The sequence below is a fragment of the Rattus norvegicus genome, chromosome 10 (assembly GCF_036323735.1).
Source record: "Rattus norvegicus strain BN/NHsdMcwi chromosome 10, GRCr8, whole genome shotgun sequence".
NCBI classification, from domain to species: Eukaryota; Metazoa; Chordata; class Mammalia; order Rodentia; family Muridae; genus Rattus; species Rattus norvegicus.
This window is the reverse complement of record NC_086028.1, coordinates 82,221,339-82,361,083: the sequence shown is the minus strand read 5'-3', so window position 1 is coordinate 82,361,083 and position 139,745 is coordinate 82,221,339. Positions and strand designations below refer to the sequence as shown.

General features: G+C 47.3%; 5 protein-coding genes, 2 long non-coding RNA genes and 1 other non-coding gene across 26 annotated transcripts in view; 2 read left to right on the top strand and 6 right to left on the bottom strand.

Annotated features, from left to right (window-relative positions):
* Nucleotides 1-19,124: 19,124 nt before the first annotated feature.
* On the bottom strand, nt 19,125-32,196 carry Copz2 (COPI coat complex subunit zeta 2). Of its 2 annotated transcripts, NM_001108294.1 has the most exons (9): nt 32,085-32,196; nt 31,344-31,418; nt 27,623-27,704; nt 26,988-27,079; nt 26,510-26,565; nt 25,718-25,795; nt 24,022-24,073; nt 23,465-23,503; nt 19,125-19,452 (listed from the first exon to the last, which is right to left on the bottom strand). In NM_001108294.1, exons 1-9 carry the CDS (start codon nt 32,184-32,186, stop codon nt 19,405-19,407), a joined length of 624 nt encoding a protein of 207 aa, NP_001101764.1. In that variant the 5' UTR covers nt 32,187-32,196; the 3' UTR covers nt 19,125-19,404. The 2 variants fall into 2 exon arrangements, with proteins under 2 accessions (NP_001101764.1, XP_063125488.1); XM_063269418.1 differs by lacking the exons at nt 27,623-27,704; nt 32,085-32,196 and having other exon boundaries at nt 31,344-31,385.
* On the bottom strand, nt 31,617-31,701 carry Mir152 (microRNA 152). Its single transcript, NR_031894.1, has one exon. It is a non-coding gene; the product is annotated as a microRNA 152 (primary transcript).
* A 43-nt stretch (nt 32,197-32,239) lies between the features above and the next one.
* Nucleotides 32,240-42,791, bottom strand: LOC120095287 (uncharacterized). Its single transcript, XR_005490727.2, has 3 exons — nt 42,396-42,791; nt 41,372-41,461; nt 32,240-40,730 (listed from the first exon to the last, which is right to left on the bottom strand). It is a non-coding gene; the product is annotated as an uncharacterized LOC120095287 (long non-coding RNA).
* An 8,820-nt stretch (nt 42,792-51,611) lies between these two features.
* Nfe2l1 (NFE2 like bZIP transcription factor 1) lies at nt 51,612-64,260 on the top strand. Of its 4 annotated transcripts, none has more exons than XM_006247238.5 (5): nt 51,612-51,830; nt 53,536-58,176; nt 59,410-59,625; nt 60,330-60,488; nt 61,177-64,260. In XM_006247238.5, the coding sequence occupies exons 2-5, from the start codon at nt 58,048-58,050 to the stop codon at nt 62,509-62,511; spliced, it is 1,839 nt and encodes a 612-aa protein (XP_006247300.1). In that variant the 5' UTR covers nt 51,612-51,830; nt 53,536-58,047; the 3' UTR covers nt 62,512-64,260. The 4 variants fall into 4 exon arrangements, with proteins under 4 accessions (XP_006247300.1, NP_001101763.2, NP_001359179.1 ...); NM_001108293.2 differs by having other exon boundaries at nt 51,709-51,830; nt 53,536-54,546; NM_001372250.1 differs by lacking the exon at nt 51,612-51,830 and adding an exon at nt 52,154-52,235 and having other exon boundaries at nt 53,536-54,546.
* A 10,392-nt stretch (nt 64,261-74,652) lies between these two features.
* On the bottom strand, nt 74,653-94,338 carry Cbx1 (chromobox 1). Of its 4 annotated transcripts, none has more exons than NM_001398806.1 (5): nt 94,102-94,322; nt 80,970-81,146; nt 80,277-80,454; nt 79,270-79,364; nt 74,653-75,426 (listed from the first exon to the last, which is right to left on the bottom strand). In NM_001398806.1, the coding sequence occupies exons 2-5, from the start codon at nt 81,107-81,109 to the stop codon at nt 75,282-75,284; spliced, it is 558 nt and encodes a 185-aa protein (NP_001385735.1). In that variant the 5' UTR covers nt 81,110-81,146; nt 94,102-94,322; the 3' UTR covers nt 74,653-75,281. The 4 variants fall into 4 exon arrangements, with proteins under 4 accessions (NP_001385735.1, XP_006247295.1, XP_006247296.1 ...); XM_006247233.5 differs by having other exon boundaries at nt 74,654-75,426; nt 79,270-79,388; nt 94,102-94,338; XM_006247234.5 differs by having other exon boundaries at nt 74,654-75,426; nt 79,270-79,388; nt 84,453-94,326.
* Nucleotides 94,339-102,825: 8,487 nt separating this feature from the next.
* LOC134480860 (uncharacterized) lies at nt 102,826-110,843 on the bottom strand. The gene is made up of 2 exons (XR_010055755.1): nt 108,167-110,843; nt 102,826-106,388 (listed from the first exon to the last, which is right to left on the bottom strand). It is a non-coding gene; the product is annotated as an uncharacterized LOC134480860 (long non-coding RNA).
* A 976-nt stretch (nt 110,844-111,819) lies between these two features.
* On the top strand, nt 111,820-122,609 carry Snx11 (sorting nexin 11). 6 transcript variants are annotated; one of them, XM_063269114.1, is made up of 9 exons: nt 111,992-112,008; nt 112,887-113,610; nt 113,958-114,017; nt 114,951-115,005; nt 116,130-116,216; nt 116,537-116,637; nt 118,632-118,727; nt 118,948-119,160; nt 120,813-122,279. In XM_063269114.1, exons 4-9 carry the CDS (start codon nt 114,964-114,966, stop codon nt 121,084-121,086), a joined length of 813 nt encoding a protein of 270 aa, XP_063125184.1. In that variant the 5' UTR covers nt 111,992-112,008; nt 112,887-113,610; nt 113,958-114,017; nt 114,951-114,963; the 3' UTR covers nt 121,087-122,279. The 6 variants fall into 6 exon arrangements, with proteins under 6 accessions (XP_038942005.1, XP_006247258.1, XP_006247260.1 ...); XM_006247196.4 differs by lacking the exon at nt 112,887-113,610 and having other exon boundaries at nt 111,858-112,008; nt 114,801-115,005; NM_001012012.2 differs by lacking the exon at nt 112,887-113,610 and having other exon boundaries at nt 111,918-112,008; nt 120,813-122,609.
* Nucleotides 122,610-131,977: 9,368 nt separating this feature from the next.
* Skap1 (src kinase associated phosphoprotein 1) overlaps nt 131,978-139,745 on the bottom strand; it is a 307,146-nt gene continuing 299,378 nt past the window's right edge. For all 7 annotated transcript variants that reach the window (XM_017597053.3, NM_173311.2, XM_039085325.2 and 4 more), the window contains 2 exons: nt 136,484-136,592; nt 131,978-132,330 (listed from right to left, as the gene is read on the bottom strand). In XM_017597053.3, the coding sequence (XP_017452542.1) occupies nt 136,491-136,592 (102 nt within the window). In that variant the 3' untranslated portion in view covers nt 131,978-132,330; nt 136,484-136,490. The remainder of the gene's footprint in view (nt 132,331-136,483; nt 136,593-139,745) is intronic.

Here is a 139,745-nt window from a genome sequence, read left to right as displayed (position 1 = left end):
AAAACAAAAAACAAAAAAACAAAACAACAACAACAAAAAAAAGAGCAATATGGAAGCTTGTTTTCTGAAAGGTAGAAGCAATAAAACCATCTCGCTTTCCAACGAGGCAGAGATGGAGTCTCCGAGGAGAGCAAAAGCAAATCTGCCACAGACTGACAATGATTCCCACGGAACCTTGCCACATGTTCTGAGCCACAGAAGCGTTTGGAACAAGTTGCAGCCTCCTGGGGAGATGCTTTGAAGTGAATATCCTCAAAGAGAGAAATGGCTCTGGGTGTTTGCTTATAAAATTCTCTCATTATTTGAAAGTCCAACTGCACACCGTCTGAGGGTTTCAGGTCCCAGAGGACAGGACCTGTGTGATGGGCACATTCTTCTTGGCTCATTCGTTAGAGTGTTAGACCAGTGAAGCTCAGCTTTAAGCGCCCCCTTAAAGGGCCATTTATATTCACCACGAGATGAACCCTTAACCTCTGAGATCAGTCATGGGGAGGCAGGTGGACAAAGGAAGATACACAAGGTGACCAATTCCCAACATCTTGAAACACAGGTCAGACTGATGGAAGACGGATCCCATTGACTTCCTATCATAACAGACATGCAGAAAATATGAACCCACAATAAACTCATTTCTCGGCTCTGCAGTGATCTGCTGAGCTCAGGCAGCCTGAACTCCAGCCTGAGCGGAGGAAGGTCGACAGAGCACTGTTTCTGTGGATTTCCTCCCTATAGCTAAAGTCAAAGTCTTAGAGCTCAGTGCCTCTCCCCTGTCTCCCTAATGTCCACTCCATCACCAGACTTTTCTCTATTTCTGTAGTCAGTCTTTATTTGCTTTCTTGGCTCAGGCCTTCCTTTGCTGGTTCCTGACCTCCAGTCTCCCCCTTATTAATGTATCCTCTATATCACCCTACTACCACTAGATTAATCTTCCCCTAAAGAAGAAAGGAAGAAGGAAACGGAGCTGGGCATAGAACTGCATGCCTTTAATCCCAGCACTGAAAAGGCAGAGACAGGCAGATCTCTGTAAGTTCTAGGACAGCCAAGGCTACATAGAGACACACTCCCCACTCCCCACCCCCCAAAAAAGGCCTGTTTCAAACATACACAAACACACATGGGCATGGGGTAGGGGAGCCGACAGAGACATGGGGTTTTTCAAGTGTCTTTTCTATGCATTAACTCCCTTCAAGTTCCCACTATAGACCCAGACAAATACTCTTTCTGTGGGGATCCCCTGCCTCTGTGGGACATCCTCACCTACATTATACAGGTCTGCACCCCACTCCATGCCCACCCACCCCCGCTTCCTGATATCCTGGACTCCGTGGCTCTTCTTAGGGTGGTGATCTAGCTTGCAGTCCTGAAGCTCCTTCCTTGGAGCTTAGTGTTAGGAGTATCTATGCCTATACTGTTCATCTAGCACCAAGCCCACCAGATCCTTGAATGATCTGTAGGCTTCTCAAAACGTTTCATTCACGTGTGCCCTGGGGAGTGTGTGGAGGTCAGAGCAGAACTCCAAGAGTTAGTTTTCCCTTTCTACCATATGTGATCTAGAGATCAACCTCAGATGGTAAGACTTGGTGGCAAGCACCTTTACACACTGAGCCGTTTTGCTGGCCCATTGAGCTGTCGTTTCGCTGGCCCCACGTGTAGTGTTTGAAGCACCCCCTCTTGGTTGTCATTGTTGAAGCAAAGCTTGAAGACTGCCATAGCAGTCTGCGTTTGCATTCCCTGTGCTTTGAAAGTAGAGACAAGGAGACTCAGGAGTTCGAGGTTCTCCATAGAGAATTTAAGGTCAGCCTAGGGTACACGAAACCCTACGGAACTGAATGAGAGAAGGGGACGAGGGAGGATGGGAGGTGTAAAGGAAGGGACTAAAAAGCCTACATCGGTCACAGTTGGCTGTGACCATACATTGCCGGTGTCCAAGAACTCCTACAGTCAGAGCAGGAGGGCCTCAGGCTGTTAGTTTCATGTGGAATGTCCCATGCATCCCTTCTGCCACAGGATGAACTAAATTACCATTTACTGCAGGCCCATTTTACTGATGAGAAAACAAAGGCTGAAACAAAGTATGCCCTTTCCCTGCTGACCTCCAGCTACTGACCCCTATGGCTCTCACCCTGCTGCAGCCACATTTGCACAGGGTAATCCCCCAGACTTTACAGCCACAGTGGTGCTGATGAAAGTCAATGTAAAGCACACACAGGAAGCGAGGCTTAAGCTCTTTAGCGTTTAATAACTTCACTCTCCCTCGTTGTGTGCATGGATGCAATCCTTCCTTGAGCAGGCAGGAAGCATGAGCTGCAAAGTCGTGTTAGTACTTGTGTTTGGCTTTAAAGAGCTCCTTCTCCTCTCCACTTTATTTTGGGTACATGGGGTGTGAAGAAGCAGCACCTACTCGAGCAGCCAAGGGTATTGGAGATGCTCCTGTGTTTCTGAGTCACCCGCCTGGCCAGAAATCTGTAAATTTTCATCGTCTAGGTACCTAGCTGGCCAGGGCCGAGAAACATTCTGACGGGGAAGGAGAAAAGGGTTGCATGTTCTCAAAAACTGAATGGAGTTAGGGTTGCAGTGGGGAACCTCGGCGTCTCTGTGGCGTCAGAAGACAGAATAAGCATCGGATGGGTTCAGGCTCCACAGACAGCACCTCGGCAAGGCAGGCCCCCAGCACAGGCAGCTGATGTCACTCAGCTGGGGTGGAGGAGATGGAGGAAAGTAATAACAGCAGAGACAAGGAGAAAGGAGGCAGGGGGAGCCAGCGTCAAAGACGGGAACGCTGCCACAGAGGGATTCACTGGAGAGACAGGAGGAGGAAAGAGATGTAAATTTCAAGGGAAAGACTCTCTTAAGCAGGCAGGCCGAAAGCCTCTCCGGCCTGCCTGGGATTCGGAGGTGGATGCACTGGCATCCTCCGACTCTAGTGCCTGTCTTCAAGGCCCAGAGGACGGTGCAGAGCTGAGGGGACAGTCAGTGCTGGTTTTCTGTGGTCTCCCCAGGAGTTGCCCGTTTCCTGGGGTCATTCTCTTGCAACCCTCCAAGACTTCCCTCCGCAAAGACCCCAGCCTGGCTCCTGCAGCCCTGTCTCCTCCATTCTCCCATCGCTCTGAAGGGGCTCCCGACTCCCTAATGCTCTCCAGAGTCTGTCTGAGCCATCCATCAAGGGTGGCAGGCGGAGGGAAACATGAAAAAGAGCCTATTTGGCTATTAACATCCCCTCCTGCTTTGTTGTCTCTCTCCTCCCCACTCCCCTACCAGCCCCCAACCCCCAGCTCCCTATTCCCCCCAACCCCCCTTTGCAGGAGACAAAACCAGACTGACAAGCTGAAGACTCAAACATTAATCAAACTGCGCTCCGGAACAACCTTTCCCTCGCATTAATAAATACATTTGCGGCCCCTCATTGGACAGTTGGCCTAATTTGTTTCTTTTGCGCAGGGTGGGGGGGAGCCACCGAGCCCGCGCTCCCCCCCAGATCCCGGCAGCCGGGCGCAAAGCAGATGTTCCACCGCGGACGCGGAGTTGCGCTGAGCCTCGCGCCCCGGAGGCCGCGGTTGCCATGGCGACGGCCGGGCCGCCTGCTGTCGCCGAGCACGCTGTCTCGCCCGCTCAGTGATTACCTCCATCTCTGCAACGTTCGCCATACGGCCGGGATTCTAATCAGTTCCCCTCCCCCTCCCCTCCTCTGCCCAGCCCACTATCCCTTAACCCCCCACCCCCGCCCCATCCCCCGCACCATCGTCTCGGAACTCATTAAGCGCGGCGGCTGCAGCCCAGCAAGTGTTGAAGCGGAGAGCTCGAAGTGTCCTGCGCTCACTCCTCTGTTTAGGAATGACAGGAAATGTGGAAATAGTTCCGCTCCCTTACTCCCTTAGCCATCTTAGGTAGGACTGGGTGTCCAGGACCCAGCTTCCAACACTGTCCCTGAAGGTTCCACTTTCTGGGTTATGTAAAAGCAAATTCCCTAAGGTCCCTGGGGAGCAGTAAGTCAGGCTGCGGTAGCTACCCTTGCCTTTAAGCCAGAGGGTCTCATCCTGTAGGTCCCGACACTTTTAGGGGTGTAGCAATCCATTTACTGGGGTCTCATATTAGATATCCTGCATATCAGATATGTACATGACAATTCATAACAGTGGCAAAATTACAGTTATGAAGTAGCGACAAAAATAATTTTATGGTTGAGCGTCACGACAATATAATGAAGGAACTAAAGGGTTGCAGCCTTAGGAGGGTTGAGAAGCACCGCTCTAGGCAGACACACAGGCAAGCCTCTGCCATTTTGGTTTTGAAGGTGCTGGAAATGGGGTTGAGGGTTGGGGGCAAAACACATGGTTTCTGGGTCATTTAGAGAGCCAGACCTAGCTGGGGCCCTTGTGGTATTTCAGACTAGGGAGACGGTCAAGGCCAGTGGCTTGGAAGGTAAGCTGGGAACTTTGGAGACCCAGGCAAGTTCAAGGCTAGTCAGTGAGTGCCAGGCCATCCTGAACTACAAATTATGACACGGCCCTCCCCCTCAAAAAAAAAAAAAAAAAAAAAAAGGAGGAAGGGAAGTGCATTCAAACCTTGCAGACCTGGTCTGCTTTAATCCAGTGGTTCTTGGGACCTTGTCCATAATCCCCAGGCTGAGCTTGGCTCCTTTAAGGAGGGGATCTCTGGTATACTCCCCTCAGGTTACCTTGCAAGTAGTGCCCAGCAAACCATTCCAAGCTTGAGGGAATGAGGGCCAACAGTGTTTAGGGATTTGAGGTGCCTAGAAGTCTTTCTATTGGGAAAGACAGTCCTCTCTCCTTGAAGCTCTGAGGTTTAGCTGCAAGACCTCAAACATAATTCTCCGGGGTTGGGGATTTAGTTCAGTGGTAGAGCGCTTGCCTAGCAAGCACAAGGCCCTGGGTTTGGTCCCCAGCTCCGAAAAAAAGAAAAAACAAAACAAAACAAAACAAAACAACAACAACAACATAATTCTCCTTTCCAAACATTCCTGGTTGCAGGAGACATGGAGGCAAAATAAATAAATAAAAAAGAAGCCATGGGCAAAGGCAGCTCCAAGGAGCCTGCAGGGTGTGGGGTGTGTATGTGAACTGCACAGATGTGAAAGACAGCAGGGAGGAGAGATTCCAAGCACAGACCTCAGGTCTCACCCTAAATCACAAACCAGGAAGCCTAAGGTGGTTGAAGACAGAAAAAATAGTTTTGCTTAAAGGGAAGGGCCCCCCTTGGAGTGATTTAAAGCAGAAATATGCATGTTCTAGTGGATTTTTGACCCAGGAAAAACATTGATGCTTTTAAAACTCCCACTGTGTGCCCAAAGCCAGCCTCCTCCCAATGCTTGCCTGTTCCCCAGAGTCTACCAAAAATCTTCTTCATATTAGACCCCAAGGGTCCTTCGAGATCTAGAATGATCCTCCATGTTATTGGCGACAAACTGAAACCCAGAGAGGTGCTCTAGCTGGCTTTAGACCTCATAGCTCCAAACAGTAGGGTCTGCCTAGCTGCTGCTGCTGCGCTGATGGCTGCTGGAACGCCCCCTTTCTTCCCTTGGAGGAGGCTGGCTCGACAGTTCTGGTTTCCAAGAGGCACAGACAGAATCCCAAAAATCTCAGGCCTTTCCAAGCTCCTAGTCACCTCTGTCCCCTGAAGGCCTGTCACCTGAAGACATCTCCACCCGAGTGACAGCTCTGGCCCTAGCTGGCCTGGGGCCTCTTCCCAGGGGTTGGTGAGCGGGGAGGGACTTTTTGTGGGGCCTTCTTGAGTCGATTGTCTGCGGCTCTGTCTTTGTCTGTCAGTCAGAAGGGAATCACTGAGGGGAGAGGTCAAGCCGGTCACTGGACACGCAGAAAGAGGCCTGTCCCCATCAGAGAAGGGTTGGAGACAGGGCTCCCTCCTCCTCACCACCATCCCCCGCCCACTTTCCCAGCTCCTTAGCTGGCTTCCCTGGGGAATTACAGCCTCCGCTTATTTCAGAACTAGGGCAGCGACTGCCCACAAAAGCTCTCGTCTTTCTGCGGGTGCAAAACTTTGGGTCCTCATTGGAAAGCTCCCCCCTTACCCTGGCTGTCTGCAGGAAGAGGATGTGAAGGGATCTACCTCAAAACTAACAAGCAGGGGAATTTCCATAAAACCCCTCCTCCCAGGCGACTCTATTCCGGTACCTGAGAATGTCTCTGCGCCCCAGGTTCCCATAGCACCCTAATCACACACATTCAGTGTCATCCCGGAGAGAATCCAGTTTCCAAGTCACATCGGTTTCTACTGTACACTGCCGCATCATCTCCCCAGATCACGCTGTTTCCAGCCTCCCCTAGTTCCTCCTGCATAGGAGTCTATCTCCCCAGATTCAACCGTTTTCAGGCTTCACACACACACACACACACACACACACACACACACACACACACACACACACACACACACGCTCTCTCTCTCTACCCACCCCCACCCTGTACACGAACTGTCTCCCCAGATCCTGCTGTTTCCAGGTTCCCCTATATTTCCCTGGTACACAAATTGGCCTCTTCGGATTCGGCGGTTTCCAGAACCCCCTTGCTCTCTCACCAGGCAGTTCTAGCTCCCCAGATTCAGCGGTTTTCAGGCTGCCCTTATTTGCCCTGTACACGGAGACCTTTCAGGTTCTACCGTTTCAAGGCTCCCCCATTTCCCTTGTACACAGAACAGTCTCCAGTGTCTGTCGATCCCAGCTGCCTCAGGGCTGCAGTGGGTTTAAGGAGAGTGGAAGGAAGAGAGTCAGGAAGAGGAGGAGAAAAAAACGCTTTCATCCGGGATAGCCCTTCTTCGTTTCTCTTGTGACCTAGAGCCCTAAACAGCTTACATTCAGGCAGTCTCTGGGCCTCCCGCTCCTACAAATTGATCCCTTAAGACCATTTGCCGTGAGACTTCCTAATTCCCTCCTCCTTGTGGCTGCCTCAGGCCTGAGCCTCAAGCTGAGCATCCCCTGAGACCCATCTTGGTGGGCTGCTTGTCCCAGCACTGAGCGCGAACGCTGGTTCTCCTATCTCCCTGCTAATCTTTTCCTCTATGTCCCTTTGTCTCTCACACCCGCTGCACCTGAGCTCCCCCAACCCCCAGTTTATTCACACAGAGCTTAAGGGAGTCTCCAAACGCCCCCACCCCCCAGCAAAGAGGGATCTGGAGTTAAAGATCCATACTTGATTTATTTCCCCCTTTGTTTTAGTTTGCAGGATGGAGACACAGCACCTTCAGGCTCTGGAAGCTAAGAGGCCCAGGCTAGCATTCCAGCGAGGCTCTCCAGGCTGTGTAAACAATTGCTACTTCGTCTCACAAAGGCAGAGGGCCTGAATCCTGATCCTCCTAGGCAGGGCAAGGGCAGTGGGCTGCAGGGATTTTTAAGATTCTTGTATTCTCCGATTGATTATTAACGAATTAATTGTTAGGATCTCCATCTGCAGCTGAGGTCTGTCCTCTCTGGTTTGGAAGTCGGCTTGGCCTTGAACTTAGGCCAACCCTCCTGCCCTGATTAGAGATGTGAACCACCGCATGTACGCACCTTTGGATTGATCTCAATACCGCCCCCAAAATTTCTGCTCTGCTGGTTCCCCATCTCCTTCCTCCGCTCATACCTCCGACTCCCCGTTACTCTAATTCCAATCATTTTAGCCCCCATTTTAGCAAGACAGGTCTTGCTAGCCCTAGGAAACATTCTGAGTGCACTGGTGGGGTCAGGGCAGTGCCTAATTAAAGGCACACCTTCTCCATGGGGAAGCCCACGGGTGGATTCCTGACACATTGTATCTGGTCCCAGGAGCAGAGAACAGAAAATCCTGCCATTCAAGCATGGATGAATCCTGCCATTCAAGCATGGATGACGGCATCTGTCTATCTCACAGAGGTGGGGGCTGGGGGTAAAGAAAGTTACATAGGGAAAGGAGATAGAATACGTCTATGGGGCTCGGCAAACACAAATTGTAAATTATATATTTGTAAATAGGTTGTATTAGAATTTTGTGGGATATTTTTCTCTTTATGCATATATTGTCCTTTGAGAAAAATGGTAGGAAAGAGCACTTGTTTACTATTTTATTGGCACCATCATCATCATCATCATCATCATCATCATCATCTCTATATCCATCAATCGTTACCATCATCATAATTAATCATCATAATAATCACCACCATCATCACCATTATCTCCATCACCACCACCATACCATCATCATCTATATCATCATCAATCAACATTATCATCATCACCATAACTACCATCATCATCATCACCACCATCACCACTACCACCACCATCCTCATCTTCATCATCATCATGGTTTGCTCTTTTGAGGCAAGGTCTCACAAAGCCCGGGTGGGTCTTAAACTCTATTTGTAGTTGAAGATGACATTGAACTTGTTTTTGAACAGACTTAATTCATTTATTTTTCTGGTATAAAAACCCCTATGTGGCTATGTGGTAGCCACAGCTGGAGCCTGGGTCCTCTGAACAGAGACTCCGGTGTGGGTTTTCACAAGATGGTCAGTGAGTTCCTGATAAGGAGACTTGGTGAACACAGTCTCTTTCCAGAGGTCGCCAGGTAGCTGTAGGTCTTGGAGATGATATCAAAGGTGGCCTTGGCAAAGTTGCCCAGGGTGGCAGTGGAGCCCCTGGCTGATGTCATCTATACTGGCCATCATCAGTAGCTTCTTGGGCACAGGAACAGAGACAATGTCAGTGCCTCTGAGGGCAGGGATGAGACGCACAAGCACTGAGCCACAGTGGCCTGTCACCTTGCATGAAATAGTGTGAGACTTACCAATCTCCACACAGGGAGGATGGAAAGATTGACTGTGATGACGGCCCCCAGACGGCAGTGGCCACCTCCTCAGAGCGCTTAACACCAACACCAACGTGACCATTGTAGTCCCTGATGGCGACAAAAGCCTTGACCCTGCTCGCTGTCCAGTCCGAGTCTGTGTGTGTCTGCACTGGCAGGATCTTCATAACCTCATCCTTTAGAGAGGCACTCAGGAAAAAGTCAACAATCTCAGACACCTAAATGGGCAGGGAGAACAGGTAGAACTCCTCCAGGACTTGATCTTCATGTCCTTAACCAGGAGACCCAAGTTGGTGACGGGGATCCACTCCTTGTCTTCAGCTTCACCACCACGAGCCCTGTGGCCTTGACCACACTTCTGCCTCTAAGACCACTACGGAAGCCTCCTAATCCCGCCCCAACCCTAACATGGTGTCTTCCAGACCCTCCTGTTGCACCAGTGTCAGCCACCATTTCCTGGAAGGAAAAGTGGAAGGAGGAAGAGGAGGAGGGAGAGGAGGAGGGAGAGGAGGAGGAAGAGGAGGAGTAGGAGGAAGAGGATGAAGAAGAGGAGGATGAGGAGGAGGGAGAGGAGGAGGGAGAGAAGGAGGAAGAGGAGGAGGGAGAGGGGGAGGAGGAGGGGGATAGGAAGAAGAGGAAGAGGATGAAGAGAAAGAAGATGAAGAGGGGAGGAAGAGGAGAAGGAAGAGGATGAAGAGAAAGAAGAGGAGGAGGGGAGGAAGAAGATGAAGAAGAAGCAGCAGTAGCAGCAGCAACATTGAACTCTTTTTTTTTAATATTTATTTATTTATTTTTCATGTATGTGAGTACACTATGGCTGTCTTCAGATACACCAGAAGAGGGCATGGATCCCATTACAGATGGTTGTGAGCCACCATGTGGTTGCTGGGATTTGAACTCAGGACCTCTGGAAGAGCAGGTCTGTGCTCTTAACTACTGAGCCATCTCTCCAGCCCAGCAACATTGAACTCTTGATCTTACCCTCCCACCCCCTCCACCCCCCCACCCCCCCAACCCCCCCACCACACACACACACCCCCATCCCACCTGCACTACCACTTTCATTTCCTTATTAAGGAGCGGAGGCTATAAGGCCAGGGGCAATGGCTCTGTGGGTAATTAACACGGTGGTGTTAAGCCTGAGGGTTTGAGGATGGAGTCCTAGAACCCATGTAAAAGACCCAAGTGCATCAGCGACTCAGGGACTCCACAGGAAGAGTGGAGACAGGCGGATCCTGGGCACGCCAGGGTCGGCAGTGTGACTGAGATAGTGACCTTCAAGTTTAGTAAGAGATCTCATCTCCAAACATCGTGTGAGGTGCTACAGAGATGACTTGGTAGTTTAAAAACACTTGTTCTTGCTGAGGACTGCAGGTAACACCTACACATGGGTGGCTCACAAGCATCTGTAACTCCAGTTCCAGGGCATCTAACACCTTCTTTTGGCTTTCAGAGGCACCAGGAACACATACACATACATTCATACATACATACATGCATAGAGGCAAACACTTAAACACATATAACAAATCTAAGAAATAGTAATCCTCTGGAGCACAGCGGAAGACGTTAGCCTTGCCACTAAAAGCGACAGATGTAGCTCAGCTGTAGAATGCTTGCCTACCACACACAAGGCTGTGAGTTCACTCCCAGGAGAGAAAACAGGCAATTATCAGACTGGATGTGAACAGCGACTGCACGAAATATCTACACGCGAATGGATCTGTATGGAATATCTAATAGATCACCTATTAATATCTAAGCATTGAATACTTATTTTAAAGCTTAGACGGAAGGACTTAAAGGGAATGAATTCTAATGCACACTCACATGAATAAGTCAGCAGCGGTGACACACATTTGATCCCAGCACTCCGGAGGCAGAGGCAGGAGGATCTCTGAGTTTGCAGCCTGCTTGGTCTACAGAGTGAGTTCCAGGACAGCCAAGGCTACACAGAGAGACCCTATCTTGGAAAACAAACAAACAAAAATTAAAAAACAAAACAACAACAAAAATCACAGGTCTGGAGATGCCGATCAACTGGCAGAATGCTTGCTCGACGTGCACAAACCCCTGAACTCAGTCCCTGGCCCCCGTAAGCAGGGGGTGCTGCGCACTCCTGAAATCTGGATGCAGAGGGTTGGAACTGGAGCATCCTAGGTTACCTAGGAGTTCAAGGCCAGCCTGGTCTACAAACCCAGTTTCAATGTCCTCGCATCTTGATTGCAGGATTGCAATTGCAGTTGCAGAATTGTCTGTACAGGAAACTAAACCTGGGACTTCGTGCATGTCACATAAGCTTTCTACCAGTGAGTGCACCCCTCATCTCTCTCTAAGAAGAAAAATGAAAAACATAAATCGGAATTATTTATTTATTTGTTTGTTTATTTATTAGGAATTCTGCTACCATTTTAAATGCCTAGGGTGTCATTCGTTGTCAAGGAAATGCCACTTATGAACTGTAGGTTCTGAGGCCCTAAAACAAAACAAAACAAAAAACAAAACAAACAAACAAACAAACAAAAAACCCGTGGGATAGAAAAGGGCAAGCCAGGGCTGGAGAGATGGCTCATCAGATAAGAGCACGACTGCTCTTCCAGAGGTCCTGACTTCAATTCCCAGCAACCACATGGTGGCTCACAACCATCTGTAATGGGATCTGATGCCCTCTTCCGGTGTGTCTGAAGACAGCGACAGAGTACTCACATACATGAATAAATCTTTTTTAGAAAGAAAGAAAAGAAAAGGGCAAACAGCTAGCATATTGCTGTAATCATTAGCACTGAGGAAGTGGAGACAGGGGGATTGTGAGTTCAAAAACAGCCTGGACTATGTAGGGAGATTGTCTCAAAAATCAAGTGAGAGAAAGGGTACAGCCCCGCACACTATCATCCCTGTGGGAGCTCAGTTCCTTGTTAGCTGTGTGACATCGGAGGAGTCAGGCTTCAGGCTTCACTTTCATCTCCTGAGAGCCCCAGGCTTGTTCTCCCGGCGGCATCTCTAAAGCACCTTTTCTGCTTTGCAGTATAAACTTTATTGAGTGTGGGAATTCCTTGGCTACTGCTCCAACCTGCCACCGCTCAGGAGTCGGATCTCCAGAGCTGGAGAGGAAGGTCTGGTTTTCTTGTGTTCTTTATATCAGGTCGTTTGTTCTGCACACTGCTATGCCAGGTTCTGAGGGTCATAGCCGTGGTGTAGTATTTACCTGGGGTTTCTAGGCCATCTCCAGGAATGGGCCCCAATGCTCCGCCCCTGCCCAGAGAAATGTCCCTTAGGCCTGATGCTTGATCACAGCCGGGCTAAGGAGGCTGTAAATGGCGCTTGTCCTACAGCGCCACCTTCTGGGCAAACCTGAGGGCTTTATTTTCTGACTTCCATTCCCAAAGGAGGTGGGGATTTGGGGAGAGGGGAGTACTATTATTTCTGTTATTATTATTATCTTTATTAGTGTGTGCACACCCAGTCATGAAGATGTCTTGGCGTCTATGCGGAGATCAGAGGACAATCTTCGAGAGTCAGCTTTCTCCTTCCTCTGTGGGTTCTGAACATGGAACTCATGTCGTACAGCCTGCTCCACAAGCCCTTCCATTCACTGAGCCATCTCGCAGGCCCACGGAGACGGTTTGCGATTTCCGTCTTCATACTGTCTACTTCCCCAAGTTCCACATTCTTAGGTTTCCTTACCACCTTCTGGAAGGGGACGTTCCAGAGCCTGCCAGGGATCCAGCCTTGGAGAGTATCCTTAGAGTGGTAGGATGAGGGGTCCTCTAGCTCACGGAGGTTGAGAAACGATTGTCGCAAGTCTCTACCAATCAATTAACTACCCCGTGCGTTCCCAACACACCCACCAAGGCTCCCTCACATTCACTAAGAGGCTGCTTCTGGAAGCAGGAGCATCCTTTTGGGATGTCAAGAGATCTTTCCATGCTGAGAGTGTACAAAAGCCTTACATGTGCTATGCACAGTATCTAACTGAGTTTCAACCCCAAGCCCTGATACTTTCAAGTTAAATCCTGGGTTCAGATGAAGAGAAACTATGCTAGCCAGATATAATCAGATTTTCTCTCTAGCTCCGGTTTCCTTTCGGGAGGATGTGTCTGCGCGCATGCGCGCATGTGCGCATGCGTGCCTCTTTTCAGAGTGGTGCGATAGGGGTGATCAAGGAGCACTAAATATAAAGATATAGGTGAATTTATTTTTTGCTTTGTTTTGAAACAGGGTCTCACTATGCAGCTCTGGCTGTTCCAGAACTCGCTCTGTAGACCAGGCTAGCCTCTAATTCACAATGATTCAACCTGTCTCTGCCTCCCAAGTGCTGAAATTATAGGCATGCACCTTCATACCAGGTTTTTGAGTTTATTGTTTTAAAGATACTTTCCAGAATTTAACATGTCCAGATCATCATCAGTGACAAGGTCCCTTTGGAGTGATTGACTGAAACTGTGTTTCATTCACTCAAAAACACCAAGTTGAGGGCTGGAGAGATGGCTCAGTGGTTAAGAGCACTGACTGCTTTTCCAGAGGTCCTGAGTTTAATTCCCAGCAACCACATGGTGGCTCACAACCATCTGTAATGGGATCTGATGCACTCTTTTGGTGTGTCTGAAGACAGAGGCAGTGTGCTCATATAAAACAAACAAACAAACAAACAAACAAACAAACAAGAAACCACCAAGTCTTCAGAATATTCACAGTCTTCAGGTTTTCAGAATAGACTTGATTACTGCAAGCCGTCTGGTGGCTAAGACTGGCAAAAACAAAAACAAAAACCTGAAGGGTGCTGTTTTATCTTACTTGTTATGTAGCTGAAGCTGGTCTTGAATTCCTGATCTTCCTACCTCCACTTCTCTGCAGACCAGACTAGCTTGGAACTCACAGAATTTAAAACAAAAACAAGGGCTGGAGAGATGGCTCAGCGGTTAAGAGCACCCGACTGCTCTTCCAGAGGTCATGAGTTCAATTCCCAGCAACCACGTGGTGGCTCACAACCATCTGTAAAGAGATCTGATGCCCCCTTCTGGTGTATCTGAAGACAGCTACAGTGTACTTATATATATAATAAATAAAATAAATCTTAAAACAAAAACAAACAAATAAAAGCAGACTTTTCCCCCTTTTTTTTTCCCCCGAGACAGGATTTCTTTGACTTTGAACCCACTTTGTAGACCAGACTAGCCCTATGTCTACTTCATAAGTGCTGGGATTTATTTATTTTTCTTTTCTATTTTTCGGAGCTGGGGACCGAACCCAGGGCCTTGCGCTTGGTAGGCAAGTGCTCTACCACTGAGCTAAATCCCCAACCCGATTTTTTTTTTTAAAAAAGGTACTATACAACATCAGGTTGGTGGTGTCTTAAAGCGAGAAACAGTTTTAAAGCATGGCTATACATGAGTTTATCTGCACCTAACACCTAATAACAGTGTATTGAATATGTGTTTTAAAGCATGGACTTAAAGGAATGAATTCTAGTGTATATAAATTCACCAGGCTGGAGATGCAGATCGGCTGGCAGAGTGCTTGTTTAGCATGCACAAATCCCCGGGTTCAAGCCTTACCCCCGAATAAACAGCATGCTCACACCTATAATCCCAGCACTTGGGAGGTGGACACAATGGATCAGAACTTCAGGGTCATCCTAGGTTACTCACCCAGTTTTAATGCACCTTCAGCTGGATGTCGCAGCGTATGTATACATCTCACTATAGCACTCAATCCAGAATGGAACGCCGAGCCACTGAGTGCTTAGGCTGTTTGAGAGTCTTCTGCTAATCCTGTTTTTCTTGGAAAAAACTAATAATGATAATAATAATAATAATAATAATAATAATAATAATAATAATAATATAATGGATATAAATAAAGGAGCCCCCATTGGCATTCAGTAAAAGTGTCCAGCTCAGAACAGCCAGTTAATAAATTCATTGTAAAAGATTTTTGTTTGTTTGTTTTTCAAGACAGGGTTTCTCTGTGTAGCCCTGGCCATCCTGGACTCGCTTTGTAGACCAGAGTGGCCTCAAATTCATAGAGATCCAGCTGCCTCTGCCTCCCGAGTGCTGGAACTAAAGGCATGCAGCACCGTGCCTGGCAAGTTTTTAAAGATTTATGTATGTCTATGAGTGCATATTTGAATGCATGCCAGAAGAGGGCATCGGATCCCATTACAGATGGCTGTGAGCCACCATGTGGTTGCTGGGAACTGAACTCGGGACCTCTGGAAGAGCAGTCAGTGCTATAGCTTCTGAGCCGTCTCTCCAGCCCCCTACTAGGGCCAAAAGAATTTTAATGTTAGTATTATGATCAAGACATTCTTTTCGCCAAACAGCCTGCGCGGAGGGACCACTTTCACCTGTATGTACATCTAAGGTCTACACCCTCGAAGCCAGTCTCAGCACCTTGGGTCCTCATCTAAGATGAAGGACAGATTAGGAACTAGATGGGGACCGTGAACTGATGGTAGAATTTGGCAACCATTTGTTCAACTTTTTTATTGAAAATACTTGGGGCTGGGGATTTAGCTCAGTGGTAGAGCGCTTACCTAGGAAGCGCAAGGCCCTGGGTTCGGTCCCCAGCTCCGAGAAAAAAAAAAAAAAGAACAAAAAAAAAAAAAAAAAAAGAAAATACTTACTAAAAAGGACATACTTCTTATTCATTAAACTTGTATTCCCATCACTATTCAGATAGAAGAGGATTTTGATTTTTGTTTTTTAAAAAGACATATATATGCATGTCTGGGTGCATGAGAGAAGAGGGCATCAGACCTCATTACATATGGTTGTGAGCCACCATGTGGTTGCTGAGAAATGAACCTCTGGAAGAGCAGTCAGTGCTCTTAACCGTTGAGCCATCTCTCCAGCTTGGGGTTCTGAATTTTTTTTTTCTTTTTTTCTGAGCTGGGAACCGAACCCAGGGCCTTGCGCTGGTTAGGCAAGTGCTCTACCACTGAGCTAAATTCCCAACCCCGGGGGTTTGAATTTCAAAGGCTACCTATACCTCGACATAGCCCTCAGATCTAATCCCTTCTTTGGCCTCTCCATTCCAGCCCCACTGCTGTCCCTAGCTTCTCCCAGTGCCTGGTTCATCACAGACACCTAAATATGTGATTACACTGACCCAAGGTTGGGAGGAAAGAGAAGCTGAGTTGTGCCCAGCAAACTATTTCCGTCGCCAGGATCCCCATTACAGGAGCACTACCACACTAAGATCTCAGAACTAATTCCTCTCCACGATATAGTAAGAGTTTCTGGTTTATTTATTTCGAGACAGATACTGTCTTGCCATGTAGTCCAGAATAGCATCGAGTTCGTGGCTCTCTTCCTGTAGCCTCCAGAAAGCACATCTTGCTTCTCTTTTTTTTTTTTTTTTTTTTTTTTCCGGAGCTGGGGACCGAACCCAGGGCCTTGCGCTTCCTAGGTAAGCGCTCTACCACTGAGCTAAATCCCCAGCCCCACATCTTGCTTCTCAGTGAGTTTCAAAGAGGTTGAAAGCAAACTCGGACCTTTGGGCGGGTTGCTTTGCTATCCCTCTCTCCAGGCCTGGCTGGCTCCACCAATCAGTGAGGCCTTGAGAAGAGCACCGGAGTCCCCGCCCACTCCTCCGGACAACCTGCAATGGTGCAGTCACCGGGAGCCATCCATCAGTGTCCGGGTGAGAACCAATCCCACATGCCCCACCTTTCTGCCAGCCAATTAGAGGAAGGCAGGAGGACCACTGTGTGTGTGTGTGTGTGTGTGTGTGTGTGTGTGTGTGTGTGTGTGTGTGTGTGTGTGTGTGTGTGTGTGTGTGTTTGAGTTTGTACTTCCTCCTGTGTCCTCTGGCTAGGTGAGCCTACGTTCCTGAGGTCACAATTTCTGACCCAGTGCTAATTCAGTTGCAGGAAAAAGGGTGGCCCTAAAGCTCCTTTCCCGAACATGCTCAGAAGCTGCTGGGTCTTCCCTTACGGCACCGAGGGGCAAGACAAGGAAGGATGCTAGGAGTAAGGCAAGCCCTGGCTCGGAACCGCGGACGCCCTTCCCGAAATCCCTCAGGCTTTGTCCAGTAGTCGGGCTGATGAGGCTATCATCTGGGGAAGCTGGTGCAGCGGCCAAGGTGCCGGGCCTGCCAGGTCAGCCAGGCCTGCTGTCTAGGCGGCTCCAGCTGTATGCAGCAAGCGAGAGGTGGGCGGGAGACACGGTAGCCAGAAGACTGGAGCTGCAGACTTGGGGTCCTCTCTGCGCTATCCGTCATCTCCCCTTCCTCCAACCGCTGCTTTGCTAACCCCCTTCCTATGGGATCAGGGTAGCCTTTAGCCATAGCAAGCTAAGGGACACTTTCTTGTCATTCTTACTCATCTGTAGCCCAGCCTGATCTCAAACACAGTATAGTTAGAAAATGACCTTACATCGCTTCTCGGCCTTTTGGCTAAGATCAAGTGTAGAAAATGACCTTACATTTCTGATTCTCCAGCTTCTACCTCTCGAGAGACCAGATTATAGGCTTGTATGTTCCACACCCTCTGGGACCAAGTGTGAGTAAGAAATTCAGATATTGTAGGATAATGAGGAGGTTACTGTCTACAGAGCAGAAGCTGCCACACATAACTTGAGACTTTTAGGGCCTCAGTGTACTCCTTAATAAAAAGCAGACAGCAACCTATAGTTCGAAGAGTTGAGTGAGTCAGCTCTTCGTGAAGCTCCTAGCTTCTGCCTGGTGCTTCCCATTCCTATCCTCGCACAACTGAAATTGCAGGACCAAGCCAAGTCAGGAGGGGTTGCCAGGAAGCAGTTTACTCCTCCAGGCCTTGGCGCCATCCTAGGGAACATGGATGGAGCCAAGCTCTAAGGGTGGCCGAATATTTGAGCAGTATTTCCAAAGAACTTCCCATCACCACACAGGCCCCCTAATTCCACAATTTTATTGTGCCCTCTTTCCTCTCTCCCAGGGTTTTCTTTTTGCAACTGGGGGCTGTGTGCACAGCGACTCTGGAAAGACACTATAGTAAGCGTTTACAATGAGTAGATTTGCATCCCCGTATCTTCGCCAAGTTCTCTAATTACAGACGTAGTCAAATTCGGTATAAATATCTGGTCTGTTTTGTTTTGTTTTTAGGTAGTGTCTCACGCAACCTAGGCTGGTCTCCCACGCTCACGGCCTGGAAATGGCAACGACGGAGATAGGCTTTTATTAAGATCCAAGGCTCACCACTATTTTATTACAGCGGCTACCAAAAAGCTCTGAGTTGAGAGAGAAGTCACGGGAAGTCACGCGTGATGGTTGCTAAGGCAACGTACAGGCGCTGGTGTCAGAGATCAGGGAGAAACACCCGGAAGAGGGTCCGTTCCATCTCAGGGGCGGAGTTAATTAAGGCCTAGGACCCGGAGGCGTGCCCGTAGCATCCTCCAGGTGGCGCTGTAGGACCACGGATGCGGTGCGGGGGCGGAGCTTCCTGCTTCCCGACGTTCCTGTGGGGGGCGGGGGGCGGGGCGGGGCGGGGCGGGGCGGGGCGGGGCGTGGGAGCCAGCTGCTGAAAACTTCAAGGTATCCAAGAGGATGACACCCCACGCTGCTGTAAAAGAATCCGCGGCGTGGAGACGCCGAAAGCGTACGGGTCACAGAAAAACCGGGGGAAAGTTCAGAGACTGGGACTAGGATAGGAAGCGGGGATCGGGATGCTCAGAAAGTTTATTCATCTCCATCCTTGAGGTTTGTCGCCATGAATCTCCTCCGATGGTCGCCTCTCTGGCTACCCCTGTCCATCCCTCCCCCGACCCCCATCCTTCGCAGCTTCGTAGATACGCGGATGCTCTGCCCACACTCACAGTGGGCACCATTCGGTGCCTCCTCGCCCCCAGATAGCCAGCAAATTATAGGGCTCTACTGCCCAGGACCTGAGCCAAAATAAGAATTCCGCGGTCCCAGGCACGCCAAGGAAAATAGCTAAACAGTTCCTCGGTTTGTCAAAGTTAGCCTGACTCCCTTCCTTTCTGGAGGCTAGAAATGGAAAAAATGACTCAAGGAATCCTAGTGGAGCCTCCCTGTGGGTACTGTACACACAAAACGGGGAAGCCATCTTCGCTTCCCTTTTTCCTGGAAGAATATTATTATTCCTGTCATTGTTACCATGCCTCACCATCGTCTTTAACCGTTCAACCAAGCATGGAAACACCAGGCTATCAGTGTTGCACCCCTCCTTGTGTTAAATACATCCCTTTCCCTTGACCTATTCCAACGCCATTCACAGGTAACACACACACACACACACACACACACACACACACACACACACACATACACACACACACACACACACACGCTTACACACTCACTCCAAAGTCAAGAAAGGCAGTCTTTGGGGAAAAATTGGAAGTTTATTAAGTCCTAGGACTGAGATGTCAGAGGTCCAAGGGGAGGCAATTTTGCTGGTTCCCATGACCCCAGGGGCAGGCCGGGACGCTGAGCAAGGATGACAGAACTGGGGCCAAGCTTTTGGGTCTCAGAATCCCTGGCACGAGGCCTCAGGGAGAGAGGCCGGAGAAGGCAGGGTGGTCTCTCTTGCCTCTTGACATTTTGGGGCTTACGCAGGGACCGGCAAAGGTTCTCTGGGAAAGGAGCCTTGACTCCAAGGTCTTCATTTCAATAACGACCACTTAATTTGTTCCTTGGCTGACTGAAGAACCTGAGGTGAGAGATGTGAGAAATATTTGAAAAATATCAGTGATGCTTTATTGGAGGTCGACCAGGGCGCCTCCCGAGCCCCGGCCACTAGGTGGCAGCAGCTTGCCTCTTCTCAGTTTAAATGAGCCGAGGCTTTGGAGGATAGGGCCGGTCTAGAGGGCTTCTTCCAAACCCTAGCTGGCTACCTCCCAACTATGGGTGAGGCGGTGGCCCCTGCGTCCCCCAAGCCATATCAGGCCACAGTAGTGCCTCCTCACCGCGCCATCAAGCAAGCAGAGACTCGATCCAGGCAGGCTCAACCACGCCTGTGCTCAGATACTTGACACCTTAACAAACCCGTGGCTTTGATCGGGTGTGTTTTCAGCACCCCATCCCATTTGCTGATGTGGCAAAGCTGTCAGGTGTATCTGCCCCTACTGCCAAGAAAAACCTTCTCAGCCCAGCGTGTGCCCATACCTGTGCCACTGTGCACACAAGATGCGAACACATCAGGGACCACGGGACACTCAGACTGCCTCTCTGTGCATTAAGCCTCCCCCAAATTGTACACCCCACACTGTGTATCTCCCTTCTTGCTGGGAACAGCGAAGTTCCTGAATCTCTCCTAGGGAAGTCCTTTCTCCGCATTCCATTTTGTGTTCCTACTATAACCTTCGTGCTTATTTAAGATCTCCACTAACACTCAGACTTGTTGCCTATAAATCTCCTGGGAGTATGAGGCAGGAGGATAATGACTCCGAGGCCAGCCTGGTCTACAAACAAGACCCTAGTTGTCTTTATTCTCTGCTTATTTAGAAAAATAGGAATTGTTTCCTGAGTATGTATAACTTAACTTTTAGGCTCTTTTTTTTTTTTAAAGATTTATTCATTTATTATATATAAGTACACTGTAGCTGTTTTCAGACACACCAGAAGAGGGCATCAGATCTCTTTACAGATGATTGTGAGCCACCAAGTGGTTGCTGGGAATTGAACTCATGACCTCTGGAAGAGCAGTTGGGGCTCTTAACCACTGAGCCATCTCTCCAACCCTTTTTTTTTTTTTTTTTTTTTAAAGATTTATTATGTATACAGCGTTCCACCTGCATGTACACGTGCAGGCCAGAAGAGGGCATCAGATCCCATTACAGATGGTTGTGAGCCACCATGTGGTTGCTGGGAATTGAACTCATGACCTCTGGAAGAGCAGGCAGTGCTCTTAACCACTGAGCCATTTCTCCAGCCCCAACTTTTAGGCTCTTATCATAGAATAAATCATAGAACCATCTACACCATCTAGTTCTTTAAGCAAAACAATTTTACATTTATTTATTTAGTGTCTGTGTGTGTGTGTGTGTGTGTGTGTGTGTGTGTGTGTGTGTGTAGAGTGTGAATGCCGTGGTGCACACATGGAGGCAAGAAGACAACTTGTGGGGCTGGGGATTTAGCTCAGTGGTAGAGCGCTTACCTAGGAAGCGCAAGGCCCTGGGTTCGGTCCCCAGCTCCGAAAAAAAGAACCAAAAAAAAAAAAATTTATTCATTTATTATATATTAAGTATACTGTAGCTGTCTTCAGACACACCAGAAGAGGGCACCAGATCTCTTTTTTTTTTGGTTCTTTTTTTCAGAGCTGGGGACCAAACCCAGGGCCTTGTGTTTCCTAGGCAAGCGCTCTACCACTGAGCTAAATCCCCAACCCCCAGATCTCTTTACAGATGGTTGTGAGCCGCCATGTGGTTGCTGGGATTTGAACTCAGGACCTCTGGAAGAGTGGGTGCTCTTAACTGCTGAGCCATCTCTCCAGCCCTGTTTTTTGTTTTTTAAAGACAGGGTTCCTTTGTATAGTCCTGGTTGTCCTGGAACTCGATCTGTAGACCAGGCTGGCCTCAACTCACAGAGATCCGCCTGCCTCTGCCTCCCGAGTGCCGGAAGTAAAGTGCACCACCACTGCCTGACTTGTTTTTCAACAGTCCTGTTCTTTGATCCTCCAGCAGCCCAACCTGAAGCACTGCCTCAGGAGCACCACACCGTGAAATGCTAGGAACCACACCCAGGCTTTAGTTTCCCTTTCCAGCTGCGCTTTTCTCCTCTCTTTAACTTTTAGGCGTGGCCCCAGACTCCCTAGAACTAGAGTTACAGATGGTTGTGAGCTTGGAATTGAACTCGATCCTCAGCAAGAGCAGCTAGTGCTCTTAACCACCAAGCCACACTGTGAGCTCTCCCCAGCTCTCCTATCTGCTCTGTTCATCAACATTCCCCTTTTAAAATGTCTAACATTGGGCTGGAGAGATGGCTCAGCGGTTAAGAGCACCCGACTGCTCTTCCAGAGGTCCTGAGTTCAATTCCCAGCAACCACATGGTGGCTCACAACCATCTGTAAGGAGACCCGATGCCCTCTTCTGGTGTGTCTGAAGACAGCTACAGTGTACTTATATATAATAAATGAATAAATAAATCTTTAAAAAAAAAAAAAAGAGCACTGACTGTTCTACCAGAGGTCCTGAGTTCAAATCCCAGCAACCACATGGTGGCTCATAACCATCTGTAATGGGATCCAGCGCCCTCTTCTGGTGTGTCTGAACACAGCTGCAGTGTACTTATATATAATAAATAAATAAATCTTTTTTAAAAAGTTTAATATTGGGCTGGGGATTTAGCTCAGTGGTAGAGCGCTTACCTAGGAAGCGCAAGGCCCTGGGTTCGGTCCCCAGCTCCGAAAAAAAGAACCAAAAAAAAAAAAAAGTTTAATATTTGTTTCATGTATTTACTTTTGTGCATTTATGTGGGGGTCAGTAAACACTTTGGGAGGGTCAGTTCTCTCATCTCGCTGTTATCCCAGCGGCCAAACGCAGCTCATCAGATCCTGAGGCAGGCGCCTTTATGTGCTGAGACATCTCAATGGACCATTTATTGCCTTTTTTTTTTTTAAAGACAGGCTCTCACATAGATCGTTCTGGCCTCAAACTTGAACTACTAATCCTCCTGTCTCCCTCCCAAGTGCTGAGATTACAGGTCTATGCTACTGTGCACACACCTTGGTTTATTTTTTGCTATTTTATTTTATTTTATTTTATTTTATTTTATTTTATATAAAGTCTCATGCTACCTCCCTGGCTAGACGGAAACTCACTGTGTAGCTCAGGCTGGCCTTGAACTTGAGGTCATCCAGCCTCAGCTGAGACTATAGGTGTGGGCCACTACGCCTGGCTCTTCCAACCTACTTCCACTCTGAAAACCAGCATGCAGCCATATTCTTTTCCAGCAGAACATGAGGAGTCACGGGTTACCAGAGGGCAGATGGGGTAATGGGGATAGTGTAGGGAAGTGGATGTCACCTCTGGTGTACCCCACTGATGCCATCTTTGTAGGGGTACCCCATTAGGACTAGCTTATGCCAGGGAACAAAGCTTCTTGGGAACAGAGCAAGTCTGAGCAGAGAGACCTGCAGATGGACAGAGCTGAGGTCAAACCACTAGGCTTGACTATCAGAAAGTGTGTGAAGCCGGGGACCCAATCTGCCGACAATAACCAGGACACACACACACACACACACACACACACACACACACACACACACACACACGTTGCACTGCCACATTCTGCATGCATCCCAGATAGGGCTGTGTGGTTTGCTTCTTTTCAACAGCCAAGCTACAAAGGCAGAAGTGATGAATACAGGTCTTATGACCAGGTGATGGGGCCCTTAACTACCCCAGCATGGCCCCACATGGATTCTCTGTCCAGGGTGGAGGGAACATGAGGGATCCGAGCCGCCATATTGCTTTGGGTAATGAGTAACCCAGGCATCATCAGGTAGCTAGTTTAGGGTAGGAATGATGTAAGCAGGCGGTAATTTGCCCACCCATCTGTCACCTCCCAGTTCCCCTCGGCGGCCTCCAGCAGCTGGCCCTAAGAGTCACGGGTTCATCCCTTGTCCCACACCTGGCTTCCTAACTCTGACTCTCTCCCCCAGGGCACTGGGTTCTTCATGCCCTTTGGCCTGTTTCTGGCCAAAGCAGATGCACGAGGCTTACCTGGGCCACGCTCTGTTCTGTTAGGCCACTGTCATCAGTCTGTGGGAAAGGGGAGTCACAAAGCAAAAGTCAGAGCAGAAAGGAGGTGTTGAATTAGAGACTGTGAAGGCCAGGACTCCCGTCCTCCATTGCGGGGGATTAAACCCAGGGTCTTTCACATGCTAGCCAAGTGTTCTACCACTGAACAGCATCCTTAACCAAGCTGGGACCCTTGTGTCTGCATGAAGGGTTAAAGGATCCTAAGTAGGGGAAAGGTGTCATGCAGACTGCAGACGGGACAAACCGGAAGAGTGCATCCACAGCCCCAGAACAGACCAGGCCCGAGGCTGTCCCCTGGAGTCATTTTGAGGGCTCAGTTACTCCTCCACCCAAGCTTCTCATTAGAGAGTGGGGAGGAGCTGATCTGCTTTGTTTTTGCGGAGAATGAACTGGAAACTTTCCTCTTAGATGTCTGAGTAGCTGGGCCCCCACCAGCTGAGCCCTGACAGCCTGGTGCCCAGGAAGGGCAAAAGTAGAGAAGACAGGGAAAGATGGGGGTGGGGTACAGAATGGCTTACCCTAAAATTCACTTTCTGGATCACTTGCTGGGGGTCACTCTCCAGGATCACACTACAAGATAAGAGAAAATTTGGGGGTGAGTTGGTGATGGGATCGCCCTCCGCCAAGCCACTTTTAGTTCTTTAATATACGCTGCAGTGTCTCTCCTCCAGGGGCCTTCTCAGAGATAGTCCTGGGGTCACATTTGTCCCTTCCCTGGGGACTCTCACCTCTGCTCCTTCTACACTTTATACCATGGTCATCTCCATGACCATCTTTGGACGAATGCTTAACCGAGGGTCTTGGGAGACGGCACAACCGTTAAAGGTGCTTGTGACCAACCTAACAAGCCAGGATCAACCCCAGAACTTCCACAGGGTGGAAGAAGAGAACCGGCTTGAACAGTTGTCCTCTGACCTCCACAATCATGCTGGGGCACACAAAGTGATCAAAGGTAAAAATAAGTAAACAAGGGCTGGAGAGATGGCTCAGCGGTTAAGAGCACCGACTGCTCTTCCAGAGGTCCTGAGTTCAATTCCCAGCAACCACATGGTGGCTCACAACCATCTGTAAAGAGATCCAATGCCCTCTTCTGGTGTGTCTGAGGACAGCTACAGTGTACTTATATATAATAAGTAAACAAATCTTTAAAAAAAAATAAGTAAACAAAATAAAACAAACCAAAAACTTGAACTGAGTGGGATCAGGGAGGCCCAGGGGAGATGAGAGGATGCTGCTTGAGGGAGGGACCAGGTCTCCCTCACGTTTAGAATCCAGCCATCAGTACAGCCTCAAGCAGTAGCAGTCAGTTAATACAAACAGAAAGAGGAGTGAGGTGTTCACAGTACCCCACCTCCCAGAGGCCCTTGTTCTCAGGTTGGGCCATATGGTACCATGGAAAGAACACAGCCTCTGAAACATCTCACACACATGGTTTTAGATCTTGGCCCTGCTAATTCCCTTGCTGTGTGCTCTTCCATAAATTACTAGAATCTCCGAGCTTCTATTTCCCTGTCCAAAGATGTTATCATCCCTGTGCCTCTGGGGCTGAGGCAAGAAGGACAGGTGAGGGAAAGACACTCACGAAGTTCTGTTACCAAGTCAGAACTTTTCTCTTCCCTGATTATTGCCCCCTCTTTCAAGGGATTCTACAAACCATCTTTTCTCATAAAGGCTCCCAATCACCTAGGAGTCTGCTAGCAGACTAACGAGAGGTGATATTTACCAAGGAGAAAGGGGAAAAAAGCCCCCAAAATACCAATGAGAACCATGGGTTTTACACACATCATTTTGTAGGACTCTCACCGTCCTGAGAGTTTCCTTCTTCCCCTACTTTAGTGACAGGGAAAGTAGACTCGCAGGAAGTCAATGTCATGTATCCTGTCAGTGTTAGAGGGAGACTCTCCAAGGTCTCTGAGGTGTCTGTATTCCTCCTGAGCACTGGAGATCAACCTAGATTTCTCCAAACTCCACCTATTTGTCTGCCCACGGTAGGTGGCTCTCAGGCTACTCTCCCATTTGACTCGACTTTGGCTAATAATGATTTCGCCTTCTGTCCTCTCGAGTAGGTAGGAATAAGGTTGTGGCCCTAGTAGGAATATGTAGGAGAAAAGAGGATGAGTCTACCAAAGATTTGGGCCAGGAGGCTCCCAGCACTGAGCCCACAAAGGTCCTTTTTACTATCCCCAACATCCCTTCTCCCAATCCCCTCCTCACCCTCCATCAACAATTTCATCCAGCACCAAGAAGGCTCCGTCCATGTTCTCCAGCAACCAGCGTTTCTCCACGTTCTTCCTGAGGGCAGACACAAGAGCCTAAGCTTTCTGGAGGCCAAGAGGAACCATGACCTCTCTAAACGAAGCAGCTCCTCTCTCTCTCTCTCTCTCTCTCTCTCTCTCTCTCTCTCTCTCTCACACACACACACACACACACACACACACACACACACACACCCCTTACCAACAAGGCCTGGACAGGAAGATAAAAGGCAGTGGGAGCAGAGAGGTGCCAGGGTCACCTGGGCACAGAGCAGGCTAGGGTCATCTTAAGTTGTTTTGTGTATTAGGTTGGTTTGTGTAGGCCATGTTCCTGAGGTAAGTATCAGTAACTGGGGATTCCGGAAAAACCAACTCTGAGTTTAAAGTTTAAAATACTGTTTACAATGGGGCATGGTGGTGCACACCTGTAATTCCAGCCCTCGGGAGACTGAGGAGGACTGAGGGGAGGCCAGTGTGGGCTATGCAACAAGACCGTCCTCTCCTTGTGTTTGGAACTTCTGTTGATATGGATACTTGTGACCTCAGGCAAGTCAGTGTCTTGAGATTCGATATCTGATCATACATTGTGCATGGCTCTGGAGCAGCATGGAAGTCAGGGGCCTTGGATAAAGTCATTCTGGTTCTAAGACTTCAGGGATTCCAGGAGGACAGCAGGGCAGAAGAGCCTGGCCTCTGGGACAAAGGAGAAGGGCCAGGGCTGGGGCCCTGGGGTGCAGAGGATCTCACTTACCTTAAGATGTGGCTCAGAGAGTCAAACAGGCAGGCCAGCACAGACATGAGCATCAGCTGAGGAGGAGGGTGTGGGAGGACGAGAGCTGAAGCTGAGAGGTCCAAAGTGGGCCTCTGAGCTCCCTGTGTGGGCCAGATGGGAGGGACTTGCTTGTCAGAGAGGGCTTGGCTGGAGGCTAGCTACTCTTTGATTTGAGAGGGGGACTAGGCTTGGACTGGAGGACACTGGAGTGTTCCCCTGGGCATCTCCTTCCCTAAATATGCTTAGTAGGAAGCAACAGCTCCCTATGGAAGGTGTGATGATTTCATTTCTGGTGCCCAAGGGACCTAAGGAACATTATGGACATGTGTGATTGCAGAGAGACACACTCTGGCTGTCCTTCTACTCCCAGATCCACAGCTAGTACCAATAGTGAACCTTCATAACCCACCTCCAGCCCAGGACAGACCCTTCTTGTCACCCAATCTCTGAAATTCACCTCATTCTCAGAGGACGATCCCACCACATATAGGAAGATGTCAATACTGCTCTTGTAGACAATAGTCATGCCCGCCAAAAATGCGATTTCACCTGGAAGGGGGAAGGCTCTCAGATCAGCATACCCTAACCCCAGCCTAGGGCTAGCCTGGTCTCTGCTTCCCCAGGCCTCTCCCTTTGTTTCCTACTTCCTTTCTCAAGGAACTCTGGCCAGACCACCACTACCGGGAGTCTGCTCCGTGTCCTTTGCCCCAATCCATGTGCTGTCTTGAGAAGAGACCTCCTGTTGAAGAGTCAACAAACCCACCCTAAGGCTGACCTCCCCATCCCTCCATCCATGCAATGCCCCGGGACCAGATCCAAGTGTGTGTAGGGGGCGCACGGTCGGGTCGGCCTCCTCAGCTGAGAGGAGGAGTGCAGATGAGTGGATGATTGTGATTCGAAGCAAAGGTTCTGGGAAGATTGAAAGGAGGGATCAAAACGCAGCTGGGGAGGAGAGACAAAGAGCCTCAGAGAAGAAGGCAATGACTTGTGGGTGTGGAAGGCCAAGGAGGACAGATGTGTCCAGATGGAGAAGATGACAGACCCCGCTGGTCAGTCATCGGAGAGCTTTGGTGGGGGATGGGTGGGCCTTACTTTCGGTGCGACTGGTCTTGTTGAAAACATTTTTCTCGAAAACCATCTGCTCCTTCATGGAGGGAAATGTGTCGTCATAATACTGTGAGAAAGAGAAGAAAGGCAATCTCCATCGCACGGAGCTGGCTTCTGCCTTGGGAGGGGGCGAACTAGCAGGGTATGTCAGGGGCTAGCGAGGCTGGACCTCCTTGTCACCTCCCTCCGGCACTCCATACTCCCCATAAACAAGGAAAATGAAAGTAGAGAAATCTGGAGGCTGCCTTTGGAACCTCCCTGGATATCTCCCTCCCTCTTCTCTTTTCTTCTTCCCTTCTTCCCTCCCTCCCATCTCCTTTCCTCCTGTGTTTCCTTCCTTCCAACTGTGCTGGGGTTGCAAACAAGGACTTCACATATGCTAAAAGAGTGTTGTAACTTTGATTTGTATCCAGCTTGTCTTCTCTTTCCCAACTCATTTCCTTCCCTTCTTCCCTCCTTCCTTCCCTCCCTCCCTCCTTCCTTGCTTTCTTTCTTCCTTGAAGAGCTGGAGATGGAACCCAGGACCTTATACATGTTAGGCAAGTAAGTACTTTGCCACTAACCTACATTCTTGGGCCACTGTATCTTAAGTATTTTATTTTTGAGACAGGGTCCCACTGTGCCACCCTGCTGTGTAGAATAGGCTAGCCTGAATTTGTTTTTCATTCATGATTTCTTTGTGTAGCCCTGGCTGTCTTGGGGCTCGCTCTGTAGACAAGGCTAGCCTGGAACTCACAGAGATCCATCTGCCTCTGCCTCCTGAGTGTTGTGGTTTGCCCTGAAGTTACTGTATTTTGATGCTAATTCCACTGCCCCAAGGACAGCTGCCTAGTCAAGGACTCAGAACTCATGTGACTTCACCAGAACCACCTCTCCATTGAATTTGTGAAGTACTGGTGAGGGGCAGGTACAGGATAGAAGGAGGCCTGTCATTGGAGGAGAAGGAAGGGTGGGCGGAAGAGAAGTTTGAAGGAAGAGGAGGAGACTAGGGGAGAGAGGAAGAGACAGGGAGAGAAGCAGAGAAGCTTTGGCAGGACAAGATGGCAGGAGATGTTAAGATTCTGCTCTGTGTATTTACAGGTTGTTACTAATGTTCTCAAGGGATGGATGGTACCGGGCTTTGTATGTTTAAGTGGGCAATTATGCCTTATCAATTGGATCTAAGATTATTGTGTTCTTTTATGTGAGGGTTTGAGTGTAGAAAGTGTGTGGCTGGGGTGTGTTTCCGCCAAGATATCTAGCAGATATCTTGGGGCACCGAGGTGTAGACCCAGCGGGGTAAAAGACACCGTTACTCTTTATTATTTTTATATTTTACAACAACACCTGAGTGCTGGGGTTACACTACTGCTTTATCTTCAATATCTTATATATAACAAAGATGGGACCTTCTAGAAGGAGGCCTCAGAGGCTTTGGCAATGCTCGTCCACCTCTGCCCGTTGGCTGAAGCAAGGTTCAGTCAGCTCAATTTTCTGCATGTGAACTTTGCATTCCGTAGTAATTCTGCAGGCAAGTCTCTCTGCCATCTCCTACCACGGTGAACAAGTTCATTTGAATGTTATCGAGTCCGGAAAAAGCTTTAACGTATTTAATAAATAATTTAGATGTTAGAGCTAGGTGTGGTGTCACATGCCTGGAATCCCAACACTTGGAAGGAAGAAACAGGAAGATCAGGAGTTCTAGGCCAACCTTGACAATATGAGACACTGTTTAAAAGAAAAAAAGTATGACTCACACATGTAATCTCAGCACTTGGGAGGCTGAGGTAGGATCACTGTGATTTCCAGGCTAATCTGGGCTACATAGTAAGTTCCAGGCCAACTTTGCTTATAAAGTAAGCCCCTGATTAAAAACAAAACAAAACAAAAACCAACCAAACAAACAAAAAACAAGCAAACAAAATTAATCAGGGGCTGGTTGTGGTGGCATCTTTCAACCCCAGCACTTGCAAGGCAGAGGCAGGCTATACACACACAGACACACACACACACACACACACACACACACGCACGCACGCACGCACGCACGCACGCACGCACGTGCGTAAAACAAAAGTAGGGGCTTGCCAGTGATCTCAGCACTCAAGGGACAAGTTTGTTAGTTTGTGGCCAACTGGTCCACAACAAAACAAAACAAAACAAAACAAAAGTATTTGGGGGCTGAAGAGTTAGCCCAGCGGTTAAGAGCACTGACTGTTCTTCCAGAGGTCCTAAGTTCAAATCCCAGCAACCTCATGGTGGCTCACAACCATCTGTAATGGGATTCGATGCCCTCTCTGGTGTGTCTGAAGACAGTGACAGTGTACTTATATACATAAAAAATAGGGGCTGGGGATTTAGCTCAGTGGTAGAGCGCTTACCTAGGAAGCGCAAGGCCCTGGGTTTGGTCCCCAGCTTCAAAAAAAAGAACCAAAAAAAAAAAAATAGTTGGGGATTTAGCTCAGTGGTAGAGCGCTTGCCTAGCAACTGCAAGGCCCTGGGTTCGGTCCCCAGCTCCGAAAAAACAAAAGAGAAAAAAATAATTAAAAAAACAAAAGTGTTGCTAAATTTCTGTTACAGATAATTATATTGTGGCAGTAACTTTATTTATTTATTTATTATTGAATTTTTGTGTTTGCTTTTGAAACAGGTCTTATTATGTATCCCAGGCTGGCCTCAAATTCACAGAGATTCACCTGCCCCTTTCTCCTGAATGCTGGGATTAAAAGCAAGCACCATTGCCTGGCCTTCAAAGTGGCAGAAATTTAGGGCATTTTTTTTCTTTCTACAGTCTTTTCCCTTTTTAACATTTATTTATGTGTGCGGGTTTGTAGGGGGGCAAGGATGGAGGTCAAAGGACAACCTGAGGAATCTGTTCCCTCCTTCAACTACGTGAATTCAGGAACCAACTCAAATTGTCAAACGTGGCAGCCTTTCCCACTGAGCCATCTGTTCTACCCTGAAACTTAGCTTCAAATGGTTTTAGCTTATCTCACCCAAGCCGTGCAGGATGGATACTGGATAACTGAATGGAAGTCCGAGGAAAACTATCTGGAGCCTCAAATCTAAACCCTGAATCCAAGAGTCACTTGTGGGACTAACCCTGTGACCTCAGGCAACCTACTTAGCACCCTAGACTTCATTTTCTACATCCCTGAAGTTAGAGGGCGCGACTAGATGGTCTCCCCAATCCCATACTACATCATTATGCTAAGTCCTTATTGTTTACCTAGTTGAAGTACAAAGGCACACAGGTCACTTTGTCTACAGTTTAGGGACTCAGATTCCTAGGTTTCAGGCTCAACTATCCACTGAACCCCTTTGGTGAAGCTTCCCAGGCCCAGGATGCAGCTGGCCAGAGCAAGGACAAGGAGAAGACATGTCAGGGAACATGAGTAAGAAACAGGAGATCTCCACTCACCCCACCCAGCCCCTCACTGTTAGACTGATAAGGCACAGGGCAGACAAAGTGATTTCTAGAGAATCTAGGCTGGGCTGCTCTGCTATCCAGAACGCAGAGTTTCTCCTATAGGAGGAGTTAAATGGGCTGGGAGAGGGGTTAGGGATTTAGCTCAGTGGTAGAGCGCTTGCCTAGCAAGCACAAGGCCCTGGGTTTGGTCCCCAGCTCCGAAAAAAAAGAAAAGGAAAAAAAAAAAAAGGGCTGGGAGGGGACTGCTTGTCTTGGACAAATGGCACTGTCTTCAGGGTTCCTGTGGGGAGGGGTTACCTTGGCCAGCAGCCTTCGTCCATCATTATCTAGGATGAAGACAGCCTTGATGGTGTAGAGAGAAGGTTCCTGAAACTGACACGAGAAAGGAACCCCTGACTCAAAGTAGACACCGTGTCTTGGGCTCCGTAGAGCCAGCTATCCCCCAATCCACGGCTGGTTCCAGCCCAACCCCTGTGCCACATGGACCATTTCCGGTGCCCACTCCCGCTCCCAGACAGATGTTCCACTGCAGGTCCGAGGAGTGGGCGCTGAGTCCGCTGGGTGCAGAAAGTCCTACCGGGCCCAAGTTCTGTCATGCACTGACTGCTCCAGAGCCCGAGTCGGAGTGTATCACAGAACCTGGGCCCGGGGAACAGCGGCGCCGAGCCTCCTTGTGTCCAGCTGACCCCCACTTCCAGATGCGCGCGGCCATCACCCTGGAGTAAAGGAGCCCAACCAGACCACCTCGCCACTCCCACTCCTCCCTCGTCCCGCCAGAATCTCGCTCCCTTCCCCGCCACCCAAGTCAGTTCCTATCACTGCAGCGAGTTCCCCAGAACTTCAGTCCCTCGACACTCCACTCAGGCCTCCTCGCCCGTGCGCTCCAGGACGAACTTTTTCTCCCTTCCCGGGGCCCAGGCTGCCTCTCCGGGGCTGGGCAATAGTGGCACAAAGTTCCCAGCTCAGGAGCCCGAGGCAAATCGGCTGTCCCCAACCACCATCCTGCCGCCCCGGGACCCCACACTCCGTGCTCCGTACCCTCTGCTCCGTGGCTCGGGTGGGCGGCGCTGCGCCCCCGGCTTGAGCGGCCGAGGCCCCCTCCCCCGGGTGCGGACGTGGCCAGGCCTCCGGCCGCTGCATTCCGCTCGCTGCCTGCACTGACAGCGCCGCCCCGCCCCGTGCCCGCCCCCCGCGACGCTGCCCCTCCACCCAGTCCTGCGTGGCTGGTCTCTGTGTGCGTCCCCTCTCTCTGAACGAGCTTTCCGCCAGACCCCCCACACCGCAGAACCTCATCTCCCCACTTGGATTCTTCCCTCTGGCCTCTCTCTGCACCTCCCAGTCTCTCAGGTGAACCAGAAGCTCCCCACTCTTCCCACTTACTGCCTCTTCTGGCCTAGGTTGGGGGCCTGTAGCTTTGGTGCCCAGAGGTCTCCACGTGGCTGTCCTGGGTCAGCCCGAATCTCAGGTAAGGTTCACTTTTTCCTCAGGACCCCCTAGTAGGTGTCATTGGGACAAATAGCTCATCACTTTTTTTTTTTTTAAAGAACTCTTTTTTTTTTTTAATTTTTTGAGATTTCTCTCTCTTTTTTAAAATTGTATTTATTTTATGTATGTGAGGACACTGTCACTGTCTTCAGACACACTAGAGGAGGACATCTGATGGTTGTGAGCTACGGTAGGACTCTCACCTCCCCCAGACATTTTCCAAGGCCAAGAGGTGGATGAGGCCAGTAGGATACAGCACACTTGAAATCCAGCCTGAGCCTGCGACTACCCCGCCAGAGTACAACACATAGAGTGAGGTAGTTACCGGTGCTTGGGCAGCCAGGCATTCAGAACACTGACAGATATGTCATACACAAGAGCTCTCACTGTATGGCTTTTGTCAAAGCCACCATGTCTAGGAAGGAGGTGTTTTTGGACATATCCATTGAGCAGAGTCAGACTTCATGTGACCTGTTCAAGCTGCTGATTGGGCTAGGCAGTTGAGTGGGAGGGTTCCCAGGCTTGGGACAGGGCAGGTTTCCCCATTCTGACCTTGAGAGCCTCAGTATACAGCATTGCAGTCACACCAGACTTCTTTCCACTTAAAGACACCGAGCCTTTCTCTTTCCGACTTTCACCTTTTTCTTTTTTTAGTTTCATGTGTGTCGGCGTGTCACCTGCATGCATGTCTAAGTGTGAGGGTGTCAAATCTTGGAGTTACAGATGGTTGTGAGCCGCCATGAGGTTGCTGGGAATTGAACTCAGGACCTCTGGAAGAGCAGTTGGTGCTCTTAACCACTGAGCTGTCTCTTCGGCCCATCTTTTTTTTTGTTGTTGCTTTTAAAAATTACACATACTGATCCTTTTATTTATCCATTTATTTATTTATTTACTTGCTTACTACGTATTGATGGGGGGAGGGTGTGCTCGTGTGGAGGTCAGAGACAGCCTACGAGTGTCAATTCCCTTCTTCTGCTTTCTAGGTCCTGGGGTTGGATTTAGTTTGTCCGGCTTGGTGTCAAGTGCCTTTACCTACTGAGCCACTTTAGTGCCTGAAAGTTTCTTCTTTTTTTTTTTTTTTTTTTTTTTGGATCTTTTTTTCGGAGCTGGGGACCAAACCCAGGGCCTTGCGCTTCCTAGGCAAGCGCTCTACCACTGAGCTAAATCCCCAACCCCTGAAAGTTTCTTCTTAAATATCCTCATCAAGGGGACTGGAGAGACAGCTCCCTAGTCAAAAGAATTCAATGTTCTTGCCGGAGACCTGAGTTCAGTTCCCACACCCCCGTCATGTGGCTTACAACCACCTGTGACTCAGGTTCCTGGGGATCCGATACCTCTTCTAGCTTCCACGGGCATTTCACACTTGTGGGGCACACATGGACAAGCTAGCACACGCAAAAACAAACAAACTGTGCTGGGTATGGAGGTGCATGCCTTTAATCCCAGCATTTGGGAAGCAGAAACAGGTGTACTTCTGTGAGTTTGAGGCCAGCTTGGTCTACACAGCAAGTTCTAGGCTAGCTAGGGCTGCACAGGGAGAGCCTGTTTCAATAATCATCATCATCATCATCATCTGGGTGTGGTATAGTATAGGTATATACCTTTAATCCAGCACTTGGGAGGCAGAGGAAGGCAGTTCAAGGTCATTTTGGTCTACAGAGTGAGTTCCAGAACAGTCAGGGCTACACAAAGAAACCAAAAGTCCAATTAATAATGATGATGATGATGGTGATGATGACGACTCATCGAAAGGCAGCTCTGCTGGTCACTCAATGTCACTAGCTAGGTCTCACACTGAGTTTGTTTCCATGCTCTCTTTCTGGCCTGAGTTTAATCCTCAGAATGGACATGGTGGGAGCAAGAAACAATTAGTCTTCTGACTTAGAATATATAAACGATTTTTACTTTATGTGCATTGGTGTTTTGCCTACATGTCTGTCTGTGCGAGAGTTACAGACAGATGCTATGTATTCAGAAGCTGAGTTTTGTGCCCCTATCCGGGTTGTAACCTGATCTCGGGGCACTGTATTAACCTATGTACTGTCAAGACTGTTCCCCAATAATCCCTGATTGGTCAATAAATGGCTGGGGCTTATGACTGGGCACAAAGGAAAGGAAGGCGGGACTTAGAATTGAGTGAGGAGTCTCCGAGAGGAGGAGGTATCCATGACTGTGGGATGGACCCACATGGCCAAGAGGAATTCTCCCTGAGGACACATATGGAGCAGAGTTAGCTGGGAGAGACTCAAACAGCAAGTAAGGCAGAGCTGATGGCTGGGATATAGGTCAGAATAGGTCAGAACCTGCCCAGCATAGTGCAAACAGCTTGTAACGATAATACCAAGTTTCTGTGTCTTATTCAGGAGCTCTGTGGGGTAGAGTGGAGCACAACGCATCCCATAAATGACTCTAATAGTTGTGAGCTGCCATGTGGGTGCTGGGGCCTCTGGAAGAGCAGTCGGTGCTCTTAACCACTAAGCTGACTCTCTAGCCCCAAAGTTTCTTTTCTTTTTTCCTTTTTGTTTTGTTTTGTTTGTTTGTTCTTCAAATTGGGATTTCTCTGTGTAGCCCTTGCTATCCTGGAACTTGGCCTCGAACTCAGAGAGATCTTTCTTTCTCTGCTTCCTGAGTACTGGGTGTTAGGTTATTTCTACGCTGGTGAAATGAACCAATTCAAACCCAGGGTTTCAGCACCATCTGATGGCTTGGTTATTTCTCTGCTGATGAAATGAGCCAATTCAAGCCAGAGTATATTATTAAAGGCAGGTTTATTAGGAAGCTGCTGTCAGGCCAGTTCACTGGCCCCAAGGGTTGAGGCCAGGGGAGTGGCCATGGAGGGCAGGGAGAGAAAGGGTGCATGCCTGCAGAGAGAGAAGAGAAGGAAAAGAGAGAAAGACAGAGGGGGAGGGGTAGACTGAGGGGGGAGAGATGGAGAAAGAGAGGGAGAGAGAGAGAGAGAGAACAAAAAGTCCCTATATGTTTGGACTATATAGGGGAGAACCTCTGGGGGAAGGGCAGCTCAACCTCTGGGCTGAAAAGTTCAGGGTTGGGGGCAGGGAATGTCAGGTAGAGACTGAGGGATGCTGGGAGAACCCGGCGGCCAGGTCTGCTTTGGTATGTAAGATGTGCACCTCAGCTCCTTGTCCGGGGTCCAAGGGCAAACATTGGGATTAAAGACATGCCTGAGGCATGCACACATGAATGTACATAAACAATAAATAAATGTTACAACGACAATCCAACTAAGCAAACAAGTAAGATTTGAACTAGGAACAGGACAAAGTAACAGTGAGCCAGGAAGACGCCCTGGTAGCCATCCACTGATTCAGTCTTCCTGTGAAGGTGTGACCATGTCTTCCTCAAAGGCCATCAGAGTTGTAATTGGGAGTCTAGTCTAGTATGTGGTGCATCGTGTGTGTGTGGTGGGGAGTCAGTCTTTGGGCATTTCGTCTGGATTCTAGATCATGAGAAGTCAGATTGGTGGTCATGCTGGCTGGATATGTTATACAGTTGATGTGGCTTTTTCTCAGGCTGCAGGGAAGACAGTGGGCATTCAGGCTGAGCGTGCTTGACAAAAGCCTCCCGAGATCTTTCAAACAAGAAGAGGGTTTGGCTGGGAGAAACTGATAAGAACAAGTCTCCTCCTCCGTACTACAAGAATATCAGTGCAGGCTTCCAGATATTCAAAGAATCCATGGAGGGCACCTATATAGGAAAAACAAAATGCCCCATACACTCCTAATATCTCCGCCACATGAGGGGGCCACCCAGCGTGGTGACCGAGTTGAGGATGAAGAGGACCATTATCACCCAAAGGGACTCTATTACATCTACTATAATTGCTTTGAAAAGCATTGTAAGAACACATCTGTGCGCCTGTCCCCTGCTTCGGGGGGCCTGCAGATAGGTTCCGTCATCACGGTGGGTGAGAGCAGGCCCCTCAGCAAGAAGACAGCAGTTCAGTGTGCTCAAGGTCACCGAGGCCGCCCACACCCAGAAGCAGTTCCAGAATTTTGGAGAGAATGCCAGCTGACTCCCCAAACACAGAGAAGTTATTTTATAATTTAAGGGGGGGGAGGTTGGATTATTATTTATTTTTGTAACAGTCCTATTTTTTGAGCTCATTTGCATAAGAACAGCATCCGAAGTTCCTCAGGTCATTTCCTAGCCTCCGTTTGGTACATGGTACCCACACTGGGAGCAGGTTGATCTTCCAAAGAAGGGACAGAAGACCTGGGGAGATAGGAGCCTGAGGGTGCTGGGGTGGCCCTATAGGGCATGAGGAAGGTGCCAGGCAGGGAGGGAGTGGGAACTGGGAATAGGGAGGCTGGAAGGAACAGGAGCCACACAACCTTGAGCGCTCCACCAGCTCCGCCTGTTGCTGCCAGTCTCAGAATCACCGAGATCGCTTTACATTCCAGTGATGAGTCAGCAAGTTCAGAACCGTCGTGTTCGTCATTCTAAGGGATGTATGTTGGGGCTGGAGAGATGGCTCAGTGGTTAAGCGCACTGACTGCTCTTTCAGAGGACCTGGGTTCAGTTCCTGGAACCCATGCGGCGGCTCACCAAACTGTCTGTATCTCCAGTGCTCTCATCTGCTTTCTGTGGGCACTGGAAGTAGGTGGGGCACAAGCATGCCCCTATATATATAAAACCTAAAGAAAAAATCATTTCAAAAAATGAGATGTTCTTCAACGATAGCCCCACTGAAGCGCTCAACAGAACCCCTGGGATTCTCCAAACCTCCTTTCAGCGGTGGCTACCTTACCCGCTGGAGCAGAGAAGCTACGGAACTAGACTGCTTCATGAGCAGAAATAAAGGTTTATTGTGGATCAAACTGTCAAGGCTATCTCTTGGGCGGGGGTGTGGCATGGAGAGAATAACAAAATGGCTGAACAGAGAGAAGATCTTATATGACAGCCAGTAGGGTAGGGATCTGAGCTGACTGAGCTGATTAGGAACTAGGAACCCTTTGCCACCAAAGGTAGTTGGCCTTTGGGGGAAGGTCAAGGGAAGTTCCCAGTGAACAGATCTACTTTTTTTTTTAAATATTTTATTTATTTAGTATATATAGGTACATTGTAGCTGTCTTCAGATACACCAGAATCTGGTATAGATGGTTGTGAGCCACCATGTGGTTGCTGGGAATTGAACTCAGGACCTCTGGAAGAGCAGTCAGTGCTCTTAACCGCTGAGCCATCTCTCCAGCCCCCAGATCTACTTTTTCTTGTGAGCAGAAACCTTTACGCTTGTTCACCCAGTACCAGTCCTTGTTTTTAGGACAATGTCAGTAGTACGGCCATTTTGGGGAAGGGGGACTTTGGGTCTGACAGGTATATCATTAGCGAGCTTCCAAGTAGACGGGCAGGCTCCCAAATGGAGATGATGTTAGATAGTGTCATTCACAATGTTATCACTGGAAGAGAACCTTCCAGTTCATAGCCGGACCCAGAAAAGCATACAGGTGCAACAAGAGATAATCAGCTTGGTAGTCTGGCCAGAGTTAAGGCTCTATGGCTAGGTAGTCAGTAAAGAGCTTGCTTCTCAAGCCTTAGACCCGAGTTCAGTCTTCAGAGCCATGTGCCAACATGGGTGGCCATCCTTGGGAGACAGCCATATGAGAATCTCGAGGGCTTGCTGGCCAACCACTCTGGTCTAATTGGGAGCTCCGGGCCAGTAAGAGACCCAGTATCAGGCAGGTGAGCAGGGTTCTTGAAGATGACACCTGAGCTTGTCCTGTGACCTACACATATGTGCGCCTGCACACATATGAACAAGCACACGGTTGCCTCACAAAATATAGGGCAGAGCTAGGTGTACTGGTACATGCCTGTAATCCTAGCTTCTGAGAAGAGCTAAGGCAGGAGGATTGCAAGTTTGAGGACAACCTGGGATACATAGGGAGACTCTATCTCAAAAGGCAAAACAAGGCCTAGGCTTGGTGGCACATACCCTTGATCCCAGCACTTGAGAGGTGGAGACAGTGAGATCTCTGTTAGTTTGAGGCTAGCCTGGTCTAAAAGCGCTTGCTTCGAGCTGGGAGGTGGTGATGCACGCCTTTAGTCCCAGTACTTGGGAGAAAAAGGCAGATGGTTCTCTCTGAGTTTGAGGCTAGCCTAACCTACACATCTACACATGAGTTCTGGGATAGCCAGGGCTGTACAAAGAAATCCTGTCTTGAAAAATCAGGGAAAGGGGCACGAAGTGGTGGGGGGTGGGTGGGGGGGGGAGAGAGAGAGAGAGAGAGAGGAAGCACTTGCTTCACTTTCAGAGCACCTGAGTTTTATGTACATCAAGGAAGTGAGGCAGCTTACAGCCTCCTGTAACTCTAACTCTAGCTGCAGGGTCTCCAAAGTCCTCTCTTTGGACCCCACAAAGACTACACACATGTGACATTCATACACACATATACACATGAATAAAAATCAAAGTAAACCCTTAAAGACAAAACCAACGTGTAGTCTTTGGGGTTCTCTTTTTCTCTGCTTCTTCCAGGGTTGTATAATTGTGTGATATTGGGAGGGCTGTACCTCTCTAATTCAGAGCCCATGCCACAGTTGCACTCATGACGTTTCTTTTTCTTCTGGAACCCCCAAGAGACAGGCGTTTCCAGTGGGGTTCTCCTGTGGGCCTTGTCAGTTCTTGGAGAGGAGATCATTCTGATTCCTCTGACTCACCCCCCTGCTGCTGCCTTGTCTGTGCTGTCTGTCCTGGGATTTCAGCATCTGTTCCTGGGTGACAAGAAGAAACAGCTCTCTCAAGCACCAACCGCAGTCCTTCCTGCTCTAATGTCAAAAGGGGGAGGGGTGTGTGTTTCGGAAGGTGAGATGTGTGCAGTGTTGTGTTGGACAGAGATCGAACGTGTCCCTGCTGTAGCTGCAGGATGGGTTTCAGTGGGGGCCATGCTGGAGACAGCTCTCACTCCTTCAGAGCCTCTGCTTTCTCTGAGACAAAGCTGCAGAGTGGGTGGGGAGAGAGAAATGGCCAAAAAAGGAAGCCTGGCCTGGTGGTGCATGTTTATATCCCAGTCTCTTGAGAGGCAGAGGCGGGAATAGCCTCGATTACTTAGCAAGCTCAAGACCATCCTCATCTACATGAGATCTGGTCTAAAAAATAAATAAATAATAAATAATAAGCCCTATACTCAGCTCAGCCCCATTTATGAATGGCTTTACATACGAATCCTGACTTCTTTGTTCTGAGACAGTGGCTGGTCTGGAGCTCAGTGTACTTCTTGGTCTAGCCTTGAACTCCCAAGTGCTAGGCACCCCCTTGCCTGGCTGTAATCTGAGTTTTTTTTTTTTTTTTCCTTTTTTTTTTCCGGAGCTGGGGACCAAACCCAGGGCCTTGCGCTTCCTAGGCAAGCGCTCTACCACTGAGCTAAATCCCCAACCCCTGTAATCTGAGTTTTAAGATTTGCCGATCAGAATTGTTGTCTTCATTTAGCTAAGGCTAGTCCAATTAGTGGCAAAGCTGGGATTTTTAAACCCATCTAAATCTGAACCACCCTCTCTCCCCATCTCACAATGCACCTGTCTGATTGCAACACATCAGGCTGAGAGCTACACAACAAACATTGCCCAATTTTGTTTGAGGCAATTCTGGGAGACCTATGGGACAGTTGAGCTCAGCTTCAAAAAATGCTACACAGAGATATGAATGAACAATGAGGTGTTTTCATTGTAGAGGTCAAGAAGAGCATGCATCCTCGTCTGAGCATTAGGATGACTCTTGTTTTTGTCCTACCTGGATTCTCGTTCCAAGCTAGTGAGTTATTCTCTACTCGGTCTACATATTAGGATCATCTGAGGAAATCGTTACAAACGGCTGGTTTTCAATTCTGAAGGGGGATGGGGAGTGGATCTAATCAGTGTGGGGTGGAGCTGTGCCGCTGCTCTTTTTCTGAGCTCCCTTTTTTTTTTTTTTTTTTTTTTTTCGGAGCTGGGGACCGAACCCAGGGCCTTGCGCTTGCTAGGCAAGTGCTCTACCACTGAGCTAAATCCCTAACCCATCCCTAGGTGATTCTTGTGCAGCCAAGGTTGAGAAGCGTTGTAGTAACAGGATCCAGAAGAGAGCTGGCAGCACGTGGAGGAGGTATGCCTCCTCTGACGGGTTGGTGGGAACACACTTTCGAAGGATGATTGCCACAGAAGGAAATGCACTACACGTCTGAAATAGCTGGAAGACCGATTGATTTCCTGCGTAAGACACATTAACATTTTAGCATTGACAGGCTATACCCCTAGAATCTCACAGGAGGGCCATAGGAAAGCAATCCCAGGCAGTCATCTGGTCTATTCCCCTGGATTACATAGTGTTGGAGAAAGGGAGAGAGACACTCCTATGTATGGATTTGTTTTTTAAAGACAGTTCTCATGTATCCCTAGGTTAGCCTTAGATTCTCCTCCTCACACTTGCTATATGAGAAGGCTGGCCTTGAACTCCAGATCTTCCTGCCTCCAGCTCCAGAATGCTAGGATTATAAGATATGCACCACCATGTATTTAGCTTTTTGACTACTGTACTGGGTTCTTATATCTGACACCCTTCTCCACCCCAATCCCTTCCAACCCCCTAAAACTAGGTAGGCGAGAAAGAAGGTTAGAAGGGAAAGGGGCGGAGATCTCTTTAGACTACTTCCTGCTGATTAGGGGCTTTCAGCTCCTTGAGGCAAGTCCAACCTTTGCTGTTGTTAGGATATCCAATTTCTTCTTCTCTCTTCACTCAGATCACTAGACAAACCACAGCAGCAGGGGAAGCAACAGCTGCCACAGCCTCTCGGGGCTCTGGCATTTTTATACCCCCTAAAGAGCTCCCAGAGTTCCAAACATAAACTAACCTCAGCTCGTAGAATCATGCCCCTGCCAGAGCATGAGACACATCACAGTCAGCTGCTAGGGACAATCGGAAGCAGCCCCATACCCCACACCTGGGATTAAAACAAGAACATAGTCACACAATATAACTGAGTTCTGACTTTTTTTTTTTTACATGCAGTGTCTCACCACGTACCCTGGTCTTGACTCCTGCTCTCAATTCTCTTGCCTCATCCTCCTGGGATTATAGGGAACCATCACCACACCAAGCTAAACAATTTTGTTTTGTTTTGAGACAAGGTCTCAGCAGGTAGTCCTAACTGGCTTGGAACTCACAGAGATCTGCTGGCTCCAGAAGCTGGGATCCCTGCCTCCACGGGCATGCCCTACTATACCCAGCCGTTCAGACATTTTTTTTTCTTTTTTCTTTTTTTTCCGGAGCTGGGGACCGAACCCAGGGCCTTAAGCGCTCTACCACTGAGCTAAATCCCCAACCCCACCGTTCAGACATTTTTAAAGAAGGGAAGAAAGTAGACATCTAGAGAGGCAGCACTTGGGGACAAAGCAGGTTCCAGTCACTCTCTCTTCTCGCAGCCCTTTCTCTGAGGGCTTCCTGACTGGCCTCACTCATCCATCAGTCACGACAGAGGGCAGAGGTGCCTACAGAAGCAGCTTGTCCTATTGGAGAGGTGGCAGGGTCAGTGTGCATCCCTAGGAGCATGGGCACTTCAGTGTATGCCTTAGACCCCTTTTTTAATTTTTTATTTATTTCATGCGTGTGTGCATGCGTGCGTGCCTGCATGTGTGCGTGCCCACAGTTGTACACACACATTACAGCACCCATGTTGTCAGAGGACAACTGTGTGGAGTCAGTTTTCTTCTTTTTCCATGTCAGTCCCAGGGACCAAACTCAGATCATAGGACATGGCAAATGTCTTTACCTGGTGAGCCAATCCAATGGCCCCTTGGCTACCTCTTTTGTGACACCCCCCCAAATCCCCACGCATTACAGCCAGCTCTCACCCCATTTCCCACTGCTCTTCTTACCGCAGGCTCTCTGATGGCTGTCAGCCCCTCCCTTAGGGAGCAAGGGCATGCTCTCACTTTTTCCAGCCAACTTCTTCTCAGTCTGATTTAATGGATATACCGGGACTGATGACACATCAGCATGGGATCTTTCTTTTGCTTCTTGGGTAATTGTCCTATTAACAGCTGTCCCAGGCAAAGAGAGGGAGGAGGGCTGGGGAGTGAGGACGGTGCTTTCCTTGGTGAAGAGCGAGGCGCCCTGGATTTTACAAGGTTAGTCAGCAGGTTCCAGACAGAGCCACTGCACCTGCTCAGACTTGATCTGGAACTCTAGACAGAGACTGGAGACTAGCTTTTGGTCTGCCCTCCCAACTACTGCATATTAAATAACCCTAAGGCCTGCACTCTGCCAGGCCCAAGTTGCCTGCTGTTAAGACTGAGATTGTCTGTGTCCGGTGGTCCGGCGAATCTCAGCAAATTTGCCCCCCCCCCCCCCCCCCCCCCCGCCTTTCCTTGCTACTTGAGAAGCAAACCATTTCGAAATACTTTCTCCTTTTATGGGGTAGAATCCAGGGCCTTCAGCAGGTAAAGTATATGCATGTTCTACCATTAAGTTATGTCCCCAGCCTGCTGCAGCCATATCTGACATCATCTAACTCCACAACAGTTTCTGATCTCTTTCTTTCTCTCTCTGACTCTTTCATACACACAAATAATTATTGTACGCATTTATGCAGTGTACCTGAAGTTGGGTTGTGTCTTAGTCAGGGTTTTACTGCTGTGAACAGACACCATGACCAAGGCAACATTATAAGGACAACATTTAACTGGGGCTGGCTTACAGTTTCAGAAGTTCAGTCCATTGTCATCAAGGCAGGAGCATGGCAACATCTAGGCAGGCATGGTGCAGGAGGAGCTGAGAATTCTACATCTTCATCTGAAGGCTGCTAGTGGAGACTGGCTTCCAGGCAACTAGGATGAGGGTCTTAAAGCCAGAACCCGCAGTGACACGCCTACTCCAACAGGGCCACACCTTCTAATAGGGCCACTCCATCGAGCATATACAAACCATCATAGGCTATAAAAGAAAATGATCAGGACAGGGTAGGAAAATCCAGAAGATCTCCCCACAACTTTCTTACCCTTCTCAAATGGGAGCCTCTTTTCTTGGCGCCTACCATTACCCCATCGCCTGGGACCCTTAGAGGGACGAGAAGGAGGAAGCTCATCACTGCTATTCTGTGTATATGTATAATACTTAGGAATTATTGAAATTGACTAAACAGGGCCAGCTGTGGTTTCATAGACCAGGGGGGCAGAGGCAGGTGGATCCTCATGAGTACCCTGCAGGAAGTGCTCCAGGATCACCAGGGATGCACAGAGAGATCCTGCCTCAAAGTAAATAAAACAAGATAAAAGGGAGCCAACAATGAAGAAGGCAGTGGTGGCTACTTGTGGGGTTGAGGCAGAGGGTCACCTGCTCTGCAGGAGAAGTTTGAGCAACGTAGTAAAACCTACATTCAGAGCTGAAATGGGGGTTGCTGATTTGATTGTTCCAGATTAGCTCAAGGTACAGGTAAAGATCTTGTTAAAAATTAATTAATTAATTAAATTACAGACCACAATGTGGCTTAGCAGGTAAAAACACTGGCTGCCAAGCCTAATGACCTGAGTTTCTTTCATCCCTGGGACCCACAGGGTAGGAGAAAACCCACTCCTAAACCTTCTTACACATGCATGCATGTACACACACATGTGTGTGTGTGCCACACATACATATACACATACATACATGCACACAAATAAGCATAATAAAAATGTTTTGAGGAAGCCAAAGAAACAAACAAAAATGGTCTGGTATTTAAATGTAGTGAAGCCTGGTAGTGCTGCTTGGAAGACTGAGCCAGGAGGATTGCAAATTCAAGGTCTACATTGGCTGCAGAATGAGTTCAAGGCCAGTGTGGACAACTTAATGAGACCAGGTCTCAAAACAAAGAGAAAGAAGGTTAAAGATATAGCTCATTGGTAGTTATTTAGCATGTGGGAGCCTGAGTTCAATTCCTGGTACACAATACTGAAACTCAGTTAGACGCTGTTCACTTCTATGATTTTAAAATACATCCAGACTTTTTATTTACTTTGTGGTTAAATAGCTACATCTAAGTCTGTTGCTTTTTTTTCTTTTCTTTTCTTCTCCTACTTCCTTTCTTCCTTCTTCCCTCCCTCTCTTTCTTTGTCTTTTTCTTTGTTTTTTGAGACAGGATATCTCTGTATAGCTCTGCCTGTCCTGGAACTTACTCTGTAGACCAGGCTGGCTTTATTTATTTTTTTTTAAAGATTTATTTATTTTGTATATGAGTACACTGTAGCTGTCTTCAGACACACCAGAAGAGTGCATTGGACCCCATTACAGAGGGTTGTGAGCCACCATGTAGTTGCTGGGATTTGAACTCAGGACCTCTGGAAGAGCAGTCAGTGCTCTTAACCGCTGAGCCATCTCTCCAGCCCCGAGGCTGGCTTTAAACTCAGAGATCTGTCTGCCTCTGCCTCCCAGGTGCTGGGACTAACCACCACTACCCAGCTACCCAACCATTCATTATTTTTCTTAATTATTTTTATTTATTTTTTCATACACACACAACACACACACACACACACACACACACACACACACACACACAGAGTGATAGTGCTGGCTAGTTTTATGCCAACTTGACCCAAGCTAGAACAGTGCTTCTCAACCTTTCTAATACTGCAACCCTTTAATACTGTTCCTCCTGTTGTGGTGACCCCCCAACCATAAAAGTATTTCTTTGCTACTACATGAGTGTAATTTTGCTACTGTTATCCTAATGTAAACATGTTATACACAGGATGTCTGGTATGCAACCCCTGTGACAGGGTTGTTCCACCCACTAAAGGGGTCATGACCCACAGGTTGACAACTACTGAGCTAGCTAGAGTCATCAGAGGAGGGAGCCTTAGTTGAGAAATGCCTCTGTAAGATCAGGTTGTACGAAAGCCTGAAGGTCATTTTCTTAGTTAGTCATTGATATGGATGGGCCCAGCCCATTGTGGGTGGAGTCACCCTTAGGCTAGTCATCCTGGGTTCTATAAGAAAGCAGGCTGACTAGCCGAGGGGAGCAAGCCAGTAAGCAGCACTCCTCCATGGCCTTGACATCAGCTCCTGCCTTCAGGTTCCTGCCACGTTTGAGTTCCTGTCCTGACTTCCTTCAAGGACTTAGAGTGACATGGGATGCATAAGCCAAATTAACCGTTTCTTCTCCAAGTTGCTTTGGTCATGGTATCTCATCACAGCAATAAAAACTCTACGGAGCATGCCTTTGATCCCTTTAGGCACTTGGGAGGCAGAGACGGGGGAATCTCTGTGAGTTTGAGGCCAGCCTGGTCTACAGAGCAACTAGAGGTACACAGTGAAACTCTGTCTTAGAAAACAAAAAATCCAAAAAACTTCAAACCGTAACTAAGATGTGGTGTGTGGTGTGTGTGTGTGTGTGTGTGTGTGTGTGTGTCTGTGTGTCTGTCTGTGTGTAGTATTTTGATCATATCCAGCCTGAATTCTTTCCCTCCGACTCTCCTGGAACCCTTCCCTCCCGCTTCATTCTCCTTCACTTTCATGAGGGCTCTGGGACTGGAACTCAGGTTGTCTGGCTTGCATCATCCGGTGGCAAATGCTTTACCCACTGAACCATCTTGTCTACCCTCTTTGTGTGTGTGAGAGGGACAGGGTCTCATTGTAGCCCTGGTTGACCTAGAGCTCTCCATGTAGACCAAGCTTTCCTCACACAGAGGTCTTCCTGCTTCTACCTCCTGAGCGCTAGAATTAAAATCCTGGACCACCATGCTCTGCTGCAGGAACTTTTGTTTCATGACAATCATAACCTCTGCTGGCAGGGAGCAGTTTACCTTCTAGCTCTTAGGGGCACAGCGTTCTTCTTCTTGGGCTGTTTCACTGTTCTCTTCCTTCCCTGTCAGAATTCCAGGTAGGGCACCCTAATCCTAAGACAAGGGGAGATGAGCATCTCAGCTTTCACAGCCATCTTCTCAGGGAACTCAAATGGTACAGGACACTTTACCAGTGTAGTACATCTTACAATGCTATCCCTAACCCCCATGCTGGCCGTCGTTTCTTTTGCTTTCTGGTATTTTGAAACAGGGTGAGTTCTCTCTGTGATACTTGAGGCTGTCCTTAAACCACTGACCTTCAGGCCTCAACCTATCAAATGCTGGAATTAGAGATGTGGACTACTGTGCCTGGTTCCAGTTTCTTCTTTTAAAACATAGTTACTTGAACATATACTTCCTTTCCTCTTTTACTTTTGAGATGGTAATCACACCACTTTTCCTTTCCCTTTTCTCCCTCCAAGTCCTCCCTTGGACTCCTTGCTCTTTTTCAAAGTCATGGTCCCTCTTTTTTTTTTAAATTATTGCTGTTATATTCATATATGATGCAAATGTATATATATGTATGAACGTATCCATAAATATAACCTGCTGGGTCTATAAAAAGTTACACATATGTGTGTTTTCAGGACTGACCGGGATACACAATTGCTGTGCTCTTCCTTGGAGAAGGACATTTTCTCCACTCCCTGAATTCCTTGGTTGCCTGTAGTTCTTTGTGCAAGGTTGAGGCGTCCTGGACTTTCCCCACCCTCTTTGTCCTGTCTATCAGTGTTGTCCTTGTTCAATCTAAAAAAAAAATACACTTATTTTTAATGAAACAAATAGAACTATTTCTGTTGCAAATGCACACTGAGGGCCAAGAATCCCCACCGATTGATTTGTGGTTGTCACATATGTGGTGGAAACCAGAAGAACCATTGCCAACACCCAAATCATACCTGCTGGTTTTGCCAACCACCAAGATACAGCAGCCACACAGTCAGAGAGTGCCTGAGACATTTCTATGGTTTCTTGCTTCAAGGACTAAAGCCAGAGAAAGTTTCTGCTCCTGACTATGTGAAAACGGGAGAAGGCATCTTCAAGATCCTACCAGGCCAAGCAGTGGTGGCTCATGCCTTTGATCTCAGCACTAAGGAGGCAGAGGCAGGTGGATCTCTTGTGAGTTCAAGGCCAGCTGGGTCTACAGAGAGAGCTGCAGGATTGCCAGGCTACACAGAGAAACTGTTTCAAAACCAAAAAGAAACAAAAGATCCTGCCAGGTGGTTGAGTTTCCACCTGGTGCCATTGAACCCCTGACTCCTGGTTCCCACACCAGCACAATAGGATCCTCTTCCGGCCTCAGACTCTCCACACTTTTGTCCTTCAGGGTCCTGGCTAGAAAAGGTACTTTGTTTACAACCTTCTGAGACCAAATGGCTAGATACTTGGCAAAGATGTGAATGAGGGGCTCATTCTGGCTGGGGAGGACCTTTGTGCTGAGTATCAGCTTGTTGAAGTCATCCTGCTGGCCTCTAGGGAGACCAGGGTACCCATCTTCCCAAACTGGATCGCTACCACCAGGATCTAGCTCCTGAGGCTTTGTGATCGTGCAGATAACCTCATGGGAACCTCTGATCTCTCATCCCAGCCACATACTGCTTCCTTCTTGTTTGGATACTAAGTCTTCAGTGGCAGTTGGGATCAGAGAAATGACCACCTCAAGGAGAAGGAGATGCGTTCCACCCCTGGTTGAAGGACCTTGAGCTTTGCACAGGACAGGGGTGATAGGTCATGGTGGGCTGCAGCCTGCAGTCTGGACGGTCTGTAAACTGTGCCTCCACCTTGTTTTCACTTATAGCAATGTTTACTTCGTGGTCTCAATAACTTAGTGGCTAAATGATCTGTTTTCTTGTTGTCCTCTTTCAGAGTGTGGAAATTAGTTCTTGGTCTTATTACCAGAATAAAGCTTAAGCTCTGACAACCCTCACAAGCCAGGCTCTTGGACCTGTCCCGACATGTCAGAGAGATGAGTTTATTAATTACCATTTCTGTTGCTGCGATATTTCACTATGACCAAGGCAACTTATAGCAGGATTTGGGGCTTACAGTTTCAGAGGTCTGTTCCCATGTCAGGAGGGAGGTGTGGTACCGGGCAAACAAGGTAGCTAGAGTGGGAAGCTGAGAACTGAGGGCTCATGTCTCTAACAGCAAACAGGAAATAGACCGAGCGACTTTGAAATGGAAAGACTTTTGAAACCTCAAAGCCCACCCCAGTGATGTACTTCCTCCAGAAAGGCCCACCTCCTAGGCATCTCCAAATAGATGTCAACGAGTCCTCAGATGCCTAGAACCATGAGGGTAGGGGGAAGAATCTCATTCAAACCATCATAAGTAATGGTGAAAAGCAAGGACTTTTTTTTTTTTTTTTCTTTTTTTTTTTTTCTGGAGCTGGGGACCGAACCCAGGGCCTTGCGCTTGCTAGGCAAGCGCTCTACCACTGAGCTAAATCCCCAGCCCCCCAAGCAAGGACTTTTAACTGAGACTTTCCCCCATTTGATTGGTTTCTGACTGAAGCACAGTTTAGGGCCTGGACCAGGGCGCTTAACCACAGTAAGAGACTTACTAAACAGGATCCATAGAAAAGGGAGGGAGCGGCTCCCGGCTTTCATTCTGCTTTTAATTATCTTGTGAGCCCAAGTGAGGGGTTGAGGTTTTAAAAAAAAGAAACAAAACAATACAAAAAAACAAAGGTAGTTTCAAAAGCTTGTCATAATTGACCCTCTTCTCCCCTTTAAGAAGAGGAACTCAGAGACTTGATTTTTATTTATTTATTTATTTTTTTGCTTCCTTTTTTTTTTTTTTTTTTTTTCCGGAGCTGGGGACCGAACCCAGGGCCTTGCGCTTCCTAGGCAAGCGCTCTACCACTGAGCTAAATCCCCAACCCCGATTTTTATTATTATTATTATTATTATTATTATTATTATTATTAACTTTTCTGGTTGTTTGTTTTTATTTTCGAGTATGTCTCTAAGTCCACCTGAGTCTTGACTGTGTTGAGAATGTATTCTAGCTGAGGGTGATGAAATGCACCTGTAACAGAAGTGGGAAGCAGAAGCAGGAGGCTTGCCCTAAATTCCAGGGTAGCCTGGGGCTGTGGAGGGAGAAACTGTCTCAGAAAAACAAAACAACCTACAGCACGCTGCTCAAAGTGCTTGTATTTTTGCAGGAGCTTTGAACTACAGGGTCTACCTGCTTGACCTGCTTCCTATTGTTACAACTTTTGTTTATTGCAGCAGATTAAACCCGGGGCCTCTTGCATGCTGGGTAAGTACTCTAACACACTCTCTCTCTCTCTCTCTCTCTCTCTCTCTCTCTCTCTCTCTGTAGTTAACATCTTAGTACTGTGCTTCCATGCTCTTTCTGTTTGCTTGTTTTGTTTTATGAGACAGGCTATCTATGTAGTAGCTCTGACTGTTCTGGAACTTTCTATGTAGTGCTGGCTGTTCTGGATGATTAATTATTTCTCCAGTGGTGAAATGAGCCAATTCAAGCCAGATCAGAGTCTATATAAAGTAGGTTTATTGGGAAACTGCTTTCAGGCAGGTGAGTTCACTAGTCCCAAGGCACAAGGTCAGGGGAAGGGAGACAGAAGGGAGAAGAGAAAAAGAAAGGCTGTGCAGAGAGAGAGAGAGGGAAAGGAAGGGAGGGGCCGAGAGAACAAAAGGTCTGGATTGTATAGGAAAGAGTCTGTTGGGTAAAGGCAGCCCAGGATAGGGGGTGAGTATGCCAGGTAAGGACTGAGGGACACTGGGAGAACCTGGAGACCAGGTCTGCTTAGGTAAGTTAAATAACCCCTCAGCTGTTTTGTTTATGGGTCTGAAACCCAACACTAGAACTCTCTATGTAACCCTGGCAGTTCTGGAATACTCTATGTCGACAAGACTGCCCTTGAATTCACAAAGATCTGTCTCCCAAGAGTTCTGGGATTAAAGGCATGGGCCACTATGCCTGTTGTTTCGGAGACCCAACAATTAATACACAAATGCCTAGTCTTCATAAAATTTATATTCTAGTAATTTATTGGGACACACTAAAATCGATGATAAAAAGGCTTTGAAAGTGTAAAATAATTTGTTTTTCACTTAAAAAGTTATATAGTAGAGTAATAATTTTTTAAGAATCAGTTGAATTCTTGGTGCATGTTCATATCTGTGAAAAATACTTTACATTCTGTGAACCTCTCCACATTCATGCTAACTCTCCACGCACAGTATGAATTTATCTGCTGTATTATCAGTTGGCCTTGTCCTTAATTGCACAAGGACAATGAATATTGAACTGTCAACTAGATTATGGCCTCTTAAAAGGAGACAAGAATTCAGTTGGCACCTCACTTCTGTCCCACAGCTACACAGTTCAAATTCCAATACAATGATTTCCTAAGTGTGGTCTTCGGACCAGCTGCATCAGAATTACTCACGAGAGAACGTTATCAGGCTCCTGCCCCAGGGTTACCAAACAAGAATCTCTCAGAGGCTTTGTAGTTTGGAATCTAATAAAAGACGTTGAGAGCGTACTAATAGTTGAGAATCACAAAAAAAAAAAAAGGTTTGGTAGTATAGTTGTATGGGGAACTCGGGCAAGGGAGGAACGTTCCTGAAAAGCAAACACTAAGCTGTGTACGAGGTTAGAGAAAGGGGAGGAGCTCCTCCCGGTGTTTCTTTGGTGGCAAAAATGGTTACTATCCTATCACACTACCAACATTCCGCTACGGCTTTGACAATCCGTCTGCCCTGCAGCTTCCAGGATCTGACTGTTGCCTGGACTACAAGATGCCACCCTTCCTGCCCGACGACCCAGGTTACTACACCAGGTTCTAAGGCAGTAGACGGGGTACCGGTTTCCGTTGCCAGCACCCAAGATGGCGACACGAACGTCGCCACCACTAGAGCCACATGCTCCCTGCTCCGCCTCGGCCCTCTCAGGTCTCACTGGACTTTTGCAAGTCACCGTGGGAACCCTCAAGGACGGAGTCTCGGGCTCCGGTGGCAATGTTCCATTATCTGCCTTAAAAGACCTCATTCCTAGGCACACAATGGGCTGGAATCACCTAACTTATAACATCGCCCGCCTCCGACCCGCAGCGGAGGGGTTCAGGATGCGGGACACTAGGGCCTTCGCCTCACTCATTGGTGGGTCGATACCGAGGGGCGGGCCTGCACACTCATTGGACTTCTCTCCAAGTCGGTCTCGGGAAGACGGCGCGGAGGAGGCGGAGACACACTCGGCTATTGGGTTTTCTTTGCTGTCAATCAAAGCGACATCCGGTGACGGCAATAGTCTCGGCTAGCTGATTGGATCAACTGTTTCTGGGGTGGCCGTGGCGGGCGGGTTTCCGAGTGCAGTGGAAGGAGGGGGCGGGGAGGGAAGCCGAGGCTGGGCGCTCCAGGCCGGCCGGAGGTGGCGGCGGCGGCGGCGGTGGTGGCGAAGCTGGGACTTGGGCTGAGGGCCTGCTGTAGCAGCAGCGGCATACTGCGACCTCAGCAGCGGGTACCTGATATATTCCTTTTCCTGACTAGATAGCCGCGGCGCAACAGGGCCGAAGCTTGTAGGATAAGGGGCGGCGAGATGTGGTTGAGGGGCAGGAGGCGGGACCCGGGAGGCTGAGTCGGGTCTGATCGAGCTCGGGGCCTGGACATGGTCGGAAAGAAACGCGGGGCCGACCAGAAAGCGTGTTCCTGGGTGGGCTGGACTGAGAAGGGCCGAGGACATGGGAGGGCGTGGTGAGGCTGGGCTCGAGAGTGGGGTGGGGCCTCGGGAACGGAGGGCGGGGTGAGGCTCGCTTTTAAGGGTGGGTCAAGGCCAGGAAAGTAGCACTTGTCGCTTGGTGTCCCAGAAAGCTTGAATCCGCGGCGCCGAGAGTGGGCATGGCAGCTTGGTCCCAGCCAGACTCGGGTATGGCAGGGTGGGACCGGACTGGGGCTAGAGCTCTCTCTGGCCTTCTTGGCTTTGAAGAACTTTGTCTGCTCTCAAACTTAAGTGGCTCTTGGGAAGTTTTAGTAATAATTGCGTGAGGACGGGCGGGTTTCAAAAGCTGGGATGTTTACTTAACTGAAGGAGGGTATTCGTGGGTGTGTGTGTCGTACGTGTACCTCCCACTTCACCTTTAGAACGAAGTTGATAGTAGGTCACAACAGAGGAGTTTATAAATTTAATGGAAGCTCAGAAGTAGAAATCAGAAATGGAAAGACAAATTTACCTCCTCCCCACTTGGCAACTTAGATTGAGAACTTGGCCATATCCTTCTGCTTGGACTCAGAAGGTCATGTGAATAAAGATAAAACTTTCGAATTCAAATTCCAGCCAGAGCAGGAATGATGGCCCCACCATCTTCCGCTGCCCTCCTGTACCCCACCGCATTCTTTTATTTTGCCGTACTGGGTATTGAAGCTAGGCCCTCTAACCAGGCACCCCTGATCTATATCCTTGCCCTATACATTCTTTTACTTTTACTATTGAAGCGGTCTAACCCCTGATTTTCATGTTTCAATGCTCTGAGTGACTGTCTGTCTATGCTATTAAACTGGTGTTTATTTAAAAACAAAACAAAAAAAAAAAAAACCGAAAGAATGCTAGGAAAGGGAGATGAGATTTCAAAGTTGGAATAACAAAAAGGCACGTGAAATGGAGACCTGAACATTCCCATGTATTTTCCACAGTCTCCCAGTAATCTCTCCCTCCTCTTTAAGTTAGAAGGGACAATGACATGGGAAACCAACTTTTTTTTTTTTTAAGGATAGGAAATGGGCTTCTTGTGCTAAAATTAGAAACTGGGTAATGTGTTCTATTAAGAGTGTTGGTAAATTAGACAAAGTGAAAGATAAATTTGAATGCCTTGTACAGTCTGATTCTTCAAGTAAGACCTTTTAAAAAGTATAGCGGGGCTGGGGATTTAGCTCAGTGGTAGAGCGCTTACCTAGGAAGCGCAAGGCCCTGGGTTCGATCCCCAGCTCCGAAAAAGAGAACCAAAAAATAAATAAATAAATAAAAAGTATAGCAAGTTTAATATTTAGGAACTGGGAGTGCTCATTTCCTACCTTCTCCTTCATAGTCGGTGTAACAGGTTTGGTTTTGTTTTTTTCACGTAAAAGTAGCCTTTAAATGTGTTTCCTACTTTCTCCCTGAAGGTTCTTACCCTGATCATGATGTAAAGAGTATGGAATCTTATCTTGTTGTTCTGTGATTCCCATTTCAGGGTTCTCTGGAAACCCCCCTGGTAAGTGCAGAGGAGGCGGGACACTCTGACCCAAGACAAAGACCTGTAGCTCTGGCCAAAGAAAATAGACCTTAGGAAGGAGAAGAAAAAAAAAAAAAAAAAGGGAAGAAAGAAATCCATCAGCTGTTCATGTGAGCAGCCTGCAGTGGATCTCCATAGAGGACAACTAATGTGAATGGAAAGTGACTGTGTATGGACTGTGGAGAAGTAAGTTGAGAGGGCCCTGAGTGCCTGGACTGGGTTAGGAACGGCTCGACTTTGCGAGGTGAGGTTGCAAGAAGGGAAAAGTGAATGTGGCTTTGGCTCCACTGGGTGTGCTTTCCTCTGGGGCCATCAGGAAGCTCAGCCCTGTGTTGTGCCGGGTGGGGGGTCTCGCACTGAGGAGGGTAACCTGCTGGCTGCAGTGGCAGAGCGGTGGCCTTGATTTGTCTTGTGGAAGATTTGAAAACAAAAGAGCATAAATATTCTGGTCCTTCAGCAATGCTTTCTCTGAAGAAATATTTAACCGAAGGACTTCTCCAGTTCACCATTCTGCTGAGTCTGATTGGGGTTCGGGTGGACGTGGATACTTACCTGACCTCACAGCTCCCCCCTCTCCGGGAGATCATCCTGGGGCCCAGCTCTGCCTATACCCAGACCCAGTTCCACAACCTGAGGAATACCTTGGACGGCTATGGTATCCACCCTAAGAGCATAGACCTGGACAATTACTTCACTGCCCGGAGGCTCCTTAGTCAGGTGAGGGCCCTGGATAGGTTCCAGGTGCCTACTACTGAGGTAAATGCTTGGCTGGTTCACCGGGACCCGGAGGGGTCTGTCTCTGGCAGCCAGCCCAACTCAGGCCTTGCCCTCGAGAGTTCCAGTGGCCTCCAAGATGTGACAGTCCCAGACAACGGGGTGAGAGAAAGCGAACCGGAGCAGGGATTCAGTGAAGATTTGGAGGACTTAGGGGCCGTAGCCCCTCCTGTCAGTGGAGACTTAACCAAAGAGGTTAGTGGCCCAATGGCAGTGGGTAGGCCTGGGCATTGGGAAGGAATGGGCTGGTTCTGAAGGATTGTTGACTGCACCGAGTCCTTTGAAGAACTAAATAGGTTGGGCTCAGGTTTGGACCTGGCACTGCTTGGGTAGGAATGGCCTGAATTGTCTGACTTCAGGGTTAGGAGCTGGGAAAATGTTCTATGTTTTGAACCATTGACCCATCTCTGAGTGTACTGTCAGGCAGGGTGGTTCCTAGAACATACCAGGGTTTTTACTCTTTAGATTTCTGCATGACTGCTAGAGGTTTTAGTTGGGGAGAGGGCCATGTTATGATGGGCTTTGATTGGGTGTATATTGTTGCTAAGACACGTGCTGTGTGGCCTCTCTTGACTTTTACTCCCCCACCCATCCCCCCACACACATTAAAACATGAATGCTGTCCCTAAAGTTCTCCAGGTCAGGCTTGTTGTTGTGAACTCTCTTTAACTCTCCTGGGCCTGAGCCAAGGGGTAGACTTTGGTAGTTATTCTTGGCCAGTAGGGCCAAGGCTCCCATTCTTTGCTAAAGGCCTGCTGCAGGGAGTAGAGCAGAAAAGACTAGAAGCTAGAGAGAACTGTACTGTGCTCAGCTCAGCTTGAACTGAGCGTAGAGGTGATCTTTAGCTCCTGGCACTGGGGCTGGCAAACTTGAGGGCATAGAGAGGGATGCAGTTCCTTTCCTTTAGTGATGCAAATAGCTACTGATGCCCTGATGCCCTGACTGACTCTCTAAGTAGTAAACAGCCTCGGCCTGCCACCAGCCCTAGAGCTCCCTAAACACCCACTGCTCTGTGCTGGCCTGATTGGTGTGAAAGGTGCCTGCTGCAGAGCTTGGCTCTCTCCCACCCTCCTGCTCACAGTCTCGGCTCACCACATTTCTCTCCCTTCCTGCTAAGTCTACTCATTACCTCAGCTGTCTAGATTATTAGTGACTGGTAGAGAGGATGGCTTATATTAGATCCGTGGTCCTCATCTAGGAGTGATTCTTGTCACAGCTGTGGGGAAGGATGCTACTGGCACCTGATGGGTTGTTGACTGTCTTAAACAGCTCAGGGCAGCCTAGCTGTAAGTTTACCTCACCCCAAATTGTTAGTAGTTTTGACTAGGAAAGCACTCAGAGCAGTTCTCCTGGACCTGTCTGTGGGAGAGAGAGGCTGGGAGTGTCTGATCATGGGGTCCCGAGCAGTTTTTGCCTAACAGGCCTTTTGGTCTTAAAGTTTTAACAGTTTTGACATGGTCTAGCTGGTCTGGATCTTGTTAGATCAGGGTAACCGTGAACTTGCAAAAGTTCTTCCTGCCTTAGCTTTGCCTCTCCCAAATGCTGGGATTACAGGCATGTTCTACTGTGTGTCTTTGTCTTAAGATTCTTGGAGTGTTGCTTGCCATATCACCTTTTTTCTGCTTCTCCTTACTCTGTCATTTAATGGGCTTCTGAAGTCCAGAGGTCGGAAGAAATCCTGTTCCTGCCCCAAGTGGCATGGGTGGGTCTCCTGAGAGCCCTGCAGGGTTAGCACTAATGCTGGCCTTCAGGGGTTTTGGGGGAATATAGAATTTCTTAGACATAACTGGGTGTGTTGGGGCAGAATAGGATGGAACTTGGTATCTGCTTTCCTTCTCGTGGCCATAAAGGAGGCTGTGCTTTCTCTGACCCAGGCCTTTACCACTCCCTTTGCGGAGCTGGGTGGGTCATGCTTGAGGGACCCAGACTGGGGAGGAGGGAAGGGAGGCCTATGATGTGCCTAGAACAACATTTCCTCAGCAACTCAAGAGATAAAAATACCCAGGTCCAGAGCATGTGACAGGCACTGCTGGAGCCGGTATTATCCCTGGGGTGGTAGTGCTCCCTGCTGCCAGGCCTGTTCGATGGGCAGCCATAGCTTAGGCCCTTGTCAGGGATAGGATTCCCCTCCAGGTTGGCACCCTGCCCAGAGCAAGGGGTGGCCTGTTTACAGCTCCTCCTGGGTTAGAGGCAGGCTGTAACCAAGGGAGAACACACTGTCTCTCTGGCCTGACCTTAGCCTCTGGGGGAGTAGTAGTGACGAGAAATTTCTATTTCCCCTGAGAAAGCAATCCAGGAAGGCAGAAGTGGGATTTTAAATTCCAGTTCTGTCCTGTTTTACCTCCCTCTCCACCACTCCCATCCCCAGGCACCCTTGCTAGGAGAGGTGCTAGTCAGTTGGGCACCAAATAGTCTCTTTTTCCTCTTTTTGACTCCCCAGCCCCTCCCTCAAATTGTTCTTTAAAAAAGCTAAAATGAAAGTGGTAACTGGCATATCTGTGGCCAGGACGTTGCTCAGCACCTGTCTCCCAGATATCGGGCTTCAGAATTGTCCCCCTCCCTTTTTTATTTATTTATTTTTTGGTAGGGGATAGGCCTGGCCTGCGCTGACATGCCTCATGTATGTAATAATGACTTTCCCCTTTCCTCCCTCCGGTCTGGCTTGTTGTAGGGTGACAAAGCTCCTGGGCCTTTTTTTTTTTTTTTGGCTTGGGTTGCCCTGGGTTCTTGCCCAGCCTGGCTTGTGATCCCTATCCTTGAGGACTAGCCATAGCCTTCCTAAGGAATGGGCGAACTCCTTCCACTTCCCAGCAAAGAATTTAGTTTCTCCGTGAAGCTTCTGGAGGAGTGTCTGCCCAGTCACAGGAGTGGGCTGGAAGAGCAAGATGCGACAGGAGGGAGGAAAGTGGCACCCCTTCCCCCAGGACTCTCACTGCACCACCCCAGCTGATTGACTGGGCTGGGTGGGGCTGCCCGCCCCTGGGTGCATCTCCTCAAGGAGACGGAGGCGGCCCAGGGATGGGCCGGTTCCTTGCGGCAGCTTCTCCAGCTGCCCTGGTGCAGAGATTGGCTCCCTTCTGCAGCTAGGTAACAGGCGGTGGGAGGGGATTGGCTCCTTCCGCATCTCCAGCGGAGACTTGGGGGAGGAGATTGGCTCGCGGCGCAGCCTAGGTAACGACAGTGGGAGGGGATTGGCTCTTTCCGCAGCCCCAGCTGCTGACCTGGGGGAGGGGATTGGTTCTCTGCAGCCTCAGCAGTGACCTGCGGGGTGGGAGGGGGAGGGGATTGGCTCCTTGCGGCAGCCTAGGTAACAAGTTTGGGGGGCGTGGGGAGGGGGAGAGGGAGGAGCGGGAGGATAGGCTCAGGAGGGAGTTGCTTTCCTCTGCAGCGTGAGCGCTGAGCATGGGGTGGGAGTCCCGACTCACTGCAGCCTCTGCGGTGAGCTCAGGGTGGGGGCTGCTGGGCGCCTGAGTGGAACTGGGGTTGTGAGGTGGGAGGGGGCTGCTCCAGGATGGAGGAAGGGGGCTGGGCTGGGCCGCCCAGGCAGCAGCACGGGCGGGGCACCTTCCTCGGGCCCCTCGGAGCTACCAAGGGGCCACCCTTCCAGCCTGGTGTGCTTCCTGCAAGCCACGAGCTCCTTGCAGCCCCCTGTCCGGCTTACCGGCACCGGCTGCTCTGGGGCTCCTCTCGCAGACCATGACCCGCCTGGACCGCAGCTCTCACAGTGGTGGGGGCCATGCCAAAGACAGGCCCCTTAACTCTTGGCTGGCTGGTCACCGGGTGGCCCAGCCCCCCTCCACTCCTGGGTCCAGGGCTTCTGTTCAGGTTGGTGTACGGTGGGAGACTCAAGGGAGAGGTACATGTGGGAGGTCTTGGGGGGGGGTGTCTTGGGATAAGTTAGGTGGTGGTAGGAAAGATTACAGCCCTGCTTTTCCATAGACTGGTGGGGTTAACCTAAAGACACTTCTAAGTGGAAAGTGTGTGCTTTTAAATTTCTGGAAGGAAGGCAACACTTAAGGGTCCCTTCAGGTTTGCTGAGAAGACTGCTAAAGGGAGGGGTATATATAGGAAGTTCAAATGGCTCTATTGGGGTTCTGTGCTGATGTCAGTGGGGGCGGCAGTTGGTGCAGGAACTGTCTAGGAGCCACAGAACAAAGTGAAAGGCATTTTAATGTCCAAGGTTGCAGTCAGCTCAGCAGTGATGAGAGTTATGTCCTTGAGTGGGTTGACTGATGGGGAGCTGGTGAGTGCTGGGGTGTGGTATGGGAGGGTGGAGGTAGCACTGGTGTAAGGGGATACAGTGAGGTTGGCCTAAGCAAGGGTGGGGTATGTGCTGGGGATCTTCTAACTGTCTGAGGTTCCCTTGGGTTTGAGGCAGCTTGCTAGGATCAGTTGAATTCTGTCAGGGATCATGAGGTGAGGCTGGGCCTTTAATAGTTGTGCATGTTCTAGCTTACTCCAGCTGTCAGCCAGTGAAGGGGGAATGGCTGGAGAAGGGCTGGAGACAGCCCATGGTTGTCATTGGTTGCAGCAGGTGGTTGGAAATGCAGGGATTTTCCTCTCCAGGCTACCCCACCCCTTTATGCAAATGCAGTGGCACCACAGGCTGATGCAAGCCTGGTCAGTGCTAAGCAATCCCACAGGGCAGTCTGCCCTTGCTTGCCATGTCAGACAGTCTTGTGTTTCCAGGGTCTCGTACTCTCAAGATGAGAGGGGTCTCTTGCTTCCTCCTTTTCCTGTTTAGAGGTGACAGAGCCTTGCCCTTTAGCCTGGGTGTCACTTGGGCCCACATTCTAACCCTGAAGACCTGTGTGATGCTAGACATGTTAGTAGTTTTCAGTAATGGCCCTCGTTTTAGTGGAAGGTAGCCTGGAAATGAATGATACCCTGCTGGTGCAGAGGAATTGGGAGGAAAGCCAACGGGCACAGGCCTGGGTGTGACCCCACCCAGGACTAACTGGATGTCAGTAGGTGGGACCTCTGAGGGGTAGGACTGGGAGCTCTTTCCCTGGGGTGGGAGCTACTTGAAAGCTAAAGTCATCTTGGTCTGTCTTTCAGGATATAGATCTGATTGACATCCTTTGGCGACAGGATATTGATCTGGGGGCTGGGCGTGAGGTTTTTGACTACAGTCATCGCCAGAAGGAGCAAGATGTGGATAAGGAACTACAAGATGGAGGAGAGCGAGAGGACACCTGGTCAGGCGAGGGCGCGGAAGCTCTGGCCCGAGACCTGCTAGTAGATGGAGAGACTGGAGAGAGCTTCCCTGCACAGGTACTGCAGCTTCCACATCTCTGACATCGCTCTCTGCTCTCCCTGCTCCCCAGACTCACCATGCTGAAACACTTCCAAAGAACTTGCTCTGGGCCACAGTTGTGTCTTTGCAGTGGACCTGACTGTATTTCGGCTTAGGGTCTATAAAGGCACAGTGGGTGATGGACTCAGAAGCACTGGGTCTTGATAGTAGATACTGCAGACAGGCAAAGTGTCCTGCATCTTAGAACACTTCTCCACCCCTTCTGTTGTCCTGGGAATAGGGAACTCAGGTCTGCCATTCAGAATGGCTGGGACACTGCAAACCTACAGTGGTTTGGAAAAAGGTATCTGTTACAGGTAGCCAGGGCCCGGGCTGGTCAGACTTACAGTCGTTATAGGTAGCCAGGGCCCGGGCTGGTCAGACTTACAGTTGCTGTTGCCATGGGTGTCTGTTGGGGAAGATCAGACAGCCCTGTCATTGCAAAAGTATCTTAGGCGCTGGAGGTCACCTGCCCTTTAGAGAGAATACTGAGGTGAGGAGGACCAGAGAGCCCACTGAGCAACCTGTACAACACAACCCTTAGCTGCAGGGCCAGCACTTGGTTCTGGCTTAGCCTGGCTACTGAGGGTGAATTAGAGAAAGTCAGGGAGGGGAGCCAGATGGCAGTCAGTAGGAGAAAAAACAGCAGTGCCCTCATGTTCAAATCTGTGTTGTGCCTTAGTTCCCAGCGGACGTTTCCAGCATCACAGAAGCAGTGCCTAGTGAGAGCGAGTCCCCCGCCCTTCAGAACAGCCTTCTATCTCCTCTTCTGACGGGGACAGAATCACCATTTGATTTGGAACAACAGTGGCAAGATCTCATGTCCATCATGGAAATGCAGGTAGGATTGTCAGAAAAGCTCAGCCTGCAGGGTGGTCCAGCTTATAGTTACATGCCCCTCCAGGAGAGGGTAACAGTTTGCTCTGGCTAAGCAAAGTAGGGACACTTGAGGGACGATTGCAGGGTGGGATTGAGTTCTCACTCAATAAGGAGCCTTCCAAAGCATGGCCTGTCATGGAGTTGCACCTTCTTTTCCTGTAGCAGATAGTCAGCTGCTAACACTTCACAGTGCTTTATAACCATGGGCATCTTCTCTGGCCTGCTGTCATCTAGTAACTCTGCTGTTCGATTTAGTTTTTGCAGGGCTGGGGATGGAGCCCAGGGTACCTGCTAGGCACGAGCTGTACCACTGAGCTACCTTTAGCCCACGGTTGTTAAACATGGGCAGTGGGAGGTCAGAAGCGCTTGTGATCGGACAGTGAGCTTTGGTTTTCAGAACTATGTTTGGATATTTTAGTTTGTCTACTCCATTTCACCTCAAGATAAGGGAATCTAGCCATACACCCAGGAGCTGGTCAGTTCTCTGTGGGTTGAAACCCATAGTTAGGGTTCCAATAGGCAGGCAGACCTATTGGTCTAAGCTGGGGGCTTTACTGTCCGGGTTTTTGCTCAGGGAGCTGTTCTTCATTCAGGGACCTATCTGGTGTTAGTCTGCTCCTTTTGAATGCCGGTACAATTCTCTCTTCCAGGCTATGGAAGTGAATACGTCAGCAAGTGAAATTCTGTACAGTGCCCCTCCTGGAGACCCTCTTACCACCAACTACAGCCTTGCTCCCAACACTCCTATCAATCAGAATGTCAGCCTGCATCAGGCCTCCCTGGGGGGCTGCAGTCAGGACTTTTCCCTCTTCAGCCCCGAGGTGGAGAGCCTGCCTGTGGCCAGCAGCTCTACACTGCTTCCACTCGTCCCCAGCAACTCCACCAGTCTCAACTCCACCTTTGGCTCTACCAACCTAGCAGGGCTTTTCTTTCCATCCCAGCTCAATGGCACCGCCAATGATACATCAGGCCCTGAGCTGCCTGATCCCCTTGGGGGCCTGTTAGACGAGGCCATGCTGGATGAGATCAGCCTGATGGACCTGGCCATTGAGGAGGGCTTCAACCCGGGGCAGGCCTCCCAGCTCGAGGAGGAGTTCGACTCTGACTCTGGCCTCTCCCTGGACTCCAGCCATAGCCCTTCCTCTCTGAGCAGCTCTGAAGGGAGCTCTTCTTCCTCTTCCTCTTCTTCTTCTGCTTCCTCCTCTGCCTCTTCTTCCTTCTCTGAGGAGGGTGCTGTTGGTTACAGCTCTGACTCTGAGACCCTAGATCTAGAAGAGGCTGAGGGTGCAGTGGGCTACCAGCCAGAATACTCCAAGTTCTGCCGCATGAGCTATCAGGATCCTTCTCAGCTCTCTTGCCTTCCCTACTTAGAGCATGTGGGCCACAATCACACGTACAATATGGCACCCAGTGCCCTTGACTCTGCTGATCTACCACCACCCAGCACCCTCAAGAAAGGTAGCAAGGAAAAGCAGGCTGACTTCTTGGACAAGCAGATGAGCAGAGATGAGCACAGAGCCCGAGCCATGAAGATCCCATTTACCAATGACAAAATCATCAACCTGCCTGTAGAAGAATTCAATGAGCTGCTGTCCAAATACCAGTTGAGCGAGGCCCAGCTGAGCCTCATCAGGGATATCCGGCGCCGGGGCAAAAACAAGATGGCTGCACAGAACTGCCGCAAGCGCAAGTTGGACACCATCCTGAACCTAGAACGTGATGTGGAGGACTTGCAGCGAGATAAGGCCCGATTGCTCCGAGAAAAGGTAGAGTTCCTGCGGTCTCTGCGACAGATGAAGCAGAAGGTCCAAAGCTTATACCAGGAGGTGTTTGGGCGGCTGCGGGATGAGAATGGGAGGCCCTACTCACCCAGTCAGTATGCCCTTCAGTATGCTGGGGATGGCAGTGTCCTCCTCATTCCTCGCACGATGGCTGACCAGCAGGCCCGGCGACAGGAGAGAAAGCCAAAGGACCGGAGGAAGTGAGCTTGGGGAGGCAGGGGGTGGACGCTCACTAAGACCGAAACTGGAGAAGGGCTGGGCCTGGACCTAATGTTGGGGACTTAAATGCCTTCTTATCCAATATATCTTCTCAGATGGGATGACTGCGGGTCAGTGCACCGAAGAGGCGGGCGCAGGCGCTGTCTGGCTTAGCTGCCCCACTGGGAGTGGGCAGGGATGACCAGACTATTTGGGTGATGGGGGCCCCAGCCCATTTCCTTTCTCCTGAGGGAAGGTGGTTGGCATGCTGGAGGAAGCAGAGCTGTGTGGAGTGGGGCAGGCAGAGGGAAAGGAGAGAAAGTAGTGGGAAGTCTCAGTCCTGGACGGAGAAAAGGAAGGATCCCTAAAATCAAAGCAGTCAGAAAGACCAGCGCGCTGTTGAGGGCTTTGGCCAGCGCTCGAGGCAGTGAGTGCAGGAGACTCCAGTGGGCCTGGGTTGAGTTGGTAAGGCTGGTATGGAGACACAGACATGGTGGGGCCACTGAAGGGCTCTTTAGCTGTTTCTTGAACTCTTGCATCCCTGAAGAGGAAGAAACTCTCGGATGGCACCTGTAATATTTCAGTTACTAAAACGAGACATGTAGGGCCCAATACCTCCATGGTTAGGCCCAAGGAGGGCAGAGCTGTAGGAAGTGATGATGAGGCCTGTGTTGCAGCAGCCCCAATATCAAGCATGTCACTCACTGCCCCACCACAGCCACCTCCTCCCTAGCCATCCCAGAGCTGAGGCTCCCACTGTCCTCAGAGAGCCTGCATGGAAATGCTGTCCTCTTCCATTCTCTTCCCTTTCGTGGTACCACCCTCACTGGCTGCCTCCAGCTCTGGAGTGGGGTGCTATTCTGGCGGTATCTGGAACTTGGCCTACAGCTTCCTCTGCAGGGTCTAAACAGGGAAGGAGATGGTGTGGAGGAGAGGCCCCAGTGACATCCAGGCACTGTTCAGCACAACACTGGGAAGTGACTCTTCCCTCAGGCCCCTCTGCCTACTAACACCTGGGCTCCTCATGGGGAAACAAAAGCCTATAAACCCCAGCAGCAGAACCTAGTCCTCTTAGAATTTTTTGCGCTTTGATTTTTTAGGGCGTGTGCCCTGTTACACTTACAGGGCCCTAGGATGCTTGTGTTGAGTAAAAAGGAGATGCCCCCATATTCAAAGCTGCTAAATGTTCTCTTTGCCATAAAGACTCCGTGTTAACTGTGTAAACACTTGGGATTTTTCTCCTCTGTCCCGAGGTCTGGTCTTGCTTTCTTTTTTGGGTTTCTTTCTAGGAAAAGGAGAAGTGCATGCAAGGGGCAGGAGATGACCCTCCCCTAGGCTTTCAGCTTCAGGCAGCTTCTTCACAGCCCGTTTAGCCTGGGGTCCTGGAGGACAGCCCTGGGGAGGCAGTGAGGGGCAGCACCAAGACAGCCAGATGGTTCCCGGACCACAGTGTCTTTTTTTTTTTTTTTTTTTTTCTAAACTGCCACTGCCGCCCCCCAATCTTGATCAGCTCTGGAGTACTGCCTGCCCCAGACTAGCAGGGGTGAGGGGTGGGAAGCACTGATCCTCCTCCCTGTGCAGGGAGGAGGGGTTTCCTAACTGAGCAGTAGGGATAGAAAGTGGAGCCTGGGAGTGCTTTTTATAAATTATTTTCCTTGTAGATTTTATTTTTAATTTATCTCTGTGACCTGCCAGGGAGAGGAGAGAAAGAGAAATGCTGTGAGCACATGACAAAATAAAATCAAATAAAATGGATGATTCAGCTTAAGTGGAGTTTCTCTCCCCTCACCCCCTTTTGAATTCAGATGAGAGTCAAGGAAGCAGGCCCTGTGTGTGGGAGACTGGCCATTGTGTGGTTGAGGTAGAGTTCCCCTGGGAAGGTGGGTGGAAACTGACAGAAGAACATCTCAGTGACTCCATGCAGGTGCTGTGCACCTCTTCCTGGTTGAGCAGGTGAGCCATCTCAAAAGGACATGGTCGTTTTAAAGCTTGACTGACAGCGCTGTGACTTCTCCAGCAGCTTTGCCTGCTGGGGAGGCACAGAGCGCTGGACTGGAGTCGCTCTGAAAATGGGGCCTGTTAACCGTGAAGTGCTGACATGCTACCGACATCCAGATGTGTTGGGCACTCACACTGACTGCTTTAACTAAGGACCTTCTTTCTAGTATAGAAGGGCTGGTCTTTGCCTCTAGGCTGCTGCTTGCAGAAGTTAGGCCTTTAAGAGGGCTGCTACTATTAACCCACTCGCCTAAGACAGTAGAGAGAGGCTGGGGTACCTTACAGATAATCAGGCCTTAGTTTTGACCAACACACTTCTGCAGCGGGACCTTGGGTCTGGCATGGAGAAAGTGCCCTTTGTCTCGGCCCAGCAGTCCCTAAACTTCACCCAAGGTTTCCACATGGGTCTCACCAGTGAAGCAGAGTCTATTTCAGTATTGGGAAAAGAAACTAGCCACTGTGAATAATGGCGGGTACACAGCTATACTCCCCTGCTCGGGCTGCTAAGGTAGTTTTGGCCGCCAAATTTGAGGTTCTCCTGGGTTGTAGAATGAGAACTGGTTAAGACCCACATACAGTTATTAGTCTGGGGCTGCCGCTACAACCCGCCAGGCAAGGAGACATTCAAATTATTGTAGTATTTTTGTTCTGTCTACATGTACGTCTGTGTACCACATTGTGTGCTGGTGCCCACAAAGGCCAGGACAGGCACTGAATCCCTTAGAGGGGTTAAGGAGCCCTGTGGATCAAACACAAATCCTCCAGTACAGCAGCAAGTTCTAATTTTTTGTTGTTTTGGTTTTTCAAGGCAGGGTTTCTCTGTGTAGCCCTGACTCTTAAGGAACTTGCTGTGTAGACCAGACTCCTCCTGAACTCAGGTCTCCATGTTTCTGCCTCGGAGATTAAAGGCATGTGCCACCTTGGACCTAGCTAACAGAAAGTGCTCTTTTTTTTTTTTTTTTGGTTCCCCCCCCCCCCCCCCAAGCTGGGGACCGAACCCAGGGCCTTGCGCTTCCTAGGCAAGCGCTCTACCACTGAGCTAAATCCCCCAACCCCCAGCAAGTGCTCTTAACCCGAGACACCTCTCCAGCCACAGATCTTGCTATGTAGCAGGATGGCCCCCACCTCCTGCCTTAGTCCCTTAAGTTCCAGGATTCCAGGTATATGTTACCTGATCAGGTGTGGAAATGTTCTCGTGTAATCTTTATGCCCTACTGTCAAGCAGTGGTTAAGTCTGCTTTCCCTGTTATTGATCCCTGTGGTTAAGTGAGGAGTCCCTCCACGCTGACCTGTCATTTCATCAATATACCGTGAGGAGCCAGCACCTTTAACCCTTTTCTTCCCTCGCACATTGCACAAAGCCTGTGGGTTTGAACTTCGCTGTTGAGTATTTAACAGTGGGGTCCGTGTGAGACAATGAGTTGAGTTCTAGCCCTTGTCTTTGTAGAGCTCCTTTGAAAGCTGTCTGCCTGCATTGTTTTGTTTTGTTTTTTAAAAAAAAAGCCTAGTGTACAATTTGTCTCTAGAATGATAACACAGAGCTTGCTAAAAAAGTGTTTTTATTTATTTGGCTTTGACATCTTACTATATAGTTCTGACTGGCTTGTAACTCACTATGTGGCTGCCTCTGTCTCCTGAATATTGGGATTAAGGAAAGTGTATACCACCATACCTGGCTGTAAAAAAATTTGGGTTTATTTATTTATTTATTTATTTATTTATTTCAGACAAGTTTTCTCTATGTAGCCCTGGCTATCCTAGAACTTGCTTTGTAGAGCAGGCTGACCTCAAACTTGGGGATCTATCTGCTTCTGCCTCCTGAGTGCTGGGGTTAAAGGTGTGCAAGATTTATTTATTTAATTTTTTTGTTAGATGTAGGAATATTCTGTCTTCGTGTACACCTGCCTCCTAGAGAGGGCATCAGATACCATTACAGATGTTGTAAGCCACCAAGAGGTTGCTAGGAATTGAACTCAGGACCTCTGGAAGAGCAGTCAGTGTTCTGCTGTGCCATCTTACCAGGTCATCCTAAATAAAAAATGTTTTTGTTTTGAATAAAATTTACTAGCTGGGTGTAGTGGTGCATGCCCTTAGTTCTAGCACTTGGGAGGAAGAGGCCATATATCCCAAGCCAGGCCAGTCTACAAAGTTCCAGGATAGCCAAGGCTATCTGCCCTGAAAAGCCAAAACAAATGAATAAATAAAATGTATTCTATTATTTTTCTTTTTGTATAGGTATTTATTTAACCCAGGCTGATTTCAGACTCTGGGCTATCCCGATAGCCTCCTGAGTACTGGGCATATAGGTATATGCCACCACGCCTTTTTAGAAATTCATTTTTATTTGTGAGAGTGCAGGTACCCATGGAAACCAGAGGAGGGGTTCTGATGCCCTGGAGTCACAGTTTTGAAAATATCCAATGTGGGTGCTGAGAATTGAACTTAGGCCTTCTAGAAGAGCAAGCAAGCACTTTGACCTGTTTTATCCATTTCTACACCACTCCTCCAAATTCAGGTAGCCCAAGCTAGCCTAAGATTTCCTCCATAGCCAAGGATAACCTTGAATTTCTGATCCTTCTGTCTCCTGCCTGATTTATTTAGTGCTTCAACTCAAGCCTTTGTACATAGCAGGCAAGCACTTTTTTTTTTTCCTTTTTCTTTTTTTAGGAGCTGGGGACCGGATCCAGGGCCTTGCACTTGCTAGGCAAGTGCTCTACCACTGAGCTAAATCCCCAACCCCCCCCCCCTTTTTTTTAAAGATTTTTATTTATCTTATTATGTATGTGAGTACACAGTCTTCTGTCCTCAGACGAACCAGAAGAGAGCATTGGATCCCATTCCAGATGGTCGTGAGCCACCATGTGGTTGCTGGGAATTGAACTCAGGACCTCTGGAAGAACAGTTGGGTGCTCTTAACCGCTGAGCCATCTCTCCAGCCCACAATCAGTGTTCTTAACCATTGAGCCATCACTCCAGCCTGTAGGCAAGTACTTTACCAACAGTAACTTTCCTAGTCCCCACACAATCACTGTTTTTGTGTTTTGGTTTGTTTTTGTCTTTTTTTTTTTTTTTTTTTTTTCTTTTTTGTCGGAGCTGGGGACCAAACCCAGGGCCTTGCGCTTGCTAGGCAAGCACTCTACCACTGAGCTAAATCCCCAACCCCTGTTTTTGTCTTTTTGAGACAGGGTTTCTCTGGGTAGCCCTGACTCTTGTATAACTCTAGGCTGGCCTCGAACTCAGATCTGCTTGCCTTTGCCTCCCAATTGCTGGGATTAAAGGCCTTTACCACCACTGCCAGGCACCTCTTGTTTCAATCCTCAGATAGGGGCTGAAGTAGTAATTAGCAACTGGAACAATGGACTGTTGTTCCAGTGCCAGGCTTCAAAGTTGACCAGCTTGACCTTAGACTAAACAAAAAACAAGGCTGGCCTTGGTTAACTACAAATTAAAAATGCATTTTGGGCCATGCAAGGTGGTGAAGACCACTTCATGCACTTGGGAGGCAGAGGCAGGTAGAGATCTTTGTAAGCTTGAGCCCAGCCTGGTTTACACACACAGCAAGTTTTAGATAGCCAGGGCTGTAAAGCATGAATGACCCTGTTTCAAAGAAATTCATTTGGGTGCACAACTTTAATCCCAGCGCTTGTAAGTTTGAAAACATACAAGAAAAATTATCAGCATAGTCTCAAAGTCTAAAAGTATTTTGGGCTTGATTTACTGCCTAACAAAATGTACAAGGGTCTTGGGGTTGCTTTGGCTGTCCCTGTGGGGAGGGGGCACGTGTGCTTTTCCTTTTCTGCAGGGTGGTTTTATTTCATTTGCTTCTATTAGCAGGAAATTTACAGGACCGTGACTGATTAAAGGAGACGGAGAACTTTAAAGCAACTGGATAAAGATGTAGTGCCTCACAGAACCTGCCAGTGGTATAGACCTGACAAGTGACATCTTGGCACCTTAAGCTCCTGTCAGATTTACTGTCTACAACACCAACCTGATAGTTGTGTGCAGCTAGGTCCTTCTGTCAGTGATAAAATACACTCTTCAGCCTACCTGTGTACCAGGCTGGACCATCCACACTGGTGTAAGAGTTGTTCTCGACCTGTGGGTCACCTCTTTGGTGGGGGGAGGGTAGAATGATGCTTTCACATGGGTTGCCCAAGGCCATTGGGAAACACATATTTACATTGTTAGTCATAGATTCATAACAGGAACAAAGTTAAAATTTATGAAATAGCAATGAGAATAGTTTTATGGTTGGGGGTCACAACCAAAACATTTTAAAGGGCTGCAGTACTAGGTTAGGAAGCTTGAGAACCACTGTTCTAAGAATAATGTGCTCGCTTATTGAAATCGTTTAGTGATATATTTCTTTATAAAGTATCTTCAGTGACTTGTGAATTTCAAATTTGAAGGAAACCTAGATGGGTTGACACCTGCAATTCCAGCACTCGGGAGGTTGAGGCAGGACTATTGAGTTCAAGGGCATCCACACAGGCTAGGTGTGTATTTGAGAATTCTAGCTGCAAATTATTTTGTAGCAACAATGTCCTCTTTGCAGATTCATGATGTCACAAGAGACTATTAAGGTGTGCTAGACAAATCGTTCAAAGTTAACATCAAATGAGCAGAAGCAGCTGGGGATGTGCTGTTAGTGGAGTCCAACATGACAGCATCCCTGCGTGAGCGCGTCTAGGGCAGTCCTCTAGTCCTCGGACATAGAGGAAGAGAGGCAGAAGACTAGAAGTTAGTCCCTGCCCCATCTCAAAACAACCAAGCTAATATAACTAAACTGTAGAACCTAAGACTTTACTTGAAAGCCATGTGTGATGGATCTTGCTGGTAGTTAGGGGACCTGGCAAGCTGAGGCAGAACTGCCATTAGTAGGCCAGCTTGAGGTATATGGAAAGTTTCAGGCTAGAAAATCCTATACAGCAAGGAGGGCCTGTCTTTAAAAAAAAAAAAAAAAAAAAAAAAGACCAGGAACAAACCTTTAAAACTCGGGAGGCAGAGGTAGGGATAGCCAGGGCTACACAGACAAAAAAACAAAACAAAAATCCTGACTGGCAAGATGAGTGAGGACGTTTGTAGGCCTGATGATCTGAGGTGGCGACTACCCACTCCTGCAAGTTCTCTGACCTCATGTGTCAGGGCATGTGCATGCCCCTCTAAAGAAACAAATCAAGGATTGGGGAAATTTTTTTTTTTCTTTTTTTCGGAGCTGGGGACCGAACCCAGGGCCTTTGCGCTGTACCACTGAGCTAAATCCCCAACCCGGGGAAATGGTTTTTTAGTGAAGAACTTGCCTCACGAACATGAGGACCTGCTCTCCTAACACCCATGACAAAGCTGGTGACATGGGCTTGTAAAGCCAGAACTTGGGAGGTAGAGGACGGAGGTAGAGGACGGAGGATCAGCTTCAAGAATATCCTCAGGTACCTAGTGAACTCTTAGGAGATGGCTTAAAGTCAGTTGCCAGCCCATGCCTGTATTCCCAGCATTCGGGAAGCAGAGGCAGACAGATCTCCGAGGTCAAGGACAACCTGGTCTACAGGGTTAGTTTCAGTGCAGCTAGGACTGTTACAGAGAAACCAGGTCTTGAAAAAAACCTCCCTGAATTGGTGATTTTTCAATGCAAACTGAAGCACCTTTGCAAATCCCAAGTACTTGGGGGTCAGTGGCAGAAATACTGAAAGGCTGGAAAGCTGGCTCAGAGGATGAAGCTCTAGCTTCAGGCTAGCGTTTGGACCTCCAGAACCCACCTAAAAACCAAGTGGGCAGGCTGACTACCTCAGCAAGAGACCCTGCCTCCATTAAAATAAAGTGGACACGTGTACACTCTACACATGTACAAACATGCACACAAAAACTCCAAGTGTTTCTGTAGTCACTGTATATCACTGTATAGTCAGTCCACTTAACATTAAATGAATTCGACTGAAGTCGGGAAGAGCAGGATTCTAACAGGCTGACAGTTACAAGGCACCAACATGTTAAGTCTTACGTGTTGGCCCACACTTGTAATCCCAGAACCTGGTAGGCCAACACATGATCAAAGTTCAGTGCTAACCTGGGTGACTTAGATCCTATCTAGAAAGAAGAAAAAAAAAAAAAAAAAAAAGGCTGGTGAAAACTCAGTTGGAAAGTTGGGAGAACACTTGGCTAGAATGCACAGGCCTTAGGTTCAATGCAGAACAGGCAAACAACCCTGCTATCACGTTTAACCAAAGTCCTTTTCTAAGTCTATAATGGTGAGATTTCATGGAAACCACCATCATTTGTGTCTGTGTGTTTGCATACTTGTTGGGCTGCCTGTGGAGACCAGAAGAGGACATCAATTCCCTGGAGTCAAGAGTTACAGATGATTATGTTTGGAGGGAGATGGGTGCTAGGAATTGAATTCCAGTCTTCTGTAAGAAGAACAAGCACTCTTTAACTGCTAAGCCATCTCTCCAACTTGTACTGCCTGAAGAAAAAAAATTGAGTATTTCCTGATAAAGACCACTTAAGATTTGTCGTACCTATTTATGGTTAGCAATTTTGCATGCATAGCTACAACAATCACTTAAGACAATTTTACTCTTAAACTTATATCTGGAAATGTACTCATTGGTCTTTAGAAAAATTGTCAGTAATCTCGGCACTTAGAGGTGTGTTGAGTTGAAGGCCAGCGTGGGCTACATAAAAGAGACCTTGCCTCAAGATAGGATAAAGAAAATTGTCAGTGAACTCATCTACATGCACGGTTTTAGTGTCTTCCCTGACAGCTTACTGTATGTACCAGTGTCAGTCACTCACTGTGTACATAGCTGGTCTCAAAGTCCCTATGCAGGCCAGGCTGGTCAGATAACTTACAGTGAGTGATCTTCCTATCTCTGACCACCAAGTGTTAGGATTAAATGCACGTGCTACTGTCACCTTTAAGATTATTCAAAAGAGTGTGTGGGTGCGTACAGCTGAGTGCAGGTGCCAGCATACGTAAAATGGAGGTTGGATCCCCTGGAACTGTAATTACAGGTTTTGAGCCACCTCATCTTTGGTGCTGAGAACTGAACTTGGAGTTTCCATCAGCAATGTATTCTTTTTTTTTTTTTCCGGAGCTGGGGACCGAACCCAGGGCCTTGCGCTTGCTAGGCAAGCGCTCTACCACTGAGCTAAATCCCCAACCCCCAGCAATGTATTCTTAACCACGGAGCCATTTCTCTAGACCATGACAAGGTTACCCCACAGGTCAAGAATGCTACAGATGCCTGTGAAGTTGGTTCCAAGGTTTAAAAGTAGAACTCAATAGCTGAATTGAGGCTGTTGTCTCAGTTTAGTGCACCCAAAGGTAGGACAGGATGCCTGCAGCTGCTTCAGCCAAACTCGTTATAGCCTGTTGCTCCAACTGCAGTGACGGAGACCTCTATGAAGACTTCGTGGCCAGGTGAGTAAGCTTTCTTAGCTTGCCTTTCTTTACTCATCTCCCCAAAACTCCCACTAGGAAACTTTGAAAAACCATCTACACGTTTATCTGAATGGAATTACTCTCTTCTCACTGAACTCAGGGTCTCAGTCTATGACTCTGCTTCCCCCTTTTGTAAAGTACCAAGAATTGGGGCTTGAGAGATGGTTCAGTGACTAAGAGCACTCGTTGCTCTTACAGAGGACTGGGATTCTGTTCCCAGCACACATACAATATCGACTCCAGTGGGAGGGAGAGCTGATGCCTTCTGACTTCTGTGGATACCAGGCATGCGCTTGGTATGCAAACATACACACAGACAAAACCACTTATATACATAGAGGAGAAACACATCTTAAGAAAAATGTAAAGATCTGAGGGAAGATAAAGTGTTCAAGGCTAGCCTGGGCTAGGCTACAGAGTGAGACCCTTCCTCAACAGACCCTAAAACTAACGACACAGTGACAAGCTGGGGGTGGGGGATGGGAGTTGGGGGCTTGAGAGGGTTCAGCAGTCAGAGCACAGCCAGAAGAGTCAGGTTCAATTCCTAGCACCCACGGGGCAGCTCACAACCACCTGTACCTCCAGTTAGATTCAATGTCCTCTTCTGACCTCCGTAGGCATGTGATACATTCATGGACCCAAAAACATAACTATAGAAATAAACAAGCAAAATGAACCTACACTACTCGTGCAGAGAACCCAAATCAGCTCCAAGCACTCAGGTAGCTCAAACACTACCTGCAACTACAGCTCCCAGGGCAATGTAAGGCCTCAGTCACCTGCACTTACATATACATAAAAAAGGGAGGGGGCTGGAGAGATGGCTCAGAGCACCAACTGCTCTTCCAGAGGCCCTGAGTTCAATTCCCAGCAACCACTTGGTGGCTCACAGCCATCCATAATGGGATCTGATGCCCTCTTCTGGTGTGTCTGAGGGCAGCTACATTCTAGGCTACACAGTAAGTTTCAGGCTAGCCTGGGTTAGATGGCTTGGCACATGAAGCATAGCGATCAATCTGAGCGTGGTTCCCAGAACCCAACTCCACAAAACTTCCTCTGACTTTAACACCTATGTACACACTAATGTAGTAAACCAAAACAAAGCCAAAAGCAGCAAGGGCTTCAGAGCTGGCGCAGTGATTAAGAACACAGGCTGTTCTTCCAGAGGATCTAGTTTGACTCCTAGGTACCCACATTAAGTGGGTTACAACAGCTTGTAACTCTAGTTCCGGGATATCCTATGCTCTCTTCTGGTCTCCACAGACATTGGACAAACAAGTGGTGCATAGACACGCACACCAGCAAAACACATATAGTGATCTGTTCTTATTTGGGCTCCAGAATTCTATGGTCCCAGCACTCTGTGGAGGTAGAGGTAGGTGGATCTTTGAGTTCAAGACCTGCCTGGTCTACAAGGTGGGTTCCAGGACAGCCAGAGCTACACAGAAAAACCCTGTCTCAAAATCTACCCCCTCCCAAAGAGACAGATGACATTCAACCCAGTGTTTAAAACACAGTGCCAATTCCTAAAACTTTTTGGTGATAGCATCTGCTAATGCCATCCAACTGATTAAGCTACTTCATAAAACATGTTTTCAGATAACTGTATTTGGAAGTGTTATCAGTAAATAATTTCCCAGCAATATGAAATACTGAATGATGTGCCAGTTCCTAACAATATGTGCAGCAAATGCTCAAGTATTTGCTACATTAATAAACTGAGACTATTTTAAAGTACCAGGCTTTAAGTCTACAGTGTCTATCTACAGTCACGAAGCTGTGGAAGCCACCTTAAGAAGTTGAACTGAGGCAAGAGGGGCTTCTGGTAAGGAAATGATGCCTGCTGCAGTGGCACGCAGCCCTGTACTTCCGATACTGAAGGGAGGCAGAGGATTCAAAGTTCTAGGCCAGACCGGGCAACACTGGAAGACCTGGTTGGGGGAAAAAGGACAGAAATCAAGAATTAGAAATCTATAATTTTATTAAGACAAAAACTGACAGTATGGTATGAAGTTTACACTTAAACAAAAAAATTTCACATACATCTTAACACATGCTGAAAAAGATTTTACAATGTAATTCTATTTGCAGGTCTAGACAATACTAAAAATTGATGGATCTCATGATTTAAGACAGTATTTTGGACATCAGTTAATCTGAAGATTTTGTATTCTCAAGTGAACCACTACCCCAATATGAAAGTTAATCTCCTGAGACCAGGGCTTGTGAAGTCATTCAATCCTTGAATAGACTCAATGGAATTTGTGCTGTCAGTAACTGAACCTGCCACAAGCAGTTTCAGGGTTCAAAGCTGAAAAAACAAAATAAAAAAAAAAAAAAAAAAAAAAAGAAAGAAAGAAAAAAAAAAAAAGAAAAAGCGAGAGGGGCTCCAAGAGTTTGCCCCCAGAGCAGAGGCTCCCCTCCTCCATCTCCCATAGGCCCTCCTGCAATACTTGAGCCAATGGCTTAGACGGACAAACTGATATTTATAACTTTGTAATTGGAAAAGGTTTTCTCCAATTTCAAGAATTAGCACCTCTGAGGCAGAGTGGTCTGCCTCTAATACTCTCCAATAAACTTTCCCTCTCCAGTCAGTTTCCATCATCAAATGGCAGCTTTGGTAACTCAGAACTGGCTTTGTCCTTTGTGGGCTACTTTGAGCTCAGGTTGGGAGCACCTTGGCTGTAGGTTTTAGGATTAACAGACTTTTCTTTTTTTTTTTTTTAAACAGTCTCTCATAGTCCTTATTTATGGTGCCAATGACAATTTTTTGAAAAGGCAAAATATTCTGGACATAGAACCAATTTATTAGTTAACTGTTCTACTGTTTCACCATTTCCCCAATCAGGCTCCAAATTTTAATCAAAATGATTCTACCCATCTCCCTTCCTCCCTGCCCCAACCCTCCCACCCCCAATTAATATACCAGTAATAGCCAAAAAACTACACACATGCTAGGCTGTAAAAATGCAGTTAACACTATTGGGAAGAAGGCAGTGGGTTGTGGAGATGCTCTTTGAAGATCGACAGTATCTTTGCTTTCCCACATCCCAGTTCTGCGGGTTCTGTCCTCCATGGAAGGCCTGTTCCTTCCTTAGTAAAGCGCAGAACAGAGCCTTGAAACACTTACCCTTTCCCCTCCCCTGGGATGGGTGTGCAAACTATACAGTGTGAACAATTTAAAGCACTTGGGCTGCTGCAGGACACAGAAACTATGCTGGCTCTTCAAAGGACATCTTCTCAAGCCACCTCAATGGTGTCAAGACAAGTACAGCTCCTTCCCTCCCCCTGGAAACCCACAGTCAGAGGTGACAGGGGCTGGTACTCAACAGGGCTAATTCTTGTCGTCTTTTTTGTCATCATCCTCTGAGGGGTAGGAATGCCACGTTAGCCTTTCCTCATAGAAGGATATGACAACCTGTGGGCACTTGACATTGGCTTCCTTGGCAGGGACCAGGTCAGCCTCATCAGAGTTTTTCCTGCAGAACAAAGCACAAAGAAACTTTGAAGTCAGCCATTGTGGTCTCATGTTTTGGACCACCCAGGGAATGGGGCTTTAAAGGCTAAATTCCATAAACAAATTAGGAAACAGGGTGCAAGCAGCATTTACTAGATATGTATTATCACATCATACAAAGATATTCCTGTTAAAAATCTCCCCCCCTCTTGCCTTTTCTCTGCTCTGGTGCCCTCTTCCCTGTCCCTTCTCGCCCCATCCTTCCCCCTTCCCTCCACATGCTCATGGCCAGCCTTTGTTCCTCCCCTCTTCTACTCTTCTTCTCTCATTAAACCTCTCCATGTGGGGGAAAAAAAAAAAAAAAAAAAAAAACTCCCCCCAAGGGCAGGTTGCTGTGAGTTCGAGGCCAGCCTGGTCTACGAAGTGAACTCCAGGATGGCCAGAGCTATACAGAGAAACCCTGTCTCAAAAACTGAAACAAAACAAAACTAACAAAAATCTTCTCTAAGAAACGTCGTCAAAAGGTAGGTCATCTGACTCAACTATTTCTTTAGAAAAGCCCCTCCCCCCAAAAGCTTAATTAGAATTTCAGAAGGTAAACAAGATTAAAATCTGGGAATAATATGCATTATAGGGAGTTAACTAGGAGGAAGCTCTATCCATTCATCTTCAGCTCACTGGGTCCGTCCCAGACAGAGGCAGCAGCGTGGGGCAGGACAGAATGTGACAAGGCCCCACCACAAACCTCCCAAATGTGACCATGAACAAGGGTTTAGAGCCACAGAGAACCACAGAATAAGCCCATATGATTAAGCCTCTATAAGAAACCACACCAAGATGGCTGGAAATGTACTTACAAAGTATCTAACACACTGCCCTATTTTAACAGAGATTCTGGAGTAAGTTTAAGTCTTTTCACTACATAGAAATATTTTCTATTTTCAGCAATGGACAGGTATTACCACTTTCCTGGAAAACCATGCAGCAAATTAAAAAAATTTTATGTGTACGTCTTTTGCCTATACATATGTATACAAATGTGTGTCTGATGTTAAGATTCCCTGGAACTACAGTTCTACAAGGTAGTGAACCACAATGTAGGCACAGGGAACTGACCCTGAGTCTTTTAGAAAAGAAGCCAGTTAACTGCTGAGCCATCTCTCCAGCCCATTTTTTTTTTAAGAATTATTATATTTTATGTATATGAGTACACTGTAGTGTACTTTAGCAACACCAGAAGAGGGCATCAGATCTCATTACAGATGGTTGTGAGCCACCATGTGGTTGCTGGGATTTGAACTCAGGACCTCTGGAAGAGCAGCCAGTGCTCTTAACCACTGAGCCATCTCTCCAGCCCCACATTTTTTTATTTTATTTTTTGGTTCTTTTTTTTCGGAGCTGGGGACCGAACCCAGGGCCTTGTGCTTCCTAGGTAAGCGCTCTACCACTGAGCTAAATCCCCAGCCCCTCACATTTTTTTTAATGTGCATGTATGTGGTACTAGAAATAGAAGCCAGAGCCATGTGTATTGTTCTACAGATACACAGACCCATGAGCATACATGTATCAGTCTGTGTCAGTGGTTCTCTACCTTCTTAATGCTGCAACCCTTCATACAGTTCTCATCTTGTGCTGACTCCTAACCAAAAAATTCCATTGCTACATCATAAATGTAATTTTTCTACAGTTATGAATTATAACATAAACATCCGATACTCAGGATATCTAATACATGACTCCTGTGAAAGGGTCATTTGGCCCTCAAAGGGGTCATGACCCACAGGTTGAAAACTGCAGCTCTATGTTGTTTTGGAGACCAGCTAGCCTCAAACTCACAGACAACCATTTGCCTCTGCCTCTAAGTATCGGGATCAAAGGTGTGCAACTACCACACCTAGCCATGTGTGACTTTTAAAAACTTGGGTAAAGTTTTACAATCAACACTCAATCTTTTGAGGGTGAGGGAGTGGGCGCTGAAGTTCAAACCATGAGCCTTGTACATGCTAGGCAAGACCTCTATCAGTAACCACATCTTTATCATGAAGGTTTGGGTTTGTTTTGTTATTTTACAGGGCTAGGGATCAAACCCTTTCCATCTGAGTCACACCCCCAGCTCAACAGCTAACTTTTTTTTAATTTAAAAATTTGATTTTGTGTATATGAGTGCTCTATCTGCATGTGTACCTACATGTCAGAAGAGGACATTAGATCCTAATATAGATGGTTGTGAGCCACCATGTGGTTGCTGGGATTAACTCAGGACCTCTGGAAGAGTAGGTAGTGTTCTTAACCGTTGAGCCATTTTTCCAGTCCCCAACAACCAAATCTTAACCTTTAAATACGGTAGTAAGTCTGCCACAATTAGAATGCAATCCCCTATGCTCTTTCCCACCTCCCTCCCTCTTTGTCTTTCTGTTTTGTTGAGGCAAAGTCTTAGTCTATATTCCAAGTTGTCTCTACTGCTAAAATGACATGGGTTATGACTTAGGACTTCATGGCACTCTAGGCCAGGCTGCCTTCAACTGGTGATATTTCTGTTTTATCTAAGTGCTGGATTCTGTGTCTAGAATCGCACCTGCCCAAGGATGCAGCCCTACATACTAAGAAGATACGTCTTTAACTTACACTTGTTATATATGCAGGGCAAGTGTGTACTAGCTAGACTACATAATACATCCTATTACTCAGTTTTTCTTTCCTCCTATAAGTTACAGGAAGTAAGCTAAATGAGGGTCAGATTCAATAAATACTGAGGGCACACACAGGAAGAAAATAGGTAATAGTTAATTGTGACCTGTGTCTTCAGGCCTTCACCTGTACTGAAGTTAATTAAACCTTTTCGGGCATCATGTAGGAAAAAACTACCACAGATATCAATTTCAGTGAAATTTCTAGACCAATCAAAGGACAAAGCCTTGAGAATCCTATTTTAACTGGTAATGGCTTAACACTTACTCTTCCTAATCCAGAATGGTGACAGTTCCCTGTGATCTCAGCACAGAGTTTGGGGCAGGAAGATTGAGTTCAAAGCAAGCCTAGGCTAGAGTAAAACTGTCTCAAAACAAAAAACAAAGAGGATTACTTGTGCTGACTTGAACGCCTGTTCATCAAACTGTTGGAAAGTACTGTCGCTGAGTGCTCCGTAACTATGCTCTGGTCAGCAATGGACAGCAAATGTAAGGCAGATCAAAGTTCCCCATCCCCTAGTGGACTGCGCTGAACGCTAGTCTTAGAAACCTCCCACCATCCGCCAGCAGGTTAGAGCACAGCAAGCACAAGCATGCTCAGCAGACGACACTCAACAGCACTAACAGACGGGGTGAGTGTCTACACAGTAGAAAGAAACAGCCTCACATTATGCTCAGGAACAGTAAACAGTCACGAGGCCTTGCTGACCCCTGCTGGCTCCGTCTGTAAATTTGGAATCTTCAAAATAAATTCTATAAATTCTTTTCTAACCCTCAAACATGAACAGAATATTGTTTATGGGGCCAGCCTGATCTTTACTAAGGAGGTGGAGAAGGAGGAGGGTGATTCAACCACATTTCAGAAATTTTTTCTTTACGTAACAGAACTGAAATGTGATTCCTCTCCATAGCCTCTCCCACCTAACCAAAAAAAAAAAAAAAAAACCAAAACAAAAAAAAAAAAAAAAGGTGAAAATCTGAAAATCCTAAGGGCCCCTACCTGTAACTCATGAGTCCAGGTTGGTAGTCAGGCCGAGTGTCACTATCGAAGGACTATGTCATCTTAAAGATTTCACACCTGGGCGACTGGAATTTCGAAGGTCCAGCTCTTTTCCTCTGGCATAGAACAGATAGGGAGAAGGAAAAAAACAACCACACAGAGCCACTGGGAGACTCACCATTTCATCAGGAACATGAGCTCTCCACTGGAGTCAGTAGCTCCAATAATCCGCTCTGGCTCCAGACCCCGGGCAAAGCCTCGTGGCTTTTCTGACTGTAAAAACCAGATGGGTAGAGCCTTTATTGACATAGAACTATATCCTGAATGGAGTTATTTATCTTTAAGAAATGTAAGCCAACATTTACTCAGGGACTCCTCTGTTACCCACACCATGTGTCAGAAGTCTGAAGCACATGAGGTCCTCCCAGCATGAACAAGATATACACCCCAAGCTTCACAAAGGTAAGTTACTTAAGACACTGAGACAAAACAGTTTTTCTGTGTGTAGTCCTGGCTGTCCTGGAACTCACACTGTAGACCAGGATAGACTACCTTAAATATTTTATGATCAAAACACCAAAAAAACTATCTATTGACAGGAAATGTATCCAGTTACACTCTAAGTCTCCAATAACTGTTACATGTTATTATTTCTGCACCATGGATAAAAAGTAAGATCACCTCCTAAGAGGAAGTCTCAAATCCTTTTTCACTTTGTTATGTTTTGTTGACATAAGGTCTCTACAACCCAGGCCTCTTCCCCGATCTTGTCTCCCTCTTCTTCCTGAATGCCACGATTACAGGTATATACAGGGTTAACCCTCAAATCCCTTTAAAACATTAGCTTATTTCTGAAGAGACAGAGAGGACATGACTTCTGAGATTCAAAGGAACAAAGTCCTGCATGGTAGCTCACACCAGTGATCTCAACAGTCAGACCTGTTGTCTCAAAACTTAGAAGGCTAAGAAAGGAGGATTGCCACTAGTTTAAGGCAGGCCTGGGATATACACTGAATTATAGGCCAGCCTAGGCGGCTATGCAAGACCTTTTCATAAATAAGTGAATGAATGAATGAAAATAAAATTAAAAAGGAAAAGGAAGTGAAGGTGAGGACAGGAGAGGAGGTAGAACCAAACTAGGATTCCCGGCCTCTGGCTGGTGACGAGCCCTGGTTCTAGCCTTACCTCTTCTTTCTTCTTCTTTGGTTTGCTTTCCTCTCCTTTATCTTCAGAATCAGAATCAGCTTTGCGCTTGCCTCCGTCTGATTTATCCGTCTCATGAGCTGTCTTCTGGGACTGTAGAAACTCAGCAATAAGGTCAGGGCAATCCAGATTCTCTTCTGGCTCCCAAGTGTTGTCCTCACTGAAACCAGCAAGCACAGCAAGTTAGACTTTCCATTCCGATCAGTATTTTTATACCGGGAAAAGAGCTAGTCTTGGAAGAGTTAATAACCAATAACTAGACTTTCATTCAAGATGAAGACCATTCCTAGTAGGGGAAGGTAGAGACCAAAGGCTTAGAAACTTGCGTTCGTTCTTCAAGAAAAGACTACTTTGCAAAAGTAGACTGTCCTTTATAAAGAGGTCCTCAGAAACCACTGTCTTAGGCCAGTAAGACATTTAAATGGGAGAAGGAGCTATTGGCCAAGGCTGAAGACCTGAGTTCCATCCCAGGACTTACATGGCACCTCCCCACCCCAATAAACAAAACAAGAAATTCAGTCATATAATAGTCTGCGTGTAGGTCCTTCTTCAGTAGACTATGAGATGTGGAGGTCAGGACTGAAACAAGGTAGGCAAACCTACCACAGAACTGCTAGTAAGCATGTCATAGGATTTCTCATAGTGACCAAATTTATCTGTGTCAGTGAAACTTACTCTGAGAAACCTTTCCACTTTAGAAGATATTCCACCTTGCCCTTGACAACTCGCCGATCAAGAACTTTTTCCACCACATATTCCTCTTCCTCTTCTTCTAGTACCTCTTCCACTTTCTTTTTGTTTTGCTTTTTCCCCATAGTACCCGCCAGCTTTCTGGTGTGAAGGGTGACACTGCTAAACAATGAAAGGAAATAAAAAGGGCATCAGGCACAGGTACTGTTAGGTTAAGCATTGGATGGTGAGGGACCCAGGGAGATCACAGGTGATGTACGCTGCTTCCAATGCTCTACTCACCTCCAATTCACAACCACATTGTAATATTTGCTAGGGATAAGTCACAATTATTAATCTCATAGCAAATTATTGTCTTTTCTGTTCTTTCCCTTTGGACAAGGACTTATTATGAAACCCAAGCTGTCCTCAGCTTTCTTAGTGATGGAATTATAGGTGTATACCACAACATGTGAAAAGAATTTCTGAATATATCCATTTACAACTTTTATACTAAGTCTAGTTTATATTAACTCCTAATACCCCTTGCCACAATATATAGTACCTAAAATATTGTGTTGAATCACAGTTACATGTATTTAATTACCTGACTCTCTTTTTGGAGAGAGGGTTTCACATAGATAGCCCAGGCTAAATTTGAACTTCTAATCTGGTTTCTACCCCCTTAATAAAGATTTATTTATGTATATGCATACACTGTCACTGTCCTCAGGCACACCAGGAGAGGGCATCAGATCCCATTACAGATGGTTGTGAGCCACCATGTGTTTGCTAGGATTGAACTCAGGACCTCTGGAAGAGCAGTCAGTGCTCTTAACCACTGAGCCATCTTTCCGGGCCCAGTTTCTACCTTTCAGGTACTGGGATTACAGATGTGTGCTACCTTGTACAGCTTAAAAAAAAGTCCCTTTATTTTTCACTCCATTTGAACAGTCATAAGTTCACAGCTCAAAACAGTCTTTTACTGTGTGTGTACTGAGTCAAGGACATCAGGAAACAATTTATGGGAGTCAGCTGCATGTGGATCTTGGGCTTAGCTGAGCAACTTCAGGTCCTCCTGATCTCTACCTCTCTTAGTGCTAGGGTTATAGTATATGTCACATCCAGTTTCTGTAGTGCTAAACGACTGAACACAGGGCTTTATGCAATGTGCACAAAAGGCAATGAGCACTCTACCAACCGTGCTACATCTCCAGCCAACTCACACTGCCTCCCTTTAGTGGTACTAGGAATTGAACCTAGGGTTTGGAGAATGCTAGGCACGAGTTATAGCTAAGCCCATAAACATTCTTATTCAACCTAGTTTGCTTATTAATTTAGATTGAGGACTGCTTATAAAAAGCATTAGAATGGGGCAAAAAAGATGGTTCAGGGGTTAAGAACACTGACTGCTCTTCCAGAGATCCTCAGTTCAATTCCCAGGATGCACGTGGTAACTCACAACCATCTGTAATGGGATCTGATGCCCTTTTCTGGTATGTCTGAAGATAGCAAAGTATACTCAGGTACATTAACTTAGAAAATAAACAGGGGCTCTTGGTCTCTTGCTCTTATCTCCCCCCCTCCCCCACAATACATGCTCATGGCCAGCCTCTACTTCTCTACTACCCTCTTGATTCCCCTCCCCATGCTCTGAATAAACTCTATTCTACACGAAAAAGAAAGAAAATAAACAGGGGTCAAGGGAAAGGTAGCTATCATGAATATACTATAGTTTATCTTTTTTCTCCCCCTCTTTTGAGTTAGAACAACTTTTGTAGAGTTGGTCCTCTCCTGCCTTCACATGAATTCCATATAAAAATCTCAAGGCCACCTGGCTTGCATGGCATGTGCTTTACTTTGCAGGTCCTCAGTTTATTCCTTTCTAAAACATGTGTCAAGACAGAAAGACAGACAGACAAAGGATATATAGGGAATTATATATGGGTAGAACAACTTGTTCTTTTGCGTTGGGATTTAGAAGATGGTTTTGCTTATGAAAAAAATCCCAAATATGGTGCTAGAGAGATGGCTCAGGGGTTAAGAGCACTGAATGCCCTTCCAGAGGTCCACATGGTGGCTCACAACCATCTGTAATGGGATCTGATGCCCTCTTCTGGTGTGTCTGAAGACAGCTACAGTGTACTTATATACAATAAATAAATAAATCTTTTTTAAAAAATCCCAAATATGACTGGGATGTAATAACCCAGTTGGTAGAATGCTTATTTCACATGAATGAAACCACGCATTTGAACCCCTAAAAACTGGGCATGGTGGTGTACACGTGCCTATGATCTTAGCAGGAAGATCAAGAGTTAAAGTTTATCTTTGTGTGTATAATACCGTATCAGGAAACCCATAAAATACACAAAGTTTTTTCTAGTATAAAAAGTCTAGTTCCCTAAATCTCTTACCTTTAGTTCATTCAATTCTGATGTTGTAATTTTCCCCATTTATTTGTTTGTTTGTTGTTTTATTTTCTGAGACAGGGTTTCTCTATATAGCCCTGGCTCTTCTGGAACTCGCCCTGTACACTGGCTTTAAACTCAGAGATCCTCCTGCCTCTACATCCTGGGTGCTAGGATTAAAGTTGTGTTGTTTCTTTTTTTTTTTTTTTTTTTTTGGTTCTTTTTTTCGGAGCTGGGGACCGAACCCAGGGCCTTGTGCTTCCTAGGCAAGCGCTCTACCACTGAGCTAAATCCCCAACCCCAGTTGTGTTGTTTCTTGTTTTGTTTTATTAAGGTCTGAAGCCTTAAAGTTACCAGCCAACCACACAGAAAAACCCTGTCCAGAAAGCAGAGGGTAACGTGTAGTGCTAAACGGCACCTCTACAGTACAAGTGTGCACCACACCATGTAGCTTAAAAAATAATGATTTTAAGTCATCACATTTGCCTAATATCTCAAATGAATCCAAGAACTGTATAAATGTAGTTCTTTTAAGAAAGAACAGTTATGAACAACAGTGCCAACCAACCAGAGCTTCCAGGGACTAAGCCACTACCCAAAGACTATACATGGACTGACCCTGGGCTCCAACCTCATAGGTAGCAATGAATAGCCTAGTAAGGGCACCAGTGGAAGGGGAAGCCCTTGGTCCTGCCAAGACTGAACCCCCAGTGAACGTGATTGTTGGGGGGAGGGTGGTAATGGGGGTACGATGGGGAGGGGAACACCCATAGAGAAGGGGTGGGGGAGGGGCTAGGGGGATGTTGGCCCGGAAACCAGGAAAGGGAATAACAATCGAAATACCCAAAGAAATAAGAAATACCCAAGTTAATAAAGATGAAAAAAAACAAAACCAAAACAAAAACTTTACAAAATACAAAGTAGCAGGTTAAGAAAAAAAAAAAGTTATTTTTTTCACCAACTTTCCCAGGGCCAGTTATACTGAAGAGGGTTCCAGACTTGAAGACCTGCATCCCACCTTCAGAACCCACAAGGAGGCAGGAGAGAACCAACTCCAGACAGACCTTCACCCACGTACCAGCATGTATATGTACTTCTGTTGTGACGGGAACCCCAAAAGACCACCAAGGAGCCAGTTCTGAAGCAATTGCATTAGGGTCTCTCTATTACAAGCTTGAGCTCCCTGCCAACAGGAAGGTGGAACCCTGAGTGCAGTTTCAGGCAAGCATTTAGAAGCAAACAAACAAGCATAGGGCTTCCAGCCTGGTACACATCTGATTGGGGGGGAGGGGCAGTATGGCCTTTAACATAATTGGCTGGTGCTGGGAGCCAAACCATAAACTTAACCTTTGCTTTCCTCCTGATTGATGGTTGTTAGGCAGTGAAGTGCCAAGGGCTGGCTTGTAACTTTGGAGGTACAGATTTGTTGGGGAGTAACCTGGAAAGTGGTGCTATGTGCCAGTTTGTTAGGTAACTTGCATTCAACCTTAGGTCAGATTCTCTGAGATGGAGTCTATAACCATGATCTGGTCTCTCACTTCTACATGCATAAACACAATAAATAAAACTTACTACTTGTGATGAAAAGCTTAGTCCCAGGCAAGGTAGCACACACCTTTAATCTCAGGAGACCAAGGCAAGCAGATCCCTGAGTTCAAGGTCAGCCTGGGAAAGAACAAATTCCAAATCCAGGCTTTGTGGTACAAACCTTTAATCTGAGCCATGCCTTCTGCTGGAGGCCTATATAAGGACAAGGGAAGAAGGAAGGCTCACTCTTCCTCACCTGCTTACTTGCCAGCACATCTGTTGGAACCTACTTCAAGATTCCAGCTTATACAGAGGACCGCTTAAACAACGAGCCTCATGGGACTGAGCAACCACTGCGTTCTTGGACTTCCCATGCACAGCTGCCCACTGTTGGGTTAGCTGGTCGTCAAACCGTAAGTCGTTATGATAAATTCACTTACTAGACAGACACAGTCCATAAATCTTGTGAGTCTAGAGAACCCTGACTGACACACTACTTACATGAGAAATAATGCTTGCTTTTCTCATTTCAGTACTAGCCCAGTTCTTTTAGAATTGCAACCCTCCTGCCTCTGCTTCCACAGTAGGTGGGATTATGACTGTGTACTACACTTAGCACTAATAAGTGTATACTGTAATTTACTGATTTACTTTGTGTGTATATGTGTATCAGACACAAAATTAAGCATTTTGTTTTGCCTCTGAAGATTGTATAAACTATTTAAAGAAATAGAAAAGGTGTAACTATGAAGCCAGTGTAAACGTAGCTTTTATTGTTAGCACAGAAAACATAAGCTAGGGGAAGAGTAGGCACCTTCATTTTGGTAAAGTTCTTATCATGCACCCATTAGGGCCTGACTTGGCTCTCCAGAATCCTTCCAACTCTAGGACGTGTGCTTCTAACTTCAGGGCAAAGGAGAGACACAGGTCAATCCCTAGGGCTTGCTGGGCAGTCAGGCAGCCTGGCCCACTAAGTGAGCACCAGGGAAAGTACCTAAAAAGAACAAAAAAACAAAAAACAAGGCAGAAGGCATCTGAGAAATTACACCCAAGGCCCAAGGCTGAACTCTGGTCAGAAACAGTGAGGGCTACTTATGAACTTCTAGGACACCTGCTTCTGTACAGCTTGAGAAATCTAATTCTAGGGCCTGGAGAGATTAATCAGTAGGTTGGAGCATTTGCTGCTGCTTACAGGAGACCAAGTTAGGCTCACAAATGTTAACTCTAGTTCCAAGCGGGAGGCCTCTGTTGCCTCAGGCACCTAGACATATGTACATACAGACACATACCTACATATAATTACAAATAATAGAAATAAATCTTAGCACTTGGGAGGCAGAGGCAGAGGCAGGAAGATCTCTGTGAGGTCAGGACTACAGAGAGACCCTTTCTCGGAAAAAAAAAAACCACTGTGCCGTCTCTTCAGCCCTGGTCCCTGAACTCTTTAACAAGTGAAGTACAGGCTCTTTTTGCATAACAACCAATACTGCGGTTGGAGGTGTTCTGCAGTTAAGAGCTGTGTATTCAGCTGCGTCCAGGGATAATTATCTGAAAACAGGACACAGTTATCATTCAGTGACTACTATGGAATAAAACTGGCAGATAGGTCTCAGAAAACAGAATATGCATGGAACCTACTAACAGTATCCTGTGTATTTTAAATCCTCTCTAGTTTACCTGTTATATCTGCAGTATAAATACTACACAAATAGTTATTGTATATGTGGAACTCTTGGATTCTGACTGAGAGCTACCAAGCAGTACTTCTGGAGGTATAAAAACTAATTTTATACCAGTCCCATGACAGTGAAAAAATCTGAGTTATAAATTTATATTACTATTTAGAAGCATAAAGTTGTTTTGAGGGGTCAGAAAACAGAAAGATTAGAAATTTTGATGGAGATAGTTCTTGTGTTTTGTTTTAGCTGGGATCTTATGTATTTCTGGCCTGAACTTCTCTTTGTAGACCAGCCTAGATCCAAATTTATAGAAAATTTCTTTTCCTGCCCTGGCTCCCCCCGCCCCCCTTGGAATTTAAACAGGCAGGAGCTATGTTGCAGCACCTGAGGAGGCCAAAAGAGGGCATTGTATTCCCAGAAGTGTGGTTACAGACATGGTATAAGCCACCTTGCGAGTGCTAGAAATTGAACCCAGGTCTTCTGGGAGTACAGCCGGTGCTCTTAACTACTGGCATTTCCCCAGTAGGGAGTTGGGTTTTGTTTTGTTAATTAGGATCTCTAGGTGGGTTTGCCTGTGGAGACCAGGAAAAGGATCTCCTGGAGCTGGATTTACATGTGATTGTGAGCCACCTCACAACTGCACTGGGAACCAATCCCACAAAAGGACAACAAGACCTCTTAACTGCTGAACCATCTCTCCAACCCCAGTATTGGTTAAGAGTTTAAGCATTAGCAGGGTGTGGTGGTACAAACCTTTAATCTCAGAACTCAGGCGGCAGAGGCAGGCAGATCTCTGAGTTCAAGACCAGCCTGGTCTATCTACAGAGTGAGTTCCAGGGCAGCCAGGGCTAACTCGTTTGAAATTCTGCTGCATCCAAGTCCTAATTCTTCATTATACAGTGTCTTTAACTGAAGGATAGTTATCTGAAAATCAGTGCATTAAGAATTCACTTTTGGGGGTTGGGGATTTAGCTCAGTGGTAGAGCACTTGCCTAGCAAGCGCAAGGCCCTGGGTTCAGTCCTCAGCTCTGAAAAAAGAAAAAAGAAAAAGAAAAAGAAAAAAAAAGAATTCACTTTTGGGGCTGGAGAGATGGCTCAGTGGTTAAGAGCACTGACTGCTCTTCCAGAGGTCCTGCGTTCAAATCCCAGCAACCACTTGGTTGCTCACAACCATCTGTAATGGGATCTGATGCCCTCTTCTGGTGTGTCTCAAGACAGCTAAGGTGTACTCATATACATAAATGAATTTTAATTTAAAAATTTCACTTCTGCACAAGAAAAATGTTGAAATGCACAAGCAGGCCTTGATCAATAGTGGCTCCAGAATATAGACATCTCAGAAGTAGCGCACTATGGCTGTAATTCTAGCAGTCAGGAGACTAAGGAAGTAAATCTGAGGCAAGCCTGCAATAAACTTCCTGTCTCAAAACCAGAACACCAGGGGGCTGAAGAGATAGCTGAGCAATAAGAGGACTGGCTGCTCACATGACAGCTCACAAACTCATTTGTTAACTCCAATTCAGGGGCTCTCACTCGACTCCCTCTTCTGGCCTCAACAGGCTCCTATACGTGCCAATTATACATGTACACATAAAATAATAAAAAAAACCCAACCAACCACCTAGCTACCTACAAGAAACTAGAGATAAAGACTGCCACAAGAATAACTATAAGCCAAAAGCACACATCCCATAAGCCTATAGTGCATTCAGGCCTGTGATAGTTGCCAGACAGCAAAAGGCTATAGCTTCAAATCCTAGCATAGTACCCTAAATTAACAAATTTCCAGTGCAAGGCTTCTTGTGATTAAAAAAAGGGGGGCCTTGGGGATTTTGCTCAGTGGTAGAGTGCTTGCCTAGCAAGCAAAAGGCCCTGGGTTCGGGCCCCAGCTCCAAAAAAAAGAAAAGAAAAGAAAAAACAAAACAAAACAAAACAAAGTCACAAGCAGGAAACTGAAATAACAAAACTGGTGTAGTAAATGCAAATATTATCCAGTGGGGAAAACCTATAACAGAGGTAAGAAAGTAAAATCTTGGACAGAATAGAAAACTTTCAACAAAATAATTACAGAAAGAATCATCTGAAGGGCTGGGGAGATGGCTCAGCGGGTAAGAGCACTGACTGCTTTTCCAGAGGTTCTGAGTCCAATTCCCAGCACCCACATGGTTGGTGGCTTACAACTATCTGTAATGGGATCCGATGCCCTCTTCTGGTGTGTCTGAAGGCAGTTATAGTGCACTCATATACATAAAATAAAAAATAAATAAATAAATAAAAGAATCTGAAGACTTACTACGTAAGTATGAACTCAGTCTGGGGATCTACACTGTAAAGTTCTATAACAAATTGGAGAGGTGGTGACTTCAGACTTAAGGTATTAGATACATATTTCCAATAACCACAACTACTACCACCCCTTTCTCCCTGCCTCTTTCCACACTTTGTCTTAGAGCCAGTGGTTGGTTCACTGATATAGCAGACTGACTTTGAACTGCTTCTGCCAGAGCTTCTCAAATGCTGGGAATTATAGACATTCACACCTGTTGTTTTTAAACAAAATCTCGACTGTTTGATTTTACCCTGCTGGAGTGAAAGCTTGCTAGCTCAGAAACAGGGAAAGCACCTGACATCCTAGAATGAATCCCCTCAACGTAGACTCACCTACTTCTAGTACGTCTTTCTATCCATTCTAACTCCCCCTTACTCTCATGTGTTTTTTTCTTAATCTCATATTCACTTGCTGTCAACTGGTCACCTGCTCAGCTTCTTCCCCTATGAATGACTTTATTGAATCCTGTCTACAGTATCCAAGCAGAGTTCTTGGATGATACATGTGTGTGCTGGGGCTGAGCCACACAACTACAAAGTTTTTTTTCCAGGAAATAACACAAATCTTGGGGGCTCACAATGTGATCAAATATCCTGGCAACACACACCTATTTTATTTTAGATAAATACCTCCCAACACATTATTTTTAGATGTTTAGGCAGGGTCTTACTTCAACCTAGGCTAACTAGAACTCAATCTATAACATAGCCCCAGGAATTCTCTTGCCACAGCCTACTAAGAACCAAGATGACAAGTAAACATTGCAATGCTTGGCTATTCTTTTTCCAGATAGGGTTTCACTGTAGCCTACCTAGGCTGAGCTCAAACCCTTACAATCCTTGCCCTGGCCTCCTGAGTGTTGAAATTACAGGGATGAGCTACCCCACACAGCTATTTTTTAGTTTAAATGTCACTCCTTAGAATGCCTTCCCTAAAGTTTTAAGAACCCACTTCCCTATTGTATTCATCTGTCAAAACCTTTTCTTCAAGACCTACTTTACATGGTACTTCCCTCATAAAGCTAACTCCATCTAACCAAATTCTTTCCTTGAAATCCCCAAAGCATTGTTTCTATTTCCTCTTAGACAGGAAATTGGAATTCTGAGTCCTGTGCAAATCATAAAAATACAAAGCTGCAGGCTGGAGATGGCTCAGCGGGTAAGAGCACTGACTGCTCTTCCAGAGGTCCTGAGTTCAATTCCCAGCAACCACATGGTGGCTCACAACCATCTGTAATGGGATCTGATGCCCTCTTCTGCTGTGTCTCAAGACAGCTACAGTGCGCTCATATACATAAAATAAATAAATCTTTAAAAAAAAAATACAAAGCTGCAAGCCTTTTAGGGAATGACCAATCTGATCAATAAACCCTGAACAGAAAACAAAGACAAGCCAAGATGTCTTTTCTATAGTAATTGACAAACATGTCAATAATAAAACTAAAGTGAAGGCATTTATGATTTATGGTACAAGTGCCACTCTTCTTTTTTTTTTTCCCCCTTTCTTTTTTTCAGAGCTGGGGACCGAACCCAGGGCCTTGGGCTTGCTAGGCAAGCGCTCTACCTACCACTGAGCTAAATCCCCAACCCCCTGCCACTCTTATTTCTAAACTGGTTTTAGTTGGCTCATTATTTGGCTGTACATGAAACAAATGCTTTCCAGATGCAAAATCTCAATGAAAAACAGGAATTTGTGCAACACACACACACACACACACACACACACACACACACACATCTAGCATGAGTAATAATTTGGTTTTTGTGTCTTTTTGGAGTCTAGATGGGGGTGCAGAATTGGTTGCTGCAGATTAAATCCAGAGCCTTGCACACACACAACACACCATGCTGCTTTTCTGTGCCAGGATCTCAACTCTGTAGCCTGGGTTGGTCTCAAGCATGTGACTATCTTTCTTCTGCAACCACCTCTATTCAGTGTTTGTAGCAGGGAGACAGGGACAGAGGACAACTTACATACGTCAATTCCCTCCAGTCACTATGTCAGTCTTGGGACCAAACAGGTTGTCAGACTTGGTGGGAAGTGCCTTTATTCATCAAGTCATCTCAAAGGTCTAGCCTTTTTTTTTTTTTTTTTTTTTTTTTAAATTCTTCAGCCCAGGTCTCACTCTCTGGTCCAGGGTAGCATGGATTTTATTATACCTTATATAAACTAGACTGTCTTCAAACTCCAGGCAATAGCCTCTACTGTCTCTCCTTCAGTGACATATTATAGACACATGCCACATACCCACCTGTGAAATTATACACAAAACTTTATTTTACACCACTTTACACAAAAGACATTAAGAAGGCCAGAGTACAGCTCAGTGGCATAGCACATGGGTTTTGGGGTCCAATCCAGTGTACTACCACCACAGAAAAAAAAAACCAAAAACAAAAAACCCCCAAACCAGCACAACACACTTTCCCAAATTTGGGCTAGGAGTGTAGCTCATCAGCAGAAAGCTTGCCAAACTGGAATGCAGCTCAGTGTTTGCCTAACATGTAAGAGGCCCTGAATTCCACGCCAACACTGCAAAAAGTAAAAACACATACACATTAAAAATGAAACTGTCGGGGCTGGAGAAATGGCTCAGCGGCTAAGAGCACTGACTACCCTTCCAGAGGTCCTGAGTTCAAATCCCAGCAACCACATGGTGGCTCACAACCATCTGTAATGAGATCTGATGCCCTTTTCTGGTGTGTCTGAGGACATAGACAGTGTAATTAATATGTAACAAATAAATCTTAAAAAAATTGAAACTGTCAGCTAGGTATGATGGCGCACACCTATCTCAGTTCAGGGGCTGTAGAGAGAGATGGCTCAGTGGTTAAGAGCACTGACTGCGGGGCTGGGGATTTAGCTCAGTGGTAGAGCGCTTACCTAGGAAGTGCAAGGCCCTGGGTTTGGTCCCCAGATCCGGAAAAAAAGCAAAAAAAAAAAAAAAAAAAAAAAAAAAGCACTGACTGCTCTTTCAGAGGTCCTGAATTCAAATCCCAGCAACCACATGGTGGCTCACAACCATCTGTTATGAGATCTGATGCCCTCTTCAGCTACAGTGTACTTATATATAATGAATTTAAAAAAAAAAAAAAGATGATAAAATCCAAACATACCAACTTCTAGGTCCAGTCCTCAAAGTTGGAAAATGGGGGTATCAGGCTGATTCAACAGGTAAAGGTCCCACAACCCTAATGACCTGAGTTCAATCACTAGAACAAGTGTTACAGAAGAGAATGACCCCCACCCCCAAAGTTGTTCCTGATCTCCATAAGTATGTCATGGAACACCCGCCCCCACTTTTCAAAACTAAGGGAAGCTGAAGAGATGGCTCAGCAATTAAGAGTTCTCCCAGAGGTCCTGAGTTCAATTCCCAGCAACCATATAGAGGCTCACAACCATCTGTAATGAGATCTGATGCTCTCTGCTGGTGTGTCTGAAGACAGGGACAGTGTACTCATATACATAAAATAAAAAAAAAATAAAAAAAAGTGACTAGATAGAAAATTAGAAATGCTTTCACTGCCCAAATCTTTTAAGGAACATATGACTCTTTTCCCTAGGCCTTGAACTTCTGCTGCTCCTGCCTCTACCCCCCAAATGCTGGCTGTACTCACAGATAACTGGGCTCTTTTCAACACACCACCTCCCATATATGCCTAGAGAGCATCCAAGGAAGAGCACAGGCACCAATATCCTGATTATAGTCATACATCTATCAGAAAACCTTAGATCTTTTGATTAACACAAAACTGGAGAGGACACTATATTCTAGTGTAACTAGTATATAATATATATAACTAGTATATAATTTTTAAGACTTTTTATGGCACTGAAACATAACTCAGTGGTAGACAACTTGCATGTGTGCAAGGTCCTCAGTACCAAATACCGAAATGAGTTCCATATTTCTTTCTTTCTTTTTTTTTTTTTTTTTTTTGGTTCTTTTTTTTTCGGAGCTGGGGACCGAACCCAGGGCCTTGCGCTTCCTAGGTAAGCGCTCTACCACTGAGCTAAATCCCCAGCCCCGAGTTCCATATTTCATATACTGTGTTTCAGTATAAAACTATTTTCGATGCCTGTGGGCATGCAGGACCTGCTTTCTTTGGTCCCTGCCATACCCCACTTGTCAATCAGAGGACAATTTTGTGAAGTCAACTCTTTCTTTCCACCTTTACCTGGATCCTAAGAGTTAAATTGAGGCTTACACAGCAAGAACCTTTTTTATCTGATGAGTCTTGCCTCATACAGCCTCCCTACTCACAATAAAGACCTATTAAAGGCAGAAAGTGGCCTTTTCACCCTTGACTCCTCTGGTAGCCAAGGAAGGCCTTAAATTTCCGATCCACCGGTTTCCAGCTCCCAAGTGCTAAGATTACAGGTACAGGCCATCACACCCAGCCTAATTTATGGGATACTGGGGATTGAATCCAGGGGTTTGCGGCAGGGTAGGCAAACATTCTACCAACTAAGCTACACACCCCCAAGTACCCCTTTTTTCTTCCACATTTGACATGGACACGTTAGACTTCTACCCTACTTACCCCAGCAACTCCACTTTTAGACAAGGTCAAGAAAATGTCTGACCCTTCACCCCAAGACAGGTTCAACAAATCTCTTCCCCGTTAGCACACCCGGAGCAGCCCACGTCCAATTTTACTGGAAATTACTTTTTCATAACTCTGGCAAGAGAAATTTCTCTGATAGTGGCAATTGAACCCAATATCCTCAGGTTTCTTTTTCTTTCCTCCAAGTGCTAAGGGGATTGCCCGCGATTGCCACCGTGTCCACTCTCTCAGGTTACACTTCTAAACCTTTAGTGTACGAAGTCGTGATCCTTGCCACGCACACCCAAAGTACCAAGCCTGTCTCCTTATGGACGTCCCAAAGTTTTCTTCCTTCTCCCGCCCAACTCCAGAGTTGCTGAGCCGGGTCAAACGCTCCTCGTCTAGTTCTTGAAAAGCTAACCCTCCGATGGCTCCGCTCCTCAGGAACCACTCCGCGCCCGGACTCTGGATTCACTGCCCCGCCCTCTCCACGCTCCCGCAGACCGCGAGCTCTGCGCGGGAAACCGACCGGTCGGGCGCTGGGCCGCGTCCCCAGCTCCTGTCTCCACTCTTCCGTTAGCGGCCCGCGCTCGCCCGCGGCCTCCCGCCGTCGCTCCCCCTCCCGCTTCCAGCCCGCCTCTTCACCTCGTAGCAGCGCCCGACAGTCCGAGAGGAATCGGTGTCGCGCTTCTTGCGCGTTGCGTCAGGCGGTCCCAGGGAGTAGCACCCAGAGGAGCAAACAGCCGTGTGGCCTCAAGTCGGTCGTCCAGATGAAGCGGCGTACCGCAGGCCCGGCCAACGGCCCTCCCCTCAGCCGAACAAAAGAGATTCTCACTCTGCGCGGCCCGCCGCCTGCACTGCGCAGACGCGACGACCCGCCGCAGGGCAACTTGGGATTCAGAGTCGGCCCGAAACTACAAATCCCAGAGTGCCGCGAATCCCGCGCCGCCCACCTCCACTTTCAGGAGTTGTAGAGTTTTCTTTGTAGTTTCTTTTTTTTAACTTTCTGGAAAGGCGAAGTCGACTGTTTTGAACACATAACTCTACAGCCTAGAAAATTACTGGGTAATGGTGGGGTTTGTTTGTTTAATAACAGGGTACGTAGCCCAGCTGGCTTCGGAAGTTGTGGCCTTTCAATTGCTTCAAACCTCAGAGTGCTGGATTTCAGGGGCATGCTAGTACTCCTTGCTCAGTCTACAAAATTAGGACACGGGGGTTTGGAAACTAACACGTTGATGTTTGGTCACTCTGCACTTAAAAGAAAAATCTTATCATATTCGTTACCTGAGATTTATCAAATCTCCACCTTCAATAATGTCCAGCAAGCTTATCTATTATTGCCACCTAGAAGAGGTTCCTACCTCACAGTTTGAATCAGTATTCCGTTCAGAAAGTTAAACCTCTAGGTAGACACCATCGCCACTTTCTTAATTTTCTTTTTTTCTCTCCCCCTCCTTTTTTCTTGTTTCACTTTAGTTGTTTTTGTTGAGTGGACAGGGTCTCAAGGAAGCACTTAAACGCCTGATCTTCCTGCTTCCACTTCCCAAATGCGGAGATTACAGACATGTGCCACCACATGCAAAACTTTCCCTTTGTTGTCCTTGCCAGTGGGCGACTTTCATGGTGATTTCTTCATCTCCATGAACAAACTTTATCAAACTAGAGAAACAGAACTAAGCAAAAGGCACGACTGTCATTCTTTAACAAGTGCACTAGTTGTGATTCAGGTAGGTTGCTGCTGCTAATTGTTGGGCTGGGAACTCCAGTAAGGACAGAAGACTCATTGTATCCGCCACACTCAGTAAAGTCCTGTGCTTATTGCTAGCATGCATACGGTCATGCTTTGACTCTCAGTATTTATTGGTAAAAATTCATTGATAGTCGGTTTAAGTGAATATATGAGATGTCCAACAGATAATAGAACTGATCAAATTTTCCAAGACCTCTTGTACTAGTACTCAGGATTAAGGCAGGAGGATTGTTGTGAGTTTAAGAGAGGCTTAGGCTATGTAAGGAGTACCAGGCCAGCCTAGGTTATAGAATGAGAGCATGTCTCAAAAAACCAAAACAAGGACAACTTTCCTGTTCAAAAAACTTAAGACAAAAGAAAAAGAGAGATTAGCTTCACAATATCATACAAAAATCAGTCAAAAGAGTCTGATTCTTCCTGAAAATACTTGGGTCAAGCCTCCAAAACCAGGCGGCAACCCATGCATTCTGGATAACTTTAATAGTGACAATACTAGGGGCTGGAGAGATGGCTCAGTGGTTAAGAGCACTGACTGCTCTTCCAGAGGTCCTGAGTTCAATTCCCAGCAACCACATGGTTACTCACAACCATCCGTAATGGGATCTGATGCCCTCTTCCGGTGTGTGTCTGAAGACAGCTATAATGTACTCATATATAATAAATAAATAAATCTTTAAAAAAAACTTAGTTTTGTTCTATCTTGTATTGGTGTTGGGCATCAAATCCAGTGCCTTGTATATGATAAGGGCACTTTATAGTCCTGGAGAGGTGGTTTAAAAGTTAAGGCTCTTGCTGCTCAGATCAAAGTTCTGTTTCCAGCACCCATGTGGTTCACAACCTCCTGTAACTCCAGTTCCAGAGAACCCAACTCCTTCAGATCTCAGCTACGCACACATACACTCAGGCACACAACTCTTTACTACTGAGCTATTCTTCAAGCTCAAGACATTATTATTGAGGTCCTATTCCACTGCCAGGAATCCTGGTTTCTTTTTTTTTCACCTTCTTATTCTTGAATCTGGACCCTTGTATGTAACAAGCAAACCCTGTGAAGCTAGGAACCTACCCTCAGCTTCTCCAGCCCAGGTAAAGCAGCCCCTTTCCCTACAGACAGGCTTTCTCTGTCTTGACAGCTTTCTGGCTGTCTTGAAACTCAATCTGGAGACCAGGCTGGCCTTGAACTCCAGAGATCCAGCTGCCTCTGCTTCCCAAGTGCTGGGATTAGAGGGGTGCGCTACCATGCCCGGCTAAGTTACTTTTTTGATTTTTTTTTCTTTTTCTTTTTTTTCGGAGCTGGGGACCGAACCCAGGGCCTTGCGCTTGCTAGGCGAGCACTCGACCACTGAGCTAAATCCCCAACCCCTTTTTTGATTATTTTTAAGTCGGGGTCTTCTACATAAAATCCTTGGCCGTGAACTCTGCACGGTGCTTCAGCTCCCTAACTGCTGAGTTAACAGTCTCAACCATTTGTCTCAGGGTTTGAACACTGGGTTTCAGCACCAGATGAATTTAAAAAAGAAATATAAAGGAAAGGATATTACTGCTCCTAGGTGTGGTGGATGAGAAAGATTATTATAGATAAAAAAAGAAGAGCGTAGGGGGCTGGAGAGATGGCTCAGTGGTTAAGAGCATTGACTGATCTCCCAGAGGTCCTGAGCTCAATTCCCAGCAACCACATGGTGGCTCACAACCATCTGTAATGGGATCTGATGCCCTCTACTGGTGTGTCCGAAGACAGGGACAGTGTACTCACATTTATAAAATACATAATAAATCTTATTTTAAAAAAGAAAGAGCACCGCCAAAGGTAGAGACATCTGGGCAGTTCCAGATGGCAAAAGATTAAAAATGGCAGAAGTAACCAAAATGGCTGGATTACATAGGGTAGAGACTCTGGGGGAAGGGCAGCCCAGCCCCCAGTCTAAAGGGTTCTGGGGTACAGATGGGAACTGAGGAATGCAGGAAGAACCTGGTGGCTGGGTCGGCTTTGATTTGTTAACTAGGCACTTCAGCCTTTTGTCTAGGGGTTAGAGATTTGACTCGCAGCTCCACTCCAGCCACTCCTATCATGTTCTTGATTGGCGGTAGGAATTAGTGTCCCAAATATATTGCATTTCTAATTATCAAATCATGTGCCTGTCTGCACCAAATGCTGCCATTCCCCATCCCCACACAACCTGAATTCCACTCTCCAAGTAAATGCACTGGCTTTGCTCTTCCAGAAGACCCCAGCAGCACCTTCATGCCTGCTAACAACTGTAACTAGTTCCAGGGCATTGGACACCCTCCCACAGACATACGTGTAGGTACAACACCAACGCACATAAAATAAAAAAGAAAGAAATTCAGGGTGCCAAAACCTACCTTTGGCTTCTACGTAGCGAAGCATTGGTGGTTTTTGCTAATCTGAGAGTCTGCCAGGAGCAACGGTCAAATTTACAACCCTAAGATTTCTGTTTAACAATATCCGTTTTGAAAATTGTTAAGAGATTGGATGTGATGGTTTGTAATCCCAGCACTCTGGAGGCAGAAGCAGGAAGATGCCATAAATTTGAGGCCAGTTTGGTCCACATTGTGAGGTCCGGGCAGCCAGGACTATAGGAGACCAGGGCGGGGGATGGGGTGGGAACCAGGATGGGGGTGGGGTGGAAAGTGGACAGGTGTTTGGAATTAAATTGGCTTACTTCCCCCACTCCCCTCAAAGTAGCAATGTGTTGTTGTGCACAGTGCACAGCCTGCAATCCCAGCACACAAAGGCCTGAGACCTGAGGGCCTTGGAGGAGGATGGAGTGAGAACTCAGGAAAACAACAAAGAAACAAATCACAAGAAGTGTGGGGAAGAGTAAAGAAAATGTGACTTTGCAAAAATAAGAAGGGAGTTCAGACAAAGCCTGTCTCTCTGTTCTTTGCCCACAGTGTAACCGTGGGCAAACTGCCTAATGTCTGTGAAACCATTTAAAAAAACAAACAAACATGAAACTTATTATAGACTTACTTTACAGCACTTCTGCAGACAGGACAATAATGCCAGCAAATACTAGTTTATATATATCTATCTTGGCTATCCTGAAACTCACTCTGTAGACCAGGCTAGCCTCCAATTCAGATATTCACTTGCCTCTACTTCCCGAGAACTGAGATGAAAGACCTGTGCCATCACCATTGCAGTTTAGATAGCTTTTTCTAAGATGTAATTTAAAGAGTGAGAAAGTATAGAACTTTTAAAACATTTCTCTCCACTCTGGTGTTGGGAATTCTTTGTTTCACTTGAATACAACCAACCTACCTTTCTTCCTTTCTTTCTTTCTTTCTTTCTTTCTTTCTTTCTTTCTTTCTTTCTTTCTTTCTTTCTTTCTTTCTCTCTCTCTCTCTCTCTCTCTCTCTCTCTCTCTTTCTCTCTTTCTCTCTTTCTCTCTTTCTTTCTCTCTGTTGTTGTTTTGAGACAGGGTTTCTCTAGAGATCTGCCTGCCTCTGTCTCCCAAGTGCTAAATTGAAGGCGTGTGCCACCACGGCCAGGTTTCGTTTTTTTAAAAGAAGATTTATTTTCATGTTTATTTCATGTATATGGTTGGCTGTGCACGTGTGGACCGTGTGCATGTAGTACCCTCGAAGACCAGTAGAGGGCGCCAGATCTCCGGGGAACTGGAGTTAACTGATGGCTGCGAGCTGCCCTGTGGGTCCTGGGAATGGAGCCTGGATCCTCTGGGAGAGCAGCCTGTGCTTGCTTGCTTGCCTGCCTTCCTCCCTCCCTCCCTCCCTCCCTCCCTTCCTTCCTTCCATCCTTCCTTCCTTCCATCCATCCTCCCTCCCACTCTCTTTCTGTATGCTGTTTTATTGTAAGCCAATGTATATAAAATAATATAAAATATTTAAACCTTGAGAAAGAGAACTCTAAGACAAGTAGAAGACTGTATATTATAGGTATGCATATGTATATGTTCTAGATAAGCTTTTGTTCAGCCTTCAGATTATTTCTCTTGAGTATTCACTGGTTCTTAAAAAGTGGTTTGGGAAGCCTCAAGTTCTTGACTAAACCGAGGAGCAGGGTTTCTGGGGTCTGAGGAATTTGTGCTGGAAGACATTGCACTTAGCAGAGGGTCACGCTGAGCATCCTGCAGACAGACCTGAGTCTGCAGCTGTCCCTTCACAAGGTGGAGCCTGACCTCTGCCCTAGAAAAACCCAATTCAGGACAGTCACGTGACTTGTCAGTTGGAGGAGTGGCAGGTTGGGGGACAGCCAATTCAGTCAATGCTTTTCAGTCACTAGGTAGACCAGGGTGGTCCAGAACTCACAGAAATGTGTCTGCCCTTGCCTCTTGTGTGTCGGGTCTTTTAATTTTGAGACAGGGTCTCATATAGCCTGGGCAAGCTTCAGACTTAGTATAGCCAAGATACCTGTTAGGTCTCAAACCCGGGACTAATGGCTGAGGTATTACTTAACATATTAAAGCAGACACTGGCTATCATGATCTTCCAGCACTCCTCAGACCCTACCTGTTACACGGTCCCTCTCGGCTGGTGTACCCCACTTACTACCCTAAACCTCTCTAGCCCAGGGGCTTCCTGTCTTCCCTCTTATGTAATCCATTTTGTTTACTGGGTCTTTTCCTCTACCCTTTACTGTCCTGGCCTCTTGGTCTGACTACCCTCCCCACCCCCACCCCCATGGCTCAGGGGCATGCTTCCTCTAATTTTCCTGGATGTCTCTGCCTCTGGCTGTCTTCTCCCTTTTAGCTACAATAAATTTTCTCTTCCACCACAGGTAGGAGTAGGTCGGGTCCTCTTCCTTTCCCTTTATTTTTCCCATTCAATAATCTTGAATTCCTGATCCTCTGGTCTCACCCTCTAAAGAATTGGCTTCGAGCCACCAGCCCCAGTTTGGCCAGCTACCTGAAATTCAATTGTTAAAGATTTATTCATTTTGGGGTTTATTTTGGTGCTGTCTTATAAAAACATAATTCACTTAAGAGACATTTCTTCTCTCTAATCTTCTCTGGTTTGTTTGATTTTTCACATTGATTTCCTGGTAGAGTTTGACTAAAATATGCACTTTTAAACCATTTGCCTCTGACTTTGACTATTCTGGTCTTTTCCTTTCTTTTTTAAGTTGTGGGGTCTTTTTGACTTTAGAACTCATGTTCAGCCAGTTCTAAGACTTATACACATGTGCCAGTAGGTCTAGCTTTTTTAAAAATGTACATTGGTGTTTTGTCAGGTCCCCTGGAAGTGGAGGGAGTTGTACTGAGAATTTTGGTTTTCTTTCTTCCTTCCTTTCTTTCTTTCTTTCTTCCTTCCTTTCTTTCTTTCTTTCTTTCTTTCTTTCTTTCTTTCTTTCTCTCTTTCTTTTTTTCTAAGAATTAAAGAATTATTTATTTTATGTATGTGAGTACACTGTAACTGTCTTCAGACACACCAGAAAAGGGCATCAGATACCGTTATAGATAGTTGTGAGCACCATGTGGTTGCTGGGAATTGAACTCAGGACCTCTGGAAGAGCAGTCAGTGCTCTTAACCACTGAGCCATCTCTCCAGCCAGGAGAATTTTGGTTTCTTAAAAAAACCCAGTTATATTATCCAGTTTTGTTTTAATCCCAGGTGTGGGAGGAGAGGCTGCTTCATAGCAGGTGACTGTTATTTGCTTCGTGCACTAGCACAGGTGTGATTTTTGCTATCTGTAGAGAATTTAATTCTGGGGACTCTGGAAAAGGTATAAATGGGAGAGTCCTGAGAGGACCTGCGGTGGCTGTTGCTTCTGTTGTCATTGTTGTGGTTTGTCAAGAGGTAATGAACAAAGAGACAGAAGTTGGAGATCTCCCGATGATGAAGATTGGACTTGCCCCAAGGAAGCCAAGGCCTCTAATCAGCAGGAAGTAGTCTAAGAGGTCTATACCACCTTTCCTTCTCACCATTTTTCTCTCCAACCTAGTGTTGGGGGTTGGAAGGGATTAGGGTGGAATAAGGGTTGGAGGGGTGGTAGATAAATAGAACCCAATAAAATAGAGAGAGAGAGAGAGAGAGAGAGAGAGAGAGAGAGAGAGAGAGAATAGGTCAGCATGGAATCGCGGTTGTGAGTTTCAATGTGGGTGCTAGAGTTTGAACCCTGGTCCTCTGGAGGAGTAGCTAATGCTCTTAACCACTGGGCCATCTCTCCAGACCTTAAATATATTTTATACACAAAGTCTGGAGGCGCTCTTAGCATATCTGCCTTCTGATGGGGACCTGTATGAAACCTCTGTGACAGGGTACTGGTGCCCAATATGCTTTGAGTAGCTTTGAGTGTGGATTGTTCCAGTTGGCCCTAACGTGTTAACAGATAAAACTTCCTAGGCAGGTTGGCACACTCATATAATGCCAGCATTTAGGAGGCTGAGGCAGGAGAATTATGAATTCCAGGGAAGGCTGAGCTATGTAATAAAACCCTAGCTTGGGCTGGAGACATGGCTCAGAGGTTAAGAGCACCGATTGCTCTTCCAGAGGTCCTGAGTTCAATTCCCAGCAACCACATGGTGGCTCACAGCCATCTGTAATGGGATCCGATGCCCTCTTCTGGTGTGTCTGAGGACAGCGACAGTGTACTCATATACAAAATAAATAAATCAATCTTTAAAAACAAAAACAAACAAACAAAAAAAACCCCTAACTTAAAGAAAAAGGACAAGGGAAAAGAGATGATTAATCAGTTATTTGAGCTCAGAGTTGGCCATGCAAAGGAAAATGGAAGTAGTATTACCAATGAGAAAATGTCTTTCAAGCAAAAATTTTACCTTTGGAAATGTGGTATCTACCATAGTGAGTCTGACAAGTTCCTGATGAGACCAGTGATGATATTAACATGATTTTAAAAAGTTTTTTTAAAAATGTAACTGGGGAGATGTCTCAGTGGTTAAGAGCATTTGTTGCTCTTGCAAAGGACCTGAGTTTGGTTTCCAATGCCTATGTTGGGTGGCTGAAAATAATTTGTAACTCTAGCCCCAGGGGATTCAACACTCTCTTCTGACTTCAGTGGGCATGTCTGTCTGTCTATCCACCTATTGTGTGTGTGTATATATATATATACACACACATATATACATATATATGTATAATGATGTGTGTGTGTGTGTGTGTGTGTGTGTGTGTATTCTCTCCTCACCCCATGTGTATAGTGTACATACCTGTGAAGTTAAGAGGACAACTTGTGGGAATTAGTTCTCTCCTTCCCCTTGTAACTCAGGTCATCAGGCTTCTTAGTGGTAAATGCACCTAGCCCCTGAGCTCTCTCACTAACCCCTCATGTGATTATTTTAAATTCAGGTCTAGAGAGATGGCTCAGTGGTTAAGAGCACTGGCTGCTCTTCCAGAGGTCCTGGGTTCAATTCCCAGCAACCACATGGTGGCTCACGACCATCTGGAATGGAATCCGATGCCCTCTTCTGGCCTGCAGATGTGCATGCAGATAGAGCACTCACATAAAATAAATAAGACTAGTGAAATACATCAGCGTGGGAACCAGACAGGCTATCACAGTAAGACAGGCTATCACACTGTGAGTCAGGCTGTGCTAGTGTAAGACTCTCAGAGAGAATCTTCCCTCAGGAGGGAGATCCTCAAGCCCCAATGACCAGTCCGAGTCCACCGGCTGCAATCTGCAAGAGGATTTTTTATTGATCAGGGAGCACAGGTACCTGTGGGCGTCCCAGTCAATTTGGAAGACTGGTGCGCCTAGCAGAACCAGGGACGGGTTTTTATAGGGCATTGGGGAGCAGAAGCAGGCTTACAGAAGCAGATGCATGGTTACAGGGATGTGATTGGTGGAGTAAATGAGGCATACGTGTATGTTACCTATTTTGGCTATAATCATAACAGTTGAGTTAGCAAAAAGTACATGGTGGTCAGGGCTTCCCGGGGGGTCAGGGACTGTTTCTTTTTCCCCGCCAGGTGGCCCATGGAGCAATGCCCATATTTTAGTCTAGTTTCTGCATTTTGTTTTCTTTTCTGGTCTGTTTCGTCTAAATGATGGGTCAGCTTGTCCCACATATCTAAAAACTTATTTTTTACTTCTATAGTTGAGGGCCTTGGGCTTGTACAATTCCCTTTCTGGGAGGGGGTCTTTCATTCCCCCATTTTCTTTTTGTCCTTGAGTGGAATCTTCCACTCAACTTGGTTAAGGTACCTCTGTTTTTTGTTGTTTTACCATCTGATACTGTTGTCTCAGCACAAAAGTTTGAATGACTGAAAGACTATATCTCTTATTATTCCTGTCTGATCTGCATAGAAACAACACTCTTCTTTTAGTGTAGCACACAGACTCCTTCTTTAAGGAATATCAGGTCTAATCTTTTCCTATTTTGAAGGACTACCTCTGAGAGGGAGGTTAGGTGTTCTTGGAGGTCAGCTAAAAAGTCTTTTTTTTTACTCTTTTCATATCTGAGTCAATGGCAGTTCTGAATTCTCTATAAGCCTTGCATTATAGGGCAACAGCAGATGTCCTTGTGCTGCCCTTGTAGCACCTAGATAGCCTTAAATAATTCTCAACTCTCTTTTGTGTCTTATAAGTCTTTAGCATCAGGATTCTAATCTGGACACTATCTGAACCTATATACCAAGGTCTTTTAGAACTTCTAAACTTATATAGATTGTGATCCCTGAGGCACAGTCCCAAGAAGTGTTAGGAGTACTAACATATGTAATGTTACATCATTTGTAATAAAAATCAAGCCTATCCTTACACCTATTCCGAGGGAACCCAGGGCAAACAGGCAAACATGAAATTCTTGTTTCTAAAACATACTCCTCAAGTGAGCATTATAGCAACCTCTCAATCACTTAAGACTAGGGAGCTTTTTGAAGATCTGAGTGTCCCTCTAGGTCCCAGCTCTCAGCCCCAACAGCTAGTACGCTGCTGGTGAGGGCTGAGACTTGATGGCTGTCAGGGTGGTCAGCAGCACCAGGTACGGTCCTTTCCAGCGAGGCGCGAGTGTCTGGGCTCAGTGTAGCTGTAGTCTCCGACCTGGAACTGATGACATGTCTCAGGGGTCTCCGGGGCATAGGTTGCTGTCAGCTGTGAGCAGATTTCTTTCTGTATCACCTGTAGGTCTTTTAGCCTGGCATATAAATCATTATTACTATGACATGTTGGTTCAGTAACATCATCTAATATAGTCAGGGGAGCTGAGGCCCCATATAAGATCTCAAAGGGGGTAAAGCTGAATCTGGAAGGAATATTTCTTGCTCTGAAGAGAGCAAGAGGGAAGGAGTGTCACCCAGTCTGTGCCAGTCTCCATGGTTAATTTGGTCAGGGTCTCTTTTAGAGTCTTATTTATTTATTCTACCTGTCCTGAACTTTGAGGTCTGTAAATACAACGTAATTTTCAATCAACCTCTAAATACTTGGCCACACCCTGGCTTACCTTGGCAACGAAAGTAGGGCTGTTGTCTGACCAGATTACCTTGGGCACTCCAGACCTGTGGAAGATTTCTTCTAGTATCTTCTTGATGACTATTGAGGCCGTCTCTTGCTTGGTGGGGAAAGCTTCTACCTATTCCTGAAAAGATATCTATAAACACTAGGAGACATTTATAACCATATTTTCCTGGTTTTATCTCTGTGAAGTCCACTTCTCAGTAGTATCCAGGCCGTTCCCCACGGAGCCTCCTACCACAGTCAACTTTCCTGAAAACAGTTACCTTTTGGCATGGTATACATCAGTGCACTATCTGTTCCACGAGATACTTGAGACCTGTGACATAATATTTAGTTTTTGAAAATGTCTGGATGAGTTTGCTTACCCCTAAGTGAGTCTATTGATGCATTTGTTTTATCATGGCCTCTGCCTATTTTTGTAGCAGGATCTTCTTTCTCGTTGAGGTGTACCAGAGTCTCTTCCTCGGCCTGGCTGGGTCATGGAGGGCCCTTAACATAGCCAGAATCTCTTTTTTTCTTGCCCTCAGATGTCAGCAGGCCCCTCTGCTGATGGGCTGTAGCAAAGGCATACGTGCTGTCCACATAGATGTTAAGTCTCTTTCTTAGCCCAAGGGCTTTGGTGAGGGTAGCGAGCTCTACTCTCTGAGTAGTGGTGGCTTCTGGTAGGGCCTGAGCCCATATGACTCTGTTTCCATCTACCACTGCTGCCCCAGCCCATCTTTTTCCTTCTGTAAGAAGCTGCTCCCATCTATGAACCAGATGGCATCTACCCCCTCTGTTGGCTGATCAGTCCGATCTTTATGCCACTCCTGTGCTTTAGTGAGCACCTGCTGACAGTCATGAAGGGGGGTGTCTAGGTCAGGGTCCGGGAGCAGGGTTGCAGGGTTTAGACTCGTAGGGGCAGTCTGGAATCACAAGGAACAAGTGGGATACCCGGCCCACGCCAAGGTCCACTGTTCTTCGGGTAGTCCATGAGTATCATTTGTTGTCGGTAGTCCCCTGTACTCAAGGTCTTTTGCTGGACACTAGCCCATTTGGGCGTAGGAGCACAGAGTGTTGGGCCCCCGTATTCACAAAACAACTGGGCAGGCTTCCCTTCTATCTTTGCGGATAGCCAGCACTCTAGGACCAAGAGACTTGCCTTCCGGGCTGCTGGAGAGGCCCCTCTTGTTCTTCCTGGGGCAGTCCCTGACCCAGTGTCCTTTTTCCTTGCGATAGGCACACTGATCTTTAGCTAGGAATTCTCTTCTGTTGCCAGGTACTGTCTTCCTAGGTTCCCTAACTACTGTGGCCAGTATATATTCCTCTCCTGTCTTTTATCTCTCTTTAGCTCTCTAGCTTCTTTTTCCTTTTGTCTCTTTTCTTCCTTAGCTTCCTGCTCTTTTTACCTTCTTTCCTCTTTCTCTTCCTCAGTCTCTCTCTCATATCTTCTGCATCTTCCTCTACAGCTATTAGATGCTGTCCACTTATGTAACTACACTTCAACTTTACTTTCTCTGCAACTTACACTAACTCTCAGCAACTTAGCTTAACCCTTTAAATTTCTGTAACTTTCTCTCTTTATATCTTTTCCTTATCTTAGCCAGATTGGTGGGGCATTTTCCAGCCCCTCGGAGACCCACCTTTGGAGCCTGGTGGCAGACCTGGAGCACTCCCTACCTTCAGGGGTATTCAAGTCAACAGTCAGGAGTGAGGGTCTTCCATCCATGTCTGGAACATTCTTTCTGGCCTCCAGTAGGATTCCGTCTTTCCTCAGTGGTAAAGAAGACCTGTAACAGTCTAGAGAATAGAGGTCCACTGAAGAGGACAAATAGCATTTAGTCACACAGCTAAACCAGGAGGACTTTTTGGGACAAAAAGGCCGTTGTAAAAAGAAGCACAAGCTTTGTGTCTGTGAAACAGAACGGCAAGCAGAGAGGGAGCTGATCTGTTACTGACTATCTCTCTGGACTTAAGAACTAATAACAAAAGGATGGAGAGATGGTTAGGACCTGGGTGCTAGATGCCAAGTGGCTGACAAAAGAATTGTAACCAGTTCACCTGGGACTTTCAGGACCTCAGTAGCAGCCCTTTACCAAACTGTCTCAGTGGGCTAAGGGCCCATGGAAAAGAAAACATTAATCCTGACCTTGGCCACAGCCAAAGCCCGAATTCTAAATTTTGACTGGCAAAACAAAGTTCATCACAGTTTGTTGTAGATTCCCTCCGAAACTATCTCAGGGGCTTCTCTGTCCCCCAACCTAGGGCATTTTGACCACAGGGGCAGGAACTGGCTGCTGTGGGGATAGGATCAAAGGCACTCTCCATGTCAATGATGACTAACAGGGAAGGTTATTTAATGTTGGAGATCAACTCCTCTCTTGGAATAGGGCCAGCAGATAAGGCAGGCTCCCTTAAAGAACTTCTCTTAATGAACGCTCTCCTTCTGTGAGCAAGTGTTGAAGATCTGGCCACTGAAAGCAGCAACTGGAATTATTATTTTTTTTCTCAGGGCCAAAAGTCTCATAAAAACAACCACTAACTCTATATTATCTTATTGTTGTCAAAGCGTCAACCCCGGCCGGCCTCATCACCTTGAAACTCCTCTTACGCTGACTTGGCCTGAGCTGCGCCACTGCCCACGCGCAGCCTGCAGCTTGCTAGCAGGCCTGCATGCTTGTCATCCTCAGCCCCTATATTTTCCTACTCTGTGCTGTCCCTTCCTTAGAAGCTGTGAATGTTTAAGCAACAGGGAGAATTTTTCTTCAGGATCTAAGGTAAAGCTTTCAGGCTCTTGTTAATACCTGCTTTAGACAGGGTCACTCACTAACCTGGAGTTCTTCATACACAACTGTTAACAGCAGCTAGAATGGACAAGGGGAGCAAAGGGAGGGGCATCTCTCCTTGGGGAGGAGGCTAAGAGAGAAAGATAAAACTCCCTAGCAGAAAACAATTTTTCTCAAGCAAATTATTTCCAAGTTAAGCACCAAGAGGACCAAGTAAAACTCCTTGACAAACAAAGCAAACAGTTTCATGATTTCAAACACAGTCGTCAGTCCAAGATTTTAAACACAGTCGTCTGTCCAAAGTCCAAAAACGAAACAAAAGCCAAAAAGACACTCGACAATACCACAGAAAACAAACCAGACAAACAAAACCAAGACAAAGCATCCTATAACCAATTTCCACAGATGTTCAAAGAAAATTAGGACACAAAGAAGACAAACAATTTCAACAGTCAGACAGACAGACGCACCGCGCGGCTTCGGTGTCAAACTGAAACCAAAAATTCAGACAGAGGTGACGAGGGTCCGGATCCTTCAGTGGATCCAGCTCTCTCCTCTCTCCTCCAACCCAAAACCACGTATCCTTCCGATACAGGCTGAGCCCCGAAAAACCGGGCTCTAAACACCCTTGGAACGTCTTCCAGGGCTGCGGGGGAGAAGTCCGAGCTCGTCAGCTCCTTCTCTGGCCCGCCCAAATACAAACGGTATAGACCCAAGCCAAGTAACTAAGCATTTACAGAACAAGTCACAAAGCAAGACAAGACAGGACAAGACTAACACTGGCCAGCTTACCTCCCGGTGGGTGGTCGGTGGTCTCTAGGCAGAGGATCTCCGATCCCGGACGAGCCCCCATATGTAAGACTCTCAGAGAGAATCTTCCCTCAGGAGGGAGATCCTCAAGCCCCAATGACTAGTCCGAGTCCACCGGCTGCAATCTGCAAGAGGATTTTTTATTGATCAGGGAGCACAGGTACCTGTGGGCGTCCCAGTCAATTTGGAAGACTGGTGCGCCTAGCAGAACCAGGGACGGGTTTTTATAGGGCATTGGGGAGCAGAAGCAGGCTTACAGAAGCAGATGCATGGTTACAGGGATGTGATTGGTGGAGTAAATGAGGCATACGTGTATGTTACCTATTTTGGCTATAATCATAACAGTTGAGTTAGCAAAAAGTACATGGTGGTCAGGGCTTCCCGGGGGGTCAGGGACTGTTTCTTTTTCCCCGCCAGGTGGCCCATGGAGCAATGCCCATATTTTAGTCTAGTTTCTGCATTTTGTTTTCTTTTCTGGTCTGTTTCGTCTAAATGATGGGTCAGCTTGTCCCACATATCTAAAAACTTATTTTTTACTTCTTTAGTTGAGGGCCTTGGGCTTGTACAATTCCCTTTCTGGGAGGGGGTCTTTCACTAGAACTCACTGTGTAGCCCATGCTGGCTTCAAAGGTGAGGCAGTCTTGGTGGTGCAGCTTCTGGAGAAGGGCTGTGATTGCGAGCATGACCTACCACCACATCTGACTTTTGGGCAGATGTTTTGGATACAGTTTCAGATTCTGTTTTGCACCCAACTTTTAAAGAACCAACACTTGGTGGGAGCTTGCAGTATAGCTCAGTGTTTAAGAGTGTCTGATTTGGGATTTAGCTTAGTGGTAGAGCGCTTGCCTAGCAAACGCAAGGCCCTGGGTTTGGTCCCCAGCTCTGAAAAAAAGAAGGAAAAAATAAAATAAAAGAGTGTGTGATGCTCTTACAGGACCAGGGTTTGGTTCCCAATATTTGCATTTGAATGAGTAACTCAAGTTGCCGGGAATCTGACATCCTCTGTAGTACAGCCACTTTAAGCTTATCCCCGAATAGTTTACAAATAATGAGACTCAGACGATGGATGGCTATTTTATTACAATTACTGGGGGGTAACCCCTAATCTAGTCTTTTAACTGTTGACCTGGATACTTCCCTAGCGGTGTACTCCAGATACTTGCTGTTTTTCCTGGCTATGTGTTCGTGGTACATCTCCCCTTCTGGCTTTCTCCTCCCCTTTCCCTCTTCTTCCTCTACCTGGTCTCTCCTCTCTCCTTTCTCTTCTCCCTCCCAACCAGGTAACTCAAACCCCACCCACTTCTAATCCCTCCAGTAATCGGCTGTAGTCAATTTTATTTAACCAATAGTTTGAAATCACAGAACGAGGTTTGCACAACAAAGCTTGTTTAACACGACAAGTCCCTTGTAAGTCCAGACCTTCCAGAATACAATTTAGCATTACAATACATAGCAACATAACCAACCCCTCAACAATCCTCTTCTGGCCCCCCTGGGTACCTGTATAAGCAAGTAGTACACATAAACACACACACACACACACACACACACACACACACACACACACACACACGTCTTTACAAAGAAATCAGCACTTGTCAGCTGGGCATGATATGATAGTGCACCTGTATAGCCAGCACTTGCAAGGCTGAGGTAGGAGCACTGCGCATTTTGCATTTGAGGTAATCCTGATCTTGGGCCAGCCCAAGCTGGATAACAAGACTTTAATCTCAAAATGAAATCAGAGACAGAGATGGAGAGGGTATCCCCGCTGCTGGAGAAAGCTAAAAATACCCCCTTTCCCATAGCGTTCGTTATTCTTCATCTGCCAAAACAATAGAGCATGAAAGAGAAATGAAAAAGCAAATAAGAATCCAGCTGTTGGGGTTGGGGATTTAGCTCAGTGGTAGAGCACTTGCCTAGCAAGCGCAAGGCCCTGGATTTGGTCCTCAACTCTTAAAAAAAAAAAAAAAAAAAAAAAAAAAAAAAAGAATCCAGCTGTCTCCTAAGCCAGATACTAAAGAGATTTACAAAATCGTAACGCAGAGCTGTTCCTCTTGCTGTTCTGTCTTTGAAAATATAGATCATAAAATATTTTAACAAAATATCTTTGGGGTTTAATTTTATGCCTGCCTATGGATGTCTTGCTTGCACGTTAAGTAGTACTCCTCATGAGTGTAGTGCTCCTAGAGGCTAGATGAGGGTGTCAGAACAGTGGATGAGAGCCCTCATATGTGTTCTGGGAACTGAACCCAGGTCTTCTGCAAGAACAAGTGCTCTTAACTGATGTGCTTTCTCTCTCCTGCCTCAGTCTCTCAATTTTTATTTCTAAGTCAATGACTGTCCTACATTTCCCAATACTATAAGATGTCCTTATGATTTCAAATGTTTGTTTAAAGGGATCCTGAGATCAAAGGTCTGAGAAGTTCTGTTTTGAGTTGTAGGACTAATATCCGTCTGGATAGGTAACTACCATTGTGCTTTGGGAGTAGCTCAAGGCCACAGTCAGTGTAGTGCTGTGTTTCCCTCTCACCCACATTCTTATTAGTGCTCATAAGTTTTTAAGGGGAGTTGGGATTGAGAAATGACTTTGAGGTTAAGAGCACCTTTTGCCCTTGTATAGGGGCAGAGTTCAGTTCTCAGCACCCACACAATGGTCCCAACCACTTGTAACTCCAGTCCTAGGAGATCTAAGGCCCTCATCTGTCCCCTAAGGGTTTCAGGTAGATCTATGGTACACACCCATACTTATAGGCAAAATACTCAGCTACGCAAAATAAAAAGTAATAAATATTCATTTTTGGTGTGAGTATGCCTCGATCCATTGAAGTTGGAGTTGCAGGAATTTGTGAGCGGCGTGAATTTGTGGGTGCTGAATTCATCTTCTCAAGTCATTTCTACAGCTGTTTTGCTTTTAAGCACCCCAAGCTAGCCTGAAACTAATGTAGTTGGCGTTGGCCTTCAGTTCCTGCCTCTGCTTCCAAGTGGTGGGATTACAGATGTAAAATTAACTTTTTAACAGATCAGAGAGGCTTTTCGTTTGTATCTTCAGACAGCTTCAGTCTATATCCTGGAACTCACTTTGTCTTCAACTTTCCAAGTGTTAGGATTCGGGGCATGAGCCATTTCCATTGGCTTAAGAGGAATTTAGATATCTCTATAATTAGCATTTTCACCGGCTTTTTCTTGTTTACTAACTGCATGGGCCTGCTTTGGGTTTGACAACTGTTTGAGGAGTTGTCAACTTCGTGTGTTTTTTGCTGGGATAATCCGTGGCTTTTCCAAATTTAACTGGCAGTGCCCTTGACATTTCAGATGGGGAATTGCAACCTCCGAGATTCAAGCCTGGACTATCGAGATCGTCTAAAGCTTCTGGAACGCGAGAAACCTCCCACTCTAATTACTCTGTAACACCCAGGAGATACTTAGGATCCCAAGATGCTTTCGCCGGCCTTTAAAGACTTCCTGAGCGTTGATTGGCCCGCCTGACGGCCGTGGGCGGAACGCGGCACCCGAGTGGACTTCACCGGGTCTCGGTCCTTGCGCTCCGCCTCTCACGCCCCAAGCGATTTCCGGAAAGATGTGGATTTCAGCTGAGGCCTGGGCGTGGCGGTGATTCTCCGCTGACCGGCGATCACCACTGAGAGCCCTGGTCTTCAGGGGTGGGGCGTCCTGGACACTCAGGATTGGCCCGTCGGGAGCCGCCTCCCGTCGTGCACTGGGGCGCCGGCGACTCACCCGGAAGGAGAAGCCGGAATCTGCATCTGGCTATATGGTTCGGTGCTGGTGGTGTCGCTATAGAGAGCTGCTGCTGCTGCTCTCAGGTGAGGGGGCGTGGGCGGGGCCGCGGCTCGTAGGTGCTGCTGGGGAATGGGTTGTCGACTTGAGCAGTAGTGGTGACATTTAAGTGTTGGCCTCGGTTGACACGCTAGGGAAGGTGCGTCTTACCGCCCGGTGTGAAAGTGAGGGCTTGCTGGGACCCAAGAAGAAAGGAAGCCTGGCTTTTCAATATACTTTGAAATTAGAAGGTGTCTTTCCGTTCCGAGTTTTGCCGGGAAAAGAGAGGGACCATTTTGGCTGGTTTCCATCTAAGTTTGCTAAAGAATGGAAAGGAGTGGCCGGAGTCAGAATTTAGGGATGTCTACCCAAGTGGCCGGGAGTGGAAGGAAATGGGAGATACTTTTCGCAGATACTGGAAATTATGCTCGCCTTTATTACTTTCAGCTGAAAGGAGTAGGTTACCGACTGAAAGGTGAAACAGCTGTTTGATGGACAGGCCAGGTTGTCTGGCGGAAGAGTCTCCTCGAACACCCGTGGGGTATTTAGAAAGGCGAGGTTTTTGAGTCGCTGTCTGTAACACCAGAGGCTCAAGAGTGAGCAAGAAAGGTCTCCTTGGTGCAATCTTTTTTTACAGCCTGATGTGTTTTTAACGTGTCCCTTGAAGTAGTTTAAGTGGGAGAGAAAATGAGAAGGCTTTGAATTGCTCCCCTGAATTAGCAGTTGCGAGCTTTACAATGCGTCAAACTTAGTACACTCCCGAAAGCTCTGGCCCTTCCCCAGGACTGTTGGTGCCAGTATTGTTGAGGGAAGCAAAGAACACTTGAGGCAGGATGGAAAAGGCCGCGGAAATGTAGTTAGCATTGAGCAAGCTTCTTAACCTTTGGAGGTTACTTGATTCTGTCCTTCCTTTATGGGTACACAGGTCCGCCTCTTCGGACAGGTCATAGAGTTGAAGTTCAGAACTCGATGCTTCTCCAGGAATGGAACTGAGCTCCGTTTTCTTCCGAAAGAGTGGTCTTTTTAGGAAGGATGTCAACTGGGAGCAGTGGTTGTTAGAAATGGAGCCTGGTTTTTGCAGTGTCAGCGTTTTAAGGAAATTGACAACCAGAAACTCCTCAGTGCCCTTTGAACGTCCAGAGTCGCAGGAGGCTTGGAGCGCCTTAAAAGCCAGTTTATGGTTATTTGTTTCTGTATGACAGTAGCTCCAAAATAAAGGAGAAAAACTTCCACATGGGGGTGCTGCAGGCCCCTAACAAACTCTTCTTTAGACCAAACGTCTGATGACATCCTCTAAGTGCGTAGATGACCTTTCTTGTCATCTTTTCTGTTGTACTACAAACACAAACCAACCCAAACCAAAAACCACTTCAGAATACTTAACTTTCTGTTCTTCTGCTGGCGGTCAGCAAGTGCCTAAAAAGAGAAGAGGGGGGATCCCATCAGGTTAATTATTCACAGAAAGTCTGTTGGCTTTGGTCACAGATCTTTGTCTATTTCATCTGGACTGTCGTATTGGGTTATTGGGGGATTGAGGTCCCCTGCATTTCAGTTTAGGGGCTCTTGGAGGTGGCGACTGCTCTGGAGGAAAAGTCAGATCGTCAGCAAGAATGCTGTTTATTATGGTGCCGACATCACAAAACCTCCAGGTTTGCTCCACAGCCTAGCTCAGTTTTGTCAATCTGCCGCGTGGAGCTTTGTCCCTGCGTGTGGGGTCTGTCTGTAGAGACACCTTCTGGGATGTTGGAAAGAATTGCGAAAGCTGTTTGCTCTGCTAATTTCATGCTATAAACGAGTTCCCCTTCCTTTGAAACATTAGCCCTATGTTAGCAAAACATAAAATAGACGGAAGCTCATTACGCACTCTTCTAATGGTGAGGCAGAACTAATAAGAGAATGTGTTTAAAATTAATTGTGGGACTGTAAAAGCGAGTGGGTGTGCGAATGGGCATGGGAGGAGGAGAGGGAGAGCTTAGAGATGGTCTCGTTTTCCCAGGAGCCAGCCGGGATCGTTTGTTGGCAGTACATATTGGCTGAAGTCAGTTTTCATTTCAAGGTAAATTGGAAAGGGAAATTAAACCTTATTGTTCTGCTCTTAAGAGAGAGGAAGGGGTGGAGGCGGCAGGCAGGGTGGATGCTGTTGGAGTGGTTCTAGGAGTAACAAGATTAGTGCTGTATTTTAACAGAAGGTGACATCATGGGCCCCTTTGGAATCCAGTAACCCTGTGCTACAGCCTTCATGGTCCCCTTGTTGGAGTGGGCGATGTCGCTGTACACATAAACTGCCACACTGGGGGAAATCAGTGGCTTAGGCTTTAATGAATCTTTACAAAGGAGCAGAACGCATCCTGAGTTGACCCGAGAAGCTGTGGGGTGCTCAGGCAGAGGTGCAAACCGGATGGCGGGCGTGTCAGGATGGGAATTGATTATAACGGTTGGCTCCATTTCTGGGGAGCTGGTAAGAGAAGGTGGTAAACTGTAACTGGACTCTTCAGTTGGGTGCTCCTAGGACCACTCACCTGAATGGAGGTGACCTTTGGTTAGCCAGACAAAGAGAGATTGGTAATTGTGAGGAATTAGTTGTCTCTAAACAACCAGGAGGGGGCGCTGGTAGGCTCCTTTTCAAAGCTGAGTTCAGAAGACTGCTAAGCCGCAGTCCTCCAGCAAAAGTTTACAATGGAACCCACCTGCCTCTCTGGCCACAACACACTCTCCTCATGTCCCCAGGAGCTCTAGACTGAGGTGGCCTTTAGAGTGTCCACCTTTAGTAGTAGTCTGGATGGAGGCAAATTCCCCAGGGTTTTTAGCTAATATGGGGTTTTCCCCCTTCCTCTTTCAGGTTTTACACATAATTGGGGTTGAGGGGAAAGTTACCTACCTGGATTTCCCCAAGGGACGTCTGTGAAAAACTTTTGGGGGTTTTGCTCTGCGAGAACCCAGTACGGACACGCTAACTGTGCGTCCTTCCATGTCCTCTGCTCCTCCCCAGATGTTCTCTTCCGATGGGCTTTTGGTGTAGGATGTTGGAGAACCAAGAGCTGGAGGTAAGCAGGGTCTCCAGGTGGGTCAGAGTCGGAGGGCCACTTAGGGGGAGGGGACACAGATGGCAGAGCATCGTCTGCGGTGCTTTTTCCCTGTTAATACTCTTGGTGTTTCAAATTAAAGCCAGGAGAAGGAAAGAAGTAGCAGGTGTGTGTGCTGAGAAGCGAGCCTCCTTACTAACTCTCCCATTGGTTAGAATGTCCTAGAATGTTGTAAGCCCTTTTAAAATGAAGTTTTCGGTTATCACCCAAGACATGGGGCTCATTAGGACATTTCGTACACGTTTATCATTGTACTTTGTTCTTATTTGTTTACTGTTTCCCCGTGCACATTAAACTCAGGGCCTTGTGGGTGCTCAGCTCGAGAGTGAGCCATACGTTTCTCTTCCTAGCTCTCTTTTTATTTATTGAGAGAGTCTCTCTGTATAGTCCCGTTTGGCCTAGAGCTTGCTAAGTGGACCCGGCTGACACTCAACTTGATGGCAGTCCTCCTGCCTCTCCCTGAGTGTTGGGATTACAGGAGGGAGCCACTGTCCATAGCTCATTATTGATTGATTGATTGATTAATTGATTATCACCCAGTTCCTCAGGTAAGGCCTTGAACTTTTGATGCTCCTGCCTCAGCCTTCCAAGGTAGGATTACAGGCCTGCACTATAAAATTCTGGAGAACGGGGAGTTTCATCCCTTGTTTATGAATGTTTATCTTAGCACAGTGCCTGACATGCGCTGATGCTCAGGAAATGCTTATTGAATGAATGGAGAAATGACTGAAGGTTGGTACTTTTTCTTTTCTTTTCTTTTTTTCGGAGCAGGGGACCGAACCCAGGGCCTTGCCAGGGCCTTGCACTTGCTAGGCAAGCGCTCTACCACTGAGCTAAATCCCCAACCCTGAAGGTTGGTACTAAGAAACTGGATACTACTGGGTGATCAGAGCTGCCTTGCTTCCTGGGTGTGGTGCCTCATTGATCTCAACACTGAGGAGGCAAATGTGTGAGAATTGCCACATGGTGAAGGGAGGTAGCCTACCTAGTGACTTCCTGCCAGCCTGGACTCTAAAACCAAAACCAAATCGCATTCCTTCTGTGTGGCTGAACTGAAGTTGGGGTATCTTTTTTCTAACCTGCAGGAGGTGATCACCGTGCGAGTTCAGGACCCCCGGCTGCAGAATGAGGGCTCCTGGAATTCTTATGTGGATTATAAGATATTCCTCCATGTGAGTTAGGCTTCTGTAATGGGTCAGCTGCAGGGCTGGGGGCCGGGCTGAGGTAGAAATGATTTGTGGGTGTTCCCAACATTCTGAGACAGAAGATTGACAAGGAAGAGTGGGGAGAGGGAGGGCTTGAGTGGAAACATTTGCTTTCAGGGTGCCTGGCAGCATCTTGGTCTGGGACCTGATAGTGTGATAATCTGTCTCCACAACGAGGGTGGTGGTGGTGGTGGTGGTGGTGGTGGTGGTGGTGGTGGTGGTGAACTCATGTGGGACTAAGGCTTTTCCCATTTAAACTCTTTGGACTTTCTCCCATGTTCCCGTAGACGAACAGCAAGGCCTTTACTGCCAAGACCTCCTGTGTGCGACGGCGCTACCGTGAGTTTGTGTGGCTGAGGAAGCAGCTACAGAGGAACGCGGGCTTGGTGTGAGTTTGCTCTTGTGCCTTCTTAGGTCTGAATGGATTCTGGGGGTGACTAAGGGAGCTGGGAGTTTTGAGGGAAAAGAACTTAGAACATGTCACATTGAAGAGCTTGAGAAATGCTTGAACTCAGGTGTTGTAAGTCAGTGAGAAGAAGCCAGTAATCCTCCCTCCGTTCACATCATGTGGCCTAGAAGAACTGTATGAACAGGAAAAAAGAAGTGTACATACACAGACTCCTCCTCCCACATAACAATTTAAAAAGATGGTCTTTGTGCTTTGTAACAGAAGCTGAGAAAGTGTAACAGTAACTTGCCACAACTCACCTCATTTTTAGAAAATTCTGGGGTACTCTTGCTCTTACTCTTCCCTTCCTGCTCCCCCCTCTTCTCATTCCCTCCCTCCCTCCACGTGCTCATGGCTAGCCTCTACTTCTCTTCTCTCTCTCTCTCTCTCTGTCTCTCTCTCTCCCTCCCTCCCTCCCTCCCTTTCTCGGCCCCTACTACCACCTTGGGTCCCCTCCCCATACCCTGAATAAACTCTATTCTATACTATAAAAAAAAAAAAAAAAAGAAAATTCTGGGGTTGGAGTACTCTTTGGTTTGGTTTAGCTTGGTTTAGTTTGGTTTGGTTTGGTTTTGCTTTCTGAGATAGAGCCTATGTGTGAAGCCCCAGCCTGGCCTCAGATGCCCCATGTTCTTGCCTGAGCTTGCACAGCAGTGGAAATTATAGGCGCATGGCAGTATGTCTGACTTGGAGTAGTTCTAACTCAAGGACCCAGCATACATTACTGTCTGGAGCTGGTGTGAGGGAGGTGCATGTTGGGTAAATGGTGTTGGAAGGCATGAGCTGAGCTCAGGTCCTTAGCACCCATGGGAAAAGCCTGTATTCCTAGTGCTGAGAAACAGAGACAGGGACCCTAGGGGCCTGATAGCCAGTGAGGCTAGCTAACGGAGGGGTTCTGGGTGCAGGGAGAGACTATTCCAGCAAAGGAAGGGAGGGTGATCAAGTAAGACACCCTCTCTCAGCCCTGGGCTTCCACACGTATGTGTACGCACGTGCTCCCCTACACCTGTGCAGAGCAAAGCAGGAGAGCTGGGTGTAGTGGAGCAGGCTTGAAATCCTCCCACCTAGGAAGCAGAGACTGGAGGATTACTGCAAGTTCTAGACTTAGGAGCACTTGCTGCTCTTGCAGAAGACGTGGGTTGCCAAACCCAGAGTGCCCACAACTGCCTGTGATCACAGTCCCAGGGGATCTCATTTTCTCTTCTGGCCTCTGTGAGTACCTAAGATATCAAGAGCCCCCCCCCCCCCCGAACCTTCAGTAAAAAAGAGAAAAAAAGCAAGTGATGTGGAAAGTGGGCTTACTAGGTGCAGTGCTGTGACGTGGGAAGTGGGCATACTAGGTGCAGTGCTGTGATGTGGGAAGTGGGCATACTAGGTGCAGTGCTGTGATGTGGAAAGTGGGCATACTAGGTGCAGTGCTGTGATGTGGGAAGTGGGCATACTAGGTGCAGTGCTGTGATGTGGAAAGTGGGCATACTAGGTGCAGTGCTGTAATGTGGGAAGTGGGCATACTAGGTGCAGTGCTGTGATGTGGGAAGTGGGCATACTAGGTGCAGTGCTGTGATGTGGGAAGTGGGCATACTAGGTGCAGTGCTGTGATGTGGGAAGTGGGCATACTAGGTGCAGTGCTGTAGCAGCATAAGTTTGGAATCATAGACCTGGGTGCTGGCTTTGTTTTGTGACACTGGAGTTTCATGTCCCCTTTCTGGTTTTCTACAAGGAGGACACTAATAGCTCTCTCCTGGAGCTTTTAGGAGGACTAAATGCCACGTTTGTGGACATTTAATGCAAAGTGCCTGCCATAGGGCAGTGCTAACTCTGTCAAGCCCTTAGTAAAAGCCAACTATATTGACTGGTCCTCTTTCTCAGGATTCTTTTGGGTGGGGTTGGGGTGATGTTTCATTTACCTTGGGTGCTGCACTACGACTCCACAGGCCTGTACCAGAACTTCCCGGAAAGTCCACTTTCTTTGGCAGCTCTGATGAGTTTATTGAGAAGCGACGTCAAGGTCTCCAGCATTTCCTGGAAAAGTGAGTGGACATTAGCACAGCCCACCATTGTGGAGGCGGAGCCACAGGAAGGCTGGATGCAACCTTGCCTTGCTCCTGCAGCCATGTTCTGGTGGCATTTTCCCCTGTGCCCTCCCATCGCCAGTGCTCCATGAAGCCAAAGCCCAGCTGGGGTGGGGCGGGGTGGAGCAGGAGACGACTGCGTCCCACGTGCCCTGTGGTGTTTGCTCTGTTGCTGCAGGGTCCTGCAGAGCGTGGTTCTCCTGTCCGACAGTCAGTTGCATCTCTTCCTCCAAAGCCAGCTCTCAGTGCCCGAGATCGAAGCCTGTGTCCAGGGCCGGGGCTCCATGACGGTGTCTGACGCCATTCTTTCCTATGCTATGTCCAACTGTGGCTGGGCCCAGGAGGAGAGGCAGAGCACCTCTCACCTGGCTAAAGGAGACCAACTTAACAGGTAGGAGCTGTTCGGTACTCAGGGCTGGGGTTACTGTGCCCGGTGACATGACACCCACTGGGGTGCCCGCATGTTGGGGGAGTAACGTCACAGCGTTGGTACCATTGGAAAGGCATGGTTCTCTCTCTCTCTTTCTTTCTTTTTTTTTTTTTTTTCATCTTTTTTTTTTCTTTTTTTTTTTTTTTTTTCCAGAGCTGGGGACCGAACCCAGGGCCTTGTGCTTGCTAGGCAAGCGCTCTACCACTGAGCTAAATCCCCAACCCCTTTTTTTTTTTTTTAAAGATTTATTCATTTATTATATATAAGTACACTGCAGCTGTCTTCAGACACACCAGAAGAGGGCATCGGATCTCTTTACAGATGGTTGTGAGCCACCATGTGGTTGCTGGGAATTGAACTCAGGACCTCTGGAAGAGCAATCGGGTGCTCTTAACCGCTGAGCCATCTCTCCAGCCCATGGTTCTCTTTCTTGAATGGGAAACTAGAGGTCCTGTTAAAACCTAGGGAGAAGGAAGGGGAAGAGCCTCCTTGGCTGACTGTTTTGTTTTTGTTTAAGGCAGATTCTTACTCTGTGGCCCATACTGGCCTGGAGTCACTGTATCCCAGGCTTCCTTTTATGGTGATCTTTCTGCCTCAGACTTGAGCTCAGGCATTCCAGGTGTCTAAATAACACTCTGTCAATGTTAGAACACTCCTCCTTTCCTCCCTCCTTCCCCTTCTTTCCTTCTTTCCTTCCTTGACAGGGTCTCATTGTGTAGCCCCAGCAGTATAGATCTACTCACTATGTAGGCCACTTGCTGTGTAGACCGGGCTGGTCTCAAACTGACAGGGATCTGCCTGCCTCCTGAGTGCTGGGATTAGAGGTGTGCACCTCCATGGCAGGCTCTTTTCAAATTAATTAATTAATTACTTATTGTGGTTCTGGGTGGAAATGAAGCCTAGGGCTTCACTTGTGTTTGTGTTTTACCATCAAGCCACATCCCCAGCTCCCAGACTATGTATGTACCTACTCTAAATGAAGAAACGATACATCCGTGAGCGACGGCTCTCCATTGCCCCTAGTAACCATAGTCTACTTTCTGTCGGGATCTGCCTGCCCTGGACACTGCAGACACAGAGCCTTATGGGGTGCTTTTGTGTATTGGGCGTAATGCTTTACAGCTGCTGTCTGTGTTTCAAGGCAGGGTTTCTCTGTGTAACCATGGCTGTCCTGGAACTCGCTCTAGACTAGCCTAGCCTTGAATTTAGACATCTGCCTGCCTCTGCCTCCTGAATGCTGGGATTAAAGGTATGGGCCACCACCACTTGCTGCTTTAAATATTTTTTTAAAATCACCTTTTAGATTTATTTTGTTAGAGTGTTTATGTTTGCATGTGTGTAGCCGTGGCATATGTGGAGGTCAGAGGACAGTTCTCTCTTCCTGCCCTGTGTGTTCTGGGGACTGAAGCAAGTCATCAGGCTTGGCAGCAGGGGCCTTCCACCCACTGAGGCACTCGATCGGCTGCAGCATGTGTCTCTCTATACTTCATTGGTTTTTATGGCTGAATACATCAGTGAATGGACATGGGGTCTGTCTGTCTATCTATGCCCGTCTTTCCATTTTTATCATCCAGTCACGCCCATCTTTCCTTCCCTCTCTCTTTTCTTCCCAGTTGCTGCTTTCTTCCAAGATCAGGAAGGAGGAATTCCCCTTCACCACCTCTCAGTGAAGAGAAGGACCACGTAGAAACCTGGGCTCCAGTAATCGACTCTGAAGGCCCATCCTTAGACAGCCCCATGCTGCCACCCAGCTCCTCGCCAGCCTGCTGTGATCCGGCAAGACCAGATGAGGGACTCTCTGGGTCCCAGCCTGCGAGAAGGGCTGTGGCAGGGGACCCTGCTGTGCCTTTGGATCCTGGTCAGCTAGACACAGTGTGGGGAAAGTGAGCTGTGGCTGTTCTCTCTGTTCTCCTGGGTGGTGGAGAAGATGCCGCCAGGGTCACATTCAGGTGGGGTTGAGGACAGGGCGGGTGTGGGGAAGTCGGGTTGAGCATCCTCCATTCAAATCTGCGCAGGTTTGTCATGCAGAGGTTCTGGCTGCCTGCTACAGCTCCTCCATGGGAACAAACACCACACTGGTGTTTGTGAGTTAGGTGCAGGGCCCAGAAGCTGTTGGTTTTAAATAGAACTGTATTTACTTTCCCAGGAGGTGAGTTTCTTCAGGTGTTTGTTTAAAGAGAACTGTCACAGGCGAATGGTGAATGTTGGAGAACCCCTTCGTGGTAGATCTTTAGCTGCCATGTTGGACATTCCATGTTGGACATTGTCCCAACAGACAGTTCCTATCGTTCTATTCCCTTCTTGGCAGGCTTCCATTTTTGCTGTAGCCCCTGGAGATTTTGGTTGTGGGAGGCTGACCTCTTGCTTGCCTCCTTGTGTGGACAAGGTAGCAAAGATGTAGTTGCCCCCTCCTTGCCTTGTGGCCACAATGTGACTATTTGCTGGGCTTTCCAGCATCTTCCAAGACCTCACCAGGTTAAGTGGGGCCTGAGAGGTGTAGGCAGTTAAAGCCTATCCAGGCATGGCTGGCACAGCCAGAGGGAAAGGAACAGGTCGGAGGCGTTGCTTGGGCAGTCTGGGCTGCCCATCTTCTGCTTATAAAGTAGAGCTGGTGTTTCTGCAGGATTGAAGTGGGCTCCCTTTTTCAGATCCTTTTCTTCCTCTCTTAATAACTCCATGACCCCAGAGCTTTGACTGCCAGGGCCTACGGCTGCATTCCTTGGAAGCTGCAAGTTCAGTCCAGTGGGGCCACAGGCTTTGTTTCGGCCGGGAAGTGAGGGCTGGGGATGGAGGTAAGGAGACCTAAGCTGTCCTGCAGACAGTGCGGCTCCTGTCTCCTGCTGCTGAATGGGCTCTGCAGAGAGCAGGGGCTGCTAGCTGGAGTGCTAGGGCGGGCTGAGTGCCGGGCTCACCTTGCCACTGCTCTGCTCTTAGGTTTGTGTGTGTGTCTCACTCTGGCCATCCACTCCAGCTGTGCGGTCCACCTCAGCTGTGGCACTACTGGCCTGCATTGTGGGACTGGCCTGGCATTTAGTTCAGAGTCGAGGGGCTTTGGCCTGAAATAAAATGCAAGTATTTAAGACTGTTGTTGCAATTTGTGTCTAACAAGCTGTAGCAGGGAAGGAGGGAGTGAGAGCTGGCAGGAGTTACTTTCATAAATCATGAATTTATCAGCGTGGAAATAACACTGTAGACCTGTGCACTGGAACTCTCCTGCATTATGTGTGTGACTCAAGTTCACCACTGCAGGAGAGACGGTTTTCCAGAGAGCTAGGATGCAGCTCTTCTCACAGATCTGGGCATGAACCTTGTTAGGTATAATTTACCTGATGCTGCCTCCATCTTGGAAGCCTGTCTGAGGTGCCAGGTGCTAAAAGAGAAATAAAGTTTGTCAACAGGCAGATGCAAAACCCTGGCTGCTGTTCATCCCTCCTTCCTGCCGCCTCCCCTGGGCCTTCCCTTTCTATGATGCATCAGAGCGAATCGAGGATAGAAAACCCACAGAGGCAAATCCAAAATGTCAAAAGAAGTTCATTTCAAAGGGGGAAAAAACTCCATACACAACCCTCACAAAACCCGACAGATGCTAGGCTAATGGCATCCACTCTGCCGATTGGTGGGGATGGCTCATGAATATTAATGAGTCCAATGCTCCAAATGGTGCAGCTGTGAACCCAGCTGTGCCTGAAGCTCTCTGATCTCAAAACTTCCAGACAGGAGCCGGAGGTGGTCTGTGTCAATTCCCTACTCAGCCAAAAACCAGCAAGCTGCGTTGGCCTTCTTCTGTTCCCCGTCTTCCTGGAGTTGGTATTAGGCAGCCCGCTCTGCCAGCAGGCCGGGCTGCTGGGGCCAGCAAGCACTCTTCAGACATGGCTGTGGTTTCTCAGACTCCCAGCTTTTTAATGATCCATTAGCAGCAGTGCATACAACAGCACCTCAGTTAATGTGAGGCCGGGTGCCTTCTCATCACAGTCTTGTGCTGAGTTAGGTATTGGCTGGGGAAGATGTCCGAAGGAGAGAGCTTTCCTAATAGCATGGGCCCACGTACCAGAAAAACAGCTAGCATCGATGAAAATTTCTTTTCATCCCGGCAACGCCGAAGTCCTTTCCCATTTTTCTCTGTCCAGTATGTGTGGAAGTCTAGCCACTGCAGCTGGATGCTTCTGTGTGAGAGATGAGTCGCTAGCTGTGGGGAGTGGCCCACTGAGTTGTGTGGAGGAATCAAAGTACTCTTCATTTTGATCTGAGCTCTGAGGCAAGTTTGGTGCCAGCTTTAGTCACAGCTACTTCTGTGACCCAAGTCTAGTCAGCTCCCTAATCTATGCTGTCTGTCAGTAGGAGACTCATGAGGACTGAGAGGAAGGTTATTTCGGGGGCAGGTGGGGATTTGAAGGAAGGAAAGTTCTGGTGTCAAAATAGTTTGATATAAGTTGTTTGATTTGATCAGAGTCAGCAGGGTAGGTAAATGACATACTCCATTTCTCCCTGAGGAAGCCAGGCTGAGTGAGACTTGTAAAAGGCAGTTTTTAAATGGCTGACCAGGACCTGGAGGCTATCCGTGTCGTTCCTCTACCCACTGTGTCTGATCTTTGTAGGAGGTACTTTCTGAGGCCTATAGTACTAGGGTGAATTCCAGCACGTGAGAGCTGAGGCGAGAGGATTGCTGTGAGTTTAAAGCCAGCTTGGGCTACAGAGGGTGCTGTAGGCTAGCCTGGGCTACAGAGGCTATTTCAGGTCATCCTGGATTATAGTAGGAAAGTGAACAACAGTAAACAATAGTAAACAAACTCACGAAATCCTTGGTTTGCTGGCTAAGGCCTTAGCTACCCCTCTCCTCACCTCTCGTGGTCCTGGATGCCTCCTACCTCTGATAGCTTTGCTCAGAGGCTCCGTCTCCTACTGGACGAGATTAGCTCTGTGTGTGAGTGCGTTTGTATACCACGACTCTTGCTTAGTGTTCTTAACAATGCAGGGGGACTCCAAATGGGTCACGAGATGCAAGGGTTTGTCAAATGTAGAAATGGGATCTGAGCAGCCCTGGTCTGTCTCACCAAGGCTGCAGGAATTGGGGAACCTGCCCTTTGTGGATGAAGAGGAACAGGCTGCTGAGGCTCTGGGAAGTCAGAGCCTCTTCCTCTTCAAGTGAGGGCAGCGGGCAGCAGCCCTGAACCTTGAGGGCAGCCTCTGCCAGAAGGGAGTCATTTCTGTAGAAGGGGTTCATGGAACCCTTTGGACTATGCATAAACACCCTGCTTCCTAGTCTCTTTACCACCATACTTCCTAAAAGGTTTCCTCAGCTCACTTCAAAAGCTGCCCTTCATCCTCCCCACTTCCCTCAGCTCCGCTCTAAAGGAACTGTTTTGGAAATGACTGCAGAGACCAAGTGTGTGTTGACCCTTCTCGCAGAGCCAGTCCTAACAACATAGGGGACATGGTGTCTGGAGAGAGAGAGAGAGACAGCCCTGACTTGGCTGTGACTAGATGTAGTGAAAGCTGACAACCTCAGATCTCCCCTACCATCAACTGCTCCGTCACAGGCAACCTCCACTTGAAAGGCTAGCAAGAGCCCGTGCTTCTGACTCAGCAACCGAAAACTTAGGAAGCTTCCTTCCACTTCAGGCAGACGAGTCTGCCTCCCTAGTACAGTGGTGCTAGGATGGTCAGCACTCACACAGTACCGAGTGAGTATAACAGGGCAGGCAGCATGGTGAGAAGAGATCACTGGAAAGGGGCTTTCCTCTTGAGAGCTTCCATGATGTTCGGACTATGGGAAACTATCTATAGAAGTTCAAGTCTTTCCCGCCTTTTCGCTAACCTCTTTTTCTCTCATTCCATCAATCCAAAGGGGCCAGCCTGTCGGTTCCTCCCATAAATAAGCTTGCATGTCTCTTCCCTCAGTGGCTATGTTAGAAGAATCCTGGCCCACCAGCAGGCCTGACCTGAGACCCTCAGGCAAAGGCCTAGAATAGCGAGAGCCCCACGCAGTCTGTTGGAGGCAGTGTCGGAGGCAGTGCAACCTGCCCGCTGTAAGCTACAAGACTTAGATATATTCTACCAATTAGGGCACATCTGTTCAGGATGCTGAAAGGCGGGCACTGTCTCTTTAAGAGCCATCCCACTCCTCTCCTTGAGTGATGAGGGCTGAGAGCACCGGGGAGTCGGATGCTGATTAAACAGTCCTACTGCCGAGCTCTGTTAGAAAATTACTGTAATTATGATCTAGTCCCAGCAGAGGGATGAGTTCCAATCCTGCTAATAACCCTTCCAGGTGCCTCAGCTTCAGTGCCCAGGGGAGGCAGCATCGACAGGGCTCTGGCTGGCATTGCAGCAGGCGCTGGCCCTCTTGTGTGGCCTGCGCAGGCAAACACACAAAGGCACCAGACTCTCATCCTGTCTCTGGGCCTCCTGAGAGGGAGGTGGATTTTGGTTGTGGTTTTTTGTTTGTTTTGTTTTGTTTTTTGTTTGTTTGTATTTTTTTCTTTGCTTTGTGTTTTGGTTCTTGACAGAGCTCCTGGGAGTCACTTTGTGTGGGAAAACTTTCCTCTAAACTAACAGTGACAGTGATGACTAGGAAAAATCACAACAAGCCTGTCCTGAATCCCCCTCTTCTGTCAGGAGGCTGTAGTCAGCAACCCCAAGTGTCACGGTGTCAAGTGCAGCACCAGTCTCAGCGAGTTCAGGAGGATTCGAAAGGATCCAGGGGTATATGATCCTTTGAGCTGCATAAAAAAATGCTTCTGGGTCTCTGCCTCTTGCTCTGAGTAGTATTCCAGTCCCAGTCAAGTGTTCTGGGCTACCCTTCCCAACTCCTGCCATGGAAGAGAGAGAAGTAGCCAGATTGGCAGGCCTGTAGTGCTGAACCCTTGGGGGTGGCCCTGGTCACTCAGACTCTGGCCATTTTTCCAGTGTGACTGTGCATCAGTGCAGGGCTGATGAGTTCATCGTGTGGCAGGAGCAGCCTTCGTGGTGCCTCAGTCCCGAAGCACCTGTGGGCCTACGTGCTGTGTCTCCCCAACCCTCCCGTGAACCACTTGGAGAGGGCAGGGCTTGGCTTTGAGACTTTCCTCAAATGTGGGTGAGGCTGAGTGGAATTTCACTGCCAGAGATGTTTGGTGGTGTCTGGAGGCATTTTTTGGGGGGTCATAAGTGAGGGTGTGTGAGGGGTTGGGGGTGGCAGGGAGTGAGGTGATAGTGATGACCCGGGATGCTGTTGAATGTCCTCTGGGGGCCTCAACCACACAGAATTCTCTGACCAGTGGCCAGATGTGGCTCCCTCAATCCCAACTTGGGGGTTTGAAGCAGGATTGCTGTGGGTATGAGGCCATCCTGGGCTATGTCTCGAATCCCAGAGCAGTCTGGACTACAGACTGAAATCCCATTTCTAAGAAAAACAAGGGGACGTAGCTTGGTACAGGGATCGCCTAATGTAGGAAGTCCTGGGGTACAGGCTCCAGCTCTGTGTAAATGGGGTGGCAATGGCATGTGCCTGGGAGGCAAGTCAAGAGTTAAAAAGTCCCATCTTCAGCAACATAGGGAGTGTGTCTTTAGCCCTCGCTACACAAAACAAAATAAAAATGTCTGATCCAGCATGCCAAGGTGGAGAAACACTACTCTGCCACCCTGAACTTAGAGATGTGGAAGAAATGACCCAAGTGTCCAAGTGCCAGGTGCCTTCAGAGAGGGTGCCAGCCCTGGGGCCGATGGTGTGTGCCTGCAACCTCAGAACTCGCAGTACAGCGAGGCCAAATGGCCAATGGAGAAAGGGAAACATTTGCAGCCTGTTTTCTGTTCAGCGATGGCTGCTCACCATCAGGTGGAGAGCGTCTGCGCTGGGAAGCAGATGCCCTCTTTGAGGAGCAGCACTAGAAACCTCTTGGAACGAGCTCCGGTCACAGGAGGCAAGGAAGTGCTCTACTGTTGCCTGGTGCCGCAGACGGTTTTCCTTCAGTGGCACGTGGCCAGGTGGAAATGTGGAGGCTTGTAATGGGACCCCAGGAGGGAAGGGGACACACACAGCTGCTGACCGTGGGCCAGCTCCACCAGAGCCCCATGCCAGAGACAGCAGTCTCTGAACAGCCTGGCCATCAGGAAAAGGAGGCCTCGTTGGCAAGTTTACTGAGAAACCATCCTGCAGGAGAAAGGACTTCATTAGAAGGGACATTGGCAGGCCTTGTGCCAGGAGAGCTGGGTCATCGCTCTAGTGCCTGGCTCCCAGCTCATTTTGCCTTATTTTTTATTGTGCACACACATCCCAGTAAACACTAGCCCCCTCCTTCACTTTCCAAAGTGTCTTAGTTTGGACCTGGGCATGGTGGTATACATATGTAACCCCACCTATTCTGGAAGCAGAGATAGAAGGACCATAAATTCAAGGACATCTTGGGCAGCTTAGATCTCGTCTCAAAATGGGGATGAAGCAAAGTGGTCTGTAATTCTGGCTCATGGGAGGCAGAGGCAGGAGGATCTCAAGTTTGAGGTCTGCCTGGGCTTCTCGGTGAGACTATCTCAAACCCACCAGAAAACGGTCTCAATTATGAAGCTGGAAGGCCACCCTATTGTACCTCTCCAACAATGTTTCCCCTCCATTTACATATTTAGTATTTTTGTGCCAAAAGGGTTACACCTTAGAAGGAGGTGTGGGCTAGTGTGGTGGCCCAGCCTAACCTGCTGAGTTCAATTCTCAGGACCCACACGGTGGGAAGAGAGAACAGACACCAGTGAGCCGTCCTCTGACCTCCACACACGCTCTGTGACCTCACTTTCCCCCAATAAATATAATTTTAAGATGAAGAGAGTCAACAATGCAATCTCAGAGATGGTTATTGATTTCCAGCAGCGTGCGTCCTGACCAGTTTTTTTTTTTTTTAAGATTTATTTATTTATTATATATAAGTACACTGTAGCTGTCTTCAGACACACCAGAAGAGGGCATCAGAACTCTTTACAGATGGTTGTGAGCCACCATGTGGTTGCTGGGAATTGAACTCAGCACCTCTAGAAGAGCAGTCGGGTGCTCTTAACCACTGAGCCATCTCTCCAGCCCCCTGACCAGATTTTAATCGAGAAGTGGGCCACATAATTGAGATCCCTTGGAAAAGAGAAAAAAAAATTTTTTTAAAACTCTTTGTAAGTTCCAGTGGGAAACCCGGTGTCTGGGCGGGAGGAGCGAGGGGTAATCCTACACACGGGAAGATGAGTGCGAGCCCCTGGGCTGTGCTGGCTGATGAGCCTCTGAGTAGAGGCCAGTTTTCCTGAGGTCAGCCCCCAGACTTTTAACGCTGCTCTGGGAGTTGACAGATTCGTACTACTCAACATGGAGATTCATCCTTCCAGAACTGCTCCTGGCAGCCTGGTGTGGGGGAGGAGGATGGCACCACACATGGCTGGGATGGGACTTTTTTTTTTTTTTGGCCAAAGATGAAAGTATTCATGTCCCTGGCATCTGAGTTTTGTTCTCAATACGCAAAGAACTTTCCCTTCTTTTCTTGTTACCGCTCAACCCCCCACCCCCACCCCCCTTTCTAGTTAGGCTCACACTTTGTAGTTCAGGTTGGCTATGTTTAAACATTTCGAGAGTATTTAGTGCTTTCATAACATCCTGAGCAATGCGGACCAACGCTCTTGCTCCAGTGAGGGTGGAGGTTGGTAAATTCTGAGGAAGAGATTGCCTGTAGGGTGAGCGCAGTGGTGCACACCGGTAATCCGAGCACTCCGGACACGGAGGCAAGACTTTTCAGTTCATCTTTGTCTGCACAGTGAGCTCGAGGCCAGCCTCAGCTGTGTGAGATCCTGTCACAAAGCCCAACAACAACAAAAGAAACTGTAAAATAAAGATTCAGTCGCCTTCTAAATTTAGGGTCTCAGGGTATTTTTTTCTTAACATAATATCAAGGGAGGAAAGCCCTTCTGTTTCTCTCCTGTTTCACTCACCGGAACAACTGGTTAAGAAACCATCTCACATGTACTGCCGCCAGTTCAGTGGCTCGATGTCCCAGTTATCTAGTTAGTGGCAGGCAGTGAGGTGGGGGACTTGGTTAGTGGAGTCAAACACTGAAACGGATGTCTGATTAGGCAGTTGGTTGGCTGAGGCCTCAGGCTGACTGGGGAGTAGTTTGCTGTGAGAGGCTTAGTTTTCAACCATCTGTAGGAGTTTGTTTCCCCTGAGGTTCCCCTTTCTTTAGGGTATTCCCTCCTGGGAACCCTTCTTACTCTTGAGCATTCGTCCCCACTTTTCCTTAATCTAAATTTTCTCTGTGGGGGAAAGAAACCACAAAAATGAAACAACTCTCCCTTGAAAAAAACAAAAATTAAATCAAGTCTCCTTCAGGATTTTCTTCCGAAAGAAAATACCCTCCAGCCTGTGGATAAAGCCAAACTTGATTCTTGCCTTTCCTCAAATGTCAGGGTCAGAACAGTTCCTCCCTGCTAGACTGGCCAAGAACTCACCATGCAGACCAGGATGGCCCATAACTACGTAATGAGTCTCTGACTCTGCCTCCAGAGTGCTGCATACCATACCCTGTTGAGGACAGATGTCCAAGTCACCCCTTTATATCTTTTAGGGATAATCTCTTTTGTTTGTTTCTTCCTTTCTCTCCTAAAGTTTACTGCTAGAAAGCCTTGAGGTCTGAGTACGGTCACCTCCCTATGGTGCACAGAACTTCTGAGAGACATTTGCAGTTAGGCAAGTGATGGTTTCCTTAGGTCCTCAGGTGCAGAGGGCATCACCTTACTAAGGGACTATGTTTTAAATGCCGGAAGCAATGACCACATGATTAAGAGCATAGCCCAGTGCAGGGAGTGATGGAGTCTTCTCATCCTCTTTCCCTTTTCAACTCCCCCCTTTTACCCTCTTTCCTGGAGCTGGGGAATCCCCCTTTCTGGTGTCTGACTCAAAGGGTAGTGCTACAGTCATGTTCTTCCCACCCAGTCTTCCAGAGTGGAATTCTTTGGGGTTTCCCCAAGGAAGGTTGGGTAGGTACGGCGTTTGCAGTAAACACTGAACAATACCCATTGTTCTTACCTGCTGATTGGGATTGGTGCAAAGGTTCCTAAGCAGTAGGCAGTTGGCTCTCTCTGGTTCACCTGCTCATAGACTGCCACCTAGTGGTTCTCTCCCCTTCCAGCACCCTGGGTAATTGGGGTTGTTATAGATACTTCTCCAGTGACATCCCCTAGACCCAAACTATTCCACTCTTCTTACCTCTTTATCCGCACACACAGACTTGTTTCCATTTTTTAAAATCTCTGGTTCTGGAAATGAGGAATTAGCATAAGGATTTCTTTTTTTCACTTAGGAAAACTTGGACTCTACCGCCGTCCCTGTGTGCTGCCTGCATTCTCCCCCTCGGTGATAGGAGATGAGCATTTGCTTACACTATGTCCCCGCCAGAGGTGAGCAAGGCCTCTGCCAATGCAGGGCTGCTCTGAACGCGCACTTTTGATATACAATTTCTATAGCACTTGTCTTGCAAACTTTCTCATGGAGAGCCTGGCAACAGCAGCTAGTCCTTACTGAGCAGTTACCACGTGCCAGGTACGTCTGCAACTACAGAGAACTTGACAAGTCCCTCCATCTCCCTAATTACCCAGTAACCTGGGGGGGGGCGGAGAGAGAGAGAGAGAGAGAGAGAGAGAGAGAGAGAGGAAGAGGGGAGGGGAGGGGGAGAGAGAGGAAGAGGGGAGGGGAGGGGAAGGGAGGGGAAGAGAGAGAGAGAAAGGAAGAGGGGAGAGGAAGAGAGAGAGAGAGAGAGAGAGAGGAAGAGGGGAGGGGAGGGGAGGAGAGGGGAAGAGAGAGAGAGAGAGAAAGAGGGGAGGGGAGGTGAAGAGAGAGAGAGAGAGAGAGGAAGAGGGGAGGGGAGGAGAGGGGAAGAGAGAGAGAGAGAAAGAGGGGAGGGGAGGGGAAGAGAGAGAGAAAGAGAAAGAGGGGAGGGTAGGGGAAGAGAGAGAGAGAGAGGAAGAGGGAAGGGGAGGGGAGGGGAGGAGAGAGGGGGGGGAAGAGAAGAGAAGAGAAAAGAGGAGAGGAGAGAGAGGACCCCTTCTTCACAGAAGAAACAGAGGCACCAAATGCCAACATGCGAGGGAAAATTAGATTTATCCCCAGGTTGTCTAGCTCTGGGGTTTGTGCTCCCAGTGACTGTTCTGTTGCTTCATCAATGTACAGAACTAGCTGCAGGTGACTGCTGAGGGAGCAGGACTCTGTATGAGAGAACCCCTCATGTCCTAAGCCCATCTAGGTCTCCATCACTGAAGACCACAGTGCCCACAGAGGTGCTCTCCAATGTGCTGATTTCCAGGCGTTGCTGCTGTCTGTGTCACAGAGATTCATCCCAGAGGAACAACCAACCAAGTAGCCAACCGAAGGCAGTCTGAGGAACTGACCATTAGCTGTCCTGGGTCCTAGAGATGACTGTCCTGAAAGACAGTCAAAATCTTCTTCACTGTCTGGGCTTTCTCTTTCGCTCTGACTGTCCCTTCCCACCTTGCAGATGGTGACATTAGCAGTGACATTCCTAGCAGTGACATACCTAGCACTGACATTCTGATACTATTAAAACTTAACATTTTCTTATTAGTTTTATTCATTCATGTGTATGGGCATACGTGTGCCATCGTACATGCATGGAGGCCAGAGGACGCCACGACTTGTTCTCTCCTTCTACAGTGTAGGTCCTGGGGACTGAACTCAGGTCATCAGGGTAAGCAACAGGTGCTCTTACCCACTGAACCATCACCCTGCCGGCCCTTGATGTTGTCAGAAAGGAATTCAGCCCCATCGTACAAGGCAAAGAAACAAATCCAAACTTTATTTGTGCTTTGCAAGTCACAGCCCACCAGTAACTTCTTCCTCCCATGATTTCCTTCCTTGCTGTCTTCTTTGTAGCAGGCTTGTAGAAAAGGCTTATGGGTGTGAGGACATGGGAGGGGTGATAAGCTAGAAGCTGGCTGCTTGAGGAACATGTTTGATGACCTGTCCTCTTCCTACTTGTCTATTAGTGGCTTAAAGTCACATGAAGCAGCAGAGTTTTGGCTCCATTCAGCGGAGAGAAGAATTCATGGCCCCAGCAGGGAGTGGGAGTTTCTGATGATCTGTTTCTTCCTCAAAGTAGGATTGAGAGAAGAATATGTCCCCTGAAGGATGAAAAACATACATTTTCTCTTTACAACTCAGAATATAGAAGCATGGGTATGATGCAGTACAACTGCTAGAGTGCTTGCCTAGTACAGAAGAAGCCCCGAATTCAGCCGCCAGCACGGCACCAGCTGGGTATGGTGGTGCACATCCCTTACTCCAGTACTCAGGAGGCAGAGGCGGGAGGACCAGAAGTTCAGTGCCATCCTCACTTACATAGCAAGTTTGAAGCCAGCTTAGGATATACAAGGCCACGTCTCAAAAAACAAAACAAAACAAAAACAAACCCACAACAACAACAAAAACAGAGGTGGAGAGAAATCTGGAGAGATGGCTCAGTGGTCAAGGACGCTTCCTGCTCTTACAGAAGGCCTGAGCTCGGTTCCCAGCTCTCACATGGTGACTTACAGCCATTCACTAATCCAGTGTCAGGGGACCCAGTGCCCTCTTCTGGCCTCCACTGGCACCCACACTTGTGTCCATGACCCCCATGATTAAAAAAAATCATAAAAATAAAAAGTTTAAAAGATAGATCTACAAATGGGAGTAAACCCTTTCCCCATTACCCTGTCTCAGTCGTGTGGGTTTTTTTTTTTTTCTGTTCTCAGAGGTGACAGATTCTGTTCTTTCTCCTTCCAGAAGTATTTCATACACATATAAACAAATAGCTCTGTAAATCTACCCTGCGTGGTCTTTTGAGACAAGGTCTCACTCTGTAACCCAGCTACCCTGTTACTCAGTCCATATCTGAGGCTGGTTTAGACCCCAGGGCAGTCCTCCTGAGTTCTGGGATTACAGGCACGTGCCATAAACAGCAGCTTTCCACTCCTCTTTTCTACAAGGAGGCATGGTTGGCTTGCCCTCCACTGCTGCAAGGAGGCATGGTTGGCTTGTGTTGCATTGCTGACCCTACGGATATATCTTGAAACTTATTTTGTACCGGCATTCCTGGTACATTGCTTTTACTGCAGTCCAAATCCCTGATGCCCTACAGTCTGTTGCCTGCTTTCTCGGACATTCAGTTTGTCTCTAACCCTTTCCTGTGCTCATGTCTGTACCAGTTGGCACGCGTGTGAAGGACAGCTGTGGGATAGAGTCCTAGAAGAGGAATTGTTATGTTTAACGGGAATGAGGAGCTACACTTTAAATAAATGACAAAGTGAAAAAAAAAAGGTTTTGTTCAGACTTGGCAGAAATATCCCAACCTCTCTGTACCCATGACCAGTAAACAGTTCTCTCTAGGGAAGTCATGAAGTCAAAGCTGGAGCAACAGGCCGGAGCTGGGGCTTTGTGATTGCACACGAGCACCAGAGAGCAAGGTCTATCTTTTCTTTTCTTTTCTTATCTTTTCTTTTTTTTTTTTTGGAGCTGGGGACTGAACCCAGGGCCTTGCACTTGCTAGGCAAGCGCTCTACCATTGAGCTAAATCCCCAACCCCGCAAGGTCTATCTTATGCGTGTTCCTGAATGAGCTCACTCAGCTGCCGCAGACTAGAGAGGGGCCTGGGTGGGAAGACTCCATGGACAGATCCTATCAGTCACATTGATGGTGGTCCACACCCTACAATAAAGGCTGACCCCATTTTCAGCCAGAAGGAGGAGATGCTGATGTCAAGCTAGTCATGAATGCCCCCTTTACCCATTGTAAACCCACTCACCATCAAAGTGGCTCCCATTGCTACCCCACCCTAGCCAAGCATTTTTGAGACTTTAAAACACCAGATGGGGGCTAGCTAGCTCAGTGACAGAGCACTGGACTAGTATGCAGAGAGTCCTAGATTCAGTTCCCAGGAACACATATAGACACATACACTATCCTAAAAGAAAATCAGGGGCTGGAGAGATGGCTCAGTGGTTAAGAGCACTGGCTGCTCTTCCAGAGGTCCTGAGTTCAATTCCCAGCAACCACATGGTGGCTCACAACCATCTGTAATGGGATCTGACGCCCTCTTCTGGTGTATATGAAGAAAGCAACAGTGTACTCACATACATAAAATAAATAAATCTTTAAAAGAAAAAAAAATCAAAACAACCTACCATAGCATGGTGTTCTTGCTCATAAAGCTTAATGCATATTCTTTTTTTTCTTTTTTCTTTTTTTCAGAGCTGGGGACCGAACCCAGGGCCTTGCGCTTGCTAGGCAAGCACTCTACCACTGAGCTAAATCCCCAACCCCACATATTATTTATTACTTAAAAGTTACATCTCTCTATATATTGTGGGTCTTGATATGCAGCCCAAGGTCTCATGATCCTCCTACCTCAGCCTCCCCAGTAGCTATTAAAAGTTAATTTGATTATATTCCTAGGAATCCTCATAAAAGACTGAAAATTTCTTTTTTTTTTTCCCCCGGACCTGGGGACCGAACCCAGGGCCTTGCGCTTGCTAGGCAAGCACTCTACCACTGAGCTAAATCCCCAACCCAAGACTGAAAATTTCTATGGGTGTGGTGTGTAGTGTTACAAACGTAATGGTGTAGGTATATGCACATGTATGTGCTGGGATTCATGTACATATGTGTATGTATGTGGGGGCCAGAGATCAATGTTGGCTGTTTTTTTCTGAGTTGCTCTCCAACTTCTTAAAAAAATGGAATTTTATGTGTATGGGTGTTTGGCCTGTATGTGCATCTGTGCGTACATGCAGTATCCACAGAAGTCAGAAGAGGGCATTGATTCTCCTGGAACTGGGGTCGTGAGCTGCCATGTGGGTGCTGGGAATGGAACCCTGGTCCTCTAGAAGAGCAACCAGCGCTCATAAACGCTGAGCCGTCTCTCCAGCCTGTCTTCCTCTCTGCTAACCAAGCAGAGTGCTATGTCTTCTTTAGAGACTGCTGGGTACTAACCAACATGTTAGATCACTAAAGATGGGTCCCGGAAATCAAACCCAGGTTCTCTGGAAGATCAGTACATGATCTTAAACACCTAGCTGGCTCTCCAGTCCCTTCTATCCCCCTTTATACAACGGGATAGACTATGCTGGCCTTTGAAGTTGTGATCTTCCTGCTCCGGCTTCCCCAGTGCTGGGAGCGCAGGCATATGCCACCATGCCTGCACCTTTAGTAGTGAGACACCCCATTCTGAAGCTGGACACAAGCTTACTTAGAACAAAGATTTTTGCAACTTGATGTATTTCTATGGTCAAGTTCTGGCAGGTAGTCTAGGAGCAGAAGCGTTGTGTACAAAGCGCATGAAGTGTCCTCAAAGGGAGAGGTGTGTCCTGCCCTTCCGATGCCCTTATCTTTCCCACTGACTAGGATGGGAACACAGGAAGCAGAGCTGAGACATCCATCTTGGCCAGCCTGGGAAATATTGGTCATACACAGTGGGGCACAAGGAGAAGCTTCACAGAGCCCGAATACCTCTGGCTATTTGCTTCAAGATTTCACAAAGGAGCAACATTAATTTGTTGATCAAGTCACTGTTATTTTGAGTTTTCTGCCACTTTTAGTTGAGTTCAGTGCTAAGTGACCTAGTCCCTAAACTTAGGAAAACATAATTCCATACTCTTCCCCCTAACCCTGGGTCTCATGTAGCCCAGGCTGACTTAGAATTTGCTATGTAGCCGAGGATAACCTTGAACTTCTGACTCTCCTGTTCTACCTCCCAAGGGCTTGAGTTATAGGTGTGCACCAGCATGTCCAGTTTTCTGTGGTGCTGGGGGTGAGAGTAGGCTTCAAGCATGCCAGATGTGCAGTCCACCAACGAACGCACCTGAGCCACATCTCTAATATCTCTAGCCCACCTGTTTGCTTTGCTTTTCTTTTTTCCTATTTCCTTGTTCTTTCTTTCCTTCCTTTCTTCCTTCCTTCCTTTTTCAAGACAGGATTTCTTTCTGTACCCCTAACTGTCTTGGAACTCTCTCTGTAGACCAGGCTGGCCTCAGAGGCCTGCCTCTGCCTCCCGAGTGCTGGGACAAAAGGCGTGCACTACCCCTGTCTGCTCTCATTTCCTTCTTAACTTTATTATTATATTTTAATCTTCAAGAATATAACACATGTTATTGTTCACATCCACCCCCTTTTGTCTGAATTATTAACATCACTTTTGGAGAGGAAGAAAAGGCTGCTTCACTGACGACCTCACAGACGGCAAAGTCATGGCCGACAAACTCCACTAAATTAAGGGCGGCTCTCGGATGCCAATGCTGATACCTGGGCTTCATCTTCCTTCCATTTCAAAGGCGGTGGTGAGGTAGTCCTTTGGAACAATCCCAATGATGCTGTTCAGTTCTCCTACCCACCAGCCGTACATGTTGTACTCCTGAAAAGGGAAAAGAAGATGGTGGTTGTTGGATAAACACTTCTGTAAACCTTACACAGAGACAGTGGTGGGAGAGTCAGTGGCTGGTTTCTTTGTTGGCTGCCAGAAAGAACTGCGAACACGCTTCCTAAGATCATCTCTAGAACATGAGATCATCTCTTGAACATAAGATTATCTCTAGAATATGAGATCACCTCATCTCTAGAACATAAGATCGTCTCATCTCTAGAGCATAACGAGAAAAAAGGAGCAGGCTCGTTTTGCTGTCACCCGTACTGCATAGTGATTGAGCACACTTGATTTGCATACTTGACATCACTGTTGAACCTAACAGCTTAAAAATTTTATTTTATTTTTTTATTTATTTATTTTTCGGAGCTGGGGACCGAACCCAGGGCCTTGCGCTTCCTAGGCAAGCGCTCTACCACTGAGCTAAATCCCCAACCCCAAAATTTTATTTTTAAGTGTGTGTGTGTGTGTGTGTGTGTGTGTTCTTACTACCCTTTGATACCTTTTTTTTTTTTTTGACACAGGGTCTCTCTACATAGCTCTTGGTGTACTTGAACTCACTCAGTAGACCATGGTGGCCTCCAACTCTCAGAGATCTACTTGCCTCTGCCTCCTGAGTACTGGGATTAGAGGTGGTATACCACAATGCCTGGCTCTTGCCAACTTCTTTTTTTTTCAAAAATAATATTTTTATTGATTATTTGGAAATTTCACATAATGTATCTTGATCACACTCACTTCCCAGTCTACCTAGGTCAGCCTCCCATCCTTGTGACCCCCCCAAACCCTCCAACCCCCCCAAACACAAGTCCTATTGTGTTTTCTATACACGGTCAAACTCCAGTGGCCAGCCCCTTGAAGAAAACCGCGTTGTTCCCCACCTGCACCCCCGGCAAAAGCCTCAGTTGTGGAGAGCTACACTTCGGCACCCTTATCACGGTTTCTAAGAGATTTTTTTCCTCCGATGGCTTCCTGTCTAGACCATTACTTTCTGGGAGGGGAGGGACACAGAGAGGGGTGGTGGTAGGGGCTGTTACAAAAGCCTTTTCTCAACTGTGAGTCTGAAATCATCATTTTTCAGAGACCGCTGCAAAGGTAGCTTTCTTGCCCTTTAATAATCAGTGGGAGCACGGATCACAGACTTCCACATGGTCTCCAGCATCAGCGCATGCCTCAGCGTCATCTCCCGTGTCAGTACAGACCATGAACACCAACAGAATCCTCTACCATAGCACACCTTCATCTTGCCGGTTTCTTGAAAGGTGGGTGATGCTCCTTGTGACCCTGTCCTTGGTGTTGTCACCCACGCCCCTCAGTAGGACAAAGCTCTCCTAGTCTACTTCCACAGGCCACAGGCTCTCTCGTGCTGCCTGTGTGGGACTCACTTCTAAGCAGCCTTCAGATTTCAATTCTTAAGTTACACGCCCTAAGACTCGTCCCCCTGCCACTCTGACTGTGTCTGAGAGATCCATTCTATTATCTACAGGGAGGACCTCTTGCTTTTCCAAGAAAAGAATTCACCATGTTCCTTCTTCTTGGTGCTGGTCCCCCGATGGGAAGTGCTCATGAGCGCTAGCTCTCTCCCCCCCCCTCTCTCTCCCCCTCCCCTCCCTCTCTCTCTCCCTCCCCCTCTCTCTCCTCTCTCCCTGCTTCCTGCTAACCAGGATGTAAAGCTTTCAGCTCCTACTCCAGAGCCCTGCTTGTCTACTTCCTACCCTGATGATCATTGTGAACAAGCCCTGATTAAATTCCTTTTCTTTTCTTTTTTAAAATAAAAGTGGCCCTGGTTATGGTGTCTCTTCTTAGCAATGTAATGGCAACTAAGACAAGTATCAAAGGGTTTAATTTTGTATTACACTTCCATAGTTCAGTCCATGATTGAGAGAAGCCAGGATAGGAACTTAAGGCTGCAACTTTGGAGGAATGCTGCTCACTGATTGGCTTGCTCGTGGCCCATGACCACTGCCGATGGAGATCCCTCAAGGCAGGGATGGAGAGATGGATCAGTGGTTAAGAGCACTGGATGTTCTTCCAGAGGACCCAGAATCAATTCCTAGGATCTACATGGTGGCTCATGAGGGTGATCCAATTCCCCACTTTGACCTGTGCATGGGCCAGGCACCCAGCATGGTACACAGACATATATGCAGGCAAATCGCTCTTACACATAAAGAAAAAGCCCTTGAAGACAATCTGTCACAGACATGACCACAGACCAATGTGATAAAGAAAATTATTAAATTCAGACTCCTTCTCCCCACAGATGACCATAGACTATGTCAAATTCACAGTTAATGCTAACTAGGACAGATACGTTTTGAACACTGGCTTTTGTTGGCTTTGTTTGTTGAGCCCTCAGCAGTAAGCACAGAGTGGGTCCACAGGAGTGCATTTTAAGTGAGGCCATGGTGAAATGAAGGGGCAGTAAGAATTCACACTCTGAATTGAGCAGACTGCATCTAAAACCAACTCCTAGATACTCCCCCAGTGACTAACTGGTTGTGGCAGGAAAAGACCAACTACTGCCTTTGGAGACTGGCCCCAAATGGCTTCCTACCTGCCAAGTCTCAGATGCCACAGACATGAGACAGTGACTACTGAACTTTGATCCCTTTTGGAGCAGAGCCTTTCTCACTTGTTAGCTCAAGTTAGCTTGGAACTCACGAAGGCTGTGATTATCAAATAAATCATATCATATCAACCTATCATATCTATGATATTTATCCTATCTATCTATCTATCTATCTATCTATCTATCTATCCATCCATCCATCTATCTACCAATCATCTATCTATCATTCCATCATCTATGTATCTCTCTATGCACATTTGCCTATGGAAACCAGAAGAGAGTGTTGAATTCCTTGGAGCTGGAGTTACAAGCAGTTGGAAGCTGCCACATGTGGATACTGGGAACCAAACTTGGATCCTCTGTAAGAATAGCAGATGCTCTCAACCGTGCCAATGCTCAGCCATCTACCCAGCCCCAAGACCAAATTTTTTTTTTTTAAATTTATTCATTTATTATATATAAGTACACTGTAGCTGTCTTCAGATACACCAGAAGAGGGCATCGGATCTCTTTACAGATGGTTGTGAGCCACCATGTGGTTGCTGGGAATTGAACTCATGACCTCTGGAAGA

What these genes read in the sequence shown, in the direction of transcription:
- Copz2 (NM_001108294.1), bottom strand. Translation starts at nt 32,186, where the DNA reads ATGCAGCGGCCGGAGGCCTGGCCACGTCCGCACCCGGGGGAGGGGGCC. An exon ending in CCCGAGCCACGGAGCAGAGG is followed by an intron (nt 31,419 to 32,084) that starts GTACGGAGCACG and finishes TTCTCGTGTCAG; the next exon opens with TTTCAGGAACCTTCTCTCTA. An exon ending in TCCAGAAAGTGAATTTTAGG is followed by an intron (nt 23,504 to 24,021) that starts GTAAGCCATTCT and finishes CCTTTCCCACAG; the next exon opens with ACTGATGACAGTGGCCTAAC.
- Nfe2l1 (NM_001108293.2), top strand. Translation starts at nt 54,037, where the DNA reads ATGCTTTCTCTGAAGAAATATTTAACCGAAGGACTTCTCCAGTTCACC. An exon ending in GAGAGAGCTTCCCTGCACAG is followed by an intron (nt 59,626 to 60,329) that starts GTACTGCAGCTT and finishes GTTGTGCCTTAG; the next exon opens with TTCCCAGCGGACGTTTCCAG. An exon ending in TGTCCATCATGGAAATGCAG is followed by an intron (nt 60,489 to 61,176) that starts GTAGGATTGTCA and finishes TCTCTCTTCCAG; the next exon opens with GCTATGGAAGTGAATACGTC.
- Cbx1 (XM_006247233.5), bottom strand. Translation starts at nt 81,109, where the DNA reads ATGGGGAAAAAGCAAAACAAAAAGAAAGTGGAAGAGGTACTAGAAGAA. An exon ending in AAGTGGAAAGGTTTCTCAGA is followed by an intron (nt 80,455 to 80,969) that starts GTAAGTTTCACT and finishes TGCTGGTTTCAG; the next exon opens with TGAGGACAACACTTGGGAGC. An exon ending in CTCATGTTCCTGATGAAATG is followed by an intron (nt 75,427 to 79,269) that starts GTGAGTCTCCCA and finishes TTTGTTCTGCAG; the next exon opens with GAAAAACTCTGATGAGGCTG.
- Snx11 (NM_001199169.1), top strand. Translation starts at nt 114,964, where the DNA reads ATGGGCTTTTGGTGTAGGATGTTGGAGAACCAAGAGCTGGAG. An exon ending in ATTATAAGATATTCCTCCAT is followed by an intron (nt 116,217 to 116,536) that starts GTGAGTTAGGCT and finishes ATGTTCCCGTAG; the next exon opens with ACGAACAGCAAGGCCTTTAC. An exon ending in CAGAGGAACGCGGGCTTGGT is followed by an intron (nt 116,638 to 118,631) that starts GTGAGTTTGCTC and finishes ACGACTCCACAG; the next exon opens with GCCTGTACCAGAACTTCCCG.